General features: G+C 40.1%; 1 protein-coding gene across 3 annotated transcripts; it reads left to right on the top strand.

The window, feature by feature from the left end:
• Positions 1-208: 208 nt before the first annotated feature.
• On the top strand, positions 209-62,552 carry GPAT3 (glycerol-3-phosphate acyltransferase 3). 3 transcript variants are annotated; one of them, XM_058722013.1, is made up of 13 exons: positions 210-377; positions 675-952; positions 8,772-8,838; positions 42,933-43,203; positions 46,983-47,057; positions 47,580-47,669; positions 49,851-49,944; positions 52,313-52,428; positions 53,634-53,689; positions 54,213-54,298; positions 55,816-55,944; positions 56,429-56,508; positions 61,271-62,552. In XM_058722013.1, exons 2-13 carry the CDS (start codon positions 812-814, stop codon positions 61,365-61,367), a joined length of 1,302 nt encoding a protein of 433 aa, XP_058577996.1. In that variant the 5' UTR covers positions 210-377; positions 675-811; the 3' UTR covers positions 61,368-62,552. The 3 variants fall into 3 exon arrangements, with proteins under 3 accessions (XP_058577998.1, XP_058577996.1, XP_058577995.1); XM_058722012.1 differs by having other exon boundaries at positions 210-523; XM_058722015.1 differs by lacking the exon at positions 46,983-47,057 and having other exon boundaries at positions 209-523.
• The last annotated feature ends 59,344 nt before the right edge of the window (positions 62,553-121,896 follow it).

Genomic DNA, 121,896 nt, shown 5'->3' with positions numbered 1-121,896 from the left:
TTCTCAAGAGTCCCGGGTGCGTCAGTAGTTCATTCTGGAGGTGAAGAAATGCGAACATTTTGCAGAAAACTCTGCTCCCTAAAGGACCTTGGCTAGGCGTGCTGGGGGAGGCGGGGCGCGGGGAAGAAGGGAGGCCTCCCGGGAGGCTGCGGCGCTGGCGGTGCAGATTCCCGCCTGGAAGCTCCCCGTTGGGTGGCGGGGGAGGTGGGGCGCGGGCAGGGCGCAGAAATAGGGCGCCGGGCGCGGAAGCGCAGCCTGCCTCCGGCACGGTGCTCGGCCTGGGGCCCTTTCCGCACGGCTGTGGAAGTGACCGGTGTGCAGTGGTGCGGTGCGCCCGCAGGGATCCGCGCTCGGGGAGGGCCTCCGGGAGGGCCTCCGTGAGTCAGCCGTTGAGTCGTCGTAATCGCCACCCAGAGGAAATTAGGCACAAGGGTGGGGCGCGTTCCCGACTGCTCTGTCCTGCCCGCGCCGCCGTGTCACTTCGCTCACCCCCCAGCTCCCGTCCTCTGGCCGGCACGACCAGGTCTGTGCCCGCTGCTGTGGTTTCGGCGCTGGCCTGGGCCTCCAGCGGAGAAAGAGTTAACCGGCCGGGCCGGGAGGAGCCCGAAAGGGAAGGAAGGAAATTGCCGTCGTTCTGAAAGTTTTTTCCTTCCTTTTTTTTTCTTTCCCCGCAGAGGTGAGTGCCAGGAGGCGGCGGCTCTGACTCTCCGGAGCCCGGCTCCGCGCCTCCGCTCCCGGAGCTGCTGCCCCACTGCCTGGGGACAGGGACAGCTGTCTCCCGTGGACTCCTTCGGAGAGGGTGCGCCGAGCCATGGAGGGCGCAGAGCTGGCCGGGAAGATCCTTTCCACCTGGCTGACGCTGGTGATCTGCCTCATCCTCCTGCCTTCGGCCTTCGGGGTGTCTTTGGGCATCTCTGAGATGTACATGAAGATCTTGGTGAAAACTTTAGAGGTGAGTGCCGGGGGGGGGGGGGGGGGGAAGGCGGCGCCCCAGCACCGTTTGAGGGCTTTAGGGAGAGAGAACTTGGGGCAGTGGTGGCCGCTAGTAGAGCTGTTGAGAGCCGAGTTGATGCGAGGGGACCAGTTCCGAAGGTCAGCGGTCCCGAGGGCTGTGCGTTTCAGTTTATCCCCCTCAGTAGCGCCCAGACAGCATCCTGGCTACTCCTTCAGAGTGAAGGGATCCGGGCTGAGACCATGGGACCACTGTGTTGTTCCCCTAGTTGAATGCAGAGCCATCCTCACCCACTGCTACTGTTGTTGTTGTTGTTGTTGTTGTTGTTATTATTACTGATTAGAATAACAGTGCAGCCGTCTTTTCTATCATCGATTCTTTTACATCCATGATGTAGTGCCCTTGTCCCTTCACTCTCCTTAGTTTTTACAGCCCCAGGTTTCAGAGGTCCTTTTCGTGTACTAAGGCATGCTGTCCAGAAAGGCATCCTGTTCTAGTTTATGTTCAAGATAAGAAAGCAATTGCGGGGCGGTAGTGAGAAATCTGATTATGTTTTAATGGAGTCGTGGAAATTTTATCTAACCAAAAGCACTTGAAATGTCATCGTAAGTTTATATTCTTTGATCTCTGTTCTCTCTACACTCCTGTTTCCAAATTCTGCTAAGAAAGCTGGTAAGTTAGATGGACGTGAGCCTGGTAGGGAACAGCAGCTCACCCTTACACAAAGCTTAATTAAATTACACAGGGCTTTTCCATTTGCTCTTTCATCAGACGCTCCCCAAAGCCTTGGAAGGTAGGGAGGGCCAATGTTATCCCCCTTTTACAGGCAAGGAAACTGAGACTTAGAGCTAAGTTCAGCGGTTTGCTTGAGTTAAGTGGAGACAGGAGTCTTAACTGAGGAGAGGACTTGTGGTCTAGTGATTTAGGAGGATGGACTGTAGATACAGGTTTGCTTAGATTTGGTTCCAAAATCCCAGTTCTGCTTCTCAATATGTGACCTCAGGGAAGTCACCTACTTCTTGTGCTTCCTTTTCCTCATCTGTAAAATAGGAATAACAATTTAACACCTATTTGCATAGGGTTGTTTAACTGACCTAACACGTCAAGCATTTTAGAAAGGTGCCTGTGGGGTGTTAGGTGCTATATCAATGTTTGCTGCTATTAAAAGAATATTATTATTATTTAGACTCTAGCATCCTGGTTTCTCTAACTTCTCTGGTACCTTCTAATATGGGTTCTCATTTTTCTGCCCTTCTTTTCCGTCTACCCCCAGAACTTGGCTTTATTTGCTCTTCTCCCTCAGTGAATAGGGTGGCTCCCAGATACACATCTGTAAACTGCTAATCTCCCACCTGGAGATTACCTGCTAATCTCTCACCTACTAAACTCCTGAGACTCTCTTCTACCTGCTAATCTCCTGTTTTGCCCCAGATTTTTGTTGCACTTTCTTTCTCGTGGTTATTTTTCTATCTAGTCTTTGAAGTCATATTTGATTCTTCATCCTCAGCTCTCATGGGTTCAAAGGTCTTTTGTTTTTGCTTGGGAGATATTGCAGTTTTGAACCTTTCGTATTGACTTCACGCTCCGAACTTGGTCACACTGTGCTGTGAACTTCTCAGGCTGCCTCTTACTGCTAGATCTTCTTCAAATACTTTCCCCATAGCAGATGATCCTCTTTGGCTGGTGTTCAGAACTCTTTCTCAGAACTCTGAAATGGTTGAATTGTTCTCCCATACAGCAGTGTCTTTTGGAGTTTATACCCCAAGTGACATTGGAGTGAAGGTAAATTGCACACGCTGGTTTTCAGCGGCTGACTCCTGTTGGTCTTGCTTTAATAATTCAATGTATGACTGAAGAGTTGTCAAGGAGAGAGGCCAGCTAGTTGCTGTCAACCTGGCAAATAACTTCTATACTTGGAAGGGATATATCCAGCTTAGAGTCTGACCATCAATTAGGTGGGGCCTCAAGTTTTAATTTTTGTCCATCTAGAGTTGAAGAGACTTTTCAGAGATACACTGCTTGGTTAGTGGGAGATAGACCACTTAGCTTGGAAACCAGGTAGATGGCAGCATAAGGAACTTCCGTTTTTGCTGAGAGTAAGCTTTTGGGTCAGAGTGATGCTTGGCATATATGCAATTAGAATGGAGATTCATTTTGTGGGCCAGCTCTGACACAGAGCTCGGAGTGCCTGTGGTTGGGAGCCTCTGGGCTCATCAGGAAGGAGCTGTGATCCCATAGTGACGTCTGCTTTAGGCACAGGGGAGGGAAATGGTGACCCAGGGTTTCTCATCCTTCAGCCAGAACAGCCTTAGATGTTTCAAAGACATTTCTGTTAGGCGGCGGGTAGTATAGCGAATTGCTTTTCCTGACCGTAGGGATAATTCCCTTAAAACTTGTGCTGTTTGCTTAGTATTAGGACATCTTTAGGTCTGGACAAATGCTGTCTTTTTGTAGATTCTATGCAAAGCCCACTCATTGCACTTTGTTTTCAACGGATTTGGTTGTATCTTTCTCTGAACCAGTGATTTTCAAGGGGTATATAATCATTTCTAAGGAGTATAGATGGCATTATTACAACTTTATATTGGGAAAATTGTTTTTAGCAATTCAAACTATGAAAAGTAAAACTTTTGGGTGGGGATGTGTAGAGGGTAGTCCATCTGGATTGTAGGGTGGTGTATCAGAAATTCTGGAGGGTGCGTGTGTGAAGTTTTCATGTATATTAAATAGGAGCATGGATTTAATGCTGTTTTCAACCGCAGAGTATGGATTAAGTGCTGTTTTCAACCACAGAAATCGATGGGGGTAAGGGGGGGTGAGGATTGCTATTTGTTGGCCTAAGGCTCATGATTAGAGGGAAATAAAGTCTGGGAAGAGAGTATAAGCATTGGTGGAGAAGAAGGTAGGGCAATGGTATGTAAATTATCTAATCTAACCAGGTAATACAGTCAATGGACAGATAATAAATGTCTACGGGGCTAATTTTTCCCTCAGCTTTTGAGAAATAAGATGGAAGGATAAACAGATTCCTCCAAATTTCTGGCCTTGTGACCTTGGGCAGGTCACTTAACATCTCACCCTTAGTTTCTACCGGGGGGTATAGGAGAATGCCTCCGAGAGTTACTGTACCGTGTGCATGAAATGAGGAGAGGTCAGGGAAAGCACGATACACAGTAGGTGCTCAAATCTCAGTGGAGTTTGAATGGAAACACTCTTTGGTCTTGTTTTTATTTTTTGTTTGTCTTTGCTCCTATGTGGCTTGAGATTTAACCCATCTTCAGATCTTTAATGAGTTAGCATCCATACTCAGAGCAGACTATTCTTGCCTTTTATTTTATTTTATTAAAAATATATTTTTTTAAGTAGGCTTTCTGCCTACTCGACCTGAAGATTGAGAGTTGCATGCTCTATACACTGAGCTAGCCAGTCACCCTACCTTTTGTCTTAATTATTTTTCTTCTCCTTTATACTTTCCTCCATCCACCAATTAGCTTTTCATCTTTTCAAAAGACATGTCAATAAATGTCACGTAGGATGGTTTATAACACCTCTGTTAATATGATATTCAGGTGTTATTCCTGGTGTTAGAAATACAATAAATGTGCTAGAAGGCCATGGCTGTTTATGACAGAAAGTAATAATAAAGAAAAGCTACCAAGGCATTGTGTTTAAATGCACAACTCTCTGACATAGTCTTATATTACTCCCACTGATAGATTGGGGAATGGAGGTTCAGAGAGTTAATTTGTCCAGATAGTGGCATACAGCTGTTCGTAGTAGAATTAGGATTTTAATTTGAATCTAGAGCCTGAGTTCTTGCTCTGCCAAGATGACAGATTTGTCAAGCAAACTGTTTTATTAGGCTACAGACAGTGGCCTGCTGTTAGCTGCATAAACCTAATATTTTGAATTTTTATGTAATTGTATACATTTTCATCCTCTCCTTTTCTCTTTTTAGTTAATCTTTAGTTTCTCTTTTTAGTTAATCTTTAAATGTCTTTTTAGTGTGAAAACTAAAAGTTGTAATTGTCTAGATGACAGTATCATTTTTGCAAGCTTTTGATCTAAGCTTTAAAACTCAGACTTAACCTGTTTTTCTTTTTTTGGTGAATTAGAGACAGCTACCTTTTGCTCCCCAGGAGGAGTTTTAAAACTGAGTAGAGTGAGAACCTGATTTGAAGGCAGTGTCTTTCAACCTTTCTTTGTAGGGAGAAGTGAGATGGGAGTAGCCATGGGGATTAGAAACTACTATCATACTTCAGCATCATCCTGTGGGCAAGAGGCAGATGTGTTTTGAGATAACCACTATAAGAGGTTGAGGTTGGGAACCTCTGAAGAGATATTCCAACCTCTGTCTTCGGGTTTACTTGATCATTTGGCATGGTGGAAGTGGAGTAGCTGTTTTGTGGGAAATGCACTGGGTGGTTTGCGAAAAAGTGATCATTTTGGAAGCTAAATAAATTGTGGGGCGTGAAGTGGGAGGAGGAAGCCAGTGTTTTCTACTTTGAGGCCTACTGGGTGGTGGTCAATGGAAAGATTATCTTCCTTACTCTTTTATCTTGGTATTGTCCCTGGTTTAGGGATGATGAAATTGGGGTCCCAAGAGGTGACAACCTTTCATCTGAGCAGAGTGCAGCCAGGAGCACACAACTGCGATTCGTATGCATATGTGTCTGGCTGCAAAGCGTTAGCGCTTTTCACTTTCGCTGGAGAGTAAGCCCAAAGAAGAAAATAGTTTTCTAGTGCAAATTTCCTTTGACATTAAATGACTTCTTCCACCTGAAAATTTGTGACTGCATTTTGTAGGACAGACCTTTGGCGTGACCATTTCAGGAGAGGTTATGCATTCTGATACTTGTGACAGAACATGGAGCTCTTTGTAGTACATCATGCTGTATGAAGCACGCCCCTGTATTCGTTCGCTCTGGAGGCCATAACAAAGTACCACAGACTGGGGGGCTTAAACAACAGAAATTTATTTTCTCACAGTTCTGGAGGCTTGAAGTTCAAAATGAAACTGTTGTTCGCAGGTTTGGTTTCTTCTGAGGCCTCCCTCTCTCCTTGACTTGCAGATGGCCTGCGTTCTGTGTCCTCATATGACCTTTCCTCTCTGTGTGCAAATCCCTGGTGTCTGTGTGTTCAAATTTCCTCTTCTTATGAGGACACCAATCATATTGGAGTACGGCCCACCCTAAAGGCCTCATTTTTTAACTTTGTCACCTTTTTTAAAAGGTCCTATCTCAAAATACAGCCATATTCTGAGATACCGGGGAGTTAGGGCTTCAACATACAAATTTTGGGGGAGACACAAAATCAGCCCATAACAGCCTCAAAATATCAATATTTTCCATAAAATAAGCATGGAATAATTGTCTTAATCTAAGGAAATTATCATTTATATAAAATATAAAATCATATTGCTACTTATAAATGATAACAGGTGCTAAAGCTTTAAAGTGGAAAAACTATGGAAATAGACCTTTCCTTCTATTGAGAAGACATGGGAGGTATATCTAGAGTTTGAGAACTCCTACGCCAAATCAGCAAGGGAAAAGGCTGCAATCAGATTAAGATTGAGTCTGATTATCATTTGTGACTTGCCACTTGAAGCCCAGAAGATTAAGTCTCTATTTATAGGCTGTTCTCTAAGCACAAATAGCATGTTCCTACTTGGCTCTTTGGGATGTTGTGCAGGGGTCCTGACGTAGTCAGATCATGCCCTACTTCATGACCTTCAGGTATAGGTTTTAGGTCATTTAGTCTCTATCCGTCATTTTCTTATTGATTTGAATTTTTAAAAATTTGTTTAATTCCTTGTGAGCCTAGAAATACCTGTTTTTTGCCACTAGGTTTTTGATAAATTCTTTTTGCTCCTTCAAGGGCACTTAAGTCCTAATTATAACGATCACAATGCCTTTCACCTCTAATTTCACCCTTCCTCCTCCCACTCCCCCGTCACCTTTGACAATGTTAGCTTCTGGAATTGTAATCACCATTGTAATCATTTAAATAATATTTTATTTGTTCCCTTTCTAAAGTAGAAAAATAGTCATAGGGATTTTCCAGGATGCCGTCAACAAAGTTAGTTCATTTGTGGTTTTTGAACTATTGTTAATGGTTGATAATTTTGGAAATGCGTAAAAAAGCGCATAAAGAAGCAAATAACAAGTCACATCTTGGTGTATTTCTTTATACTTCCATGTACATTCAAAACAAAATGAGAATTGGGATGCCTGGATGGCTCAGTTGGTTGTGTCCAGCTTCGGCTCAGGTTATGATCCCACAGCTCGTGGGTTTAAGCCCCACAATGGGATCTGTGCTGACAGCTCAGAGCCTGGATCCTGCTTCAGATTCTGTGTCTTTGGCTCTCTCTGCCCCTCCCCCGCTCATACTCTGTGTGTGTGTGTGTGTGTGTGTGTGTGTGTGTGTGTCTCAAAAATAAACAAACATTAAAAAAAAATTTTTTTAAATGGGAATTGATTTTCCCCGTTCTTAAATTCTCACAGATGTGTGGTTCCTCATATTCATAACATTTTCCCTGTCCATCCCCACAGAAGCAAGTGACAGGTCGGCAGGTGGTTTCCTTTGTAGCAATTTCACTAATTCCTTTCCGGCTCCCCACGTCTTTTTTTTTTTTTTTTAATATTTATTTACTTAGGGAGAGTGTGCAAGCAGGGGAGGGGCAGAAAGAGAAAGAGAGAGAGAATCCCAAGCAGGCTCCCTGCTGTCAGTGTGGAGCCTAATGTGTGGCTCAAATCCACATACTGTGAGATCGTGACTAGAGCTGGAACCCAGAGCCACCCAGGCACCCTATCCAGCTCTCCAAGTCTATTTTAAAAAAGAAAATTTTTTTTAACGTTTATTTATTTTTGAGACAGAGACAGACAGAGCATGAACGGGGGAGGGGCAGAGAGAGAGGGAGGCACAGAATCTGAAACAGGCTCCAGGCTCTGAGCAGTCAGCACAGAGCCCGATGCGGGGCTCGAACTCACGGACCGCGAGATCATGACTTGAGCCGGAGTCGGCCACTCAACCGACTGAGCCATCCAGGCACCCCAAGCTCTCCAAATCTTAAGCCTATTTCTGACATAGGCAATTAGGTCTGTTTGAATGTGTCTTGCCCCTGAATGCCTAATTTGTTATGAAAATATAGTTATTTTTTGGGCCCCATCTTTCAATTAATCCTCATAGCATCCATATGGGATAGGAACTATTATCTTCATTTTACCGATGCGGAAATGGAGGCCCAGAGGGATTAAGTAACTTTAAACTTAGTCTTTTTAATTTTTTTTAACGTTTATTTATTTTTGAGAGAGAGAGAGAGAGAGAGAGAGAACGAGCAGGGGAAGGGCAGAGAGAGAGGGAGACACAGAATCCGAAGCAGCTTCAGGCTCTGAGCTGTCAGCACAGAGCCCGATACGGGGTTCGAACCCGTGAGATCATGACTTGAGCCAAAGTTGGACGCTTAACCGACTGAACCACCCAGGCACCCCTGAACTCAGTGTTGATACCATAACCTGAGCTCTTGCCTGACATGCTTCATGACTCTTTCAAGGAGTAGTTTATTGGGGTACCAGGTGTGTGTGAGGGGTTTAAATAGGGTTTATATAGGGTAAATAGGGCATGATCAGTAACTAATATAAAAGAGTATACTTGAGACTTTGAATATTGCTACTTCTGAGATTTACTGAGGTATCTCTTTAATTCAGATAGTCCTGGGCATAATGTTTAATTTCACTTCTGTATAAGCATGGTTTGAGTATTTTACATTGTGTCTATGGAACAGTTTAAATTAACAACACTACTTATTTTTGAACAGTGGGCCACAATACGCATTGAAAAGGGAGTCTCAAAGGAGTCGGTCCTTAAAAACTCAGCTTCTGTTGGTAAGTCTCCTTTTTCAGTTATGATGGCTAACATATCCACACTGTAAAAATTTACATCTACCGAATTTGAACTTGAAATATGCAGAGAGCAGTGCATTCTATAGGCCTAGGATCAGTCATAATTTTGTTCTTTATGCAAAATAGCAGTTGCCTGAGTTTTGAATGAGTTTTCACTGGAAAGGTGGTAATAATGTGCTAGTTCGTCTATGTGTTCTTACTTCTAAAGGCATACATTTGAAGATGTCTGCCTATAGTTTTCAAGATGCAGTCAGTGTTTTGAAAAAATAATGCTAATTGGACTCCTTTGGAGTTAAACCTATTTTTGAGGTTTTATTAGCACTGTAGTCTAACTTGCGGTTCTCAAAAATGTTCCTCAAAATACCCTTTCCTGCTAACGACTGATTGATAATACATGAAATAAATAATAACGGTCCCATGAAATAAGTTTGGGAATCACCACATGCTATACCTTACTTTTGGAAATTAATATTATACAGTAACAAAGGCTCAGAAATGTCCTACAGTAAAGAAACCTGTTTAATTTTTGTTAGAAGTGAGCTGACAAGTCAGCTGAGCTCACTCGTGTATCCATTACTGCTTTGCTTTTGTTCCAACAAACCTTTTCACTTTTGGGGTAAGAATTTTAAGAATTGGTTAAGACACGGGGGATCATAGGAGAGTAGAATTCTATGGAAAGGATGACTACGAAATTAGGAACTTGATTTAATTAAAAGACTAAGCCTTTGTGTATTTTTCAAAAATAATGTGCAAACAATTTTGTGCCTATCTAATTTAGGATAAAAGATGACCAAAGTGTTAAGCACTTCACTAGAAGGAACTTATCTTCCAGAGGCTTGTCTAGGAGAAACTGTAGAAATGGTATACCACAGTGCATTTTGGAAATAAAGTATTTGAATGAAAACATTGGCTCATTTTGTGTAAATGGATTGTTATGTTCAAATGATTGAAGCAGCTAGTAGACCTTCAAGGTGTATACTTGGACACCAAGTATTATCATCAGTAACATTTTACCAAAATTAGATATTTTCGGTGCTACACAATCCCCTTTTTATTGCCAGGTACCTTCTCTTGGACATAGCAGATCTACTAATATTTTATGTTTCTGGGTACATTTAAAAATGTACGTTATGATTACGTACTCCTTATGATTTAAGGAGACAACAAACTTTATTGCTGGTTTTTCTGTTGTACTTGGTGAGACTTTGGGCTGTCACTGATTTTTTGTTGTTGTTGTTAGTTTATTTATTTTGAGAGAGAGAGAGCAGGGGAGGGGCAGAGAGAGAGGGAGAGACAGAATGCCAAGCAGGCTCCAGGCTGCCAGTGTGGAGCCCAATGTGGGGCTTGAACTTAAGAACTGTGAGATCATGACCCGAGCCGAGGTCAAGAATCAGATGTTAATCGACTGAGCCAGCCAGGCACCCCTGGGCTGTTACTGATCTTGAGTGAAATTCTGTAGAGCCCTAGAGATTGGGGTATTGGTGGTGCATGTGTTGGGCCATGAATTTAAAAGGGCACAAGGTGTTTCAATTTGGTAGGTTAAGAGGATTAAAATCTCTAGGTGAGGGTTTCCTTAGCACTTTTTAGCCTAAATAGAAATGAATATTGTCACTTGTTGAATTTTTTTTTTTTTTTTTTGTCACACATCTGTCTTTTCCATGGTACCACCAGGAAAGAATAGAAGCGAACAAGAGGAGAAAACAGAAATCATAATGGCTTAGAGTATGGCTGAAGACTACCTAATTTTCTTCTTTCATTCAGAGTAGCCGTCTTTCCTTTTAGCCATGAAATTGGGAGTGACTGTTGCAGTTATGAGCATTTGATATCTGTAAGGTTGGTGGGGAATCCAAAGATGATGAAGATAAGGTTCCTGTGGGGAGACAGGTATCTGACTGGTCACTGTGATAAATGCTAAAGTAGGTGTATAAGCAAAGGACAATGTGGGATTTAATTTAGGCTCTGATATATCCTGCTTTCGTCTCTGTTAATCCCACAAGTGTGCATGGTATGCACCTCCATTCCCATTCTGATTTACATCCTGCTTGGGTAGCCCTGTTAGAGGGTGTGTGCCCTATTGACACATCCTGCTGTTTGGAGTCAGCAAGAGGTAATATCTTAATCCTAGATAGACTGGCCAAGGGTGATGAAACACACACACTGAGCACTTGTGTGCCTGGCTGGTGCAATCTTCTGCCTTCGGAGCATCATGTCTCTGTACTGCAGCCAACAGTAGCCCGAGTCAGCGTTGAGTCGGTCAAAGTTGAGGCAAGGGTCACAGGCAGACCAAGGGCCCCAAGAGTGCGGATGTGATGTCTGAATGATATAGTGCTGATGACAGGTTTACGAAACTGAGAGGGAGAGAATTGCTAAACAGGGAAAATAGTTATGTTTATTTTCTGCACCCAAAATTCACTCTGCTGCTCTTTTACTTAATGAAGCACATTTAAAAAAAAATGTTTATTTTTGAGAGAGGGCCAGGGAGAAGGGGGCAGAGAGAGAGGGAAACCGGGAATCTGAAGCAGGCTCTGCACTGTCTGCACAGAGCCTGATGCAGCGCTCGAACTCATGAACCATGAGCTCCTGACCTGAGCCAAAGTCGAGGCTTAACCGACTGAGCTGTCCAGGTGCCCCGAAGCACATTTTTGGAAATACTTTTTAAGTCTCTCTTTCCAGTGAGACCCCTTTTTCAGTGTATTTCTCCTGTGCCTTTTTAGTAAGACAGCTAAAAGCTGAACCTAGAGAAATACTACCTTTGTGGTTAAATAATCCTCTTCTGTCTTTAGCCATATTCTGCTGTATCTTCTGTTAAACATCTGTCTTATTTATTGATGGAGCTTCAGATATGATCATGAGCAAGAGCTCTTTAAGAAGCTCTGTTATTGCACCTTCTTCCAGTTTTAAGGACTTTTCCTCATTGTTAATACAACCATGAAGGTAAATATCCCCCCCCCCCCCCCCCCCTTCAAGTAACTGTGTTATTCTGAGCATCCTGACTCAGTGGAGAATGTAGAAGTCCCCTCTACCCTAGTTTTTGTTTCCTGAGGGCTCATATGCTGGGGAGGCTAAAACAAGAGACAAGAAGGCTATTGGGTCCTTTGCTTCTCTGCATCAGCTGTGCTTTATCTCTCTAGCCTTAGGACAAATGCATCTTCTCGGACCCAGGTACATGGTCTGATGGAGATAGTATCAACTTTTATTTTACTTTGTTGTAAATAGTGCAAAGGACCATCGACTATTAATAAGAGCCACCAACCTTGGGTGCCTGGGTGGCTCAGTCATTAAGCATCTGACTTCAGCTCAGGTCATGATCTCACGGTTTGTGAGTTTGAGTCCCACAGTGGGTGAGCTTGAGCCTGGCTTGGGTTGATCATGAGCCCTGCTTTTCTCTCTCTCTCTCTCTCTCTCTCTCTGCCCTAGGTGCAATTCTCTTTCTCTCTGTCCCCCTCTCACTTGCACATCCCCCCTCTCTGTCAAAACAAACAAACAAAAAAAAACCCACCCCAAATAAAACAATGAAACTGTAGTTTTATGCTATATTTATTAAAAAAAAAAAAAAAGCCCCCAACCTCACCCTTGGGTGCCTAACTGATTTGGAAGACTTCTTGTGCAATAGATTTCAAATAGTAATTAGGATTGCACTTGTAACCATTGTGATTCATTATGCCATTTTCATGACTCAAGATGAATTCCACTGTACATTGCATTATATTACTAGGACATTTTGAACAATTACCCACCATAGGTCAACAGGCAGGATGAAAGGCCCGAATTTGCCCTTGGCCTGGAGTGTCTCAAACAAAACCAATAAATAGAGGCAATGGTTCAGTCATTTTGGCACTGTTTTCCAGAATGTGGCGCTGGCCTGACTTAGCGTTATCTGCATGCCAGATGCATGCCACCTCCTCAGTCCTCCCCTTTGCCCCACTTCAGGAGGCATCACACACAGGGATCTGTGGTCACATGGCCTGTTGTTAGTGAAGCCCCGTGCTGAATTTCTCTCCTGCCCTGTGCGTCTTACCCCCAGAGCCCATCTCTTCCTCCACCCAAACACACACAAAGGACAAAATGCTGTGGAGAAACTTCTCATGTTATACCTATTCAGAGAGAATTCAGGCTGCTTAACATTTCCACTGATTTTACTCTTGGAATTCTTTCTGTGAGACTTGATCAACCATGGTGATGCTGGTACAATATAGGTCACATCAATATTGTGAATTTAATAAATTCACAAGATAAAGATATTGTAAATTCAATAAAGATTTTTATTTACTATATTTATCTTTATTGTAATTTATAATAAAGATATTATAAATTCAATACCTTGAATTTATAGAAAATGTGGGATAATATTCTGTGACAGAAATTTGAGTATCATTTTCTATACTCATTTTTGCTTCGGGCAGGCTGTTTTTGATAGGCTGTTTACATCAACTAATTGTCAACTAGTATTGTCTTGGTATAAACTCCCTGAGTACAAGTCCTCAAGGATATAGAGTATAATGCATTTAAAGGGGTTATCTTGCTGATAAAATATTGGAACTTGTCTAGCTACTTGTAGAGAGAAAAATAATCCATTTATGGGATATGGAAGGATTATAGCATGAGATTTTTCCTTATCACAGCCAAATGCTTTTATTAGTCTGCCTCTATTCATAAATCTTGTGCCTGATGGTGGTGATGAAGATGATGATAATTTTCAAACATACACAAAGGTAGAGAAATAGTATATTGAAGCCAATATAGGCAATATTTGTCAAGATTTTGCCACACCTAATTCATCTATGCCTTCTTACTTTCTGCTAAAATATTCAATGCAGTATAAAATTTCATATCCTTTCATGCATTTTTAAATTAAAAATTTTTTTAAATGTTTATTTTTGAGAAAGAAAGACAGCATGAGCAAGGGAGGGCAGAGAAAGAGGGAGACACAGAATCTGAGCTCTCAGCACAGAGCCTGATGCGGGACTTGTACCCACAAAACACACGATCATGACCTGGGCTGAAGTCCCGTGCTTAACCGACTGAGCCACCCAGGCACCCCTTTTCATGTGTTTTTAAAAAAGGATTAAAGAATAATCAGTGCTATTGTCCCTTTAATTCAAACCTAATTTTTTAATATCATCTAATATACAGTCCATATATAAATTCCCCTAACAGTTGCAAAATGTTTTTATAATTGATTTATTTGAATTGAGATTCAGTCATGGCCCACGAACTTGTTTGTTTATTTATTTATTGATATGGCTTATTGGACAGATGGAGTATAATTTTTGTTCTTGGAACAAAATAGCAGTTCTTAATAGCAGGTGATTCTGAAAAATTTCGCTTGCATACCTTGCATTTTTATCCTCAGAGCTTAATATAGCTCTGTGGAAGACAAGGTTTAATTCTTTTGCTTGTTTATTTGTTTGTAAACCGTCAGATTAGTCCTCTGTATTTCTTTTTTTTTTTTTTTTTTTTTTTTCCAACGTTTTTTATTTATTTTTGGGACAGAGAGAGACAGAGCATGAACGGGGGAGGGTCAGAGAGAGGGAGATACAGAATCGGAAACAGGCTCCAGGCTCCGAGCCATCAGCCCAGAGCCTGACGCGGGGCTTGAACTCACGGACCGCGAGATCGTGACCTGGCTGAAGTCGGACGCTTAACCGACTGCGCCACCCAGGCGCCCCAGTCCTCTGTATTTCTAAGCAATATAATGAAATTTAATCAACCACTTAGGAGAGCAATTTGGCACAGCTGAAGACCCATTACACGGTAGCCCCTTAATTCCACTTTTCCTAAGATATCAAACCCACCCAAACTCTCAGCATGTATGTATTAGGAGACATGCATCAAATGGATACCAATAGTGAAACTAGGGCAACAATCCTGTCACTCATCAGGAGGAGAATTAATATGTGAGCTAGTTCAAATGAACCAACTGGATTTACATGAAGAGAACAAAGTATGTACATCTTAATGTTAAGCGAAAATAAAATGTATGGTGTAACATTTATTTAAAATTATTACTATACGCAGATACCATATAATTATGTAGATATATGTAGATAAGTGTAAAATATATGTGGAAATGAAATGTACTATAGGTTAGTGTTTATCTTCTAGGAGGGAGGAGAAAAGGTGGGCAGATGGGCTTTAACTGTATCTCTAATTGTTTTCTTTAAAGAATATCTGAAGGGACGCCTGGGTGGCTCACTCGGTTGAGCGTCCGACTTCAGCTCAGGTCATGATCATGGGGTTCATGAGTTCAAGCCCCACATCAGGCTCACCACTGTCAGTGCAGAGCTCGCTTTGGATTCTCTGTCCCCCTCTTTCTGTCTCTCCCCTGCGTGCTCTCTTTTAAAAATAAATAAACATTAAGAAAAATTTACCTTCCTTAAACAAAAAAAAGAATACCTGAAGCAAATATGACAATAAGTCTCTTTTTTCTTTGTTGAACTCAAAAATTTTTTGTTAAACTTATATTTTAAGCATAAAAATTTAAAAAACCCAACCAATAAGATATTAAGAATATTAAGAATTGCTCAACTAGAGTCTTTAGTCTGATGGGTGGAAGTAGTTTTATAATAGAAAATAAAAATTTGTCTCAGGGGTGTGATTGATGGTTACCTACCTGCTCCAAAGTACATCTTCATTCAGTCTGTCCAATGCTTGGAGTTGTTGACATTTAAACCAATGGGAATCGAAATATATTACCTTTTGGAGCTGGGATTCTCAGCCTCAGCACTACTGGCATTTTGGGTTGAATAATCCTTTGTCATGGGAGTAAATGCATTGTAAGATGCTTAGCAGTATCCCTGGTCTCTACCCACTAGATGATAGTAGTGTACCCCCTAATGTGACAACCAGTGTGTCTCCAGACACTGACAAATGTCCCCAGGGGGCAAAGTCCTCTCCTGTCTCCTAACCTCTGTCCTCTCCTTTGCAAAGCACTGCTCTTAGAGAATAATGTGTTTTTCTATTGGTACCCAATATCATTAGCATAATTTATCTTAGTTTTCTAACAAATAGGCCCTTGAGTGAGCAGAACTTGATTTCCAGTTTTTGGTGGTGTGGCTGGTGTGGGGAAGGACAGAAAGTGAGGTAAGGCACGTGAACAACAGGGTGAGCAGAGAACACTGGATAGTGGGAGAGGAAGCTTGCTCCTTAAGGAAAGGTAGAAGTGAGACAAGGGACTCTTTCTGCAAACTTTGCCTCATAATCTGATGAAAATATGCTGTTTTGGAGGGAGCTTTATTTTAGAATGGATTGGAGACTTGTGTACAACTATGTACTCTAACCTCCGGAAAGGAGATGACTTAACATTTAATTCTGGCCAACCGTGAGTAAGCAGGAAGGAGTGGTTCTGGCAGGAAAGAAAGTAAAAAGTCAGATCAGACTAATGGCTTTCATTGCATTGTAAAGTGATGGGTGGGAGGAGAGTGATATAAGCCCTAAATCACAGAAAGGAAGGCTCCTAACTTAAGAAAGCAGTTAGGAAGCTCATAAAACATACTCTCTTATTTTGCAGATTGTTTTCTTGTCACGTAGCAGGAACAAAGTAGGTGACGTGCCCTGTGTCCAATCCCTATTTTCTATGAAATGAGTTTTGCTTTTAAACACAAATTTAAAAGCAGGTTTTAAATCTTTCTATCCCCAGCACTGTTTAGCTGTTGGCCATCTTGTTGGTGCTTTGGCTCTCTTAGTCCTAAACTCCTCAGCGGATTGGGAGAGTACCTGCATCTCAGAATTGTGGAGGTTTGAAAAAGTCAGATGAGAATGAGACTCAGGGATTCTTTGAGAGTGAGAAGATAGCTGGATCAGGTGACTGGATAGTCAACTTGAGAAGACATTCTCTGTTTAGAGAAGTTCTCTGTGACATTGGGAGGAGCAGACATCTCATCAGGTACCTATCAAATCTAAAATCCAGCTTGTCACTCTAGAAGTGTTCCCCAAACTAATCTCCCCACCTAACACACCCCCCAGAGAAAACCCTAGTCAAAACTACAAAGCTTCTCCATTTTGTTTCTACTTTATAGACAAAATCCTGTCAATAATAATAAGAATCACCACCATTTATTAAACAATGGCTCCATTGTGCAAAATTATTTACATGAGGGAGGTCTTGGTAATTCTCTCTTAACTGATGAGAAAACAATGGGTGAAGGAGGTCAAGTGACTCCTTCAGATCATTTAAGTAGTCAGGGCAGACTGAAAAGAAAGCCCAATTTGTCTTTCCTATTCAGAATCGCTTGCCACAACTCCCTGCCTAAACTATACCTTCCTTACCTGCTCCTCTGGTCAATCCATGCCTTCTCATTCTCCCTTGGAAGGTTGAGGTAACTCTTCCACAAATGGAAACTCCCTGCTGAAAGTTGGCTTCGTCGCATCTTAGGAAACGCATAACATTTCAATTTCAAATCATCAACAGAATTTTTAAAGAAATGAAATCTATTAAGAACATTTAGAATTATAATAAAAGATACTATACATAAATGCCAAGCCATAATGTTGACATTATAATTGATTTGATGGCTTATTTGACAATGAAGTTTTATAGATGCTTCTCTGTTGTGGGATTTCTTGTTTAATCAAACGAGTTATGTCCAAATCAACAAAGTTAATGGGGTCCATCAGCCAAGAAGAGATGGGTTAACAGTATACTGAATGGGATGTTAAAATGTTAGTTAAACTGAAACTCTGCCTGTTAATTCTAAATGCCTGTTAGTTTCTCTGCAGTGTTGACTGAGAATTGATTACAACAATGTCCATACTTCCCTCCATTTATACTTCAAAACAGTTGTAAACACGTGGTTAATTTCATGACTAGCATTTATATCTGGGGGTTAAAATCTTCCTCTTTTATCATTAGCATTGGTTATTTTGTAAGTTTCTAGGGAACTACTGGGGTATATAATGGTGAAAAAGGGAGTTGATTTTCTCATCTGCTTTTCTCAGGAGAACAAAAATTTGTCTCCAGTACTTGTAGCTTAGTACTTCTAGTCTTGATTACTTGTAGCTTTGTACTTCTAGTCTTGATAACTGAGAGACACTAACAGGAAAGTACTCTAAATTTAATAAGGGCCAACTTTTTCTATTACAGATATATAAGCCATATAGAAAACAGGAAAATAGAAGGTACCTTTACTTCAGTAAAGCTTTTGATTGTATCCTATTCCAAATAACAGGGTTGACAAATCCACTCTATCTGTTACCCCTCCCACGGCCCTGGAAGACATCTCTATCTCTGGTTGATGAAGTCTTTGCCACTGAACCACCGGGTAGCCTCCTTAGCACAACCCTGCAGACACGCCCTCACTTCTCACTGATTCGGAGTTGGTCTGTGTCGGCTGATGAAACAGTTGAAACAAGTTGAAACCTTGTTACCACTCCATCTGGAGAATAAATGGAGTTTCTCACACTGTGTAGCAAAGGATCACTAACTAAAAGGAGGAGAACCTCTTGAGTACTTGGGCTTTGGCATAGATTTGGTTGTATTGTTCAAGGGGTTGTATTGAAAGTGCAGTATCATTGACCGAATGCTCTTAGTTGGGTTTTAAATTACCTAGGAAACCGAATAGAATTTAAAGTAATCTTTTTAAAAATTTTATTTATTTCAATTCAAGTTAGTTAAAATACAGTGTAGTATTGGTTTGAGGAGTAAAACCCAGTGATTCATCACTTCCATAGAACACACAGTGCTCATCCCAACAAGTGCCCTCCTTAGTGCCCATCACTCATTTAGCCCATCCCCCCCATCCACAACCCCTCCAGCAACCCTGTTTGTTCTCTGTATTTCAGGGTCTCTTATGGTTTGCCTCCTTCTCTGTTTTTATCTTATTTTTCCTTCCCTTCCCCTATGTTCATCTGTTGTGTTTCTTAAATTCCATATATGGGTGAAATCCTATATTTGTCTTACTCTGACTTATTTTGCTTAGCATAATACACTTTGGTTCTGTCCACATTGTTGCAAACAGCAAGATTTCATTCTTTTTGATACTCAAGTGATATTCCATTATATATACACCACATCTTCTTTATCCATGCATCCGTTGATGGACATTTGGGCTCTTTCCATACTTTGGCTATTGTTGATAGTGCTGCTATAAACATTGGGGGTGCAGTGCCCCTTAGAATCAGCATTTTCGTATCCTTCGGATAAATACCTAGTAGTGCAATTGCTGGGTTGTAGGGTAGCTCTATTTTTAATTTTTTGAGGAACCTCCACCCTGTTTTCCAGAGTGGCTGCACCAGTTTGCATTCGCACCAACAGTGATCTTGATTGTTTGGATTCGTGAGCCATCAAAGAGAAGATTGACATTCAAGATCCTTTATCCAAGGTGCTTGGATAAAGGAATAGAATGCTCGGAAATGGAATAGAAAAGCCAGCCTTGATAGGAAAAGGCTTGCCACTTCAGAAGGGCCAGAGGCAGAGTTTTAGACCATCAGGCATGGAAAGCCAGGGAAAGTATAGAACCGAAAATAATGCTGCAGTTCATGGCAGAACCAGCATGTTCAACACACAGTGACAAGCTGCTTTGAATCACTCACCCTGGTCTCTGCATGAACACTTTACCCAGTGTTTTCTGGGTACCTGGGTTATATGCTGAACGATGCCCTCAGGCAACCCTTAGCCTACTTAAGGAGATATCACCAATATCCACATGTCCATGTGGCAAATGGGAACCAGGCAGTGCTGATGGTGTTGAATTTCACAAAAATAAATATAATTACCTCGAGTTAAGAAGCATAAACGTAGTATGAAAAGAGATCGTTTAGGATGGGGGATGTCAGAGAGGGTGTTTTGGGGAACATGTTAGTGTTGAACCAGTTATGTAGAGGTGGATTGGGATTAACTGAGGTGACAGGGCTTTCTAAACTGGGGGAATGAGGGAATAGCTTGGACAGCAATGGTAGTGAGCTAAGTTCATAGAAGGGAACAGACACAGAAATAAGGTTGGCAAGAAGGTGACATGAGGTTGTGAAGGGCTCAAATGCTAAGTGCTTTTGAAGTGATATAAAGGCATAGAAAAGCCTGGGTTTACTGTTTATATTGAGGGTGGTAAAGAAGAAATTCTGAAACCTGCAAAAAGGATTAATATAGTGGCAAATCAGACCTGTGAAGGTTGATTATTGAATTTGGAAAAAAAGAAGAGATGAGTCCAATGACAGTTGATTAATTATTAGAAGGTAGAAGCCATCCCTCTTTCCCTCCACATCCATAAAAGATGGAACAAAAGAAGGGCACCTGGCTGGCTCAGTCCATGGAGCATGCAACTCTTGATCTCAGGGTTGTGAGTTCAAACCCCACATTGGTCATGGATCTTACCTAAAATAAATAAATTTAAAGAAATGTTGGAACAAAAAGAATGTTGTAAAGTAAAAGAATTGTTACATGTAAGACAGAGATTCTTAGCAAAAAATGATCATAAAACTAAACCAAGCTAGTAGGTAGATTATAATACAGAGAAGTTTTACAAATAGAATACATAGTTGGGGTACCTGGGTGGCTCGGCTGGTTAAGCGTCTGACTTCGGTTCAGGTCATGATCTCACAGTTCGTGAGTTCTAGCCCCACATCGGGCCCTGTGCTGACAGCTCAGAGCCTGGAGCCTGCTTTGGATACTATGTCTCCCTCTCTCTCTGCTCCTCCCCTGCTCATGCTCTGTCTGTCTCTCCTTCAAAAATAAATAAAAACATTAAAAGAAATAAAAAAACAAATAGAATATGTAGTCCAGAACTTAAGTTTTTCAGTGTGTGTTTGTCTCTATGTATCTGTTTGTGGGTCATTGGCTCCATAGGCAGAGGAATCAAGAAAGCTCTTCATCGGCTCTTTATTCTGCCAATAAGTCATGACAATCAAGCCCTCTTCACCTTTTCTCCTCCCTCTAGGAGGTTTTATCATGGCATTTCCCAGTTTTCTGTTTTCTTGCTGAAGCTTTTGGGAAAGCATAAGTTTTTGAATGAATAAGAAGGTGACAGGCTAGAGTGCCAAAGCATGCTTGGTACACAGAAGGCTGGGGAGATGGGGAGCAGATGGTGGTGGTTCCATTGTTGTTCAGGATTGGCTCTCCGGGCTCAGGGAAAGGAGAAAGCCTGTTAGAATTGTGATTAGACAGAGTCCTTTTCTTGGGTTGGGGTAGGAAGAAGCTGGTGATGTCTGGATGCCTTGGGGATGGGCAAAGTTCTTAGACAGGGACCTTCCCCTTGTATGCCAACCCCAGTGTTTTGAAAGCTCTCTTTCTGTACCTCCTCTCCTAACTTTTCTAGGTCAGGTGCCTCATTTTTCCACTTCTCTTTCTCAGAGTTCTGTTTCCTTCAAAACTTGAGCTGACTAGAGAAGAACTTTAATTCCCTGGAGTCCTATTTTGTTTTTTTGAAGATTCCTCAGGGAGTAGAACCCGTAGAGCCCTTATGTCTCCTGTAACTTCTGGGGACACCTGGTGAACAAAAAAAAGCTGGGATGTGGTCCGCTTTTCTGTTAGGGTCTTAGAGCCTTCACCCTGTCTTGCCTCAGCATTTCTGGAATTGATGGGCCTTGCCTGTGTGCTTTTCTGGTGTTGTGTGCTGGGTAGCCTGCACTGACTCATTTCACCTGGGAAATGGAGTGGACCTGAAAGCCCGAGGATGTAGGAAATGCCATAGACAAACTTTGTGGGTGGGATAATTTGGCCCTTTTACCTTTAAAAGGGAAAATGCACTGTCTGCAGAGGACAGCAACTTGGAGGAACATTGACTTTGGCCTTTACAAAAAGCTAAAATACTCTGGAGACAGTGCATATACATATGAAGTGACATTCTTCTTCAAGTTATAAGAGAAAACAGCATTATGATTTCTGGTATCACTTTGCAACCAGTGGAATTCTGTTGGCTTACACAAAGAGGAAATTGATAATGAATTCTAGAGACTATCTTTAAAAGAACGAAAGAAAGAAAGAAAGAAAGAAAGAAAGAAAGAAAGAAAGAAAGAAAGAAAGAAAGAAAGAAGGAAGGAAGAAAGGAAGGAGGTAAAAAGGAGATTAAGACTGGACAGAGAGTATAAGTTTTGGCTATGAGTAATTAATAACATTCACCTACTTGGTAGACTATGTGCAGTACTTAAAGCCTTTGCAAGGATTAAGTGTATGTCCCCTTTTTCCCAAGTGTGGTAAGTTTTTTAGGTTGTTATGTTAGAGTATCAGGCATATAGATCACTTCCTTTCCTTGCCTCTGTAATGACATTGGTACAAATCTACACAAATAAATGAGCATCTTCATTTTCAATGGCTCAAATGTTCCCAACAGTCAGTTTATTTGCACCCAGTGGCCAATCCACATGACCTCTCCAGAACAGATTTCAAGTGTGTGAAGCCAGCAGGCATTGTGAAATCCCAACATGTGATGGTGTTCAGCCTTTGATGTTCATCTGACATTCTGCACAACAAGCCTGTCACCAGTCACTAGAGAAGCGTGTGTCTCAGGGTATATATTCAAGGAGAGAGAAAGACAGGTATTTTGTAATCAACAAAAAGAACTAATGTCCTTTTGTCCCTAAGGAAAGCCATTGCTTTACCATTCTGTCCTTACCCCCATAGGAAAAGCCACCCATTGTGTCCTTTAGAATAAGCTTGTTTTAGAAACTTAGGAAAGACATTTCATGAGTTTGATGTAACTTCGTCTTTTTTTCTTTTTTATATTAAACATAATTTATTGTCAAATTGGTTTCCATACAACACCCAGTGCTCATCCCAACAGGTGCCCTCCTCAATGCCTATCACCCACTTTTCCCACTCCCCCACCCCCATCAACCCTCAGTTTATTCTCAGTATTTAAGAGTCTCTTATGGTTTGCCTCCTTCCCTCTCTGTAACTTTTTTTCCCCCCCTTCACCTCCCCCATGGACTTCTGTTAAGTTTCTCAGGTTCCACATATGAGTGAAAACATATGGTATCTATCTTTCTCTGCCTGAGTTATTTCACTTAGCATAATACTCTTCAGTTCCATCCACATTGCTACAAATGGCCATATTTCATTCTTTCTCATTGCCAAGTAGTATTCCATTGTATATGTAAATCGCATCTTCTTTATCCATTCGTCAGTTGATAGACATTTAGGCTCTTTCTGTATTTTGGCTATTGTTGAAAGTGCGTTGTAAACATTGGGGTGCAAGTGCCCCTATGCATCAGCACTTCTGTATCTCTTGGATAAATTCCTAGCAGTGCTATTGCTGGGTCATATTTTTAATTTTTTGAGGAACCTCCACACTGTTTTCCAGAGGGGCTGCACCAGTTTGCATTCCCACCAACAGTGCAAGAGGGTTCCCGTTTCTCCACATCCTCTCCAGCATCTATAGTCTCCTGATTTGTTCATTTTAGCCACTGTGACTGGCATGAGGTGGTATCTCAGTGTGGTTTTGATTTGTATTACCCTGATGGGGAGTGACGTTGAGCATCTTTTCATGTGCCTGTTGGCCATCTGGATGTCTTCTTTAGAGAAGTGTCTATTCATGTTTTCTGCCCATTTCTTACTGGATTATTTGGTTTTTGGGTGTGGAGTTTGGTGAGTTCTTTATAGATTTTGGATACTAGCCCTTTGTCTGATATATATTTGCAAATACATTTTCCCATTCCGTTGGTTGCCTTTTAGTTTTGTTGGTTGTTTCCTTTGCTGTGCAGAAGCTTTTTATCTTCATAAGGTCCCAGTAGTTCATTTTTGTTTTTAATTCCCTCACCTTTGGAGATGTGTCAAGTGAGAAATTGCTGCAGCTGAGGTCAGAGAGGTTTGTTCCTGCTTTCTCCTCTAGGGTTTTGATGGTTTCCTGTCTCACATTCAGGTTCTTCATCCATTTTGAGTTTATTTTTGTGAATGGTGTAAGAAAGTGGTCTAGTTTCATTCTTCCGCATGTTGCTGTCCAGTTTTTCCTGCACCATTTGTTAGAGACTATGTTTTTTCCATTGGATATTCTTTCCTGCTTTGTCAAAGATTAGCTGGCCATACTTTTGTGGGTCCAATTCTGGGTTCTCTATTCTATTCCGTTGGTCTATTTGTCTGTTTTTGTGCCAATACCACACTGTTTTGATGATTACAGCTTTGTAGTAGAAGCTAAAGTCTGGGATTGTGATGCCTCCCTCTTTGGTCTTCTTCTTCTTCTTCAATATTACTTTGGCAATTAGGGGGTCTTTGTGGTTCCATACAAATTTTAGGATTGCTTGTTCTAGCTTTGAGAAGAATGCTGGTGCAATTTTGATTGGTATTGCATTGAATGTGTAGATTGCTTTGGGTAGTATTGACATTTTAGCAATATTTATTCTTCCATCCAGGAGCATGGAATGTTTTTTCATTTCTTTGTATCTTCTTCAATTTCCTTCTTGAGCTTTCTATAGTTTTCAGCATACAGATCTTTTATATCTTTGGTTAGGTTTATTCCTAGGTATTTTATGATTCTTGGTGCAATTGTGAATGGGATCAGTTTTTTTATTTGTCTTTCTGTTGCTTCATTATTGGTGTATAAGAATGCAACTGATTTCTGTACATTAATTTTGTATCCTGTGACTTTGCTGAATTCATGTATCAGTTGTGGCAGACTTTTGGCGGAGTCTATCAGGTTTTCCATGTAGAGTATCATGTCATCTGCAAAAAGTGAAAGCTTGACTTCATCTTTGCCAATTTTGATGACTTTGATCTCCTTTTGTTGTCTGATTGCTGATGCTAGAATTTCCAATACTATGTTATACAACAGCGGTGAGAGTGGACATCCCTGTCGTGTTCCTGATCTTGGGGCAAAGCTCTCAGTTTTTTCCCATGGAGGATGATATTAGCTGTGGGCTTTTCATAAATGGCTTTTATGATGGTTAAGTATGTTCCTTCTATCCTGACTTTCTCGAGGGCTTTTATTAAGAAAGGATGCTGAATTTTGTCAAATGCTTTTTCTGCATTGATTGACAGGATCATATGGTTCTTATCTTTTCTTTTATTAATGTGATGTATCACATTGATTGATTTGTGAATATTGAACCAGCCCTGCAGCCTAGGAATGAATCCCACTTGATCATGCTGAATAATTCTTTCTATATGCTGTTGAATTCGATTTGCTAGTATCTAGTTGAGAATTTTTGCATCCATATTCATCAGGGATATTGGCCTGTAGTTTTCTTTGTTTGCTGTGTCTCTGTCTGGTTTGGGAATCAAAGTAATGCTGGCTTCATAGAATGAGTCTGGAAGTTTCCTTCCCTTTCTATTTTTTTGGAACAGCTTGAGAAGGATAGGTATTATCTCTGCTTTAAATGTCTGGTAGAATTCCCCAGGGAAGCCATCTGGTCCTGGACTCTTATTTGTTGGGAGATTTTTGATAACGGATTCAATTTCTTCCCTGGTTATGGGTCTGTTCAAGTTCTCTATTTCTTCTTGTTTGAGTTTTGGAAGTGTGTGGGTGCTTAGGAATTTGTCCATTTCTTCCAGGTTGTCCAGTTTGTTAGCATATAATTTTTCATAGTATTCCCTGATAATTGCTTGTATTTCTGAGGGATTGGCTGTAATAATTCCATTTTCATTCATGATTTTGTCTATTTGGGTCCTCTCCCTTTTCTTTTTGAGAAGCCTGGCTAGCGGTTTATCAATCTTGTTTATTTTTTCAAAAAACCAACTCTTGGTTTCGTTGATCTGCTCTACAGTTTTTTTAGATTCTATATTGTTTATTTCTGCTCTGATCTTTATTATTTCTCTTCTTCTGCTGGGTTTGGGTTGTCTTTGCTGTTCTGCTTCTATTTCCTTTAGGTGTGCTGTTAGATTTTGTATTTGGGATTTTTCTTGTTTCTTGAGATAGGCCTGGATTGCAATGTATTTTCCTCTGAGGACTGCCTTCGCTGCATCCCAAAGCATTTGGATTGTTGTGTTTTCATTTTCATTTGTTTCCGTATATTTCTTAATTTCTCCTCTAATTGCCTGGTTGACCCATTCATTCTTTAGTAGGATGCGCTTTAACCTCCATGCTTTTGGAAGCTTTCCAGACTTTTTCCTGTGGTTGATTTCAAGTTTCATAGCATTGTGATCTGAAAGTGTGCATGGCATGATCTCAATTCTTTTATACTTATGAAGGGTTGTTTTGTGACCCAGTGTGTGATCTATCTTGGAGCATGTTCCATGCGCACTCGTGAAGAAAGTATATTCTGTTGCTTTGGGATGCAGGGTTCTAAATATATCGGTCAAGTCCATGTGATCCAATGTATCATTCAGGGCCCTTGTTTCTTTATTGATTTTGTGTCTAGATGATCTATCCATTGTTGAAAGTGGAGTATTAAAGTCCCCTGCAATTACCACATTCTTATCAATAAGGTTGCTTATGTTTGTGATTGATTGTTTTATATATTTGGGGGCTCCCGTATTTGGCGCATAGACATTTATAATTGTTAGCTCTTCCTGATGGATAGACCCTGTAATTATTATATAATGTCCTTCTTCATCTCTTGTTACAGCCTTTAATTTAAAGTCTAGTTTGTCCTGAGGGTTGATGGGGGGTGGGAGGGAGGGGAGGGTGGGTGATGGGTATTGAGAAGGGCACCTTTTGGGATGAGCACTGGGTGTGTATGGAAACCAATTTGACAGTAAATTTCATATATTAAAAAAAAATACAGTCTAGTTTGTCTAAGTATGGCTACTCCAGCTTTCTTTTGACTTCCAGTAGCATGATAGATAGTTCTCCATCCCCTCACTTTCAATCTGAAGGTGTCCTCAGGTCTAAAATGAGTCTCTTGTAGAGAGCAAATAGTTGGGTCTTGTTTTTTTTTTTTTTTTTTAATCCATTCTGATACCCTATGTCTTTTGGTTGGAGCATTTAGTCCATTTACATTCAGTGTTATTATTGAAAGATACGGGTTTAGAGTCATTGTGATGTCTGTAGGTTTCATGCTTATAGTGATGTCTCTGGTACTTTGTGGTCCTTACAACATTTCACCCACAAAATCTCCCTTAGGACCTCTTGTAGGGCTTAGTTTAGTGGTGATGAATTCCTTCAGTTTTTGTTTGTTTGGGAAAAGCTTAATCCTTCCTTCCATTCTGAATGACAGACTTGCTGGGTAAAGGATTCTCGGCTGCATAATTTTCCTGTTCATGACATTGAAGATTTCCTGCCATTCCTTTCTGGCCTGCCAAGTTTCAGTAGATAGGTCTGCTACTACCCTTATGGGTCTACCTATGTATGTTAAGGCCTGTTTATCCCTGGCTGCTTTCAGAATTCTCTCTTTATCCTTTTATTTTGCCAGTTTCACTATGATATGTCATGCAGAAGATCAATTCAAGTGACATCTGAAGGGAGTTCTCTGTGCCTCTTGGATTTCAATGCCTGTTTCCTTCCCCCTATCTGGGACGTTCTCAGCTATGATTTGTTCAAGTATACCTTCAGCCCCTTTCTCTCTCTCTTTTTCCTGAATTCCTATGATACGGATATTGTTTCGTTTGATTGTATCACTTAGTTCTGTAATTCTCCCCTCATACTCCTGGATTTTTTTACCTCTCTTTTTCTCAGTTTCCTCTTTTTCCATAATTTTATCTTCTACTTCACCTACTCTCCCCTCTGCTTCTTCAATCTGCACTGTGGCCGCTTCCATTTTATTTTGCACCTCATTTATAGCATTTTTAATTCATCATGACTATTTTTTAGTCCCTTGGTCTCTATAGCAATAGATTCTCTGCTGTCCTCTATGCTTTTTTCAAGCCCAGTGATTGATTTTGTGACTATTATTCTAAATTCTTGTTCGGTTATATTGCTTAAATTGGTATTATCAATTTGTTAGCTGTCACCACTTCCTGGAATTTCTTTTGAGAAGAATTCTTCCATTTAGTCATTTTGGCTAGTTTTCTGTCCCTTATGCATTTTAAAAGCTTGTTGTGTGCTCTGCACCTGTGAGCCCTGCTATATTAAAGGAGGGTCATATACTGTCCAGGGCCTGGCCCTTCAGGTGACATTTTTTCAGAGATTGTTACTTGCTCTCTGTTGTTGTGACTTTTGTTATTTTATTACCCTACTCGTAGTACTATTTTGGACTTCCCACCAGGTATGCTTTGATTTGTTCTTTGGAGTACCCCTATCTTTTTTCCAGCTTTCCCATTTTCTTTCTGTTAGATTCAGTCTCTTTTCCTCCCAGGCTCTGGTGTTCAAAGTCTTTTGGCTTATGCACTTCTTTGTTTGAGAGAAGCGGGAAGTGTGGATCCCCCTACTTCTCTGGCATGTTGGCCCCTCCTCCTGAGCTAACTTGGTCTTTTTTTGATCTTTGCTTATAATTGGTTATGACAATGCCTGCATCATGTAATGAATGGAGTTTGTGGTTCATGGGCTTGAAAAAAAAGGGGGGGATGGCATTCTGCTGATGTGAATAATTTTGAATGATTTTAGGACTAGAGTCATCAGGTGGAAGAAATTGTAAGGAAAAGCAGGAGGGTGGGAGAACCCAGGAAGTATTAGGAGCCCAAAGACTGATTTAGTTTGGCTGGAACTAGAATAAGTAAAAATGAGTTGGATATAGGAGTTAAGATTAGATAGATATATGGGTTTAAGTTAAGTCCTAAAAGGCCTCAAATGCCAGGTTAATAAAGTACTTCTTTAGATGAGGGCGTCTCAAAGTTCCATGTGTCTTTAGCTTTGCAGAAGTAGGATTAGACAGGAAAAGGGAAGGAGAAGTGGAGAAAGAAGAGATGATAGATGGCAAGCCATTCTGGAAATAATGGGACCTTGATTTGCAAATATTGATCACTTTTGTATCCCAGGCATAAATCTCCCTTGATTGTGGTGAATGATTTTTTAAATATATTGTTGGATTCGGTTTGCTAATATTTTGTTGAGGATTTTTGCATCTGTGTTCATCAGAGATAGTGGCCTGTAGTTCTCTATTTTTGTGGTGTCTTTGGGTTGTTTTGGTATCAGGGTAATGCTGGCCTCATAGAATGATTTGGTAGTTTTCCTTCCTCTTCTATTTTTTGCAATAATTTGAGAATAATAGGTATTAACTCTTCTTTAAATGTTTGGTAGAATTCACCTTTGAAGCCAATCGGTCCTGGACTTTCGTTTGTTGGGAGATTTTTGATTACTGATTCAATTTCATTCTGGTTATTGGTCTGTTCAAATTTTTTATTTCTTCCTGTTTCAGTTTTGGTACTTTATATGTTTCCAGGAACTTACCCATTTCTTCTAGGTTGTCTGAATTTGTTGACATATCATTCTTCACAATATTCTCTTAGAATCTTTTGTATTTCTGTGGTGTTGGTTATTATTTTTCCTCTTTCATTTGTGATTTTATTTAAGTCTTCTCTGTCTCTCTTTGTCTCTCTCTCTCTCTTTTTTTTTTTTTTAGTAAGTCTGGCTAGACGTTTATCAGTTTTGTTGATCTTTTCAAAGAAACAGCTCCTGGTTTCATTGATCTGTTCTGTTGTTTTTTTAGTTTCTATATCATTTATTTCTGCTCTAATCTTTATTATTTCCTTTCATCTGCTGGCTTTAGGCTTCATTTTTTGTTCTTTTTCTAGCTTCTTGTAGGTGTGAGGTTAGGTTGTTTATTTGAGATTTTTCTTGCTTCTTGATATAGTACTGTATTGCTATATACTTCCCTCTTAGGAATGCCTTTGCTGTACCTCAAAGGTTTTGGACCATTGTGTTTTCATTTTCACTTCTTTCCATGTATTTTCTTTCTTTCTTTAAAAAAATTTTTTTAATGTTTTTTTTTTGAGAATGAGAGAGAGAGAGAGAGAGAGAGCAAGGAGGGGAGGGGCAGAGAAGGAGAGAGGGAGACACAGAATCCAAAGCAGGCTCCAGGATCTGAGCTGTCAGCACAGAGCCCGATGTAGGGCTCGAACCAGTGAATCATGAGATCATGACCTGAGCTGAAGTCGGATGCACAACCAACTGAGCCACCCAGGCACCCCTCCATGTATTTTCTTTATTTCTAATTTCCTGGTTGACCCATTCATTTTTTTAGTAGCATGTTGTGTAACCTCCATGCATTTATGGTCTTTCCAAATTTTTTCTTGTGGTTGACTTCAAGTTTCATAGTGTGGTGGTCAGAAAATATGCATGGCATGATCCCAATCTTTTTGTACTTGTTGAGGCCTGATTTGTGACCTAGTATGTGGTCTATTCTAGAGAACGTTCCATGTGCACTTGAAAAGAATGTGTATTCTTCTGCTTTAGGACGAAAAGTTCCGACTATATCTGTTAAGTCCATCTGGTCCAATGTGTCACTCAATGTTGGAAAGTGTTTGATTTTAGTAAGGTAGGAGGATATAAAAGTAAGAATTCTCATACTGTAGGTAGGTTTTCAGATTTTCTGTCTGTTTTTTTTTTTTTCAGGTATGCAATTATTTTAACTTAAAATAGTGATGATTTAATCACTTCTTATTCAACTTTAGTTTGTCCTTGATTTCTTTTCCAGTTTCTACTTGATTTCTTTCACTTGTCTAAGTGCACTGGCCGCTACTCTGGTCCATTGCTGAAGGGCAGCGATGCTAGCTGCGGGTCTGGTCGGGACAGGCGGTAGTGCTATCTGTGTCTTCCCAGTAAACAGCATACTCGCTTTGGTCTAGCTCTCTATCTCATGTTAAGTACTTGACTCTTAGTATATTAAATGAAGAATGAATGTTGCATTTTTCATACTTTTCTCAGCTTTTTTGGTGATGAATATATATTTTACCCCTTAGACATATTATGGTAAATTTCATTAATAGGTTACTATGTGAGCCACCTTCGCATTTATGCACTAAACATTGTCTGGTCATAATATAATGCTGGAAACTGTCTGCCAAATTGGGGTTAGAATTGTTGCAATTGATCCTTGAGATTAGTGTATTAGCTACCTCCTTACTTCATCCTTCCCTTTCTCTCTTCCTTCTTAGATTTAAAGGCTTGGTAGAATTTTTTGTAAAGCTATGGGTCTGGTGCTTGGGGTGGGGGTGGTGAAACTTTTTTTTTTACTGCCTACACATTATTTTATTTTTACAAACGGTTCTCTTTAGAGCCTTCATCTCTTGGTGTTAGTAATAGCCACGTGTTTTTGGTTTTGTTTGTAGAAAACTATCTGTTTTGCCCAGATTTTTATTAAATTTGTGTAGAACTTTGTGCAAAGTTTTTTCTTACGATTTTTATAATTTTGTTTATATTATTTCTCCTTTGTAAAGTCTTATTTTGTATCATATATGGGCTTCGTCCATATTTATTTTATTTTTCTTAATTGGATTAATTTGTGGGGTATATATATAGGTGTTTAAAGTAAACTTTACCCTTTTTTATGTCAAAAAATAAAATTAAACTAAAAAGTTGAATGTCACTCTTAAATGTGCCAACTGGGGAAGCATTGTCAGGGAGAGCATGAGTAGTTTTGTAACTAATGCTTGTTTTAAAATGAGGCAATTGTGATTGAGTACCTCTTAGGAAACCAAAGGAGATGCTAAGCCAGCATTAATTTTGAGCACTTTTCATATTTATGACAGGTCATGATATTTGTGCTGATTTTGCCCTCCTTTTCTTTTTATGGATCTATTATATGACATATAATAATCTGGTTTTTTATTTTATTTATTTTATTTATTTTTTATTTTTATTTATTTATTTATTTATTTTTAATAATCTGGTTTTTTAAAGCATTTTTACTGTGATAGGGACACATGTGAAACTTATGTAGTGAGCTTTTTTTCATTTTGCTTGTATTCATGTTTTTTGCATGTCTCTTCAACCTCTCCACTTTCCAAATTAGAGAAACTTCAGACCTTAAAACAATAACCAAAAGACAACCTAGGCAACAGCAGTCCTCTAATGAGTATATTGCTGATTTGATCATCAAATGGGTAATATATTATCACTAATTTGTGAAATTAAGCAGAAATATGTTAATGTGTGTCTGTGTACTTATTGGTTCTAATGTTCTAATACTTATTGGTAATAACTTGGTTCTCTCATCTTTTTTTTTTTTTAATTTTTTTTAACGTTTATTTATTTTTGAGACAGAGAGAGACAGAGCATGAACGGGGGAGGGTCAGAGAGAGGGAGACACAGAATCTGAAGCAGGCTCCAGGCTCTCGGCTGTCAGCACAGAGCCCGACACGGGGCTCGAACTCACGGACCGCGAGATCATGACCTGAGCCGAAGTCGGCCACTCAACCGACTGAGCCACCCAGGCGCCCCAGTTCTCTCATCTTTTAAGTATTTCTCCTTCTAAATCAATTTAATTTGCAAGGTGAATGGTTTATCACAGATCTGGTGCTTGTAGCAACAAAATGATAATGTGATTCAGAGGTAAGGGCAAATGTAATTTTGTGGGTGCCTGAAACTTATACAACTTGGAGAGCCTAATCTTTAGGTAAGAGAATATAAAAAATTAGGAATGAGACCTTGGAAGGAGCCGTGCAGGTGAAGAGACTGAAGATGAACCTTACTGCCTTCATGGTCAATCTATCTTTGGCTCAGAGAGTTTGAACTCAAACCTAGAGTCATGGGTGAAGGCACAACAGATTGTTGGAACCAAAAGAGATGGAGGCTGTTTCCTAAAAAGGTTGGCTGAGTGACAAGGTGAATGAGGAGGCAGAAGGTGTTAAAGTATTTCTAAGAGCAACAACAATAAAACACCAGGGGTGATTATTCTTTCTAAACCTTGACTAACCTATAAGATGGGGCAGCTGCTTCTGCCACAGCGAGGACTTGAAGAGCAAAATACCAGAAGGACATCTGTGTGCTGAAGTCATAGAGTCATAAGTCCGACAGAACAGCTTCCTTGGACAACTCAGACCTGGCTGAACCACAGAACTAGGGAAGCATCAAGCAGGGGCTGCTTATCATGAGAAGGCATTAGAGACCTAATCAATGTGTTCCTGGCTATGAAAGATTCCTCCCCTAGTTTTTTTTGGTTGTTGTTGTTGTTGTTTGTTTGTTTTAAGTGATTTGGGTTACAATTATCTGGGAAGGATGAGTAAGTCTAAGTCAGTTAGTGACAAGTACATATCCAGATTAACGATAGGTGGAGGCCATGTATAGTTTTTCCTGCATCAAAGTTCCATTCCTTCCCTCAAAGATAGGATAGATACTTGTAAGAACTGTTACTCAGGGCTTTCTATTTAGCAAGGTGAACTGGGCCTGATGTGGAGTCGATGGGAAAGATCGTACACATTTGGGACTTGTCAAAGGGCAGGTGTTGGAGAGGGTGATGTGGAATTTGAAGCTTGCGGATGTGAGGAAGCATTTCATTTTGGAGTCACAGAGTTGGCTTCAAATCCTGGTTCTCTTCCTTATTGTCTTTGCGGCCCCAGGCAAGTTACTCAACCCTACTGAGTCTTAGTTTCCACATCTGTAAAATGTGGGTAACAGACAATACCTCATAGGGTTATGGGGATTATGGAAGTGCAGGTGTCAAGCGTTTAGCATAGAGTCTGGCATCAGAAAACATTCAATAACTGTCAGTTGTCTTCTAGTTTAGGATGAGAAATTTAAAACTATTCAGGGGAAAAATATGTATGATTGCCTGGAGCCTCTAATTGGGATTATAGCAAGAAATTGTGGAGACTCTTAAATGTAACATTTTCTTATTTTTAAGAAACTGAGGCACAATTAACATATTAAAATGCACAAATATCAAGTGTTCAGCTAGATGAATGTTTGTGTATTTATAGACCTGTCAAAGAACCTGTTACAGTCCCCCTAAAGAACATACCCCAAATCTCAAAAGCTCTCTCAAGCCCCTGACCATATGTAGTGCTCATCCCTTGGTCCCTGTGCAACCACTCTTCCGATTTCAGTCATCAATTAGTTTTAACTATTTCTGGAATTCACATAAATGGAATCATACAGTATGTGCTCTGTTGTACCTATTTTTTCCACAAAGTATAATGTTTATGAGATTTCTCCAGGTTACGTGACTCAGTGAACTTTATTTTAATGTTTATTTATTTTTGAGAGAGAGAGAGACTGAGAGAGACAGAGTGCAAGTGGTGGAGGGGGGGGGGGCGGGCAGAGAGAGAGGGAGACACTGAAACAGAAGCAGGCTCCAGGCTCTGAGCTGTCAGCACAGAACCCGACACCGGTCTCAAACTCAGGAACCGTGCGCAAGATCATGACCTGAGCTGAAGTTGGAGGCTTAACCGACTGAGCCACCCAGGTGCCCTTCCACTCATGTATATTTTTAAAAATGTAGTTGATGTTTTAGTTTAGTTGATTTGGGGTTGGGCCCGACAGCTGTGTTTTTTTTTTAATTTTTTTTTAATGTTTATTAATTTTTGAGAGAGGGAGAGAGACAATGTGAGTGGGGGAAGGGTAGAGAGAGAGGGAGACACAGAATCTGAAGCAGGCTCCAGGCTCTGAGCTATCAACGCAGAGTCCGATGTGGGGCTCAAACTCACAGACTGCGGAATCATGACCTGAGCTGAAGTTGGACATTTAACCGACTGAGCCACCCAGGCACCCCCCAACAGCTGTATTTTTATAGGTTCCCAAGATGTTCTGATGCAGAACCATGCTTAGTCTAGCTCCTTTTCCCTCTCCTCTGTGTTTAGTGCCTGACATTCTCTCTCTAGAGTGGCTGATGACTGACTAAATGAATGAATGCTTTTGGTTTAGATGAGGAAATTGACTTTTCAAACGAGTTTCTTAAACAAATTTTTTTTTTTTTTTAATTTTTTTTTTTTCAACGTTTTTTTTTTAAATTTATTTTTGGGACAGAGAGAGACAGAGCATGAACGGGGGAGGGGCAGAGAGAGAGGGAGACACAGAATGGGAAACAGGCTCCAGGCTCCGAGCCATCAGCCCAGAGCCTGACGCGGGGCTCGAACTCACGGACCGCGAGATCGTGACCTGGCTGAAGTCGGCCGCTTAACCGACTGCGCCACCCAGGCGCCCCCTTAAACAAATTTTTAAAAAATGTAGCATTTATTTTTAAGAGGTATAAAGAGTAGTGTCACTAATCTTATACCCATCACCCAAATTCAACAAGAGTTTGCATCATCTGTCCTTTTTTCAGTTTTTCCTTTGTGGAAGTATTTTTTAATTAATATTTAAATTACAGATGCAGTATGTGAGCAAGGTAGAAAATTAGAGAATACAGAGAAGCTATCAGAAACACCATATTCTCACCTCAATGCGTCCTTTTATGGAAGTAGTTTAAAACTAATCCCAGAGAATATGCCATTTCGCCTTTAAGTACTTCAGTATATACATCTCAAAAAATTGACTTTTTAAAAAACAACCCTGACACCATTGTTAACTAAGTTAGTAACAATACACTGGATTTTGAAAAAGTACTTAGGAAGGACAGCAGGGGTAATCAGGAACACAAAGGATTCACTGTGACATAAGCATAGTCAATTCCCTAATTATGTAAATTATAGAAATTATAACCTGACTATTGGCCCAGGGAATTTTTTGCACATGGTGTATCTAGCGTTTAGCCTTGCCGTGTTACAGCTAAATTTTTGTGATAAAAGGTGACAAAGGGAGGGCTGGAAATCTGTACAGTTAGGTGGCTATTTAGTTGATGCACTGATGGGTATATTCATATGTATGATGACTGATGGAAAAGAACGAGAACAGAGATTGGTGGTCTGAGGATCCGTCCTAGGCCCTTACTTGTGAGAACCATCTAAAGACCTTTCAGTCTTGGGGCACCTGGGTGGTTCAGTCAGTTAAGCAGCTGACTTTGGCTCAGGTCATGATCTCGCGGTCCGTGAGTTCGAGCCCCGCATTGGGCTCTGTGCTGACAGCTCAGAGCCTGGAACCTGTTTCGGATTCTGTGTCTCCTTCTCTCTGACCCTCCCCTGTTCATGCTCTGTCTCTCCCTGTCTCAAAAATAAATAAAACGTTAAAAAATAAATAAATAAATACCTTTCAGTCTTTAACTAAATCTAAGCGATCGTTTAAATGTGGGTCTTCTTTCTCTGGAGCTTGACGTCGCATATTTTTGTTCTTTAAAGCCAGCAGCAGTGGTCCATGCCACCCCCGACTCCAACCACATGCAGTTAATCTTTACAACTAGTTTACTTTGGTCTCTTCTTTAATCACATGGGTGAGTCAGGGAGGATATTGGAGTCTGGTGGGGGTAGGACGTACGCCCGGCTTCCTTGCCAAGGACCACAGCCCCTCAGAGGAGCTCCTCACACCAGTAAAGGGACTTCAGTCCCAGTGGTTGGTGCAGAGACAGGTAAACTCCTCCCTGTCCACTTGCTTAGGGGGATATGAATTTATTTATTTATTTATTTTTTGATCATGGAAGTAGGTATTTATGTAATCCTGTAGTGGATAAATCACTGAAATGGGATTCACAGATACTGCCTCCTTCAATTCTTCCTTTTTTAATTTAATTTTTTTATTATTAAATTTTTTTAATATTTATTTATTTTGGGATAGAGAGAGAGGGCATGCGAGCAGGGGAGGAGCAGAAAGAGAGAATCCAGGTAGGCCCCACGCTGTCAGTACAGTGTGGCTGGAGGATGGAAAAACTGTGATTTATAAATGAACTGTGAGATCATGACCTGAAATGAAATCAAGAATCAGATGCTTAACCAACTGAGCCACTCAGGTGCCCCCAATTCATTCATTCTTTCTTTCTTTCTTTCTTTCTTTCTTTCTTTCTTTCTTTCTTTCTTTCTTTCTTTCTTTCTTTTTCTTTTTATTTTTTTTAATTTTTTTTTTAAGTTTATTTATTCTTGAGAAATAGAGACAGAGCATGAGCAGGGGAGGGGCAGAGAGAGAGGAGGAGACACAGAACCCGAAGCAGGCTCCAGGCTCTGAGCTGTCAGCACAGAGCCCGACATGGGGCTCGAATTCACGAACCGCGAGTTCGTGACCTGAGCCAAAGCCTGGCGCTTAACCCACTGAGCCACCCAGGTGCCCCCCATTTTATTTTTTTTAAACTGTGGTAAGAACACTTAACATGAGATCTATCCCTTTAACATTATTTTTAAGTGTATAATACAATATTGTTAACTATAGGCAATATTGTACAGCAGATCGCAAGTAAAATTTTTTTTAATTGAAACTTAACATACATAGGCAAGAGTGTAAAATTATAAATGTACAAGTTAATTAATTTCCCAAAGTCAATTTATTCATGTATCTCTCATTTAGATCAAGAAAAAGAACATTATCAGTATCCCTGAAAGTTTCCCAGTGTCCCCTCTAAGTCACTACAGGATAAGGAAGTATATTTTTGTTAATTCCAAACCAGATTTAATTTATTTTCTTAAAAAAATTTTTTTGGAGGGCGCCTGGGTGGCTCAGTTGTTTAAGTGTCCAATTTTGGTCTCATAGCTTGTGGGTTCGAGCCCTGCCTCAGGCTCTGTGCTGACAGCTCCAAGCCTGGAGCCTGCTTTGGATTCTGTGTCTCCTTCTCTGCCTCTCCCTTGCTTGTGCTCTGTCTCTCTCTTTCTCAAAAATAAATAATTGTTTTAAATGTTTATTTATTTTTGAGAGAGAGCACGCATGCAAGTGGGGGAAGGGCAGAGAGAGAGAGAGAGAGAGAGAGAGAGAGAATCCCAAACAGGCTTCAGGCTGGGAGCTGTCAGCACAGAGCCCAACAAAGGGCTTGAACTCAGAAACAGTGAGATCATGACCTGAGCTGAAGTCAGACTCTTAACTGACTGAGCCACCCAGGTGCCCCCAAACCAGGTTTAATTTAAAAAATTCTGGTAGAAACAGTGCTAAAAGAGATTTCTACTTCATGGTATTACTAGTATATGATCACCTATGGAGTTAGTTGGGTTTATGATTGGATAGGATTCTAGCTCAAACAGATTAGTTCACTTCAAGTTTCCAGGTGAGAGTGTGTTTTGAACTCTAAGCTTCTGACTTTTGGAATATAGCCCATTTGTAGATTAAAGATCAACTTCTCTGTATAAAGTCCATTGTATACACTTTTGGTCTGTAGTGGGCCCTAATTTTCCCTAACTGCTGACTTAGAAACATGCTTCACAACTAGAGGATTGAAAAACTACTGTGATTTATAAATGGGCAGTCATTCCAAGAGTTCGCTCAGCTAATTTAGAGTTAATTATATTTGAGATGGTTTTAACTTTAGCCTCCATATAACAGGACTTTTGTAGCTGATTATTTATGTACCATGACTTGCTGAGGGCACAGGGCACAGGGCAGCTTGTGCAATTAATCTCTTGCATTAGATAGAGGTAGTTTTTTCATTTTATTTTCATTCAAGCATGAACCTTGTTGGGTTGGCCAAAGCGTTCAGTATTAGGACAAAGTTCAAACGTTTATGGCCTTACTGTTTTGATTTATGAAACAAAAGGAAATACTTCCTAGAATCAGGGTCTCATCAGTTTATGAAGGATCCTGAAGGATCAGGACTAATTTGTTGGTGATAACTAGGTTTCCTTAATGACAATAAAAACTGATGTCAAAATTGTGTCTGTGCTAGTTAAATCCAGTATGTATTTTTAATCTATATTTTGAAGACTTTCAGTCTATTTATAAATGTGTCTTCGTGCCAAAAGAAATATTTCCTCTTTTTCTTTCTAATGTGTACTTTGATGCCTGATACAGAGTAAGTATCCCCTATGTGTTGATTGAATTAAATATTTTTTTTCCTCTCAGAAGATATACCTAGGGTAAATTGAATCAGTGTTTCTGACCATCGTAGTCAATATAATTCAGGAAGGAGGTAATATTACGTATTTAGTAGTGCTGCTTTTGACATCTAATTTTAAAATAATACCCATTTTCATATTTTGTGTGCCTTATTAAAGAGCTTCTAAGCTGGTACCTGCTTTCTTATAATATAGATCTTTATCTTAGGAAAAATCTTCAGTTTCACGTAACTTTTTTTTGGGGGGGGTATAGCACATGTGTAGCCACTACTTAGTTTAATAAATAAAACTTTACAGAAACAATACAGTTCTTTGGTGTATCCCTCCCTGATTCCATTCCCCTGTCAACCCCTGAAACTATTACTCTGATTTTAATGTTTATTATTTTTATGCATCTTTTCATATTCCCCCTATACATGCATATATCTTTAAATGATACATAGTATTTATTGTTTTGCATTATTCAAGCTCTATAAAAATATCACCTTCCACATATCATTCTGAGTTGTTTGTTCCTGCTGATGTTTGCAAATTACCTAAGGGAGTAATTGTTCTAGTTAATTTTTTTAGCTCTTGTGTAGTATGCACTGTATGTATCCATCTCTTTTTTATATGAACTGCCTTTTAGTATTTATTTTTATTGAGGTATAATTAACACAACAGTAAGTTTTAGGTGTACAACATAATGATTTGATATTTTAATACATTGCTATCTATCTATCTTATGTACCTTTAGATTGATTCCGCTATTTTGCTATTGCACACAGTGTGGCAGATGTTCTTATATATGTCTACTTTGCACAATTTTATAAGAATCCCTCAAGCATGAGGGAAAAGCTCTTCTTTAAGGTGGGATGCCAGATAATACATGTGGAAGGAGTGAGAAAATACCATTTTAGAATACACATAGTACCAATTTATTCAGGAAGGACCATTAATAGCTGCTAATATTGGGTGAAGGTTTGAAGAGCAGGATATTTCCATGGTCTCAAACATTTCCATAGTCTCAATATTTCCATAGTCTCTCCTTTATACATACTTATCAATAATAATTCTCCACTTACTAATCAAAAAGACAAAAATAGTAACTTTATAGTAGAGAAACCTAGTAATAACTATCTAAAACCAAGTGGTCAAAGGAACAGGTGATTAATCGTGGGACAGATATCACATGTTCCCAGTGTGACGCATGGAGGATACATTGTTCATATAGTATTTCTGCCTAAAGTGTACAACATGCCTCTAACCATGAGGAGACATCAGATTAACCCAGATTGAGACCGTCTACAAAATAAATGGTTTGTAGTCCTAAAAACGTCAATATCTTGAAAAACAAAGAAAGGCTGAGGAACTTTTTCATATAATTAGGACACTACAGAGATGACATGTACATATCATGTATGATCCTTGGTTGAATCTTGGGCCAGAAAAAATGATATGAAGGATATTACTGGGACCATTGTCAAAATTCGAAAAGGGCTGTACATTTGTGCTAGTATTGTAGTAATGTCCACTTTCCTGATTTTGACAGTTGTACTGTGGTTAAGTAAGTAAAACTTCATGTGTTGAGGAAATCAATGCTGAAATATTAGGGGTAAAGGGCATGATGCCTGCAATTTGTTCTCAAGTGGTCCAAGAAAAAGTATCATTTTACATATATCTAGAGATAGAACACTAAAGCAAATGTGACAAAATGTTAGCAATTTATGAATCTGGGTAAAGTGAACTATTGTTGCAACTTTTCTGTAGATTTGATATTATTGAACAAAAGTCTTCCTGAGGTATACCTGGAAGGAGAATTGCTGGGTCTTGGGCTACGAATTTCTTTAAATTTACTAGGTGGTACCAAATTGTTTTCCAAATTTTCACCAACACTGGATACTATTCAATTTAAAATTTGTATTAATCTTTATGGGTATGAAATAGCATTTCATTGTGGTTTTTGTTTGTGTTTCTCTGCTTATAGTGGAGTTGAACATCTTTTAAAATGTGTAGTCATTAAGGCTTACTCTTTATGAATTGTTTGCCACATATTTTTAAAACTTTCTCTTATTTTTTTTTATGTCTTCTCTTTTTTAAGTGTGTGTACTTATTTTGAGAGACAAAGTGCACGAGTCGGGGAGGGGCAGAGAGGGAGAGAGAGAGAATCCCAAGCAGGCTCTGCGGTGTCAGCTCTTACCCCAATGTGGGGCTCGAACTCTAAACCGTGAGATCGTGATCTGAGCCCAAACCAAAAGTCCGACGCTTAACTGACTGAGCCACTCAGGCACCCCTTGTATGTCTTAACATATTCTGGAAATTAATCCTTAGTCAATTAGATGCATTGTAGTCACCCACATACTTTTGAAAGAGGCTTAACAAGGAGTGCCTGGGTGGCTTAGTCAGTTAAGCATCCGACTTCGGCTCAGGTCATGATCTTACAGTTTAGTTCATGGGTTTGAGCCCCACTTTGGGCTCTGAGCTGACAGCTTGAAGCCTGCAGTCTGCTTCAGATTCTGTGTCTCCCTCTCTCTGTCCCTCCTCCACCTGTGCTCGCTCTCTCTTGAAAATAAATGAATAAACTTAAAAAGAAAGGCTTAACAAAAATATAACATTGAGTTATATTTTATTTGAGCTCCACAAAATTAAGTAGGTCAGGGGGGCAGAGAGAATATTGCACATCAAGTGGATAAGTGCTGGGGGCTGGCTCCTCTTTACAGATCTCTCTCCTCGCTCAGTTAAATGAGGCAACTCAAACTTGAAATTTTATCTCTGGCCCCTCTAAAAAACATTATGTTTAGAAGGGCTGTCCACTTGTCTCCAGTGTGTTTCATTCTGAGATTTGCTGAATAGCTTGTTCTCCCTACTCTTCTAGAGGTATTTTTTTTTAATTAAAAAAAAAAAAGAAACCCACAAAAACCCTATATATTGCTAAATAATGAAATTCTTGCCCCGCTAAATATTGTTCAGTACTTGGATTGAGTAAGCTGCTCTGAGTGGTATTGCAGTGTTCACAGAGCAAGAGGGTAGTTCACCAGTGACGCTGTCTTGGTTCATCCTCTAATAGGAATCAAATCCTTTTCAGAGATGGTGAAGAAAGGTTAAACCACTTAGACTTGATGGCTGGAAAAGATAATCTAATCATCTCAGAACTTGCTTTATTGCTCTAATTTAAGGTGATTAGTTTGCATGTTGGCAAAAACCAAACAAACAAACAAACAAAAAAAAAAACAAAGAAAAACCACCCAAAAAACCCAAAAGGAAAATCGTGTAACTTGAGTCCTGTAAGGAAACTAAAACTTTTCCCACCCCCTATTTTGTAAAGGAGGACACCAACTTAGGTGACTTGTCTGTTTATACAGTCACAGAGCCGTTTTTGTCCTAAACAGAACTTGACCTTGGACTCCAGGTCCTCTTTACTTTCTACTCCAGTGCCTTATGCTTCCATTCCTTCAAAAAACTGATATATCACCTCTTCATCTATGGATGTATGCACTTGTTCTCCAGGGGTTAAGTAATATAGCACTCTTCACTCTCCTCACTGGTTTCCCAGTAAACTGGAAAGTGAGACAATCAAAAGGGATCTTCTTTCAGGGAATTTAACCTCTTAATCTCCATCTCAAAAGAAAAGACTTTTCTACTTTGGGAGGTAAATTCCTTTGCGGCACACCCCAGAGGGGCAATCAGATGGTCTTGTCACTGTGTGTGTAACTACTCTTTATTCAAAGATCTCATCTATGACTCTCACTTAGTAGTTAAACTGGGTGACAGTAGTCATTTTTTCAACTTATGAAATTTATGGTACCTTAAAAATCTTTGAATTATTTTCCTTATGGGAAATACAATTACTGTTTAAGGAGGAAAATCTAGTCGTATTGCCCAGAGATAACTGCTTAATGTGGCCTTCTTGACATTTTTTCTATGCATATATATTTCAGAGTTAGATCGAACTATAGTTTTAGATCTTGCCTTTTTTCACTTAACATTAGAGTATTTATTAACTAGGGTATTTATTAGATGCATTATATCTCATTGTCTGGATCGATTATAATGGAAAATGCTACAGTGAACACTCTTGCCTACATTTCTGATTATCTTAACTATTAATGTTTCCATGAATTCAGTTCATGAACTTTGCTCACTTTTTCACAGGAGACTGATTTTCTTATTAAATAATTTTTGCATATTAAAGACAGCAGCCTTTTGCCAATTGTGGTAAAGACCTTTTGCCACTTTGCTTGCATTTTGGTTTTATGGTTTTTATCAGGGGTAAACAGAAGGTTTTATTTTCACACAGTCTAGTTCTATACTGGAGAGTTTGTTCACTAGCGGTGTGGAGGGAGGAAATGCAACAAGAAAAAGGCTACTGAGGACCAGTAGTGAATTGAAGTCATTCGGTAGAGTCCATTTCATGCAGACTCAGTGATTTCACCTCTTTTCCCACTGTGGTTGCTTGTCTTTTATTTTTGAAATCTGCTTCGTGTTACCCATTAAATCTGTTTATTTGTCTTCTGTACAAAGTTGCCTCATTGGTCAGTTCTTGTGTCCTATGGCATTTTCTCATGTTCTGATGCTTTCTTTTAAGGTATTATCCAAAGAGATGAGTCACCCATGGAAAAAGGGCTCTCTGGTCTGCGAGGAAGGGACTTTGAGCTGTCTGACGTGTTCTATTTCTCCAAGAAGGGCTTGGAAGCCATTGTGGAAGATGAAGTGACCCAGAGGTTCTCCTCAGAGGAGCTAGTGTCGTGGAATCTCCTCACAAGGACCAATGTAAATTTCCATTACATCAGTCTGCGGCTCACCATGGTGTGGGTACTGGGCGTCATAGTACGCTACTGCGTCCTACTACCCCTGAGGTATGTCTCCTGCCCAGTAATTTGATGGTATAATTGGTTCGGCTTTCTTTTTAATCATGTATATCGGGACATGTAAATCATGTCCCATGAGAGTAGTATGGTACTAATCCCACCCCTTCACACCTGCAAAACACCACCAAATGTGACCTCCACAGGAACATGTTAAGTATCTATTCTCCTTTCACATTTTTTCCCAAATGGAAGTGTTTTTCAGAATCTACTATGTATCAGTCTGGATCCATGTTGTTCTTTCGGTCATAAATAATTTGAGGATGGATAGAAAGGGAAGTAGAAAAAAGAAGAGAGAAGATTTATAGTTTTGGATTCACCAGAGTGTCAACCAAACTATAACTGCCTTTCTTTGCTAGTCTTTAGCAGTTCACAGTTGCCCAGGAGAGAAAAAAATTTCTGAGAGTGGTTACCACATGGGAGAGAGCCATTCAGAAGACTGAATTTGTTCCATCCAGTTCCATTATGATTACTCACTTTTCTTTCTTTCTTTCTTTCTTTCTTTCTTTCTTTCTTTCTTTCTTTCTTTCTTTCTTTCTTTTTTCTTTCTTTCTGTCTTTTCTTTTTTCCCCTTCCCTTCCTTACCCTTCCCTACCTTTCCCTTCCCTTTGCGGGGAGCAGAGAGAGAGGGAAAGAGAGAATCCCAAGCAAGCTCCATGCTGTCAGCACAGAGCTTGAACCCATGAACTGTGAGATCATGATCCGAGCCAAACTCAAGAGTTGGGCACTTAGCCAACTGGGCCACCCAGCTGCCCCTCACTTTCCTTATTAAAATTTCCCCCACCTGTGTCCCCTTCTGGTTCTAAGTTTGAATGCTGACTGAGGTAGGAGGTACCTTCAGGTCCAGTTTACTGGAACCACAGTGTGGAACATAAGATTAGCAGAAGTGACACTGCGCAGTGGGAAGGAGCATGAGTAGCCAAGGTGTATTCAGCATGGTGATGGGAGGTTGTAGGCATGTGTACCAGTCACAATATTGCTATTGATCGTCTTGTTTGCTTTCCCTCGACACAGCCTTGGCATCCTCTCAATAGAGTTTTCCAGATAGTTGCTATCAGCCACCTTAAATGGGCACATGAGTTGAAACTTTTTTACCATCCCTCGGGTGGCCTATATTTGCCTCATTTAGGTCTATTACAAGAGTACAAAGAGTACAAAGGTACATTGTGTGTGTGTGTGTGTGTGTGTGTGTGTGTGTATGTGTGTGTGCACGTGCCCATGTTGCCAGTTGGGGCATGGTTTGTCTTTTGGGAATCATTTCAGCTGTGATAACAAAGTGAAATTCAGGATTTCACATCTACTTTTCCTTCAACCTTAAACCGGTGTTCCCAAACTGGGGTTCATGTACTCTGAGCATGCACAAGACTATCCACTGGTATACATGCATGAACTTTTATTTATTAGAGATTTCTAGTCTATTTATAATTAGAAATTCCATTTATTGTTTTTTGTTCTTTTTCTTTTAAGTTTTTTAATACTTATTTATTTTTGAGAGACAGAGTGAGACAGAGCACGAGCAGGGGATGGGCAGAGAGATAGGGAGGGGGACACAGAATCCAAACCAGGCTCCAGGTTCTGAGCTGTCAGCACAGAGCCCGATGTGGGCCTCAAATTCACCGACTGCAAGATCATGACCTGAGCCGAAGTTGGACGTTTAACTGACTGAGCCACCCAGGCGCCCCTATTCTGTTTTTATTCTTAAAAAGGAATGAAACTTCAATAAAGTAGAGTATATAGATTAGCTCTTATATCTCCACTTGTCCCATGAGTCATTCACTGTATCTAAGGCAACGTGGTAAAAAAGTGAGGATTTTGCCACACAGAGTATTTGAGATGCCCTCATTTGTTGGTTAGCTTTTGGCTGCTGTGGCTGCCAGCAAATGGTATTATGATTCTGTTATCTAGTTACATTTAAATAACACTCACAAACTAAAGAAATAACATAAAAGATTCTTGTGAAGAAAGCAGGTGTAGGATAATCCAGTAATGTAAGCACCCAGGAACAGGAAGAAATGGCAGAATTGAGACTCCTACTTAGTACATACTCTTCAGTGTGAAAGAATTGCTCTGAAAATGCTTTATAAGATGAGCTGTTGCTACAAAGTGAACACTCAAAAAGCAGACTGTGCTAAAATTGATTATGTTGATGTTTGCACAACTCTGTGAATAGGCCCCAAACCACTGAACCCTTTAAAGGGGTAAATTGTATGATATGTAACTTGTGTCTCAGTAGAACTCTTATAAAAAACAGGTTGTGACTGAAACCTTGTGTCATCTATGAGAACTCTCATGTTGGCTCTCTTAAATTGGAAAACAGAATTTTTTGGCCTGTTCATCAAGCAAATAAAAGCTTTCAATAGTTTTGAACCCAATTATGAAACATGTTAAAATGTAAGGCCCTTCTGACTTAATGTATAGGAACAAATGATTGCCATTACAGCAGGATAGCAAAACGTTCTTTTAAAACTTTTGCATAATTGGTGAATGAGATTAAGCAGTGATTTAGTTATTGCATCAGTGCTGGCATGAAAATGTGGCATCGAAAGAAAATGGAATCTGAACTTCAAATTGTTCTGTCAAAAGGTCTTAAAATAAGACTTCAACAAGGTTTCACACCTTAAGAAGGTGTTTATAAGGAAGTCCCCCTTATTTTGAAAGATTTTAAATCTCAATTTTTTCTTTTTGGGTTAATCCTACTTACATTTCTAAAGGTGACTATTTTCTTTCTGAAGTGATTAGAATGTATATTAAAAGCACTTTTCAAAACTGAGAAAGTGTCTTCGTGGAGATTAGATGTGAGTTAACACAAACATGCAAAGGGACAAAGGTCTGCATTAAAGAATTTCTACATGGTGATATAATTTGGTGTTCTTAATATGAAAGAGCTTTTCTTGCGATTTGCTATAAATTTTAAATTCCCTTGAGAAAAATTTGAATTGTACCTCCCTCCATCATGAAAAAACACAGAAAAACAAGTTACTTTCATACCTTTGGAAAATATTTTCTTTTACACCCACAGTATGCCCACCAATGTATCCTGAACAGAATTAGATAACTCCTTTCAACCTGACGTGACTCCTTTATACAACATAAAACTTTTTATTGTATAAGATGTTAGTTAATATGAATATATTTTTGAAAATTAAAATAATTCTGAAAAGCAAAAGGGGCAAGCCTTTAAATTTATTCTTGTCACTAACCCACTTAACCCTTTGGTGATTACATAGATTGAATTTGATAGCTTTATAAATAAATTTCCAAGCCTTCTCTATGCATCTATCAACTAGTTATATGCTTGCTGTTGTTTTGAAAATGGTTATCATACTCTACATATTATTTTGAAATTAATTTTGCTTTTCTTTTCTCAAAAGTACCAAGGACCATTCTCCCATGTCAGAATCTATAGATTTACTTGATTCTTTTTTTTTTTTTTTAATTTTTTAATGTTTATTTATTTTTCAGAGAGAGAGACAGAGACAGCATGAGTTGGGGGTGGGGAGGGGCAGAGAGAGAGGGAGACAGAATTTGAAGCAGGCTCCAGGCTCTGAGCTGTCAGCACAGAGCCTGATGCAGGGCTCTAACTCACAAGCCGAAGTCAGATGCTTAACTGATGGAGCCACCTAGGTGCCCCTACCTGATTCTTTTTAATGGCACTGCCATACATGTTTCGCAACTTATTTACAATGTAATTATTTATGAATTTTCAGGTTATTTCCCTCTACTGCTGCTATTCAACTAACTTTCACATTACCTTTTCTTTTCTTTTTCAGGGTTACCTTGGCTTTCATTGGGATCAGTTTGTTGGTATTGGGAACTACACTGGTTGGGCAGCTTCCAGATGGCAGGTGAAATGTTTGCCTCCACCCAGCCATAAATAGGATCGTCCCTTTTCTTGGCCTTATCCTCATAAAAGAATATTTGATTCCTATGTATTGCATCAAATTTATGGCCTCATCACACTTATTAAAATTTTGCTTACTTCGTATTCATAGTCTTCATCTGATTTGCCACCACACTTTCATATAAATCCTAAGAAATTGTTTTTCAAAGGGGAAATGAAGAAAAGAAAATAGAGTGAGGGACTCAAGGAAACCACGAGAGCGTTATCATCCAGTCAGGCTAATCAGGCTGAGACCAGAGAAGCTTCAGCTAATCTTGGTCAGGCATTTATCATGATAGTCTAGTAGGGCAGGAGCTATTTTCCATTAGAATTTTGTCCTAATGCGTCAATGAGACTTTAAGAGTTGAACTGTGCTTGTGTTTCAGAACACAGTATGCTGCTGTGAAGGAGCACATTGAAGTTTTTATTCTATTGTCTCTTAGCAGTGCCCAGAACTGCACCATAAAATGTTTCCTCTTTTTTTCAGCCTCAAAAACTGGCTGAGTGAACTGGTTCACCTGACTTGCTGCCGGATCTGTGTGCGAGCCCTCTCTGGTACCATTCATTACCATAACAAGTGAGTGTGTGCCTGCTTCCTTCTGCCTTTCTGTTCAGGAAGTCCAGCCCATGACTGACAGTAGCAGGTGGAGGAAGCAGATGAAATGAAAGTCCTTCCAGTGTGTTCATTCTTGCTTCTTAGAGTGTCACAGACATAACAGTTTTGCCCGAAAACCTTTTAAAAAGCCATCCATTTGCAGAAGGAACATAATAATAGACATGTGATGACACTTAAAAATTGGGCAGGGGTGCCTGGGTGGCTCAGCCCATTAAGCGTCCGACTTTGGCTCAGGTCATGATCTCATGGTTTGTGAGCTTGAGCCCCACTTAAGGCTCTTTGTCCCTCCTCCCCCACCTCTCAAAAATAATGAAAAAACATAAAAACAAAAAACAAAAATTGGGCATTTATGGTGTGCAGCCAGGCCCGAGCTTCTCATAGGCCATCCTATGAGAGAGACACTGGTGTCCTGTTTTACAGGTGAAGAGCTGGGAGCCCTGGGATTGGTTGTCTAGGGTCACATGCCTGGCACGTGGCAGAGTCAGGTTGTGAACTGGGTCTGTCCATATTAAAAGCCATGAAGTTGACAGGCCTGTAGTGTGGAGGAAGGAGGACTGGCCTTCGAGTCTTGAGGCCTGGTTTCCAGTCTCAGTCCGGCTGCTTCTGAAATTCTGTAACTGAGCCTTGAGACAGAACACCCACACTTTGCTTCCCTCACCCCTAACTGTAGAGGGTAGAGGTAGTGGTAGCTAACTTGTTAGCTGATTGAAGTAATTTTGGTTGTTTTAATTACTTTTCTGTTAACTCAGTTTTATTTTTTTACGTTTAATCTCATTTTTTTAAAAGTTCTCTCTCTCTTTCTCTTTTTTTTTTTTTTTTTTTTTTTTCTGACTGGGTCTTTCTGTCTCATTTGTAGAAGGGAAACATTTTCTCATTTGGCTTTACCATGTGTTACCAACATTGAGAGGCCCCTTAAGTTTCTAAAATTACATGATTTTTTCATTGAGCTGTGAGTTTTGGGGTGAAAAGTAGAAGAAAATGCTTTGATAGAACTGTGATCAAGAAGAGATACTATCTACAGAAAAGGTGCTTTAATTACATAGAGAGTTCGTAACTTATTATATATAGAATTACTTCTAATTTTATTTATTTATTTATTTATTTATTTATTTTAACGTTTATTTATTTTTGAGGCAGAGAGAGCATGAACGGGGGAGGGGCAGAGAGAGAGGGAGACACAGAATCGGAAGCAGGCTCCCGGCTCTGAGCCATCAGCCCAGAGCCCGTCGCGGGGCTCGAACTCACGGACGGTGAGATCGTGACCTGAGCTGAAGTTGGACGCTTAACCGACTGAGCCACCCAGGCGCCCCGAATTACTTCTAATTTTAAAGAAAACATGCTAAAGTTGTTATGCATTTGGTTGCCTTTCTTCTTTGTATAGGGCCAACAAAAACTACTTTGCTTCATTAATATCAAATACTGGTTGAACTTTAAGATAAAGGTCGGCAAACTATGGGGCTGGAGGCCAAATGTGGCCTGCCATCTGTTTTCTGTAAATGAAGTTTTATTGAAACTTATTCATTTATATATTGTCTGTGACTGCCTTTGTGCCCAAATAGCAGAATCCGGTAGTTTTGACAGGGATTGGCTGGCTTGCAAAACCTAAAATATTTATTATGGCCCTCAGTAGGAGAAGTTACCAGCCTCTGCTTTAGGGGGATAAGAGGGAGGAAACTATAGTAAATTTACTTTTTGGGTCATTGTGAAGCTACTAAAAGTGATGCATTTAAAGAGTGGAATAATATGAAAATACTTATAAAATATGTGAAACTTACATATCACAATATTAAAGTTGTGGAATCTTTGTAATTCAATCTAATATTTTTAAATTAAGTAATTTAATTTAAATTACTTTAATTTAAATTAAAGGAAGTAATTCCTTTCATTATAAAAGGAAAATATGATCATTACAAAAAAACAATGTAAATATATATAAAGGGAAAGTCATGGGCCCCTTCTTCTCTATCTACTCTTACCCCACTCCCATCATACTGCCTAGAAATAACCTTTTAAGATGAGCCCATATACTTTGAAACTGTACTTTTAATGTACTTTTTAAAGTAAAATAGGATGAATCTCTACATGCTGCAGAATAGTGGCTCTTTTCCAGGGTATAGTATTTACCACTGTTTGTAATTGCAGACAGTACAGACCCCAGAAGGGAGGCATTTGTGTTGCCAACCATACTTCTCCAATAGATGTTTTGATCTTGACAACAGATGGATGCTATGCTATGGTAAGAGCAGCTCATTGATAGTTCAAGTAATTGCATGATTTGTGGATTGTTCAAACTTTTAATTTATTTTGGCACAAATTAGAAAGTTTTATATTAGAAAGTGACTCGGTTATACTACGATAGCTGTATGAATTATATAACACATTAAATGAGGACTATATGGGGCAAGAAAAAGAAAGAAAAGAGCCATTATATTTAAGGTAATAGAAAATTGGGGACACTTGGCTGGAGTATGAGACTCGGTGGAGTGTGAGACTCTTGATCTCAGGGTTGTAAGTTCCAGCCCCACCTTGAGTGGAAAGATTATTAAAAAGAAAAAAAAAATCTTTAAAAAATAAAAATGAATAAATGGATCAATCTCTTTTTTAAAAAAAAGATGGTAAAAAATTTAGCTTCGTGAAATATAGACATACATGAACTTGATAGGAATTTACAAAGTTGACTTCATCTTGCTTCTAAAATCCCTGCAATGTTCAATAACACTTCAAGACATTAAAGTCTTTCTCCTTAGAGCTGTGCAAATCCCTTACCAGCCAATTAGTTCTGTCTTCCTTCAGGGAGTCATATACAATTAAACAAGCAAACAAAAAAATCAGACTTTTTAATGAAGATCAGACGAGAAAGACAAATATATATATAACACATTGCCTTTCTCTGTCAATAAGTTCAGATATACGACTCTTGTACAAACCGCATTTTTTTATTTATTTAAAAAAAAAGTTTGTTTAATGTTTATTTATTATTGAGAGACAGAGCATGAGCATAGGAGGGGCAGGCAGAGAGAGAGGGAGACAGAATCTGAAGCAGGCTCCAGGCTCCAGCTGTTACCACAGAGAGCCCCATGTAGGGCTCAAACTAAGGAACCAAGACATCATGGCCTGAGCCAAAGTCCAATGCTTAACCAACTGAGCCACGCAGGTGCCCCATGCAACCACATTTAATCTTTAAGTTGTGGAGCTTGTTCTAAATCCAAGGAAGCTTTAACTATTTCTAGGAAAAGACTTATGGGAATTGGTGGTTCTTAACCTTTTTTAGGTTAGGAATCAGTTAATAGTTATGTACTCTCTCTTGAGAAAAACAATGACATACATGTGGAGCATACAAGCACAATTTTGTGCATAATTTCAAGATGTTTATGGCTTCTTAGAAAGCCCATGCAAGGACCCTTATGTTAACAATCCTTCGTAGACCCCAGTACAGTTCTGGGTGTATGACAGTTCCTTGCGTTTATGTGGACAAGCATATTCACATGCATTGTATGTGACCTTCCCTGTAATGCAGTGGGATTAAGGCTGAGATTTTGTTATAGATGAGAAAGCAGAGGCTCAGGCATTTTAACCAACTTACTTAATTATGACTTTGTGTTTCTGGGACCATATTTGTTCTCTGTCCCTGTCAACAAAAAGTTGAATAAAACTCATTTGTGACTGAGGGCCTCAGAATTTTGTTGGCTTTTTTATTGTTGTAACTGCAGTTATAATATTAGCCAAAGTTTAGAAAAGCGTAGAGCCTGCTAACTTTCCATTGGGTTGAGTGATATGTTGTACAACTGAAACTAGGGTGCCATTGTGTGTCAACTATACTCAAATTTAAAAAAAATTAAATTAGGCAAAAACAAAAACAAACCAAAACCAGAACCCCAACCAGTATCTCCTGGAAATCATGCCTTATCAGTCATAGAGATCAACCTTGCTCTTTTCCCAGCTGCATGATACTCTATTGCATATATGTACCATAGTTTATTCATCTGATTTCTTAAAGTTTGAATATTTAGGTAGTTTCCAGTATCTTGGAATTACAAATAATCTTACAATTAAGACCTCATGTATATGTATTTTCATCTTGTTGGAGGTATATCTTCAGAGTAAATTCCCAGAAGTGGGATTACTGAGTTGAAGGGTAAATGTGTATGTAGTTTTGATAGATACTGCCAAGTTTTCTTCTATGGGTGTTATAATCTCCCCCATCTCAGGCAATGTACGAGTGCCATTTTCCATAGTCTTGGCTCCGAGTGCATTGTTAAGCTTTTGAGTCCTTGTCAGTCTGATGATTGAAAAATGGTATTTCAGTGTAGTTTTAATTTGCATTTCCCTTATCTTGACTGAGTTGAAAGACCTTTACTTTTTAAAGCTAGATTATAACTAGTGTAGGAACACAGTTTAAATTCAAAGGTGCTACTAAAGAACACTTTTTGCTTATATCTGGCCATTCATATCTTTTGATTAGACTAAGAACTTCAGTCAGTAGAAGAAGGCCAATCTTTTCTCTTGGTGGGGAATACGAACTTACTGGTACTTTAAAAAAAAAAAAAGCTTTCTTTGCATATCTGTGCTTTTACATTTTTCTTTTTTTCTAATGGTACTTCTAGGTTGGCCAGGTTCACGGTGGATTGATGGGAATTATTCAGAGAGCCATGGTGAAGGCTTGTCCGCATGTCTGGTTTGAACGATCGGAAATGAAAGATCGACACCTGGTCACTAAGCGGTAAGCAGAGACATTGCTCGGTGTTCTTTGGGGTAACATAAAATCTGATAAATCTTGGCCTTCCTGCAAAGACAGCAGAGCAGTACTAAGGATTAAACCTAAAATATATGGGGTTTTCTTTGTGGTTGACTTTTTTTTGCTGAATCACCTGTCTGAGCTACATTCTTAAAAATTTGAATTCTGTAGTCATAGTGGGTTATAGGATGAGATTAGAAATCCCATACATTTTGTATTGCTGTGGTTTAGGTATAGTCCAGTCACTGAATTTTCAGAATTAAAACTTACTGCCACGAAAGTTAAATAATTGGTAACTGTTTGCTGAGTAAATAGATGGCTGATTGTTTGCTGAATGTCTGTTATCATTTAAATCCATCAAGAGACTGGCAGAGCTAATGCTCTTTATGGAACAGAAGAAATCTCTGGGGTTTGGGATTGAGAGGAGCTATCAGAAGCCTTTGTTGGGAAACAACAGCTAAAAAGCCTGAGGCCTTTAAGTGAAGGCCGTCTGGTTATTGCTTCTAGAAACTTGAAGGTAGGGCATGCTTTTTTAAGAGTAAGATGAAAAGTACTTGTTGAAATCTGTTGAAGGTTAGAGAAACCATTCCCCAGTTTGAGATTATTTAGCATGGGACATGGGTAGCTGTAATTTCTCTCTCTCAGTCTTACCAGTTTCTGGTGAGCAGTTGGGAATATAAAGCTGGCTGCAGGGGAGACAGGACCTAAGCCTGGAAGAACTTCCATCGTTCTCAGCTTTCTGGCATCTCTATTACATATCACAGGAAAGCTGAGCCTGACTCATTTAAGGAATTTCTTTATACTCGATGGCCATAAGCCTGACAGATCCAGTGATCAGTATTCTCATTTTTCAGATGAGGAAATATAAGTACATGGAGAAGGGTACAAACTATATGACACGGGGGACTCCAGAGCTCATGTCACATGACTGCCTAGCGTTCTATTTTAAGAGTAGGCAGAAGGCACTGAAAACTGCTCACTTTGAAATGAGAGAAATTTAAAATAGTACAGATAGCATTATGCTTTTTAGAAAGGGACCAACTTGAGTTTTTCCCTTTACTTATGTCTTATTTTTCCCCCTCCTTATTGCTATACAATTATATTTGTGCTAGTGGAGTGTAAACACCAAAGTGGATTCCCACCTCTATTTTTATAAAGGTAGCATTCTGATCCTTTATTTTTCTTCACAGACTAAAAGAACACATTGCTGATAAGAAAAAACTACCCATATTAATCTTTCCTGAAGGTAAGAAGGGTAACTGCCTACCAAGCTATGGTTGATAACAACCAGCACCAAAAGTATGTGAGGCATCGGATTTTTCTAGAAGTTCACTCTTAGTCCAGATCTCTGCTGTCCTATAGGAATGGGATGGCCTTCTCTGAGCCAATAATCCCTTGCTTTCTTTTGACATTTGATGGAAGGCATGGTGCCTCTTTGATCTTAAAAGTTATTTCTGGGTAATGAACTTGTACAGGTAGTGTTCCTAATTTTTTCAAGTATTTTTTAAAGTATTAAAATTATCACCTGTTGTGCAAAAGTTTTATCTCCAGAGTATTTAATAACAAAGTAAAAGTTTGTCTTTAAACTTGCTTAGAACTGTTGAGTTACTTAATTAAGCAGGGATTGATTTGTGAAATAAGAGTAAACTCCAATTTTGCTAGGATTTGAATATTTTATTTTGTGTCAAAATAATTCCTTTTAAAAATTTGTTTAAAAGAGAAAAACTGCCTTTAAAAATAGTCACCATACCCTTTTCTCCCTTCTGCAGGGACTTGCATCAACAATACTTCAGTCATGATGTTTAAAAAGGGAAGCTTTGAAATTGGAGGAACCATACATCCAGTTGCAATTAAGGTAAAACAGATATACCCCCCCGCCCCGAGGCTCCCAAAAGGGGAATGACTTGGTAACTTTATTTTGATATAACTTCAGTGTTAAAATCTGTAAGAATAACAAGTGCTTGTACACTCTTCCCCCTGCCCCAGCTTTATTGGAATATAGTTGACATATAACATTGTGTAAATTTAAGGTGTACAATATACAGTGTTATTAACTATATTCACCATGCTGTGTATTAGGTCCCCAGGACTTGTTTATCTTAATAACTGTAAGTCTGTTGTCTTTGACCAATATCTCCCCAGTTCCTCCACTGTGCCGTCTCTCCTCCTCAGGCCCTGGTAACCACCTTTCTAATCTTTGTTTCTATCAGTCCAGCTTTTTTAGATTCCACATATAAATGAGGCTATACAGTACTTACCTTTCTCTGTCTGACTTATTTTACTCCTCATAATGCTTTCAGGGTCCATCTGTGTTGTCACAAATGTCATCTGTATACACACACACACACACACACACACACACACACACACACCACATCTTTATTCATCTGTTGACATACACTTAGGTTATTTCCATATCTTGGCTATTGTGAAAAATATGCTGCAGTGAACATAGGAGGGCGGATATCCCTTCAAGATCTTGTTTTCATTTTCATTGGATACATACCCAAAAGTGAGGTTGCTGGATCATATGGTAGTTCTAATTTTTGACTTTTTGAGGACGCTCTCATATGCTGTTTTCTATAGTGGCTGTACTGATTTACGTCCCCACCAGCAGTGCACCAACGATCTCTTTTCTCCACATCTGTTTTTCCTTTTTGCAAATCTGTTTTATATCCTGGGATTCTGCATGAGATGTAATTGAAGAAAAGGATTGGTAATTTGCTGCTAACCCAGAATGTTTAGAAACCACACCTTTAGTTAAACTTTCTCAGTTTGTAAATTGAGTCTCAGAGATGTCATGTAATTTGTCTCACAGTTATACCGTTAGTTGGTGGAAATATTGTGTTGCCATTATGTTAGTGATATTTAGCCAACCAACATATTCTAAAGACCTGTTGTGTATAAGGTCTTCCTTAAGGCATTTGTATACTCTTTATTCAGATTCACCAACTGTTTACATTTTGCCCTGTTTGCTCAATCATTCTGTCTCTATTGGTACATATACAGACGGGTTCCAGGGGACTGTGTACCAGGCATTGTATTAAGTACTGAGGACACAGTAATAAGCAAAAGAGGTACTATGCCTACTTTCACTCAATTTCAGTGAAGTGGGAGACAGATACTGAAGACTCATGTGGATAACTCTCTTATTGCAGCACTCTGGGGCTCTGGTCAGAGGAGTTAGCTGGCTTGGTTTACTTTTTTGATCATTTCTATCAAGCAAAGTAGCTTCTCTTTCTCTTGGGGTTCAGTAGAGATGTTTGGCCTGTCACCTCGGAAACACTAACGTGGATAAGCCATCACTTAGCTCATGACTGCAATGTTTTTTCTTTCTTTTACTTCTTTTTTTTTTTTTTTTTTTTTTCCCAGTATAACCCTCAGTTTGGGGATGCATTTTGGAACAGTAGTAAATACAACATGGTGAGCTACCTGCTTCGAATGATGACCAGCTGGGCCATCGTCTGTGACGTGTGGTACATGCCCCCCATGACCAGAGAGGTATCCATAGATAACAACTGGTCTTTGGTGCTTTATCCAGTCAGATCCAGGGGAGAACACTTTTCCCTGAAAACCTGGGTGCCTGCCTTCCTCACAGTAGCAAGAGCTGGGCTTCCTTTCTGCTTTCTCAGCAAACGAGTCATTTAAAACGAAATATATTTTGGCTGTCTTCAAGTCAGGCTCTTTTATATTCAGAAACTCTTTTCCATAATGGTTTTTATACTTGCTGTTGGTTTAGCGAACCTACAAATATTATGGAATGTTACATATTGGTAAGGCTAATAATATATGTACACGATAAAAATTAAACATTACAGCACTGCATTTTCTTGGCAGACCAAATGATATTTGCTATGATTGAGAACAGAACTGAGCTAAAAGGTGACTCTTACATTTTAAAACAAATCTAAATGATTATGAGATATTTTAAGAATTGTTTGAAAACTCTATTCCCAGGATGTACTTGTAATTTTCTTTTCCCCAGGAAGGAGAAGATGCTGTCCAGTTTGCTAACAGGGTTAAGTCTGCTATTGCTGTGCAAGGAGGATTGACTGAGCTTCCCTGGTAAGAAATTTTTTAGATGTACTATCATTTCTTTTTCATTAAAAAAATCACTTTTATTTTGCATTATTTATCTATTTATTTTTAGAAGTGTGTTTATTTTGAGAGAAAGAAATAGTGAGCGAGCGGGGGAGAGGGAGAGAGGAAGAAAGAATGTCGTACACAGGCTCCACGCTCAATGCAGAACCTGACATGAGGCTTAATCTCATGACCCTGGGATCATAACCTGGGCTGAAATCAAGAGTTGGACACTCAACCACCCAGGCACCCCCCAAAAAATCGTCTTTAGTATTGTCATTTATTGTGCTAGCTAGCCAGAGGTTTAGCTGAAAGAGCGGTTTACTTAAATACCAATGGCTTAAGTAAGGTAGAAGTTTATCCTTCTTGCTTAAACACAGGCTGCACAGGCTCGTATAACAGCTCATTCTGTATCCCATCCTCAGTGTGCTTCCACTTTCGGGTCCAGGCTGATGGCTTCAGAGCTACTCCATGTGTCCAGAAAATGGCCAGTAGGGAAGACTTAAAACAAGGACACCCCTCTCATTATTACCATTATAGGTTGGACCAGCCACTTCCATTTGTATCCATTGGCTAGAACTCAAGTAATATGACGGCAACCGCAAAGAAGGCTGGAGAATGCCATCTTTGTTCTGGAAGGCCATGTGTCTAGCTGAAATTTAGCATTCTTTTACTGAAGAAGAACACGAGAATAGATTTGGGGTTGGAGAACGGACCCTGGAAGCAAGGGGCAACTTATAGGCTTGTTCATATTTAATGCTAGCTATAACTAAATTAGAGAAAACTTAAAAACTTGAAAGGAAATAAGTGGAATATTTTAGTTATGGAAACTTTGGATTTAATTTTTTCTTTATTTGTTTGAGGAAGGTTGTAGGGGAGTGTAGTAGTCTGCTTGGGCTGCCATAACAAACTACCATACATGGGGTTGACTTAAAAAACAAATCTATTTCTCACAGTTCTGAAGGCTGAAAATCTGAGATTGGGGTGCCAGTAAGGTCAGTTTCTGGTGAGAGCTCTCTCTCCCTTTTGGCTGGCAAATGGCCGCCTTCTTGCCTTGTGTTCACACAATCTCGTCTTTGTATGAGTATGGGGAGAGAGAAGCGAGCAAGCTCACAGGTGTCTCTTTTTATACAGACATTAATCCTAGCTTGAAGATTAGTGACCACTCTTCTGACCTCATCTAAACCTCATTACCTCCCAAAGGCTCCTTCTCTAAATACCATCATATTGGAGGTTAGGGCTTCAATATATGAATTGGGCGGGGGCGGGAAGGCATAAACATTTAGTCTGTATCAGTGAGGGTTAACTATATACCTACATTATAGTGGGAGATTAAATTCTCACACACACAGACATTATGTTAGCAAGCTTGCATAAAGCAGTTCAAACTTTGGGGCACCTGGGTGGCTCGGTTGGTTAATCGTCCACTCTTGATTTTGTTTCAGGTCATGATCTCATGGTTCATAAGTCTGGGCCCTGTGCTGGGCTCTGTGCTTATAGTGCAGAGCTTCCTTGGAATTCTTTCTCTTTATCCCTGCCCCCTTCCCCTGCTCTGCCTCTCTCCCTCTCTCCTCCCCCCCCCCAAATAAATAAAAAATAAACTTAAAAAAAACCAGTTCATACTTCAAATCCTGTAAGTTTAATAAAGTCCCTCTGTTTATCATTTTTGGTGTTTTGAAAACACTGCATGAAAAGTTCACTTAAGGCAATTATAGTTATGTTCTAGGAGCAGGATTTGACTGAGTCAGGTTGTCAGCCAGTTCAGCCAACTGCAGAGGGACCCGGGACTGCTCAGGAATTAGCCTCTGGAATAAGGGCTTGCTGGGTTCTTATACTCCTTTATGCAAAGGTGGGGAATGTCTCTAGAATATTTTATCCATTCATATACCTTGAGTACAACCAATTTCACCCAAGAAACCTGTTTCTGGCGTCTGTTATGCTAATTAGGAAGCCAATCATTTCTGTAGTGAAAACCCATTTCTAAAATTCATTATGTGAATTAACAAAGGTTGGGAAATTGATGGGAGACAGAGATAGCTGATGCCTTATAGTGACACCTTTGGAGGGTGGTCTTCTAATTAAATGCCTGGCTGATCATCCCCAGAGTATGAGTTCTTGATTTAGGGCAACTTGACTGGCCCTAAGGCCAGGACTAGGGTCAAGATAGGTTAAAACTAACATTTGTATCACACTACCTAAGCTGAAATAGGTGAAACTAAATTACAGACATCATAATATCATGAAATGACAGGATTACACATGTCCTAGTTTATCAATGCCCTAGTGAATCCAAGTTCACTCTGGATCTGGCTTCCTCTTTCCTCATTGTTTTCAGTTCTTTACTCTCCTTCCTCTCACCTGACATCAAAGCCCTCCTCCTGCCCTGAAGCCATATGAAAATCTAGGAGTTTGGGATCAGTAGCCTCAGACACCAAAGAAAGGAAGAAAGTCTTGAAAGACAACAGCCTAAGGAAGTCAGCCACAGGACAGATCCCAATCAGATTGGCTTAAAGAAAATCTGTCAGATTTTGAGAATTTTTCAATTTCCTTTTATTGGGCCATATGCAAGGCTCACTGCCTTTTCAGGTGTACCTGTCATTCACACACTGAGTATGAATTAACATGTCTACATGGCTGTTTTCCTAGATTAAATGAGAATTCGGTTGTATCATCTTAAACAGGTTTTTACATATGGTTGCTGCTATCCTCAGGAGCTCAGGTCTGCTGCCATTGCAGAGGGGAACTGGGTAAAACTTTAAAGTCTCTAGAGGGGGCAGGTCACAGTTGGGGTGCTCAGAGCTGTGTGTGATACCTGGGTGCTTGGGATAGTTGCATCAAAATAATGTCAGGATGCTCAAGGGCAAATGTTTTTAACTGTTTTGTCAGTTTTGGCTTGGACCTTAGGAAAGAAAGAAAGGATTTTCTTCTGCCTCCCCCCCCCCCCCCCCCCTTAGTTCCTACTATTCAGAATTCACATCAGTGCTATGAATAGTTAGAGGCAGCTCTTCTGGATAAAAGAGGCTTTGGGGGACAATTCTGGGGAGCTAATAACAATTTATAACTTTGTTTCATGGAAATTTCCTACATCTGAGCCCCTGGAAGATGGGTGGACTTTAGTCTGTTTTTAAGTTGAGGACTCACTGGCAGGCCGAGTCTTGGTTTTGACTTCAGAGGCCAAAACATTGCAGTGGTTCAGGCGGGCGTCTGTTTGTAGGTCAAGTTCTGTCCTCATGGCAGAGTTTGCAGGCTAACCTGTGATCCATTCATCATCATCAGAAGGCACTTGGTAAACATTTGTGTTTAACTGGGTTAAAATTAAACGGGTACCGTATAAGGTAAGCAAGTTCACCATCTATGCTCTTAGGAGTTAAAATCAAAAACATTAGATTAGGAGAGTGATCGTGGCCCCTTATAGTCCAGTTCTCCTCTCAGAGCTTACAGTTTGTTGTTCCTTTGTGTTGACCAAAGAAGGAAAGGCATGCAGAGTCCTTTATAACCCAGGCAGCTCTGTGTTTTCACCACCGTGGAGAGAGTTCAAAGATTCACAGACTCTGAATTAAGGAATGCTACTTACATAGGCACTAACGACTGGTTAAATGCAATTTATGATTTTGTTGTTCGTTTTTATTCTGAGTCTGTTTTGTAATATGGGAGATCATTAATGCTTGAAATATGTAGTGCTTTGAATGAAAATACAACTTTTCATTGTATTTTCCTATGTCTTTCCCATATTTTCTATGTATTTTCCATATGTCTTCCTATGTAGACATAGGAAAGAAAGGAAGAAAGGCTTTGGTTTGAATAATGATTAACCCACTTATCTTTAAGGAATTTACCCGTACATACACAGTACCCTCACCATTATTTGAGTGTACCTTAAATTTTCCATATGGGTTTTCTAGTAAGACATAGGTTGATTGGATGAAAGAAAACAATACTTTGCTTTCCTTGCAGAAAAAGACAGGCCAACAATCCTAGTTTTAATATAAAGTCCAGGGGCACCTTGGGTGGCTCAGTTGGTTAAGCATCTGACTTCTGCTCAGGTCCTGATCTCTCCGTTTGTGAGTTGGAGCCCTGCGTCTAGCTCTGTGCTGACAGCTCAGAGCCTGGAGTCTGCTTCAGATTCCCTGTCTCTGTCTCTGTCTCTCTCTGCTCCTCCCTGCTTGCAATCTGTCTCTCTAAAAAATAAATAAACGTTTAGAAAATTAAAAAAAAAACATGTAAAGTCCAAATATTGAATATAGCAACCCTAACTTCTTAATTTTTTTTTTTCCAGTGGTCATTCATTTTTGAGAGAGAGACAGAGTGCGAGTGGGGGAGGGCAGAGAGAGAGGGAGATACAGAATTCCAAGCAGGCTCCAAGCTCTGAGCTGTCAGCACAGAGCCCAATGCAGGCCCGAACCCACGGACTGTGAGATCATGACTTGAGCCTAAGTCAGACGCTTAAAAGACTGAGGCACCCAGACGCCCCTAGCAACCCTAACTTCTAAAAGGAAACTGAGTGGAGATATTATTCTATATTTTAATTAAGCATCAGAGATCGTTCCTTCCCCAGAGTAACACACATTTAGTTAGTGGTAGAACAGAGACTGAAATCTTGGTCTTTCTGCTTCCAAATCCCATGTGCTTTGCCCCATTGTTGACCAGCCACTTAAAGTGTCATGGCACCACACAGTGTGTGTTAACAGCAAATGCTTTTAAATCATTGCTGGGAATATCTTTTATTTATTTGCCTTTCTATTCCCAGGGATGGAGGGCTGAAGAGAGCAAAGGTGAAGGACACCTTTAAGGAAGAGCAGCAGAAGAATTACAGCAAGATGATTGTAGGCAATGGATCTCTTTGAATCAGACTGAATCCCTCCCTGGTGATAAAATTTGGCTTACCAGAACTAGCCCCTAGAAATGGAATGTGTTGTTTTTGGTGGGGTGAGAGGGAGAGTGGAGTATTGTTTTGGTTTACTGTTTTTGTTTTTTAATGTTAATCTTTTCTATAGGATGAATTGTCTCTACCTCTTTACGCCAGAGGCAGAACCCATCTGGGGCCCTTTTTGGCTTTTGTTGTCATAGCAATAGCCTCATGAATTATAAGGTAGTTTACTGACTTTAAACAGATTCTGTCTTGTGTAAAATGATGAAGTCATTGTTGATTGAATGAAATATTTGTACAGGAAAAAGTGCTTCTAAAACACTTTTGGAACTCACTGTGTTTGGAACTTGTTGATATGGCAATTCTCAAAAAAAAATCCCCCAGGCTCTTTAGATGATTCGTTTTCTCACTCCTTCTCCCCACCCCGCCCCTCCGCCAATCACTTAAACAGTGGGAGTACACATCAGTTCAAGGTTACTGCCAGGGTTGTGTTCCACTGCAAGGTTGAAAAGAAAAATGAGGATCCTATTTAGGAGAAAGGACAGATTTGTGCCACTTGATCTGAAAGTTGAAAGCAAATGTAAATATTTTTTTACTAGTGTGTTAGAAGAGAAGTATTACTTGGTGAGCTTTACCGAAGAAAGATGAATGCAGGTTACTGTGTGTGTGCACTTGTATGTAGGCAAGTTTTGAATAAACAACTTTTTAGCTGGCCACTGGTGGTAAAGCTTTAAGGTTTCCTTGTGGTTACAGTAGAGATCTATACGTAGTGCCTCTCCCATTTACGGATTTGTTTGATTTTGTACCGAAGCATATTTTCAAACAGGAGGAGGCTTTAACAACAAAAAAATCACTTTGTCTTCAGGGGAGGTATGAATGAGCCAGGCATGTGTGCTGCTCCTCACCCTCTACCCCTTTGAGGTTTATTTCAGGATGTTCCCAGTTTTTTAAACAGAAGAATGAGTGGTAAAATTACCTTTCGGAAACTGAGCCTTAAATTTTAAGGGGAAGATAAGTGTTTCCCAATTTACTCAGTGTAAGCAATGTTTGATAGCAATATAACACCATGTTAAACTCTGGGAGTGTTCCATCTCTTCTGGTAACTGTGTACCGAATGTGAAACTGTCTTACAGTGAATATAAATAAATTATATATTTCTAAATGTGTGTTGCATTATTTTCCCTCACCTCTACCCTCTTCTGGTCTGAAGAAGGTTAAATTTTTTCTTATTATAAACAAGAATTGTTTGTTTTCCATATCAATTACATAGTTAGATTATATTGGACTGGAATATCTGAGAAATGAGACCATGAACAGCTAGTTTTGGTTTGTTTTTTCTTTTCTTTTTGATATGCCCCGATTCGAGAGACCCCCCGAAAACAAACCACCAGAGTCCAGAGTCAAAGCCAAGCAGCAAGGGTCGTTTATTGCAGGTTTGAACCCGGTCCTCGGTTCGAGGTCACTCGTTGCCGATGACGCTAAGAGGCCCCGAGCAAGGATCTTACAGGTTCTTTTATAGACAGGCACAAACAAGTTAGGGATTTTTTTGAGGTTACAGAGCTGTTATTGGTTGACATTTAAATCTGAACGCTCAGCAGAACTTGATTGGTTCCTGCCTTTATTTCAAACCACAACTGGGCACGCCCTGGCTGGTTTCGGGAATGGGGGCTGTGGGGGGGGGGGGGAGGTCTTTTCTTTGCAGTTGTGAGTACACCTGGTAATTTTTCTCTTAGTCTCTCACTTTTCTTTTCTTTTCTTTTTCTTTTTCTTTTTTTTGCCTGATGATTTGGACTCTGACCCTGTGGACTCTGCCTTGAGCAAGTCATAAACTTCACTTGGTTTGTGGGTGAACTCAGGCAACTATCTCTTTTTTTTCCTTTTTAGTTTTTTTTAATGGTTATTTATTTACTTTAAAAAAAATTTTTTTTTAACATTTATTTATTTTTGAGACAGAGAGAGACAGAGCATGAACGGGGGAGGGGCAGAGAGAGAGGGAGACACAGAATCGGAAGCAGGCTCCAGGCTCTGAGCCATCAGCCCAGAGCCCGACGCGGGGCTCGAACTCAAGGACCGCAAGATCGTGACCTGAGCTGAAGTCGGACGCTTAACCGACTGAGCCACCCAGGTGCCCCAATGGTTATTTATTTTTGAGAGAGACAGAGCACAAGTGGGGGAGGGTCAGAGAGGGATGAAGATACAGAATCTAAAGCAGGCTCCAGCCTCTGAGTCTTCAACACAGAGCCCGAGGCAGGGCTCAAACTCTTGAACTGTGAGATCATGACCTGAGCTGAATTTGGATACTTAGCCTACTGAGCCACCCAGGTAACTATCTTTTAATTCACTATACATATGTCTGGTATAGGGCTATGATTTACATTCTTATCAAACTAGATGGATTTGCTCCCAAAGGAACATGTGCAAACAGGTTACCCAAATGGTGAGCTACTCTTCTGTTCTTTGCACCCCCCATCCTTTTTCCCTATGTTCTTACTCTTTGATTCTTTCCTTTGATCTTTTTTTTTAAAGGTTTTATTTTTAAGTAATCTCTACACCCAACGTGGGGCCTGAACCCACAACCCTGAGATCAAGAGTCACAGACTCCACCAACTGAGCCTCCCAGGGGCCCCGATTCTTCCCTTTGATCTTGACTGAAAATCAGCAAGTGACTGATTCGGGGTGACTCTTTGCCTTGAGTTCCTTTTTCCCTTTTACTTTTCATATTCAATATAACTTGAATTAATGAATCCATTGTATTAATTAGCCCAGTTATCAGAAAAGCTGATAGAACAACTAACAGCTGTTTTGTTTGGATGTCAATAAGATGTATCTTTCCAAGTGCACTCTGGAAGCAATAATGCTATCACATGTTCACCAGAAAGTCTAATGCTATCTCAGTGGGAACCTTTGTAGGTCTTGGACTTATGCAGCTAGTTTTCATTGGCATAAGTGAATTGCAACTTATTGTGAATTGCACAATAAGTGAATTGCAGTTGGGGGAATTGCCATGCTTCCGTAAACATCTTTTTAGAAAGCAAATATTGCTCAGATTTAGATTATGCTTCCTAGATAGGAATGTTTATGTTACCCTTCCCTAATTTGTTTTTATGTTACCCTTCCCTAATATTGTTTTTGTTATGTTACCCTTGTTTTTATGTTACCCTTCCCTAATATTGTTTTTTTTTTTTAAATATGAAATTTGTTGTCAAATTGGTTTCCATACAACACCCAGTGCTCATCCCAACAGGTGCCCTCCTCAATGCCCATCACCCACTTTTCCCTCCCTCCCACCCCCCATCAGCCCTCAGATTATTTTCAGTTTTAAGAGTCTCTTATGGTTTGCCTCCCTCCCTCTCTAACTTTTTTTTGCCCTCTTCTTCTCCCCCATGATCTTCTGTTAAGTTTCTCAGGATCCACATAAGAGTGAAAACATATGGTATCTATCTTTCTCTGTATGACTTACTTCACTTAGCCTAATACCCTCCAGTTCCATCCACGTTGCCAGAAATGGTCATATTTCATTCTTTCTCATTGCCAAGTAGTATTCCTTTGTGTATGTAAACCACAATTTCTTTGTCCATTCATCAGTTGATGGACATTTAGGCTCTTTTTCCATAATTTGGCTATTGTTGAAAGTGCTGCTATAAACATTAGGGTGCAAGTGCCCCTATGCACCAGCACTCCTGTGCTCTTGGGTAAATTCCTAGCACTGCTATTGGCTGGGTCATAGGGTAGATCTATTTTTAATTTTTTGAGGAGCCTCCACACTGTCTTCCAGAGTGGCTGCACCAGTTTGCATTCCCACCTACAGTGCAAGAGGGTTCCCATTTCTCCACATCCTCTCCAGCATCTATAGTCTCCTGATTTGTTCATTTTGGCCACTCTGACTGGCATGAGGTGGTATCTCAGTGTGGTTTTGATTTGTATTTCCCTGATGAGGAGCGACGTTGAGCATCTTTTCATGTGCCTGTTGGCCATCTGGATGCCTTCTTTAGAGAAGTGTCTATTTATGTTTCCTGCCCATTTATTCACTGGATTATTTGGTTTTTGGGTGTGGAGTTTGGTGAGTTCTTTATAGATTTTGGATATTAGCCCTTTGTCTAATATGTCATTTGCAAATATCTTTTCCCATTCTGTCAGTTGCCTTTAGTTTTGTTGATTGTTTCCTTTGAAGTGCAGAAGCTATTTATCTTCATGAGGTCCCAATAGTTCATTTTTGCTTTTAATTCCCTTGCCTTTGGGGATGTGTCAAGTAAGAAATTGCTGCAGCTGAGGTCAGAGAGGTTTGTTCCTGCTTTCTCCTCTAGGGTTTTGATGGTTTCCTGTCTCACATTCAGGTTCTTCATGCATTTTGAGTTTTTGTGAGTAGTGTAAGAAAGTGGTCTAGTTTCATTCTTCCGCATGTTGCTGTCCAGTTTTTCCTGCACCATTTGTTAAAGAGAGTATGTTTTTTCCATTGGATATTCTTTCCTGCTTTGTCAAAGATTAGCTGGCCATACTTTTGTGGGTCCAATTCTGGGTTCTCTATTCTATTCCGTTGGTCTATTTGTCTGTTTTTGTGCCAATATCACACTGTTTTGATGATTACAGCTTTGTAGTAGAAGCTAAAGTCTGGGATTGTGATGCCTCCCTCTTTGGTCTTCTTCTTCAATATTACTTTGGCAATTAGGGGGTCTTTGTGGTTCCATACAAATTTTAGGATTGCTTGTTCTAGCTTTGAGAAGAATGCTGGCGCAATTTTGATTGGGATTGCATTGAATGTGTAGATTGCTTGGGTAGTATTGACATTTTAGCAATATTTATTCTTCCATCCAGGAGCATGGAATGTTTTTCCATTTCTTTGTATCTTCTTCAATTTTCTTCTTGAGCTTTCTATAGTTTTCAGCATACAGATCTTTTACATCTTTGGTTAGGTTTATTCCTAGGTATTTTATATTACTTGGTGCAATTGTGAATGCAATCAGTTTCTTTATTTCTCTTTCTGTTGCTTCATTATTGGTGTATAAAAATGCAACTGATTTCTGTACACTAATTTTGTATCCTGCAATTTTGCTGAATTTATGTATCAGTTGTGGCAGACTTTTGGTGGAGTCTATCGGGTTTTCCATGTAGAGTATCATGTCATCTGCAAAAAGTGAAAGCTTGACTTCATCTTTGCCAATTTTGATGACTTTGATCTCCTTTTGTTGTCTGATTGCTGATGCTAGAATTTCCAACACTATGTTAAACAACAGCAGTGAGAGTGGACATCCCTGTCGTGTTCCTGATCTCGGGGCAAAGCTCTCAGTTTTTCCCCATGGAGGATGATATTAGCTGTGGGCTTTTCATAAATGGCTTTTATGATGGTTAAGTATGTTCCTTCTATCCTGACTTTCTCGAGGGCTTTTATTAAGAAAGGATGCTGAATTTTGTCAAATGCTTTTTCTGCATCGATTGACAGGATCATATGGTTCTTATCTTTTCTTTTATTAATGTGATGTATCACATTGATTGATTTGTGAATATTGAACCAGCCCTGCAGCCTAGGAATGAATCCCACTTGATCATGCTGAATAATTCTTTCTATATGCTGTTGAATTCGATTTGCTAGTATCTAGTTGAGAATTTTGCATCCATATTCATCAGGGATATTGGCCTGTAGTTTTCTTTGTTTGCTGTGTCTCTGTCTGGTTTGGGAATCAAAGTAATGCTGGCTTCATAGAATGAGTCTGGAAGTTTTCCTTCCCTTTCTATTTTTTTGGAACAGCTTGAGAAGGATAGGTATTATCTCTGCTTTAAATGTCTGGTAGAATTCCCCAGGGAAGCCATCTGGTCCTGGACTCTTATTTGTTGGGAGATTTTTGATAACGGATTCAATTTCTTCCCTGGTTATGGGTCTGTTCAAGTTCTCTATTTCTTCTTGTTTGAGTTTTGGAAGTGTGTGGGTGCTTAGGAATTTGTCCATTTCTTCCAGGTTGTCCAATTTGTTGGCATATAATTTTTCATAGTATTCCCTGATAATTGTTTGTATCTCTGAGGGATTGGTTGTAATCATTCCATTTTCATTCATGATTTTATCTATTTGGGTCATCTCCCTTTTCTTTTTGAGAAGCCTGGCTAGAGGTTTGTCAATTTTGTTTATTTTTTCAAAAAACCAACTCTTGGTTTCGTTGATCTGCTCTACCGTTTTTTTAGATTCTATATTGTTTGTTTCTGCTCTGATCTTTATTATTTCTCTTCTGCTGGGTTTAGGCTGCCTTTGCTGTTCTGCTTCTATTTCCTTTAGGTGTGCTGTTAGATTTTGTATTTGGGATTTTTCTTGTTTCTTGAGATAGGCCTGGATTGCAATGTATTTTCCTCTGAGGACTGCCTTCGCTGCATCCCAAAGCGTTTGGATTGTTGTGTTTTCATTTTCATTTGTTTCCGTATATTTCTTAATTTCTCCTCTAATTGCCTGGTTGACCCATTCATTCTTTAGTAGGATGCGCTTTAACCTCCATGCTTTTGGAAGCTTTCCAGACTTTTTCCTGTGGTTGATTTCAAGTTTCATAGCATTGTGATCTGAAAGTGTGCATGGCATGATCTCAATTCTTTTATACTTATGAAGGGTTGTTTTGTGACCCAGTATGTAATCTCTCTTGGAGAATGTTCCATGTGCATTCGAGAATAAAGTATATTCTGTTGCATTGGGATGCAGAGTTCTAAATATATCGGTCAAGTCCATGTGATCCAATGTATCATTCAGGGCCCTTGTTTCTTTATTGATTTTGTGTCTAGATGATCTATCCATTGTTGTAAGTGGGGTATTAAAGTCCCCTGCAATTACCACATTCTTGTCAATAAGGTTGCTTATGTTTGTGATTGATTGTTTTATATATTTGGGGGCTCCCGTATTCGGTGCATAGACATTTATAATTGTTGTCTCTTCCTGATGGATAGACCCTGTAATTATTATATAATGCCCTTCTTCATCTCTTGTTACAGCCTTTTATTTAATGTCTAGTTTGTCTGATATAATTGACTTCCGGTAGCATGATAGATAGTTCTCCATCCCCTCACTTTTAATCTGAAGGTGTCCTCAGGTCTAAAATGAGTCTCTTGTAGAGAGCAAATAGATGGTCTTTTTTTTTTTTTTTTATCCATTCTGATACCCTATGTCTTTTGGTTGGAGCATTTAGTCCATTTACATTCAGTGTTATTATTGAAAGATACGGGTTTAGAGTCATTGTGATGTCTGTAGGTTTCATGCTTATAGTGATGTCTCTGGTACTTTGTGGTCCTTGCAACATTTCACCCACAAAATCTCCCTTAGGACCTCTTGTAGGGCTTAGTTTAGTGGTGATGAATTCCTTCAGTTTTTGTTTGTTTGGGAAAACGTTTATCTCTCCTTCTATTCTGAATGACAGATTTGCTGGATAAATGATTCTCAGCTGCATATTTTTCCTGTTCATGACATTGAAGATTTCCTGCCCCTCCTTTCTGGCCTGCCAAGTTTCAGTGATAGGTCTGCTAATACCCTTATGTGTCTACCTTTGTAAGTTAGGGCATGTTTATCCCTAGCTCTTTCAGAATTCTCTCTTTATCCTTGTATTTTGCCAGTTTCACTATGATATTTGTGCAGAAGATTGATTCAGGTTACATCTGAAGGGAGTTCTCTGTACCTCTTGGATTTCAATGCCTTTTTCCTTCCCCAGATCAGGGAAGTTCTCAGCTATGATTTGTTCAAGTACACCTTCAGCCCCTTTCTCTCTCTTTTTCTTCTGGAATTCCTATGATAAGGATATTATTCCATTTGATTGCATCACGTAGTTCTCTAATTCTCCCCTCATACTCCTGGATTTTTTTTATCTCTCTTCTTCTCAGCTTCTTCTTGTACCATAATTTTATCTTCTAATTCACCTATTCTCTCCTCTGCCTCTTCAATCTGTGCTATGGCCGCCTCCATTTTATTTTGCACCTCATTTATAGCATTTTTTTAGTTCCTCATGACTATCTTTTAGTCCCTTAATCTCTGTAGCAATAGATTCTCTGGTGTCCTCTATGCTTTTTTCAAGCCCGGCGATTAATTTTATGACTATTATTCTAAATTCTTGTTCTGTTATATTGCTTAAATCAGTTTTTATCAATGAGTTAGCTGTCACTACTTCCTGGAGTTTCTTTTGAGGAGAATGTTTCCGTTCATCATTTTGGTTAGTCCCTGTGGTAGCTCCAAACTGCAGGGCACTTGCCCTGTGCTGTCAGGAGCAACTTCTGTTGGTGGACGGGGCTGCACTCAGACCTGATGTCTGCCCCCAGTCCACCGCTGGGGCCACAGCCAGACTTGTGTGTACCTTATCTTCCCCTCTCCCAGGGGCAGGACTCACTGTGGAGTGGTGTGGCCCCTGCCTGGGCAGCTTGGACACTGCCAGGCTTGTGGTACTGCTTGGATGGGATCTGGCCAAGGGCATATTAGAAGGGGTGGATCTGCAAGGTGCACAGGGGACGGAGGGGCAGGCTTAGCTCCGTTTACTGTTGGTGGTCCCCTGCAGGAGGGGCCCGTCAGCACCGGGAGGGAGGCAGACCCGTTGGAGGGATGGATCCACAGAAGCACAATGTTGGGCGTTTTCGAGGTACAAGCAAGTTCGGTGACGGGCGCTGGTTCCCTTTGGAATTTAGGCTGCGGGATGGGAGAGGGAAATGGCACTTGCCAGTGCCTTTGTTCCCCCACTGACCTCTGTCCTTCCGAGGCTCAACAACTCTCCCTCCCGTTGTCCTTTAACCCTCTTGCTCTCTGAGCAGAGCTGTTGACTTATAACATTCCAGATGTTAAGTCCCGCTGGCTGGCAGAACACACTCTGTCCGGCCCCTCCACTTTTGCAAGCCAGACTCGGGGGCTCTGCCTTGCAGGACAGGCTGCCCCTCCACCGCCCCGGCTCCCTCCCGCCAGTCCGTGTAGCACGCACCGCCTCTCCGCCCTTCCTACCCTCTTCTGTGGGCCTCTTGTCTATGCTTGGCTCTGGAGAGTCCATTCTGCTAGTCTTTTGGCAGTTTTCTGGGTTCTTTAGGCAGATGTGGGTGGAATTTAAGCGATCAGCAGGATGAGGTGAGCCCAGCGTCCTCCTATGCTGCCATCTTCCCCTATATCCCTAATATTGTTTTGTACCTACTTTAGAAGTACTATGCCCAGAATGTAATCTTCTAAACTTCTGAGTCTTCTCTGGTTATAATGGCATATCAAGGGTAGGTAGAATTTGGTAGAAAAATCCCATTAGAAAAGACTTTTTTTTTTTTTTTTAACGTTTATTTATTTTTGAGACAGAGAGAGACAGAGCGTGAACGGGGGAGGAGCAGAGAGAGAGGGAGACACAGAATCTGAAACAGGCTCCAGGCTCTGAGCGGTCAGCACAGAGCCCGATGCGGGGCTCGAACTCACGGACTGTGAGATCATGGCCTGAGCCGAAGCCGGACGCTTAACCGACTGAGCCACCCAGGCGCCCCTAGAAAAGACTTTTCATCTAACCTCTTGCACAGATTCATTTATTGAGCCTCAAGTTTGCCTTTTTAAATTTCAACTTTGCCCTGGTCATATTACAGACACAGGGTTTTAGGAATGTCAAGATGTTCTGAAATATCCTGGTACATTTTAGGATTAGATGAGCAACGATGGTAGGAAACAGTAAACGTACTGGAAGCATGGGAAATAGACCTGGATCATAGTCTGTAACAAAGAACTGTCTTGAGGAAATTTTCCTCAAGTCTTTCCAAGGCATATTCAGCTTCGCTTTGGTGATTTGCCATCATTCCTTCTGCCTATGTTACACGTTGGGTATTCTGTTGATAATTTAAGGGCTGGTCATTTCTTGTGACTCTAGAGAATGTAGTCTATACATAATGAGGACTGCCTTTTGGCCAGAGTTTTCTCAGTCTTTGTTTCTGAGGTGTGGCTTTCTGCTTGGCCAGAGTAGGCAGGAATGGGAGATGGGGCGAAATTGGCATTTAAGGTTGGTACTTAAAACTAGGGACCCTAGTAGGGATTTTGACAAAAGCTGTGTGTTTGCTTTTGGTTATTTAACACTGGTTTCTAGTGAATTGATGCTAGTAGTATTTGATGTTATTTTTTGGAATAATGGTTAAAATGACGAGATAAAGAATCATAAAGACATTTTCTAATTGTGGCTCTGGCACTCGCTGGCTTTGCAGCATTTGGCAATTCTCTGATTTCTACTTATCTTTTAATGTGTTGTGAAATTATAGAATACAAGTATATATGAAAGTGTGCAGGGCAATGATAAATTGCAAACTTATTTCTCAGTATTACCCTGGTTAGTTGTTACCCAGGCCAATAAGTAAAACATGAATGACTATATCCTAGGAGGCATGAGAAGTCACAATTTATTATTCCTTTTACTACTGATTGACAGTAGTACTATTTTTAGCTTTGTTGTAAATGTCTCCTAGTATACATGCACAAGAGCTTTTCTTTAGTTCGTATGTTTAGTAGGAATTAGGATTGCTCCATAGTAGGATATAAACATGTTTAACTTCAGTGTAGAAACTTCCAAACTGTTTCCAAAAATGTAGCAATTTACATGAACTATCGGCACTGTAGGAGAGCAAAATTTATATTTAGTGTAGGGGTGCCTGGGTGGCTCAGTCGGTTAAGTGTCCGACTTCAACTCAGGTCATGATCTCTCAGTTTGTGAGTTCAAGCCCCGCATCGGGCTCTGTGCTGACAGCTCAGAGCCTGGACTCTGCTTCAGATTCTGTGACTCCCTCTTTTTCTGCCCCTCCCCTGCTCATGCTCTGTCCCTCAAAAAATAAATAAACATTAAAAAATTTTTGTATTTACTATAATAACATAGTTGGATTTATTTTTTATTATTTTATTTTGTACTTTTTCTTCCATTTTTTCTCTTTTCTTGCCTTCTTTTGGACTTACTACTTTCCTTTTTCCATTTTCTCTACTTAATTGTTGGTTAATGGTCTCACTTCTATTTGTTCTGTGGTTGCCTTATAATTTTTAATTTGCATACTTACCAACGTCTAAAATGGATCACTACCCTTACACTCCTGAATAATTCAAGGACCCTAGAATTTGAATTCCAATCATTCACCACCACCCCTCCACCAATTTATGGTATATGATATTATGTATTTTAATTACTTACATAGTCTCACAAATTGTCATAATCATTGTCATCAGCAGCAACATGGTTATTTATACAGGCAATGTTTACCCACACTTTTCCCCACTTTCTTTGTTATTTCTTGCCTCTTATCTCAGTTTTAACATCTGGGATCACAGTTTGATAATGGCTAACTCCTTGTTTTTGTTTTTCTGTAAGTATACACTTTATACCCATTTTTTAAAAAATAATTTATTGTCAAGTTAGCTAACATACAATATAGTCTTGGCTTCAGGAGTAGATTCCCATGGTTCATCACTTACATACAACACCCAGTGCTCATCCCAACAAGTGCCCTCCTCAATGCCCATCACCCATTTTCCCCTCTCCCCTGCCCCCCACCCAACCCTCAGTTTGTTCTCTGTATTTAAGAGTCTCTTATGGTTTGCCTCCTTCTCTATTTGTAACTGATTTTTTTTTCTCTTCCCCTATGGTCTTCTGTTAAGTTTCTCAAATTCCACATATGAGTGAAAACATATGATATCTGTCTTTCTCTGACTGACTTATTTCACTAGCATAATACCCTCCAGTTCTACCTATGTTTCAAATGGCAAAATTTCACTTTTTTTCATTGCCAAGTAGTATTCCACTGTGTGTGTGTGTGTGTGTGTGTGTGTGTGTGTGTATGTACATGTGTGCGTGTGTGTATACTACATCTTCTTTATCCATTAATTGATTAATTAGTTGATAGACATTTGGGCTCTTTCCAGAATTTGGTTATTGTTGATAGTGCTGCTATAAACATTGGGGTACCTGTGCCCCTATGAATCAACACTCCTGTATCCTTTGGATAAATTCCTAGTAGTGCTATTGCTGGTCACAGGGTAATTCTATTTCTAATTTTTTGAGGAACCTCCACAGTGTTTTCCAGAGCGGCTGCACCAGTTTGCATTCCCACCAACAGTGCAACATGGTTCCCCTCTCTTCACATCCTTGCCAACATCTGTCATTTCCTGAGTTGTTCATTTTAGCCACTCTGACTGGTGTGAGGTGATATCTCAGTGTGGTTTTGATTTGTATTTCCCTGATGAGCGATGTTGAGCATCTTTTCATGTGTTGGTTAGCCATCTGGATGCTTCTTTGGAAAAGTGTCTGTTCATGTCTTCTGCCCATTTCTTCACTGGCTTATTTGTTTTTTTGTATCATTTGCAAATATCTTCTCCCATCCTGTAGGTTGTCTTTTAGTTTTGTTGGTTGTTTCCTTTGCTGTGCAGAAGCTTTTTATCTGAATGAGGGCCCAATAGTTTATTTTTGCTTTTATTTTCCTTGCCTTCAGAGATATGTCTGTACTCATTCTTGAAGTTATTGCTGGATGTAGAAGTTTATATTCAGAGTAACACTTATTTTTCTCTGAGTACATTAAAGATTATTCTGTAGTTGGTGTTGAGAAGTCACCTATCAGCCTAATTATGACTTTTTTGGAGGATATTTCTTCTGGTGTATTTAAGATCATTTCTCAGTTTTTGTTATTTTAGAAGATCACTCTGCTGTATCTAGGTGTGAATTTCTTGTTAATTGTGACTTCTTGGGTTCTCATCTGTGGATTTGTATTTTTTATCAATTCTCAAAAGTTCTCAGAGATCCTTTAGATATCCTTTGTCTCAGTTTCCCACTCCTGTCTTTTTAGAAGTCTGATTAATTAAAACAAATATTAGGTTTTCTCATTGTATCCTACATGTCTCTTAATCTATTTTTTATGTTTGCCATTTCTTTGCCTCTCTAGACTTTTTTCTTGACAATCTTCAGTTATACAATTTCACTAATGCTCTCTTCAGTTCCATCTAGTCTACTGTTACGTTTTTTCATTGATTTCTTTTTAATTTTGATTTTTAAGTTTCTCATTTCCATGAGTTAAATCTGTTTTTTTTTTTTCAAAGGTACTTACTCTTGAATAAGTTTTGAAGCATCTTATGCTTATTGATTTTGTATTTTTTCCAATGATTCCAAAATCTTATGAGTCACCTTTCCCCCCACCCCGTTGCTTCTCATTAATGGAGGCTTATTTCTTTGTGTGTTTAGAGATATTTCACCATGATTGGTCATTTTCTATGGATTTTTTATCTTCCTTTAAACCTTTAAAGCAGGAATCAGCAAACTATAGCCCATAGACTAAATCCTGCCTTCTGCCTGTTATTGTAAATAAAATCTTATTCTAAAGCAGCCACACCTATTTATTTATACGTTGCCTGCGTTTGCTTCTGCTTTATAACAGCAGAGTTAAGTAGTTGCACCAGTAACTGAATGGCCCTCAAAGCCTAAAGTATTTGCTGTCTTGTCATGCACCCCAAATAGTTTGCCTGCTCCTGCTGTAGAGCATTATCAATCTGGGACCACTTTAAACTAAATTATTGGCTTGATGTTTATTGAACCATGTAAACAGTGAGGATTTAGCCTATAAATCCAAATGAGAACCATCTTGTGGTTTTAAATTCTCTGCATAACGTTTTTGAAACTCATCCATGTTGTTGTGTTTAAAAGCAGTTCATTCCCTTTAATTGCCAAGTTGTTGTAAATCCTTTGGGGAAAATTATTTTTCCTTTTCACTTAGCACTAAGGTTTGATAAAGACAGTATCCCTGGCTGGCATCTTGGTGTGAGGGATGGGAAATTTCTACTTTCTTTTTCCTTAAAAGTTGTAGCCCTTTGAGATCCCACCTTTGAAGGGTCTCTGGTTGGAGACTAGAGATTCCCAATTCCAACCTTGAGTCGGTCTTCAATTTTATCTCTTGTTCCTTAGGCCCTCGATGCTCTGGAAACCACTGCTCCAGTTTGCTTGGCTTAGCCAATGCCCTCAAAGTGAAAGCCAACAGCTGGCCTCTCTGCTCTGCTTCTCTCTCTGTGGGTTAACCTATCTTCCCTCAGTCTTTGGCCTGAGTAGTCATAACCTTCTTGCTAGTTTAAGAAAGCATTCAAAATAATTTTCTTTTATCATGTAAAAAGACGGTGGGTATATGTTGGTAGAAATAAAAGCTCTAGAAAGCAACAACTCTAAAAAGAAATGTTTCTCTGAGCCATTATTTTAATATAAACAGCAAAAAAGTCTCCTTCAGAATCATAACTGCTAAGTTATAAATTAAATACTCTGATGAAAGTACACAGGAAGATACAGACCAATACAGGAAAAGCTGTTAGATTTTTAGTGTGTGTAGAGAATAAATACCCTAACAGCACAAAAGCAGCTATAGGTTCAGTGATATTTTCTGTCTGCGTTGTGGTAAGTGGCAAGTTCTCTTGATGCTCACGTTACACCGTAGGCTGCGGTCCCATCAAGGCCTTTTATGGCACTTCACAGGGGTCAAAAATCCCTCCGAGGCATGCCGCATTGCTGTTGTAGGAAGCATGTAGTAGTTCTGGCTGTTTCTTGGGTTCTTGGCTCTATATCTGGAAAAGATGCCCAGCATAGCTTTGAAAACAGAGTATGTATTCTATCTTGGTGAACTAAAATATTTTAGATCCCTTTGAGTCCCAAGCTCAAAGATTAGGGAGCAGGATGTCTGGAAGAGTGGGACCAAAGAGTCAGTCTCCTCTCAAGGTGAAATAGGATACATATTTTGAAAATAAGTGACTTTAATTTTTTTTCGAAAAGCTTTGAAAACTGTGTCCTTGACTTAGTTAAGATACATCCTTGCCAGTAATAAAAATCAATTGGGAATCACAGGTTAGAGTTGGGAAAGCTTTCAAATTACTGTTTCTCTGGCTTTATAAAGTAAAACACATATATTTTGCACCTGCTGTGTCCATCACAGTTCTAGGTCTAGAGACACAGCAATGACAAAGAAAGACAAATCTCTGAGTTTATGGAAATCTACTGACAAAGATGGAAAGTTAAAAAATCAAGAAGCTTATTGGGACAAAACCATCAGAATGAATTCATAGTGGCCTTTAATTTTTTTCAAATAACCCAGGGATAGTAAATGCCTAAACATTCCTTAGAGAGAATTTATGGAAAAGTATACTCTTACAGTTTTACAGTGTCAATGGAATCGAGCTCTGTGATTGGGAGAAGGTAGCGAACCTAAGGTCTGTGGAATGCACATCCGACAATGCTTATTCACTGAGTCTACTGAGGATTTGACCTTGGGTAAGGCCTATTTATTATAGCAACCATCTTTTGGTGCCGGTAGCCCTGATGTCTATTTGTTATTAAATCAGGTATAAGTGAAAGAGTACCAAATTACCTAACTGGAAGGAATTTTCAGTGCTGGTTGTTTGTAAGGCAGGTTCTGAAAATGTTCCTGAAGAGCCAGAATTTTGCTCAGGATGAGGCAGGGGAATGGCTTTGAAACCCTGTTCTGTCCAGTGGGTTCTACAGTAATTTGGTTAACAAATGGAGTGACAAATGAGATACTACAGTTTCACCCAAGAAGTCACTTGGTTTAATACCTCTTTTTGGAAAATGCTTCTTTTTCTTTTTTTAAGTTAATTTATTTTGAGGAGACAGAGACAGTGTGAGCAGGGGAAGGGACGAGAGAGAGGGGGGAAGAGAGAGAGAATCCCAAGCAGGCTCTGCACTGACAGTGTCAGTGCAGAGCCTGATGTGGGCCTTGAACTCACTCATAAAACCGTGAGATCATGACCTGAGTTGAAAACAAGAGTCGGATGCCTAACCGACTGAGCCACCAGGTGAGAAGGAAAGCTGGTAAAAAAGCAGATAAAAAGGTGCAGCCAGATGGTCGAGGCCAGACACTGCCCTTGCATGCTTTGGCTTCTTCAAATCTTGCCTGCCTTTTGTATCAGCCTGTAGCCAGGAGCCTGAAGCTTGACTGTACTAGCTCTGCCCATCCCGGAAGCACATGTGTATAAAAGACCAGTAAAACCGGAGCCGGATGCTCAGCTTTTGGAGGTGACTCTGCTGGGCCAACACTGGTGCAAAATAAATATATTTTTCTGATTCCCCGAGTGCTCGTCACTTGTCTCTTCCTGGGCAACGAGTATTTGCTATAACACAGGTGCCCTGGAAAATGTTTGTATTAGTAATATTGTTTAGATATTTGACATATGTTTGATGAAAAGCATATGATGACAGGTTCTGTTAGTCCTGAGGTTCTATGCTGCCCAGGATAGGAATCTGCATTAAAGAAGCTAAGAATTTAGAAGTGGAGACAACACCACTAACTACACAGGAAGTAGCAAGGCCTTGTGTTTCTTTCTTTCTTTCTTTTTTTCTTTCTTTCTTTCTTTCTTTCTTTTTTTCTTTCTTTCTTTCTTTTTCTTTCTCTTTCTTTCTTTCTTTCTTTCTTTCTTTCTTTCTTTCTTTCCTTCTTTCCTTCGTCCCTGGAGGAAAATGCTGTAGGAGTCTGGAGAAGTGATTAATGCTGGGGCTGGAGCTGTGTGTGTGTGAGGGAGGACATTTGAGCAAGCTGTGGTGGATGAATAAGTGCTCTCTGGTGAAATTAAGGAAAATGGTAGTGAATGGATTTCTTGTTCTGTATACACTACCCCTCCTCCCAATAAAACAAAAACAAAAACAAAAACCCGAATAGGAGAGGGCTGTTTATAATCACACAACTCTTTGCCTCCGAAATGCTCCCCGTTCGTATTTTTGGAGCCATTTACTCTTTTGCTACCTTTCCTGCCTGAGCCCAAGCCACCGTCATCCCTCACCTTGGCTACAGTAAGAATCTTCCAACTGATCTCCCTGCCTCTGCTCTTGGCTTCAAAATTGTCTATTTGGTAAACAGCCTCCGGTTGTGACTGAAGCATGTCACTCCCACATGCAAACCTCTCTGGTGGCTTCCCTCACACTGAGAATCACATCCCAAATCCTTATCCTGACCTCCAAGGGCTTGCTACCGTATAGTCACTGGTCACTCCCTCAGCCTGGTTTCTAGCATTCCCTCCCTTGTTCGACTTCTCCCCACACTATGGCCTTTTTGTTCTTTTTCTGAAGCCAAAAGATAGTCTTTCTTCAGGGTCTTGACACTTGTTGCTTCAGGTTAGGACCTTCTTCTGGATATTTGCAAAGCTCCTTTCCAGTTTGATTTGTCTGCTCAAACGTCCCCTCTTTGCTGGCCACCCTCCCTCACATAGCAGCCCCTGTCACTCCCTATCCCCTTACCCTGCTTTTCTTTCTTCTTCTTTTTTTTCCCCGTTAGCACTCATTTCCAGACATGATGCGTTTGTTTTATGCATTCTCCACTACACTGTAAGCTTAATATTTGCTAAATGAATGGGTAAATTTGTGATCATTTCTCAATCTTTCCTTGACTTTCACGACCTTGGAAATTTTAAAAATTACAGGCTAGTTATTGTTAGTGTATCCTCTCATTTGGGTGGGTTTTTCATGATGTTTTTCTTTTTTTTTTTTTTTAATTTTTTTTTTTTTTGACGTTTATTTAGTTTTGAGACAGAGAGAGACAGAGCATGAAGGGGGGAGGGGCAGAGAGAGAGGGAGACACAGAATCCGAAGCAGGCTCCAGGCTCTGAGCCATCAGCCCAGAAGCCCGATGCGGGGCTCGAACTCACGGACCGCGAGATCGTGACCTGAGCTGAAGTCGGACGCTTAACCGACTGCGCTACCCAGGCGCCCCTCATGATATTTTTCATGACTAGATCCAGGTCATGCACAGGTTGTACAGTGACATGCTGTAGTGTTGGCGTGCCATCCTATCAGGCTGCCCCCACCCCCTATCACCCTGCATCGGGCTGGGCTTGGACCACCCTGACCTTCCTACTACCAGGGTGATGCCCATCTGACTCTGCTCCACCTTTAGGCCTGAATTACTCAGGAAAGGGTGAAGGAAAAGAGAAAGGGGAAGTGAAAGAGCTGCTCCTGATTTTTTGTTTGTTTGCTTTCATTTATGGTTGCAGAGTGGATCTTTTTTCAAACTGTGCCCTTTTTTTTTTTTTTTAATTTTTTTTTTTAACGTTTATTTTTGAGACAGAGAGAGACAAAGCATGAACGGGGGAGGGGCAGAGAGAGGGAGACACAGAATCCGAAACAGGCTCCAGGCTCTGAGCTGTCAGCACAGAGCCCGACGCGGGGCTTGAACTCACGGACCGCGAGATCATGACCTGAGCCGAAGTCGGCCGCTCAACCAACTGAGCCACCCAGGTGCCCCTCAAACTGTGCCCTTTTTTAAAAAGTTTATTTACTTTGAGGGAGACAGCACAAGTGGGGGAGGGGCAGAGAGGGAGAGGGGCGCCTGGGTGGCTCAGTCGGTTAAGCGGCCGACTTCGGCTCAGGTCATGATCTCGCGGTCCGTGAGTTTGAGCCCGCGTCGGGCTCTGTGCTGACAGCTCAGAGCCTGGAGCCTGTTTCGGATTCTGTGTCTCCCTCTCTCTGCCCCTCCCCCGTTCATGCTCTGTCTCTCTCTGTCTCAAAAATAAATAAACGTTAAAAAAAAAATTAAAAAAGAAAGAGACAGGGAGAGAGAGAGGATCCTAAGCAGGTCCTGCATTGCCAGTGCAGAGCCTGATGTGGGGGTCCAACTCACGAATTTTGAGATTGATGAAGTTTTGGGGCAATAGAGGGTCAGAGCCAATGGCCAAGAAAGAATTCTTGAAGATGCCTTTGGTGCAAAAAGGTGATTTTAGGAAAGCATGGGAACAGGACCCCGTGGGTAGAAAGAGCTGCACTGGGGTTGTGCAGAGTGACTGCTTTTGTACTGTGGGTTTGGGGGAGGTAAAGTCAAGAGGAAGTTTATTAAAGGGATTTCTATATGTTAAAGAGGTTTTACAGACTGCTAGAGGCATAGCTATTGTCAAGTTAAGGTTGTTTTTCTCCTTAGCAAAGCATCATCATTAAAATAGTAGGGAGTTCCTGGAGATTAGGCTATTGATAAGATTGCTTTTTTCTTGTAATATGCTAAGATATTTGTAAACTGTTGGAGAATCTATCAGTTTAACCATTTGTTTCCTGTCCTTTCCTTTGTCCTTGGGTAGCCAGGAGTGCCTGAGGAATATCACACATATCCCACCTGTGGGGTGGTCGTGGGGGTGGAAGAGTTGTGCTAGTTTGTGCTTGGCCCTCAGCTTGCCTTATGGTCCTCTATCAAGATCATGACCTGAGCAGAAGTCGGGCACTTAACCAACTGAGCCACCCAGGAGCCCCCACCTGTGCTTTCAATCTTACATGTTTCTTTAAATTACAATTGGACAAGTCCTTGAAACATATTTAAGACATAGACTTTTTAAATAACTAGGTCACTCTCCTGGATAGATTTTAATTTGGCTTTACAAAACAAAGAATATTAAAATGTTTTAAGCCTACACGTTCAAGTTTCATTTTGAAAACTGAGATCTGATATTACTCGGAAACAAGTCTGATATTACTTTGATGCAGTGGGTAAATGTTATCCTTTCTCTTTCCCATATTCTTTCCTTTTATTGCCATGTTATAATGTTGAGAAAACAATTTCTCTGCCACGAAGGTTGGCACGTGGCCCCCAGGCTGGCGAGTTAGAGGATTTCTTCTGGTTTAAGTGTGGACATATGACCTAAGAGTGTCAAGCAGAGTCTTTTCTTTTTAATTATTATTTAATTTATTTCGTTTTAAATTTTTTTAGCGAGAGAGACAGGGGCTGTGTGCATGCTGTGCGAGTGTGCAAGGGAGGGGCAGAAAGAGAGGGAGACAGAGAATCTTAAGTAGGCTCCATGCCCAGCACAGAGCCCGATGTGGGTCTTGACCTACAACCCTGAGATCATGACCTGAGCTGAAATCAAGAGTCAGGTGCTTTATCAACCACCCAGGCGCCCCTTAGCAGAGTCTTTTTGAATGAGCAACACAGAGGAATAGTTTCTTTTCTTCTGAGATTGCACATGGAAAGAACTACATAGATCTAGAGCTCCTGGGGGTCATCTTTGGTGTCACATGGAAGGTGCCTCCTGAGAATGAAGCCAACAGAAAGGAAGGCAGGGAAGAAAAAAGAGAGACCTATCCTGATGATATAGTTTGATATGTTTCATTTCACAATGCCTGAAGCCAGAAACCCTTTGACTTTCCAGATAAAATAGTCGATAGAATCTTTCCCCCTGTTCAAGCTAGAGTAGGTTTGCATTTAGATTCAATTAAGTTTATAGCTATGGTGTGTTGCAAATGAAACAGCCCTAAAACAAATGGTTTTACAAATATAGACGTATAATATATATATGTATACATACACATGCATATACACACATACACACACAGACACATTTCTTTTTTTAGCTAAGGGATTATTTTTTCTCCCCCCTCCAAATGAAATGTTCCTTAGAACTCCCAAACACAGTCCATTAAATGAAATATAGAATCAGGGATGGGTTTCTAGAAGCCAGAGCCTCATTCACTTGGTCACCCTTCGCCTCCATCGATGCTTTCCAGGGAAATCTATGAAACCTTAGGGCTCTGCAAGACAAAAATCAAAACACAGCTTTAAGGAAGCAAACAGGCAATTTTAAGGGATTTTCCTCCCTCAATTGTTGGACCTAATTTTAATGATTTAAATACAAAATATGTACAACACAATTTGTTGAATGTTTATAGAATTTAAATGTCTTGGGGCACCTGGGTGGCTCAGTTGGTTGGGCGTCTGACTCGTGGTTTCGGCTCAGGTCATGATCTCACAGTTCGTGAGTTTGAGCTCCATGCTAGGCTCTGCGCTGACAGTGTGAGCCTGCTTGGGATTCTTTCTCTCTCTCTCTCTCTCCCTCTGGCCGCTTTCAAAAAATGGATAAACTTAAAAAAAAAAAAGAACCTAAATGTCTTCCTCAGAGTAGTTTTTTGGACAGCCTCCACTACTAAGCTCAATCAAACATAAATGTAATTAAAACTGAGTCTAGCTGAGAGAGGTAATTGTGCCCAGGAGCTTCTGGAATCTTCCTGCCTGGTGCAGAACTGCTGTCTGAGGCCGAGAAGCCAGTGTGGGGTGTTTCCATAGACAGTGCAGCTTGCAGATTTATAATTGATTCTTTCAGCAGCTGTAGAACACAGAATCTCTGGTCAGTGCCAGGGCAAATAGCCAGGCAGTATGAGGTAAGGCCGACTCAATGCAAACTCGTAGGAACTGGAGGAATACTTTCCAGAAGTCTCTGTCTACCATTTTGGGGTGAAATGGGGGAAAAAAAAATTTAAGGTCTTGAATATTTCTCGTTGTTAATCTATACCCGATTCTACTCTCTGTATGTAGTCTGAGCGAAGTCCCCATAGTCAACCCTAAACACATATTTATGTAAAAAGTTGGAGAGTGGTAAATTTCATCATAGAACACACCATTCTGACAGCTGAACATAAAAGGGATAATTTAACAGACTCTTAAAGGATATATTAATACTGAGAATTAAGGGTTCTATAGTCCCACGTTTTGGGGGAGCCTGAGAAGGCAGGTCTGTAAACACACTTCTACTGTAGAAGAGAATGTTGCTTTACAGAAAAATACAGAAAAAACAATGCTCAGAATCTCAGCATGTGTAAACCAGGGCACCATTCGGAAAAACAATGTAAGAAGTAACCCGTTTTGTCTTTGTGGCTGGGAATCTTAGTCTGTATTAAAGAAAAGCATTTTGGTTGTTTCTCTGACCTTGTTTTCTCCCAATCTTCTCTTTTCTTCTATTTACAGTGTGACTCCTTTAGCACTTGTCTGGCCTTGTTCACGTCCTATGCTCAGTTCATTGTTGGCTTGCTAGTATTAATAGGTTGTTGAGGTAGTTTTAGATCAAAATCATGTATCTTGGCAGCACAGATCCTTCAGCTAACAAAGGCACAGGAATCACTGAAGTGATGACCAAATCAGAATTATTTTTAAAAAATGTTCAGTTCTTCTAAGCATTTCCAAGTGGATATGTGAATTCTTATGAGATTTGCTTTGGAGAAAGAAGCATTTAATTTCCTAGGGCTGATCTCTCTTCCTTCTAAAGTGGTCTCATCAAATAATTGCTTACATCATTAGAAGAAAATTCATAGACATAAGCCAAAGTCTGAGGCCAGAAGTTCAACTTCATCTTCTATTAAGAAAGTAAATAATGTCATATTAGCATTTTTTTTCTTTATAATGGAAATTGCTATGTGGTCACGGTTTTAAATTTCTTCTTTTCCCCTACTCTTTCTAATAAATTCCAATTCAGAAGATTTTGTTCAGAAGAATTGTCATGTCATATTTACGGATAAAATTCAGAAAGTAGATCTTCTGGCAACAGTTCAGATTACTTGGAGAACAATCACTTGTTCCATAGCCCAACTTTCTGAACAAAAACTTTAGGGGCTTTTATTCATTCATTTATTCCATGGTCACTGAAGTAGAATCTTCCCGACAGCCTCTGACTGGGTGGAAACAAATGTTACTTTTCCATGTTGGGTGCCTCACCAGGCTGGGTGTGTAGCTCAGGATGTCTGTTGCCATGGCCCTTGGGCAAGAGCTAGGGTTGTCTGCAGATCTTCGGTTAGGTGTCTCCAGCATCTTGAGGTGGGAGGGGCCATGACAGGGAGTCAGGCTTTTGAGCCCTGGCTTCTGAGATTGCTACTGGTGTCCTTCTTGGAGGGGCTGCATGTGGCCTCTGCTGTGTGGGCAGATTTGTAGCTGGCCAGTAATGGTGGTTGGCATTTTAAGAATCCTGATTTCAAATAAGGGTGAGGGAGACTATGGTGCTCTGCAAAACCCCCAGTGTTGGGATTTTTACACATAACTGGATTCTTCCTTTAAAATGTCTCTCTTATTTAATTCTTCTTTGTCATCACCATTCAGTCAACATTCAGACTTTTTCAATTGCTTGCTAGATTACAAAAATTTTAGAACCCAAATTCTCTAAGTCTGAAGCCACCCTTAGAATGCATTTTCCCCAAATCCCCTTTCTTATGTCATAGTTCCTTATTAGATACCACATGAAGTCCAGCTCCTGAGCCTGGAGTTCTAGGCTCTCCATAATCTGTTTCAAAGCTGCTGAAATTCTTATTTGTCCCCTTTCCTCTAAATATGTGTGTGTACTTGATGTTTCCAAAACACCATGTGGCAGAGACCATTTACTGTCTCCACATTCATTCTCTTCCTCCTTCTTTGTTGTGGAACCCCACTTTTGTTTACAATTTCAGCATATCCAGTGGAAAACTGTATCCTTCAGGCTCTGTTGCAACCATGTTTAGCTATAGGACTAGTTTCTTGTCAGAAGACCATGAATACAAGTACTTCTGGGTGGTATCGATAAAAAATATTTTTTCCTTCTAGCTCGTTGGTTTGGGATGTGATGGCTGAAGTTCCAGTAGCCATTTTGGACCTTGAGGACAAGGACCACATTCTAGGCAGGACAGACCAGAGATCTGGTTCCCAGTGACTTTGTGGTTCTGTCTTATCAGCTCTACTTTCTATGTTATTTGAGACATCATTTGGTTTTCTTATTACATGAAACTAAACCTAATCCCAACTGACACATATACTTCATGGAGGAGGTTACACTGAGGTGGTCCTTGAGAGAAGAGTAGGATTTAGACAGGCAAGAAAAATCACAAGCAAGGGGATAAAATAACAATAAATGCACATTAATTCACATTGCATTTACAGCTTATAAAGTGCATTCACATCCATTATTTCGTTTGCTCATTAGAACAACTGGATATATTATATGAAAATATTCCCCTCATTTTACAGATTAGGACTATGGAGTTGAAAGTTGAACAAATGATTAAATGGAAAGAACATTGTGTTCATAATCAGAAAATCTGGGTTTGAGTTTCTTACTGTGACGAACAGACTTTATGATCCTTCTGACGAACAGACCATGATCCTTCTCCTGGTATTCACGTTTTTGTGTATTCCCCTCCTCTTGGGTGTACGTGTACCTGTGACTTGCTTTTAACCAGTAGGATATAACAACGATGACAAGATATTACTTCCATGATTTCTTTCCATTATATATCACTCTGTCTTTCTAGCTTACTCACTCTAGAGTCTTTCTCTCTTCATTGCTGACCTTGAAGTAGGAAGTTGCCATGAATCTTACAGGTTCAAGGAACCAAATGCTGCCAAGAACCATGTGAGAGAGAAAGTGGATCCTTCCCTAGTCTGGCCTCCAGATAAGACCTCAGCCCAGGCTGACACCTTGGCTGCAGCCTGGTGAGACTCTGTAGTAACTTGTAAGGCCAGACAACCCATGTCCAGACTCCTGACCCATAGTAGCTGTGAGAAAACAAATGTGTATTGCTTTAAGCCACTGAGTTTATGGTATTGTGTTACGCAGAAATAGATAGCTAATATACTTATCTACTAGTTATACAACCTTGAAGTAATTACATAACCACTCTGTCATGGCAGAGATAATTAACTGCTCACCATGAAGTTATACTTTCTCTTTCACAGAATAGCACTGTCACTGAGAAGTGGCTGTTCAGCCAAGGACAACATTTCTCAGTCCCCCTTGCAACTAGGTAGAGCTAATAACTGGTTCTCACCAATGCAATGCGAATGGAAGTCATCAGGTCACTGCCAGGCGGAGGTTGCTAGGAAGTGGGCATGCTTTCTCCACTCTTCCTTTGACTGTCTGCCAGCTGGAGGCAGGGACTCTGAGGTCCTAGGGTCTGGTGGCACCACAGTCAGAATGAGCCCGGGCTCTTCAGTCACCTTAGGAAGGAGAGCTACTCAGTGACCGGGAGCACTTGCGTCGCACTGACTGTTACATGAATGCGAATTAGACCTTACTGTGTTAAGCCACTGACTTTTCCCAATTTATTAATTGTAGAATTACCTTTCCCCTAATACAGCTTCAATATCTTATCTGTAAGATGGGAGTAAAGTTGTGGCTGAATGAAACAATCTATTTGAGACACTTACTAAGTTGTAAAATATTATGTTAGCATGAAATGTTAATGGTATCTTCGCAAACCCCCCCAAAATGTAAATAGGGAAGGAATGAGCTCTTCGTTTTAGAGTGGATAAAATGAAAATGGCCACAGGACTTGTTTGAGATCACCCTGTGAATTAGTGACAGGGGGCTGGGATGGGGTAGGACTAGAACTTTCGATTTCCTGTCTAACCCTCATCCATAACATCATGTCAAGTGTTCAGAGGCGTGGAGGGTATGCAAAGCAGGAGAGATTGCAGGAAGACACATTTCTTGAAACATGAGCAGATGAACGCAGTGATTTCAAGGCTGTCCCTGTGGGGGTGAACCCAACGCATGTCTCGGCAGGGGCTGCATATTTGGTGGCCAGTATATTGAAAAGAAACATAGCTACACACGTTACATATGTTTTAGTTAAATTAAAATATTGATGTGTATGTATTTTGAGGTGATCGTTGAAATACCTTCCTTGTGTGTAATGGAATTTTCTCCTTTTGGCAATGGTGAAGACAGCTCATTTAGCTACATATGTTGTCAGTGAAATTTCCCACATGCTTACATGAAACATTTGTTTTCTCCAGATGGCCTGTGTAAAGCCCAGTTGTTCTTCCAAATAGATTTATAGTTATGACAAATGTGTTATCTCTCTAGAGTAGGTGAGAGTTCTTTCTTGGAAGAGGAAATGATCTCCTACCATCCAAAAGGGAAAAGTGAGCCCTGAATTCTTCTAAGGCTGAAACGTGGTGGGGAATCTGAGTTTAAGGAAATCAGTAGGTCATATGTGTTGCTTTTTATCATCTCCCTTGCATCCAGCCATAGAATCTCTGTGGGTTTTCTCCCTGTAAAAGAACCCCAAACACAAAAGTTCCTCTAAAGAGAGTCTACATATCTCTAACTTGTTGCTTTTCAGCTTTTTCCCCCCAGTAAATGCCTTAGTTTCTTTGTTTAAAAATTCAAACGTTTATTATTTAGTATTTAATATATAAAAAAGAATGTCCGTACCACATGTATATATGTTAAGAAGCACACTAATAAATGTAACACCCACAGAACCACTGATCGACTTCAGAGCCAGAACATGATTAGGGCATTGATTAAGGCATGACTAAGGAAGTGATTTGTGGTTCCTTTCTTTTCCCATCCTTCCCCTTCATCTCTGAACTACTGTTGTGCCTTACTTCTTAAAGTTTTCACAAACTGACTATAATCACTTATAAAAATGGTCAGACACCTTTGTGGGAGAATATGCAATGTGACTTCAGCTGGTGTTTGCAACAGTTCTTAAGCTTTCCTGAGGGCTTTCAAGTGTTTGATGTTTGAAATTCACAGTCATCCTGTGAGCTAAGCAGGATGGGCATTTTATACCTTTTCAGATAGAAAACAGAGGCCAGCACAGAACTCAATACCTGATAAGCAGGCAGCAGAGTGGAGATTGGAACCAAAGTCTTCAGACCCTAAGTCCTTGAACTTTGCACTAAACGACATTGCCTGTGAGTGAGTAGCTGTTATTGAGTAGATTTCAAAGGAGAAATCCTTGTTTCTAACTTGACGGAAATGTGGCTACAGCAGTGGACTAACAGTAGCTTGTATTGTCATCGGACTCAGCAGCTCAGGGCCACGTGTGGTATCTTGTTTACTTACCTTTGTGTTCTCAGGCCTCGGCATGGTGTCTGACACACAGTAGGTCTAGGTTAGGAGCCTGGGCTCTGGCATCGAACATCATGGGACTGAAAACTAAATGCCCTTCGTTCAGTAGCGTTATGACCTTGGGCGAGTAAATTAACCTTCGTAAGCCCCACTTACTCCTTTAAAAATGAGCCCAGTCACACCAATGCTCAGGGGGTGCTGGGAGGAGTAACTGAAACAGTGACAGTGACAGCAGGGTGCTTGGAGCAGCTAAAAGTAAAAAGTGTCTTTGGGTGAGTCGTGCAATTTCACCTGTTTGTCCCTTCCCGAGGCTTCAGTGCCTCATCTTTGAAGTGAGAGGGTTAGACAAAAATGAATTCTCCAGGTTTTCCTGACTCTGACTTTCAATAATGCTAGATTTAGTTCTCAAGATTTCTGTTGGCCTAGTTTAGCTCATTATTTGACTCTAAAACACCACATCCAAATGCGTTTATTGTTCATTTCCAAGTCTGCACATAACACGTAGACTAGTGTGACAAGATAAAATTGCAAATGCTTTTCTTCCTGCAAATTTCTTGTTGCCCCATAAGGCTTCTGCCTATTGGAAGCATTTGTTGCTTCGGCTCTGAAAAATGTAAAAAGTGAGTTACTGGATTGATTAAAAACACACTGCAACATTCACTATAATATTGAAAACCTTCCTTTTGGAAGAATCAGATTTTTGAGAGAGCAGAGGAGTCCTTCAGCACTGACTTTATTTTCTTTCTTTTTTCCTTCCTTCCTTCTTTCCTTCCTTCCTCCCTTCCTTCCTTCCTTCCTTCCTTCCTTCCTTCCTTCCTTCCTTCCCTCCTTTCACATTGACTTTATTTTCTAATTATAGTCTAGAGAAGGATGCACAAAGGCATGGGAGCAGTTCCCCATCCAATAGGCATTAAAACCTAAGTGACTGGTGGGAAGCCAAAATTCAGGGGGGAATATGACTGAGACTCTGAGGCTGGTGAATGCCTCAGAGGGGCCTCCTACACTGAACCATGTGGTAGAGGTGGACGATCAAAAAGGCGAGACACTTTCTTTTTTTTTTTTAATTTTTTTTTTTAACGTGTTATTTACTTTTGAGACAGAGAGAGACAGAGCATGCACAGGGGAGGGGCAGAGAGAGAGCAAGACACAGATTCTGAAGCAGGCTCCAGGCTCCGAGCTGTCAGCACAGAGCCTGATGCGGGGCTCGAACTCATGAATTGCGAGATCGTGACCCGAGCCGAAGTCAGACCCTCAACCGACTGAGCCACCCAGGCGCCCCAAGGCGAGACACTTTTAATAAATTTGGAGAATGCCAGAACAGAGACAACCTGGCCCTCATTTCCCAGGTGAAGCTTGGAGGCAGCAGGTCTTGAAAAGAAATCCTTCTGTCCCAACCCTCCTGCTAACATGGGCACAGCCAAATAAGAGCAGAAAAGGTGGCATGGAATGTGTGGAGAGAATCCCTTCCCATTCACCCACATGCACGCATGAGGTTGCATAGAACAGAAACCCATAGGGGCACGGGATTGACCGGGAGTCAACTAGGAACTTGCAGAGGCTTTGGTGTGAAGATGAGGAGGGCCCAGGGTGACTTGTAGGGACATGGTGGCCAAAGAGAAGGAGACAGGCACAAGACACTACTGCGTGCAGTGGGTACTGAGGCCCTTGAAGCAAAGAAAGGTAGAATGAATTGTGTAAGCAGCAAAACCAGCATGAGACCAGACAGATCACAAGGGCTGGCAGACTGTATTTCTGCGGATTGTAGGACAACAGATGCTACAGCTTAGTCTGGGAGACAGACGAGGAATGCCATTTGTTATGTGCGGGGCTAACTTATGTCCAAGGTGCTATGGTTATGGGAATATGGCAGAATGTAGCTCCAAAGAGAGGGTGATGTGAACTGGGCTGTGAAGAATGTTAGGTGCACATGATGTGGGAGAGAGGATGTCAGGCATGCGGAGGAGAGAGAATCACATGTGCAGAGTCCTAGAGAAGTAAAGAGCATGAAATGTATGGGACAGAGTGAGAAGACCAGTTGTCCTGAAGGTCAGCTAGATGTGGGAGAAAGTCAGGACAATAGGCAGGCAAGGGCATTGAATGCCACATTGTAAAGGATTTTGTAGGATATGTTAATTTCCCCTAACTCTAGATCACTCTGTAAAGATCCTCAGAGTTTATTTTATGAAAGACAAATCTGATCGTGTCGCTGGCTTAAAATCTTATATTGGCTCTCCTTAGAACAGAGATGCTTAACTTTTATTGTGCCATGTAATCATATGCTAGTCTAGTAAAGCTCAGAAAAATACTTTTCAAAGCATAAAATAAGTAGGATCACAAAGGAAACCAATTATATTAAAATATAGTTATTAAACTGGCTTAACATTTATAATATATGTACACCTTCAGTAGGTCTGTAAGTAGGTCTAATAACTACTGTAATTTGAAAGTAGTGATGAATTTATGCCGTATTTCATGGGATCTGCAACAACTGTAAAATGTGCAAATATTTGTGATATTGACTGGTTAAGTCACAGATACTGTTAATACCCCATGGTTTGATGTTTATATTTCTAACTAAATTCAGTTAGAAGTTGAAAATAAAGATGCCAAGTGTGTGACAGACACGCTTCTGGATTGGTGGGAGGTAACCCACTGAAAGTCCCAAGAATGGGGCTTGGTCACTTTGCCCTTCCCTGCTCAGGCAGTGACCTCCAGGCATGCGTCTGCCCACTGCAGGAGTCAGCTTTCCCTTAGATGAGTTTCTGAGATCAAGACCTAAGAGGCTTAGGAAGGCTGTCTGACTCTGACGATAGGCATTGTTCTCCAGCCCAGCCTTTATGAATACAGTTGGTAATTTGCTTCTCTGTCTCTGACTCATTTATGCCACTTCTGGCTTGGTTCAGGAGTCAGGCAGAGAAGAAGTGTGCTGTTTATTGGACCTCCTTAAAGGTTCCAGCAATAGCAAGGAGACTTCGTGAGGGGTCTCCCAACACCTGAGCAAAGTTTAACATACTAAACTCTTTTCAGTCTGTAACTTCCTCTTGGGTTCTGGGTTATCAGGCTCTTTGTTCTATTATCCACCTTTCCCGCCTCCCCACCCCCCAACCCATTAGTCATCAGGCTGCTGGATTTAAGGGAGCAAGGGTGGAAAGAGGGTAGAAGGTCCCTGAAGGGGGTGGGCAGTTCAGAAGTAATACTTTATTAGCAATACACACACTATCTTATCCTTCTATGCATATAACAACTTACTAAACACCTTTACATATAAATATTAACTGAGTTAGGCTGTTACAAATGAAAAAGAAGAGACTCAGATTTCTAGATTTAAGCTCTTTCCACTATTAAGCAGGAAAAGACAGTGCCTAGAAATGGGTGTGAGTGTGTGTGTGTGTGTGTGTGTGTGTGTGTGTGTATTGGGGTGGGAGGGAGAAAGGCAGATTGCATACAGACAACTAATTGAACCTGTTTTATAGTAACACTCTGTATTCAGGAAATTGGCTTAGAATTGTGATGCTCTCACTCATTTATTTATTCAATAAATATTTATTGAGTGTCAGTCATTGGCATAGGTGTTAAGTACATAGTGGTACAAAACAGTTCTTCCCTCAAGGGGATAGCAACTGTAGAGAAAGGGAGAAAAATATTAAGCAAATAATGAAATGGAGATGTATAATTAAAAATTGTGCCAAATGCTAAAAAGAAAAATTACAGGCTGTGGTCAGCATATAACATGTGATGGTGTTTTACTATGAAAGGAGGGGCAACAGAGAAGGACTCTTCCCCATAAAGAGGGTTCACAAACACTTATTCTGGTGGTAGAACCTTTATATTTTATCTAAGAGGCTGTGCCCTTCCATTTTAATAAACTCACATTCAAGCATAATCCAAAGATACAATCTGTAAGATGTAGTATATTTTTGTGTTGACCTTATGTGTAGTAAGTTATGATTGAAAACTGAAAGCAAGTTTTAAGAAGACTTTTTGGGCCAGTTGGTAGACACTAAATCTGGTTTATAGACAGGGACATAAGCTGGTGATTCTGAGTTGTCAACAGGGAAAACGGTTTAAAAATAATATAGGGCTGTGTCTGGCCATAAAAAGGACAGATAATCAGGTTCATTTCGTGGGTGTGTAAATAGGGGTTTAGTGATTTCACCTGTCGTACAGCATGCTCATATGACTAAATTTTCTGAACACATCACAGGCAGATCGGTTATCCTGAAGGAAATGACCAACACCTACCTCTTTAAGTTTGTTCACTATTTTGGTGATTTGACAATCTGCTAAAGACAATTAAGTGCAAGATGCTCTGTGAAGCTCACTTAACTACCAGGATGCGTATGGAATCCTCTAGAAGGGAACAATATTGCAACCTAATAGGATCTATGTGGGGCATAAATAAGACGTTTGAATTTGGCAATCATGGAGAGCGTCTGGTTGAGAAGTTTTTGAAAGAATGCTTTAGGTGCCATCTTGTGGTCAGCATTATAAAGATATTGAATTCAGCTCCTCAACTTGCCAGAAAGGTTGTGTTTAAAAAGTTTATGAGGGCTTTTGGGCAATTTGGACTTAGAAATGTCTCCCCATAGAACCAATGTCATAAAGGATGTTTACATTACCTGGCTATGGCAAAGCCTTGGTATATTAATCAGCTTTCTTTCAACTTCAGGGAATAGAAACTTATTTTAAACTAGCTTAGGCAAGAAAAGGGTTTATCTCACAGAACTGAAGGAGTTACTGTAGCAGCCAAGGTCTTGGAGGCTAGATCCAGGACCCGGTGTTGCCAGGACCTTCCCTCTCTGTTTCTCATTTCTGTTTGGTGTTTAGTTCCTCTTGCTTCAGAGAAGATTGTTGCCAGATGTCCAGATTTCATATAGTTTCTGCATTATGACTAAGGAACAAATAGAAGGATCTCAAGGAGGATGCTGGCCTGATTTGGGTCACGTAACAAGCATCGCATCAGTCATGCGGTAAGGGGAATGAGGAAGCCGGCCCGAGTCTGGTGATTATCCCCTGTAGTTTCGGGGGGCGAAGGAGAAGGGACCTTAGTGACATGAACATGTTACCTTAGTGACAAGATATAGGAGGATGCTTCCTGGGAATTTGCGTAAACTGAAGGAGTAACACAACCCAGTGCTACATTCCATAGCCTTTCCCCACGCATACAACTGTGCAAGGGCCAAGATACTTTGTTTCCTGAGAATAAATACAACCACAAAAACTCCCCTCCTCCTCAAGAGGGAAGATACATTGAGTTGAATTCAACACCAAGTTTAGGATTTCTGGATAATGTGTATTCCTTTTAGGTCCAGCTTCTCTTGGTCCAACTATCTTATTTCCATTAAGAAAAACAAAACAAGGGGCGCCTGGCTGGCTCAGTTGGTTAAGTCTCCGACTCTTGATTTCCACTGGGTTCGTGAGTTTGAGTCCCACATCAGTCTCTGTGCTGACAGCTGGGAGCCTGGAGCCTGCTTCGGATTTTGTTTCTACCTCTCTCTCTGCCCCTCTCCCACTCATTCTCTCTCTCTCTTTCTCTCTCTCATAAGTAAACATTTAAAAAAATTATAGGGGCGCCTGGGTGGCTCAGTTGGTTGAGTATCCTCCTCAATTTTGGCTCAGGTCATGATCTCGCAGTTTGTGAGTTTGAGCCCCACATAGAGCTCCTCACTGACAGCTGGGAGGCTGCTTGGGATTATCTCTCTCTGTCTCTTTCTGCCCCTCCCCTGCTTGCTCTCTCTCTCTCTCTCTCTCAAAATAAACAAAAAACTTTTAAAAAATAGAAAAACAAAACAAAACAAAGAACTTGACCACAAAGTCAGTTCTCTCAAATTGATCTATTTTGGGTCCACTTAATATACCTTTAAAGATTTCATAGGAGGGGCACCTGGGTGGCTCAGTCAGTTAAGTGTTGAACTCTTGGTTTTGGCTCAGGTCATGATCTCACAACTTGTGAGTCGAGCCCTGCCTTGGGCTCTGTGCTTACAGTGTGGAACCTGCTTGGGATTCTCTGTTTCCCTCTCTCTCTGCCCCTCCCCTACTCTCTCTCTGTGCCTCAAAAATAAATAAATAAACTTAAAATATTTCCAAAGGAGAAAAATCCTGTGAGAAACTTATTTTTTAGTAAGTCAAGCACTTTAGAAACCTCCATTTATTTATTCATTCATTCAAATAAATGCTTATTTGATTCCTAATATTTGTCAGGTATCATTCCGGGTGCTAGGAATATGTTTCTGACTCCTCTGAACTTAAAGGCATGGAAAATAATTATACCAAATAGCAAAAGGCTGCAATCGCAGTATGCAATGTGTATGTATGTTCTGTGTGCAGCATTTTTCAGAATTGTATATATTTTACAGGTGGTGCCTGTGGACCATCAAAACCACTGAAATGAAAGAATCTCATTGAGACAGGATAGGGATAACCAGAACCTCAAAGAGTCAGAGGTATTACAAAGATTATTTCAGATTGGAAGGCATGTGGCAATGGTTTGTCTAAAAAGATAGAAACATTTCCTTCCTCTTTCTAGTTTTGGGAATCTTTTGTTCCAAGCAGAGTTTGGTTTGTGCCCTTGAGTGATAATTAATCATGAAATGATTTTGGAATCAATTTACATTCTTCATTAATTAGTTTCAGACCTCCTTGTCCTCTCGGTGTTTCTAATTTAAAGCAAATTGACTTATTTTAAGACACACATTTAGCTTAACGATTACAGGGGAACAATAGGGTAGGGCTCGAGGGCATGGGTTTTGGCCGTCGGACTGACCAAGGTTTGAATCCTGGCTCCATTCCTGTCAGTTGTGTGACTCAGCAAATTTTCTCACCTGTCTGTGTCTCAGGTTCCTGATCTGGGTACAGTGCCACTCCCTGCCCCTTCTGTAGTTTTCACTTTCCACAGTTTCAGTTACCATCAATGGTTCATTACCACCATCCATGGGGGCGTGGCGGGGAGAAGCAGAGATTGTGACCAATCATCAGAAAGCCAATAGTAGCCTAACTCTGCGTTAGGAAGTTACCTACTCCTCCTCACTTCATCTCATCTCCCAGGCATTTTATCATCTCACGTCAGCCCAAGAAGGGTGAGTGCAAGACATTTTGAGAGAGAGAACGCATTCACATAACTCTTACTATAGTGTACTGTTATAATTGTTCTATATTATTATTATTGTTATTAATCTCTTACGGTGCCTAATTTAGAAATTAAACTTTATCATAGGTACTTATACTTAGGAAAAAAAACATAGTATATTTAAGGTTCAGTGCTACCTGTGTTTTCAGCCGTCCCCTGGGGACCTTGGAATGTATTCCTTACGGGTAAGGGAGCACTACTATAGTGGGGATAAGACCGGTATTAACCTCAGTAGGTTAGTGAGGGTTAAATAAATATCTAATGGTATTGGCACCTTAAGGGTACAAAATGTCAAAAGAAAAATCAGAAAAAAGCAAAGCTTTTCTTAAATGCCTTTTATAGGGGGCCACTACACGGCTAAAATTCATTTATTAATGTCATAGAGACCATTCATTTAATGATTGTTCATATAATTGATTACTTAATTGGGGCCAATATCACTTGGAAAGAGTATTGAGAGTATGGAAATGAAAAGATTTTGTTGCTATTTATTGAGTGGTGTTGGGGAATCATTGGACTAGCAAAATTATGTTAGGGTGTTGCTGACAGGATGGAGTGTTGGTGGTGGTGTTGGGGACACTTCTTTCCATTGAGGATGTTTTATTTTGTGTGAAGGGAGATCTGCTAGTGTAGGACTTTTGGCTTTTTTGGGGGGTGGGGTGGGGGGAAGGAGTAACCAAGACTGTGTGGCCCACACTCTCCTCTTTTTCTCTTGGGAGTGAGTCTGCCTGCAGGAAGCTTGCATTCTTTTCTCCCTTTCTTTCTGATGTTTATTTATTTTTGAGAAAGAGAGAGACAGAGTGCAAGTGGGGAAGGGGCAGAGAGAGAGGGAGACACAGAATCCAAGCAGGCTCCAGGCTCTGAGCTGTCAGCACAGAGCCTGACGTGGGGCGGGACGAACCTTGAGATCATGGCCTGGCCTGAGGTGAAGTCGCATGCTTAACTGACTGAGCCACCCGGGCACCCTGCATTCTACTCTGACCCTCTTTGCCATAAATATACCAGGGACAGGTGCTGTCTTTCTGGGGCTTGCCCATTCCAGTGGTGCTTATCCAGAAGATAAGTTTAATTCTTAGGTTGACTATAGTGGAACTCACTTGTCTAAAGATATGGACCACATTTTCTAATAGTAACAATGTGATATCCAAGTCTTGTCTGCGTTACTCTTTGGTCTTATTTATTAATTATCTGATAACATTTGTGGGGAAGATGGCTATTATTTATTGAATCTAGTGAAATCCTAACAGTCCTGTCAAAGTACTGATTGCACATGTTGTACTAAGGACTTCATAGGTGCCCAACTGGAATATACTTCAGGATTGTCTACTGAGGGGCAAGAAAGTGCTTGATGTAGGAAACCATCAGTGTGACTAGAACTATCTGTTGAAGTTACCAGTGACTTTCAGTGTGTGTTGAGAGGATTTGGTTGGAGTACCAACATTACCGGCTATAAAGTTGTCCTTGAATTCCCATTGACTATGTTAGATGCCCTTGTTCTATGATCCCACAGCCTCTGGTTTCCTCCATTATAAAAATTCTGACATTGTACAGGTCGTCTATTTTTCTTTCTAGGCTATGTGGGCAGGGATAAGATCTGTGTTCTTCATTGTGGTATCCTCAAGTCTGGGTAATCAGTGAATACTTGTCGGATGGATTTTTTGTTTATGAGAAAATAAAATATTCACAGTGAGAAAACCAACTATGATTATTATTAAAGCTTGTTTTGGTGTTTTGTAAGGAATAAATTTACTACACATGGGATAGTACTGCTAAACTTAACACAAAGACATGAAATACTTGGTTTGAATCCATCTGATGCTGGTGTCAGACATGAAGGAAATTTTTGTCTTTTACAACTTTATGGTAAAAAAAAAAAGTTAGAGATGAGGTATTTTCCTTAAAACAAACAAACAAACCAACCAACCAACCCCCAAAACCCCAAATACTGTGATCAAGGAGTAGTTCCTATGAAGGTAATATAGGGTAATAAACTCATTATTTCTGAATTCTTTATAATTGGTTCTGTTTGTGAAGTTGCTTGTCAAAGTTTCCCAAAGGGAGAAAATTCAGCATTTTAGATAGATTTCAGAGCTAAAAAAATGAGGTTGTAATGTGACAATCGTGCCAGTAGGTGGTGCTGTTTCATGTAGCAATTGAGACTTTTTGGATTTGGACAGTGATAGAGTTTACAATATTAATCTCAAAATGAATTAGGTTATTTTATGAACAACGGATAGGATTTTTTAGCAACACACAAGCAATAAGGGGAAAAAACCTGCCCCCCCACCCCACCATTCATAAGCAAAAAAATCAGAGAGAAATACAATCTTTGCAAGTCCTACAACTGCAGCCAGTTGAATGGGGGAGAAGAAATACACAAAAACGATGGCTAATTCCAAACTGATTATATGCCCTGGTGTGGCCTGGATAATTCCATTTTGAAAGACTGTTCTGGATGGGCATATACGCTAGAAAAAATTCTAGTATAGTGGCTGGTTTTTGTTCCAGGGTCAAGGGTTGCTTGAATATATGGCTTTAAGATGAACTGGGAAGTACTGAACTTGGCTTAGTGAATAACCACGTATGAAATACATTTGTGCTTGCAAATTACTACATTTAAAAACAACTCACAAAGTAATTCTTAATACTTTGATACGTATAGCTTGACAAACTGCTGAGCTGTCTTAATATTTCAGTCGAATTTAATAAACACTTATTGGGGGTCTACTATGTACCAGGCAGTCTGCCAAGCACTGGGAATCCACAAATTAATAAAACAGAGCCTGTCCTTCTGTGTTAGCCTTTAGCCCAGCTGTCTTCAGGCCTTATGGAGACCCTGCTTCTGCTCCATCATAGTAAAGGTCTTGGTCCAAGGGCTGTGGTGCAGGGAGGAAAGTCAATACTCCCTAAATACATGGTCCTTTCTTCCCTTTAGGATTCCCTAAATCCAAGGCCCTGTTTCCCTCATACAGAGACCTTTTGTACTATTCTGGAAGCTACAGAGGAATAACTTCTGGCCTTCTGATTATACTTCTTGTGCTAACACCCTTCAAACAGAGGGGAACACTATGGTTATTTTAGATGTTTATTAAAATCCAGCGATAAACTAAAAGAAATCACTCGTCATACCTGCATTTTACAATCATACTCTTTTCCAGGATGCTTGCAGAAAGTTCAAAGACGCGGTAAAATGGTCAATGTTGTATTCTAGGGGAAGGTTCTATCTAAAGTGACACGTCTCATGCCAAGACACGAACATGATTGCCCCCAGATTTACCTTCTCATCATCCAGAAAGATTGAGATTTGCCCCAGGCAGGTGCAAAAATTTGCCCCATGGTGAAATTTGCCCCATGCAGGGGCGGAAATTACTACGTTTAAAAACAACTCGTAAAGTGATTCTTAATAATCTGGTATGTATAACTTGACAAACTGCTAGGATGCTCAGTTCCCTTCTGTAAGAGTCAAAGTTTTAGAAGAAATGAGTAGCAAATATTTTGAAGTGGGATCATAGAAAAAGGACGTCTTTGAAAACACACAGTTCTGGTTCAGACCCCAACTTAAACATGTTATTAGCTCTGTGATTTGGGGCAGTTTATTGAACTACTCTAAGTCTTGGTTTTCTCACTTGAAAGCAGGAATTACAGTTCCTAGCTGATAAGGTTTTGCAGTACTCGAAGTAGGATAACATGGGGAAGAACCGATAGTAATTCCTGGCATACTAGGCATTCTAGTTAGAACTGTTAGAACTGTCCCTTCCCTCTTTGGAGAGGATATTGGTAGTCAGTCACATGGCCACCAAACCACATATAAGGATGTTTAGTATCAAAATTATGTCATCTACATTGACCCGTCATCTCCTCCTGGCTTGCTACTAATGCTTCTTATTTTGATAGCAAAGTCAATAGGCAATTTCACGGTAAAGTCAATGAGCAGATCATCTCCAGGGCTAATTCTGAAAGCTTTCATAGGCAAATCCAGAGTAGAAAGAGGCCATTTATATTTCTCACATGTTTTCTTATAACTGGTGCACTGGAAACCGGGCATCCTGAAAGAAACTGATTAAATGACAGATTATGTCGGCGCATCCCAGAGCCTTCTCATTTGCTGTGTGATTCTCAGCCTGCCGGCTTACGTGAAGTGAGGAACACTTCCTCTTCCCGTGCCATGGACAATATGGGAGCACGGCTGCTTTTGTTGCTGATGAAAATATTATGGCCTCGGTTCCCTGTAATCAATTTACTGCTTTATGGACCCAAAGTCCTCCAGAGAATTTAATAAATTCACATAATGTTTCTAAGTGCTGCATTGTGCATTTGGAGCACTGATTTAGCTGACAAATGTGAAAAATTCGTGTAGCTAGACAACTCCCTAGTGATTAGACATGTGTAGAAGCTAAAGAGAGCACGTTGCTCCAGAGAAGGTCAACATTAACATATAGCAGAGAGTCTTCTCTCATGATTGGCTTTGTGACCCCTTTGCTCTGATAGATAATACCATCTGACCAAACATTTGGGGGGTTTTACCTATTTCCGGTGGAGCTGCACTTATGGTTCTCTACCAACTCGCAGCTTCTAACCGGGGGGCAGAGCAATGAACAACGAAAATAAAGGCAATGGTGGAGCGTCTGTCTAGGGTGGCACCCACTGGATTTAGATAATGAAATGGCCACTGACTTCTAGACATTTGACCCTGAGGCTGTCAGAGGTTTCCAAGGGAGCTTTTTTATGGGCTAGTATCACAGGGTCACTTGTTTAAAACTGGCTGCACTTAAGTTGTAGTGAATCTTTCTACACATTTCTTCTTCCATTCTAACTTTCTTCTAACCGTAAACAAATTTTACCAAAAATAATAAATATTAAACCATTTTATTATTCAAAATAATCTATCTTTACTAATGTTCATATAAGCATTCTGCATAGTTATAATGAGTCAATCTATTACTTTGTCTTAAAAATACCATTTTATATTCCATTTTTCCTCCTTAATGTTATTTCATAAAAACAGTAATGTTATTTTATATCTATCAAGATGGGCCACAGAGCTGTGGTTTCAAATAGGTATTTAGTATTGAATTTCTTAAACTTAGCTTTAAAGTGAACAACTGTGCTGCTCAGTGATCACCATTGTTCAGAATTACTGCAGATTTTATTGTCGATTTTAGCTTAATTTTGATTTTCAGTTGGAGGTAAGATTTAGGATTCAGCTTGAGTTCTCAAATTAGGGGAAATCAACAATAGGTATAAGGGCCTGAAGATTTTGTAATAGCTAGTGTGGCAAACAAGCAAACACACGCGGCCTAACTGTTCCCTGTAGTCCGGCAGGCTGAGGGTACTGACTGACTGTTGGCTCTCTCTTGATGGACTCATAAGGTTCCGGGCTGCCTGCATGGCTTTGGCATCTCGGTAGTACAGACACCCAGATGGCTCACTGATTAACAGGGAAGATCACCTCATGTGTCTGGCTGCTGTAAGCAATGTCATTTGACAGGTAAGCTTTCTATGGCTTGCAAAGCAGCTGAAGAATCGAGAACCACGATGTGGTCAAGTATTGACAATTAGGGATAGGCTTGGAATGAATAACCCTAATCAGTGAAATTGGGGTTCATAATTGTGGTTCCAGGTGGATATGGTACTTACTTGAGAAACGAATATTGCTAATTAGCTATCTGGGGTCATGGTTTTTAGCAATGGGCAGGAACCTGGATATATCATAGCTATTTCCTTTGATGGGTACTTTTATGCTTCCCAATGAGCTTGCTTTCACGGTCTTCATTTTTCCGATGCAGAGAAGGTACAGAGAAGACAAATAACTTATTTAGGCTCCAAAAGCTAGTTAGCATCTGAGGTAGGATATAAACCCAGTTTCTGTTTCCACCCATACTTTCCCACTAGACTGACAGTTCCCAACCTTTTTTTTTTAGTATGAGGACACTATTTTCGTGTTAAAAAGTTTGAAACCCTTGTATGATGGTAGTTACATGTATTTTTCTTCAATTTTTTATTTGTGGTAAAAAACACAAAATTTGCCATCTTAACCATTAAAAAATTTTTTTAAATGTTTATTTTTGAGGAAGGGGGCAGAGACAGAGGGAGATACAGAATATGAAGCAGGGTCCAGGCTCTGAGCTGTCAGCATAGAGCCTCATGCACAGCTCGAACTGGTGAACCATGAGATCATGACCTGAGCCACCCAGGCGCCCCAGCCGTCTTAACCATTTTAATTGCACAGTCCAATGGTATAAAATACATTCATAATGTTGTGTGACTATCACCACCATTCATCTCCAGAACTATTTTCATTTGTAAAACAGAAACTCTATACCCATTCAGCAATAATTCCCATTCCCAGGGCCCCTAGCCTATGAGAATCACCATTCTGCTTCTCATCTTTATGAGTTTGACTACTCTACCTCGTATCAGTGAAATCATACAGTATTTGTCCTTTTGTGATGAGTGTATTTCACTTAGCACAATGCCTTCAGGGTTCATGCATATTATAGCACATCTCAGAATTTCCTTTAAAGACTTAATAATATCTCATTGTGTGTATATACCACATTTTGCTTATCTACGCATTTGTCATTGGACACTTGGGTTTCTTCTAGTAGCTATGGTTTTAGTATCTATTGCTTGGGAAAATCCAAAATAGAGTCATAGACCCTTTGCAGTGACTCTGTAGCCCCTTAGGGGTGCACAGATTGGAAAATGATTGCAGAAGAGATTTTAATTTTAAAAGACCTTTTAGTGAACTCTGATCTGGATGGCAGTGCAATGCAATGATATTATAAACAAGATGTGTAACTGTGAAGCTTTCTATTACCCAGGAATTAATAGTAGATGATGAGAAATGGAAACGTCGGGGGTTTAGTGAAGGTCCCTTTCAAGAGCAGAGACTTGCTAACGAACATGTTTTCTAGGGGCTCAACTTTCTGCGTGGGGAATGGTACCGTGTGCCAAATCTAACCGTATTATACCCCCACCACCCATCCGGAAATAGTAGAAATGAAGTGCCTGCCCCAGGCAGACAAGATTCTACATTATTACTCAAATGATAAACCAATGATACCAACCTGTTTGTGAGACTGTGATCTCTTTTTGCCACTATTCTGTTGTTATCATTCCTGATAAGTATATCTCTGTGCTTGTCAGGTTGAATTTACTGTCCGTTGGAATACATAAAATGCATATGTCCATATGTATACTTTTTTTTTCATTTTCTAAAATGAACATCATAAAAAGGACAGAAATGTGACCTCGAAAGACAGGATACAGACTCAAAATATTGTACAGCAGCTTCATCTTTTTATTAGATTTTCTGTGTTTTTTTTCCCCCTCTAGTTGCTGGATAAAATCCATACAAATGAAATACTGGCTCACTCAGTAAATAATAATGAAAAGGTAAATTCATTTTACAGAGAAGCCAGTACATGTAAGACATCATCTTGAATGACTGTGATTTTCTTGAACTGATCACCAGGCTATTATAGTCTCTCAAAAATAATATCTGGCTTTTAGGCTCTTCAATTGTGCCTGCGACCTCTTCTTAACCCTTTGGCTCTTAAGAAAAATTGATTTTTTTTTAAACATGTGCACAGTATGCTGCTAAAATCACACAGGTGCAGTTTAGTTCACATTGCACTGGTGTTCTAAGAGATGACGGTACACGTTGAGGGTCTGGCTTCCTTCTGCTATCATTTTACCCCTCTAATTGCATCCTCAGCAGTTATGATATAACTATGAAGTTCTTTAAAAGAAGTAGAAAAGAACTATCTTTAGGGATAAAATCCTGTATTCTTTTGAAGTTTATCTGGTAGCTAATTACGTCTCTACACCTATGTTGGATTCTATTTTATGTGTCTCAGAAAAGTCCAAATGTGTACATGTGATGATTTTGGTTTTGCCTTGGAGTATTCCCCCAGACTAGTGGGAGGCCCTTTAGGAAGATGTACATATGCGAGAGAGGGTGGTAGGTGACCAGCCATCCAGGTATTCCCAGGACATGTGACATTCAGTGCCAAACCCCATGAAATCTCTGGTAAACCAGGATGAATCGGTCACTCTAGAGGATGGATATTCTCTGGACTTTGTTTATGGATAAGAGAAAGATAAAATTCAGCTCAACAGCTTTTTTTGAGCACTTCCTACGTAAAGAGCCTACAAGGATGGAAGATTAACAAAACAAATCTGCTCTCAATGAGCTTTCTACCTGGAGTAGGCTGGTGAGTGAAGTCTCCAGATAGCTGCAGAAAAGACAGCATAAGCCAAGTGCTAAAGGAACAGGTACAGAGGCCATGAGAATACAAGGACGGATGTCATTTCAGAGTGGAGATGATCTGCTCCCAGACATTCCCTTTTTAATGAAAATAAAATACCCATAGCTGTGAAATGCCATGCAAATAACTCCGTGTTTAGGGAGTATCTAAGAAGATAAAAATATACAAGTAAACCTTTGAGTCAGAAGGAGTTTGCCCTCAATTCAAAATGAGATTTGGGCTTGGGGTGCCTGGGTGGCTCAGTCAGTTAAGCACCCAACCCTTGATTTCGGCTCTGGTCATGATCTTGCAGTCTGTGGGTTGGAGCCCCGCATCAGGCTCTGTGCTGACAGCTTGGAGCCTGGAACCTGCTTTGGATTCTGTGTCTCCCTGTCTCTCTGCCCCTCCCCCACTCATGCTTTGTCTCTCCCTGTCTCTCAAAAATAATAAACAAACGTTAAAAAAATGTTAAAAAATGAGATTTGGGCTTTATTGAAAATTTCAAAGATGGAGGGCACCTGGGTGGCTCAGTTGGTTAAGCATCTGATTTCAGCTCGGGTCATGATCTCGTGGTCTGTGAGTTGAAGTCCAGCATGGAGCTGTGCTGACAGCTCAGAGCCTGGAGCCTGCTTCAATTCTGTGTCTCCCTCTCTCCCTGCCCTCCCACCCCCTCTCAAAAATAAATAAATATTTAAAAAAATAAAAAAAAAGAAAATTTCAAAGGTGGAAAATAAGTGGGAACCTCCGATGTATTTGCCTCCAATATTAAGAGGGAGTAGCCGGTTGATGAAACAGGCCTGGAAGCTCTGAAAGGTGCATCTGGGTTGAAGCGGCTTTGAATTCGAGGGAAGGGATCTGTGAGCGTGGCATCCTCCTACGGAGAAGCCAGGCTGGTCCCCGGAGGGTCTGCAGACAGGAGGCCTCAGGAATTAAGAGTGTTGTGCTCTGATGGACTCTCAGGATGGGCGGACCCTGGCACAGGGTGGGCCCTGGCACAGATTCTTCTAGAAGAAGAAGAGAGTGGGCTGAGTGTAGGATGCCTCTCCTAGTTTTTGTCAAGAAAGTATGAAAAGTGGTCAATAGGTGATGAATCAAAGTTAAGGGCAAAATGAAAAAGACAAACAAAACGAAAAAGAACCTTCCCAAGAAAAGAAGAAAAAAAAAAGATGTTAAGGGCAGAGTCAGATAGCCTTTATCAGAATCCCTTTTTCCATTGCTTTTTAGCTACACAACCTGGGGCAATCCACGTAATCCCTGCAAACTTCCGTTTCCTTATCTGTAAACAGGGGCACAATTTCTTCACTGTAGTTTGATTCTTAAGGTTAAATGAGCTAATGTAAGCAATTTTAGCATAATTCCTGGTACCTAGTTGGTACCCAATAAATAGTAGCTATGAATATTATCATTATTAATAATAGGAGAGCCATTTCATTCATTTTTGCTATGATGTAGTAAACTTGGTAATTCTTTCTCTGCTCAGTTTATGCGATCATTTTTTCCTCCTGAATTGAAATCATCCTTTTGTTGATATCGTACTGTAGTTATGAGAACCATTTTCTAGCTGCTTTACAGATTTAAAGTGTAAAATATCCATTTGATAAATTCTTGAGGATTAAAATCTGATTTATGTTAAAAAATGGCTGAGCCAGGATTTCTTCAGAACTAGTAAGTTTCTTCCTGGGATTCCTCTGGGATATGGTTTATTCTTTCCTCCAAGTGCTATCTGCTCTCCTTGGCTGAGAACCAGGGGTGCTCACTCCACTTTGAAAGAGACACCATGGACAGCTGTCAGCACAGCATAAAAGTGTGACCAGCAGTGGGAACAGCGGAAATGTAAACCAATCTTTTACGCACAAACCCGCCCAATTTGTTTTTCTCTTCTCTTCTCTTCTCTTCTCTTCTCTTCTCTTCTCTTCTCTGCTCTGACACGTCTACTGACGTTCTGCACTAGGGTAAGTAATCCTGGAGTTGAGGATTAACCCGCTTCCAGTCCTGTGGTACAGGTGAGAGCAGGAAGCAGACACAACTAAGGCCAGGTTTAAGCTCAAGGAGAAGAGAGACATGCTCGAAGTACTTGCCCTGGGCAGCGAAGCAAATTTATGGCATGTCCTCCTTACTGGGCAGCTGGAAACTACACAGATCAGCTAATAAATGTGCGGAATTCATCCTCCCAGGGGTAAATTTTGCTGCTAAGGCAATTCTTTTGGTTTCAAAGGAACTAGAAATTGTTCATTCTTTTTAAAATTGCAGCTACAAAGTGGGCTGAATTACAATTCTCTGCTTAGAAGGTGAATATTTGGGGCACCTGGGTGGCTCAGTTGGTTTAGCGTCTGATTTTGGCTCAGGTCATGATCTCATGGTTCATGGGTTTGAGCCCCATGTCGGGCTCTGTGCTAACAGCTCAGAGCCTGGAGCCTGCTTCGTGGATTCTGCGTCTCCTTTTCTTTCTGTCCCTCCCCTGCTCGTACTCTGTCTCTCTCTCTCTCTCTCTCAAAAATAAATAAGACGTTAAAAAAAAAAGAAAAAAAAATAAGGTGAATATTTATGCTCACCTCCTACCAGAAAACAACATTAAGTAGTTAATGATAAATCCTGTGGACTGAACAAGTCACATGAGCATCAGCTGTGTTGGTAGCTTGAGTTCAGCAGGCCTGACAGAAGGCTATCTGTATAGGTCTATCTGTATAAAGAGGACTCATCCCGAGTGAGGTAGGAACCAGGCTTCATGAGCCCAATCCCTAAATGAGCCCAGAGTAAGTTTTGGGAGGAACATTATTTGAACATGTCTACCTCAGTCCTATGGATGAGTAATGGTGGGGGGAAAAAAGCTATTAAGGAGGAAGCTCAGTGTAGAGTCCAATGCAGGGCTCAACCCCATAACTCTGGGATCATGACATCAGCCACAATCAAGAGTCAGATGCTTAACTGACTGAGCCACCCAGGTGCCCTGGTACTAAAGTTCTTATACCAGTCTTATTCCAGACTGCTCTGGAAGCCCTTCAACAACAGAGCATCCATAAAAGGGCCAGAAACCCCGAGGCATATACAGCTCACGGGGAAGTACAGAAGCCTCAGAGGTGCCCTCCGTGTTGAGCTGAGATTGATACCTGCAAAGAGCAGTTTTGACATGTAGCAAACTTGGAATTTACACTCATAGAATGGATGCTGCAGGTTGGATTCCTGGGAAGTGGATATCTCCGATTAGTACTATGCAAGGAGTTGATTAGAGCAGGCTCTTGGGATTGACACCTGCTGGAGAGGGGTTGGGCCATGATGTGACTGACCCCATGGAAAGCTTTGCATCTGCAATAGCCCTTTGGAGCTGTCCCTTTGGGGCTGTTGATATCGTACTGTAGTTATGAGAACCATTTTCTAGCTGCTTTACAGATTTAAAGTGTAAAATATCCAGCATGGATTTTCATGTCTCCACATTGACCCTGGGAAGAGGGTAAGACTTTGGTTATGGCAGTTGCATTCAGCCAGCTGAGGGCAATTCCCAAGGGCTGAGAGCTGACAGTTGTTGGAGGGGGTAGCACGGCCAGCAGTTGGAGGAATAAATCTTTCAGTCCTGCAGCTGGGATCCGGGTGGTATAATACAGTCTATTAGAAAGGACTTATCTTTTGAGAGACCAATGGAATGCACTGAAACACTTCTGATTTGGGAAGATAGAAATTGGTGTGGGGGTGATCTCAGGGTCATGAGATTGAGCCTCATGTAGGGCTCTGTGCTGACAGCACGGGGACTGCTTGGGATTTTCTCTCTCCCTCATCTTCCCTCCCTTCCTCTCTCCCTCTCAATAATAAATAAACATAAAAAAAAAAAAAAGAAATAGGTGTGGACTATCAAAACAAACTATAGTAACTCTTGAATTTGGACATCAGGAACTCTCTTGTGTCTGTAAACTAAGCTTTATGTCAAGTCAGACTGAAGTGAGTGAGTTACAATCTGTTCCTGTGGCCTTCTCACTTTGAGAAGAGCATGCCTGAAGATTTTCTCATACTCTAGTAAATGGTAACTACTCTGTGTACTGGTAATGTTGTGTGGTGTTGCAGGAGGAATAGCAGGAATGGTAACAACAGCCTGTTGTGTTACTACCAGCCATTACTATCTACGTACTCCATTTACCATCTTATATTTAATTTTTATGATGAGCCTTGTGATGTAGGCAATTTTATTATAATCACTTTAGGGATGAGGAAACAGGCTCGGAGAGTTTAAAAAACTTGCCCAAGTTGACATAGCAAATAGATGGCAATGCTGGATTGCAAAGTCAGGCACGAAAAACAAAATGAAAAAGTCAGAACCAAAGCAGGGTGGTCTTTAAAAGAGATGGTCCCTGATGTCTTGAGAGCTGTTCACATGAAGTTTCCTAAGCAACCACAGTGAGCATGACCAGCCATCTTGTGTTTCAACAAGCAGTTGGGCTATAGAACTGTGTCCAACCTACTCAAAACCTGATCTCCTGTGTTAGCCTATGGAAGGCATGGCCCCCTGGGAAGGACAGCCTCTTTGAGGTGCTCAAAAGAGATTTGTTCGATGATGGATTGAATGAATGTACTGGAAGGATTAGTGTTTTTAGAGTTAAACAGGGGTAAAACCCTGGGCAATTTACTTTCTCTGTGCCTCAGTTTTTTCATGTATCATAAGGAACTGTCTCAGGGGTGATGGGAGGTTTGGAAATAATCATTGATGTAGCATACAGTCTTGCACAACATATGCTCTCAACAAGTAGGAGCAATTGTTATGATTATGTTTTTGTTATTGTTATTATGGTTATTATTATTATTATTATTTTGCTCCATGTTGGAAGGTGGCGTTTGATTTAAAAATTGCAAAGAACTGGGACGCCTGGGTGGCTCAGTCAGTGAAGCATCCGACTCTTGATCTCAACTCAAGTCATGATTTCATGGTTTGTGAGTTTGAGCCCCATGTCAGGCTCTATGCTGACAGCGCAAAGCCTTCTTGGAATTCTGTCTCTCCCTCTCTGTACCCCTCCGCTGCTCATGCTCTATCTCTCTCTCTCAAAATAACTAAATAAACACTTAAGAAATCTTCAAAAATATTGCAAAGAAGTAATTGCCTCATTTTCTCAGCTTTGGAAGGTTTGGCTACATTATCTCTGTGTTTTGTCTTAAAATTAAGTATGGAATCCTAAAAAAGGTACAACATAGGGAGTATAGTCAATGGTATTGCAGTAGTATTCTATGGTGACAAATGTTGGCTACACTTACAGTGAGCATAACATAACATATAGACTTGTTGAATCCCTATGTTGTACATCTGAAATGAATGTAACATTGTGTGTCAACCATACTTCAAACAAAACAAAACAAAACAAAACCAACCTAAGTATGGAATCATAGATTTTGATGTTTCTCAGGTGCAGAGTTTTTAAACAAAATAATTTGTACTGAAGTAAAAATGGAGTCTCTTGATTCCCACCTGTCCTACCCCGCCCCCTTCCAATGTTTTCAGGGCACGTCTTGTATTTATTACCCTTGCATTAACAGATCCACTTCAAGGAGCTTACCATGACCAGGAAATGGATGCTGACTCAAATTGGAGGAGAGAGGACCAGGAGACATAAAAGGGATTTTATGTTCTTTTTCAGGAGTCATTAAAGTAGTATAAAAAGAAAAAAGACCTTAAAATATCACCAAAGTAATATTTAGATAAGACTCAGAGAATGTTTTCTATAGACAGGTGGAAAAAACGCAGGCTATCCAGTTTTGCCTAAGATAATACCTGGGAACAGTTATGGTTAGGAGATCTGTCAGTCAGGACTTGGGTGGATATAGGAGAAACCACTTCAGCTATTTGAAGCAGAAAGAGATGTAACATGGGGGATAAGTGTGCTTACAACATTGTTGGAAGGACTGGAGGAGCAGGTGCTGGCTGGCTTTCCAGGGACTGTTACCAAAATAACAACCCAAACTGGCCTGGCCAAGGAACTATGACTTCAGCACCATCAGGAAGCTGGGGAATCAGGAAGCCTCTCTTGATTCCAGGGTCACATGACCTTAGCTGTGAGTCTGGGTCTGGAAGCCACTGCCTACACTGTTGGTTCAGAAATGTACCCCCTGGGCCAAAATTTAGGGGTCAGGAGGCTGACTCAATCATTGTTGCCTCCAGAGCCAAGGTCTTCTGCTCAATCTGCAGCAGCAAAATGATTATCTCCCTCGTTCCTTAGCTCAGATTTGAACCTGGGTCTTGCCCCAAATGCATGTTCACACGAGTCAGGGAAATGGAGTTATCTTTCCAGCTTCTGCAGTGCAGGAAGGCACTCACCTTATCTTGATCCCATGACTAATTTTGGTGAACTCTAACATAGAAACTGAATTATTTAGAATCTAGCACTTTGCTAATACCAGATATGCATAGAGAGAAAAGGCAATTTAAATATCATTGGTAAAAGCAGTCCCTGTCCTTGAATTCTATTTAAAAGTCCCACACCCATTGAAATCTCATTAAAATATATTAAGAACTCAAATTCTCACAAGCAGACAAGCATGTTTAGTAACGATGAATTTAAAGAAGCTGTTTATTTTGTAATATACTTGGAAAACCATTGCTTCTCCATGGTCATGGTCAGATAAGTGCCTAGATTGTTTCTCTTCAGACCCTTTGGTCATTCCTGGATGCTTGGATCATAATCAACTCTCTCTCTCTCTCTTTTTTTTTTTTTTAACATTTATTCATTTTTGAGAGGAAGAGAGAGACAGAGCACAAGTGGGGGAGGGGCAGAGAGAGAGAGGGAGGCACAGAATCTGAAGCAGGCTCCAGGCTCTGAGCTGTCAGCACAGAGCCTGATGGACGCTCCAACTCAGGAACCGTGAGATCATGACCTGAGCCGAAGTTGGATGCTTAACCCGCTGAACCACCCAGGCGCCCCATAATCAACTCTCTTTTTAACAAGAGCACCTCAGAGCAATAGTGATTAAAGTCTAATTGACGAACACAATGTAATTTGTTATCTCCATGTGATCTCTGTGAAGTCAGGGAACATGTCTTCCAACCTTCTTTTCATTCCCCCTCCCACTGCCATTAATGCTGTTTCCCTAGTACTATGGACATAGTAAATGTACAAGAATTATTTTTTTTTACCACTGGATAATGGAATGCACGAATGAATAATTGCTAAATAGATCATATCTTTTTTTTAAATTTTATTTATTTCCTTTGAGAGAGACGTAGCGCATCTGCATGCACACATGTGCATGAGTGGGGGCGGGGCAGAAAGAGAGAGAAAATACCAAGCAGATTCCATGCTTTCAGTGGGGAGCCTGACATGGGCTGCAACTCACAAACCTGAGATCATGACCTGAGCAGAAATCAAGAGTTGGATGCTTAACCAAATGAGCCAACCAGGTGCCCCCACATCTTGATTTTTAATGGTGGTGAAACACTGGGAAACAACAGGGATTTTGTGATTTAGAAGAAGTATTTTTTATTTACTGTTGGATGCCCCCATCTTTTTTTTTTTTTTTACAAGAATGCTTATGAAAATAGCCCATATCTATCACAGACAATTTCTTTTCCCTCAAGCTTTTATTTAGAACACACCTCATGTTAAAATGAAATTCACAAGTGATTTCTAAATTGGAATTTTTCAAATCACTGGAAGATGTGGCTGTGTGCACAAGAGAAGGCACACATTCTCCCAGTAATATCATTACTCTAGCCTTCTTTTTCAGTACTTAACATGCTTTCTTAGATTTCATAATTCAATCCAGAATACCTGTTTCCTCAGCATTTATTACCCCTCCTGAACCTTGATTGATGCTGTCCTTTTTGACCTTTGCAAAGAGTAGTGAGCAAAGTAAAACTTTCTTCTGTAGATAAACTGCAAATTATTTTCCCCAGTGAGCTTGCAATGAATGACTCAGAGTAGTGTTCCGCAACACACATTTCTAAGCTGCATTATCATTATAAAGTCAAATACTTATCTTCTGTATGAGACTTCTGATAGGAGCAAAGACATGAGTTCCAAGCAATCTATTCTCATCCGGTGTTCGTTTGTGTACCTGAAAGAATGTGATCAATTACTAAGTAAAAAGATCAGAGATTATTCCACCATTTAACCATTCTGAAATTCTTTTCGAGTACTTGCTGTATGCCAGGCACTCTTTCAGTTGCTGGAAATACAGCAGAGAACAGAACAGACTAAATCCCTGCCTTCACAGAACTTACATTCTAGTCAGGAGACATATTAAACAAATGTACACATGGATCATAAATATGATGTCAGGTGGTTGTCATTGGAATGAAGAAAAATAAAGCAAGTTAAGGTGAATGTAATGAGGGATGACACTTAAGCAGATAAAGATGTGAAGGGAAAGAGTGTTCTAAACAGTGGGCAACAAGTGCAAAGGCCCTGGGGCCAAATAAGCAGGAAGGAGAGTGGTCAGATGATGGAAGGTCTTGTAGGCCATGATAAGGAAGGAGCCTGCTTTTATTTTGGGTATAAAGGGAAGCCAACAGAACATTAAGAGCAAAAGATCGACATGATGCAATTTATATTTTAAAAAGAACATGCTGCTGCTGTATGGAGAATGGACTGTAGAGAGGTAAGGCAGGCCGGTAATCGGGGCTACTGCAGTTATTTGGGTGGTTTAGACTAATTAATGTATTGACAATGGGGTGTTGGGAAGTGGTCACAGAATAGTATTGAATACACTTTGGACTTCTAGTATGGATAGTAGTGACCTAGGTTTCATTCTTACTGTGCTGAGGACATTACAGGAGGAACTGGGCCCTGGTGCAAGTAGAGAATTTAGTTTACGAGGAGAAAGAAGAGTGGTAAGGGCAAATTTTGGATTGGTCGGTTGGAAGCAGTGTGGAATACCTTTCTTGAAGATATTTTAGAAAAGGGAAGTATTGAGGACGTAAAGGAAGAAGATACTTCAAGTTGAAGTGACCATGTGACATGTTTTGTTAAGGCACTTTCTCCTCAACTGGGCTCCTTCCTTTCATCTCTGTTTCATCTAATTACTTAAACATGAGATTAGATTTTTTTTATTTTATTTTTTTAAAGTTTATTTTGAGAGAGAGAGAGAGAGGAGCAGAGGCGGGGGGTGGGGGTGGGGAGAGAGAATCCCAAGCAGGCTCTGTGCTGACAGAGCAGAGCCCGAAGTGGGCTCAAACCCATGAAACACAGATCATGACCAGAGCTGAAACCAGGAGATGGGCACTTAGCTGACTGAACCACCCAGGCGCCCTGAGATTAGGTTTCTTAAAGTGCACGATCAGAACTTTGTCAAGGGAAAGAGGAAGGATAAGTTCACATACATGTCTAAGAAAGTTGGAAAGATAGGAAAAAAATCTAATTGACTTATAGAAGAATTACATAAGCCTGTGAAATAGAAAAAAAGATTTTCGAGAAAGCTGAACCTTTAAGGACAAATACCTGTACAAAGGTTCATAAAAGTAAGGTCAGAATTACTAAAGCAGGAAATGAGATGCAACTTCTAAAGTTGAAATAGAACATTTTTTTTTTTCTTTTTACCCTATCAGGAGCAAGAAGAGTAAAGCAGAGTGTTGTCCTTTAATTAGATAGGGAAGAAAGAGACTCAGGGATGACATCAAAAGGCCACAGGGCATTTGATATCTTTTTAAAAAAGCCTTTCTGCATGATCAAGTGAATGCGGCTCTGGAAATAGGTAATGCATACTTTAGGAGAATGAAAAGGTTTGAAAAAGAAGACTTGGGGGGAAGATAATTTAAGATCTGTATCTCAATGTGCAGGCACCAGTGATTTGCATCCAAGGGTCCTAAAACAATTGGCTGAAGTGTTGTGGACTATAAATGAACATGAGTCAGTGATTTGTAATGCTGTTATTTAAAGGGGGAACATGACTGAGAAATGTATTAATAGGAGTATGACATGGAAAGGGCAAGCATACACTTGGCATTGATCAACCATTATTTAGAATATAATTACCAATTTTGGTTGCTGTACATTAAAAGAGTTGAGTAGGTTCAAGGAAAGAAGCACAAGATGACAAATGGAATAAAAAATGTGAGAAAGACCAATGGTGGGAGTAAATGGTTAAATTCTCCACTTCTATGTCTCTTGGTTAAAAATACCAGCTTCCAGGGGAGCCTGGGTGGCTCAGTGGGTTAAGCATCTGACTTCTGCTCAGATTATGATTTCATGGTTCATGAGTTCAAGCCCCACATCAGGCTCTGTGCTGACAGCTCGGAGCCTGGAGCCTGGAGCCTGCTTCAGATTTTGTGTCTCCCTCTCTCTCTGCTCCTCACCCGCTCACGCCTTCTGTCTCTCCATCTCTCCCTCTCAAAGATAAATAAACATTAAAAACAAAAAAAGAAGAATGGCTTCCAGATTACACTGACTTGAAAACACAGGCTTTGCATCTTAAGTGATCTGTATCTCTCTCAGTAGCTGCATCTCTGGTTAAAGGAAGTGGGTTGTTTGTTCAGAAAAGAGGCAGCTAGAGTAGAAGAAGGATTATTTTGAAGAACCATTTGTTCTTCAAATTTGCCAGAGGAGAGCATGAGGGGGTTGGTATATATTGGTATTAAGAGAATTGGACCAAAATAGAACTAAAATAACAGTGATTAAACACCAGAAGGGAGGGCTTGTTTTCTGAACAAATCATCATAGTAATGCAGAGTATATATTGTTTTCCTGTGTTGTCATAGAACCTTCTGTGCCTTGGTTCAGTGAAGGAGCAATGCTCTGACAACAGTAAATGAAAAACAGTGCCCATTTCAGTGGGAATTCTGATAATGAGAAATTATTACTAAATTACTAAATTGGCAAGATTCGTTTCTTATTCCTCCTAATTACTCTTTGTCTCCTTTTTCCATGGGCGCATCCCAGAATGTCTCTTCCTCAGATGCCCAGACATTTATGTTGCTTCTCTCTGGCAGTTCAGTGCCCCCTAGCCCACTTGGACATTTTCCCTTGGACTGCTTTCTCTGTGACGGCTCTTCTTATCTTGGGACTCCCCCCACCCCCACATATCTGTCTAAACTTACCTTTACTTTGTCAGATTACCTAGGATCTTTTACTTGGCTTTCCAAATTGACAGTTTATTAATTTTTAAAAAATATTTATTTATTTTTGAGAGACAGGGGCGGGGGGGGGCGGGGGAGAGGGAGACACAGAATCCAAAGTAGGCTCCAGCTCTGTCAGCACAGAGCCTGATGTGGGGCTCGAATCCACGAATGGTGAGATCATGACCTGAGTACTCAACTGACTGAGCCACCCAGGCGCCCCATCAGTTTATTAATTCTGATAAACTCTTTCTAAAGGAGTTAATGGTGGTTCTTCATTGTCTCTTACCGAGTAGCACCATGCTACGGGTATGAGGGAGAACATTTCAGGTGGAGTATGAATGTGGCATCATTACATAACATTGAATCATGTAGACTGAAAATTATTATTCCCTTTTCAACTTCTTTTCAAATCTGATTCAGTCAAGAAGAAAGCTTCATTTTGGTACTAGTGTATTTTTAATCCTTTAACAGCTGTGGATCTTCCTTTTTAACAAAGTAAGTGTAGGATCAAAGCCTTGGGAGCTAGAGGTATTTCCTAGACTTTTCTTATAGAAGTATAATATACACACTAAAAAGGGGCATTAATAAAAATGTACACCTTGATTAACTATACTAGCTAGAATTAATTTTTAAAAATATTCTAATTGCATTTATTTATGCAGTTCCCTTTTATGTATGCCAATGATACGGGTTTTCAAATGCAGTGAAAAAAATATTTTCTTTTAAAAAAGAAATTTATTTAAAATAAGAAGAAAATAAATTTATCAATTAAAAAGTGAATTGATCTGAAGAGAAAACATATTACTCTATCTCATAGATTCTAAAGATGCACATTTTCTCCCAGTATTTTAATGACTCTAAACTCATGGTGCATCAACAATTAGTATCATCTTATGAAGCCCATGGCCTAGTGGTATAAACTGTCAGTATAACCTTTGGCTGTGGTCAAATCAAGAAAGATCAAGGTCAGGGCAATTTGGATTTAATGAAATATGGTAAATAAGCTGTAATACTACAGGTAGTACTCTGATATGCAAAAAGTGAAGATATGGTGTGCAAATGCCTGAGGTTTGGGAAACAGTGGTTTTGAGACCTAGTCTTTCCATATGATGCCCTTGTGTTTTAATAGGAGCTCTCTACTGATGCAAAAACAGCCCCAAAGAGTGATAGCAGTAGTAGAAATTTCAGCCCTATGGCTGGGTGGTGGTGGATGTCAGGGATCCTGGGGAATTTATCAGTCCTGAGGCTCACCTGGCCCTTTGTGACATAATGTTACCCTTGCCCAGAAATCTCTAGGTACTACATAATCAGGCTGCAGACTTATGAATGATAAAGAAACCAGCTTTCAGATGCAGAATGTTATTATACTAGAAAGAGATAACCCTGAACATCAGCTATCTGCCCTTAGACTTATCTCCAGTACCCCGATGATCCAACATGATGCTTTCTGCGTAGAAGCTTTTAAATACGTATTTGTTAAAGGAACAAAGGAAGGAAGCTTAGCCTTGGCCCTCCCACATGCAAACTCTAGGTATGGCCAACTAGTCTTGTTGTCTGAGCAGCTAGGGGCCAGCAGCAGCCCACAGTTGGCTCCCCCAGCCTTCTCTGAGTCTCCTGAGGCAATGACTGAGCACACCATTTGCATACTCTAACGAGATGGGCTATAATTGGCCTTCATTGATTTTGTTTTCATTGAGCTAAAATAGAGTCAGAGCTTCTTAGGCTAGAAGAACTGATTGATTTGTGGTAGAATTCGGGACTATTCAGTTGAAGAAATAATTAATTATGTTCTTATTTAGTAATCATCAGGGTTCAGCCTGTTTTTTAGCAGGAGAATGTGCTCAGTGGAATTGGACTTTGGTCCTTTAGCTGGCAAACGGATACTACACATAATAATAATAATTACTATTGTTATTCTTGAAGAAACCTCTGTGCAGATTGGAGACAAGAGTGTATATACACGTATGTAGAGAACAAGAGACGTGCATCATATCTTACTGTTCCTCATTTTCTTCCTTACACGAGCATACTATCTGTCTCTCTCTCCATCTATCCATGCATTTATCTATTCTTTTTATCTGTTTCTGCGTCCTTGAATCCATCCACCCATCTTTCGATGCTTTGTAGGTTCTCCATGAGTCAATTCAGTCCAAGTTAAGGATGCTTCCACTTTGTCTTCCGCCTCTCAGACTTGGGAGTTGGTCCAGATTGGCCCCAACCCTAAAGTAACAGATAATAATTTCAGCCTGATTTGATAACCCTGAAGTTTGGGACACTTAAACAAGTAGAGGTGTTTGATGGGCCATTCTGGATGGGTAGAGTAGCTTAGAAGTTTGAATTGATTATGATTGTAATCTTTCTAAATGGTTGAGTCTCTCCCCTTCAAAAATTTCTTTTGAAATTATTGTGTGCAATTTTTGGGTATTTGTCCTTTTGGGTATTAGTCTCTAAATTGAGACCTTAAGTCCTTTGAAGAACAAGGTATAGATAAAAATAAATAACCACAATCTTTTTTCATTCAATAGCCATGTATTGAGAAGCTCGATATGTAAGATATTATGGTAAGTATTTTAAGAGATACAAGGATAAATAAAATGCTCTAGCTGTGCTAAGTCATCTTACTAATATAGAAATATTTGTCAGAAATTCTTTTGTAAGTTCCAGTTCTTTGGAACTACGTAGATAATATAATATATGGTCCACAGCCTAGATTACAAAAAAATCTATAAAGTGGTAGGGTGAACCATATGAAATTGCCAATGTTTCACCATTTTTACCCTACAAAAACAGCAACTTCATATGCTTTAACCTAATATACATGTGAATCAATGTACCTCACTAAAGTATAAAACCAAGAGTGACTGATGGCTATGAGTTATAATGATTATGTGAGGAAAACATGTGAGGAAAATCCCTTCATGAATGTTCCCGTGAATATTTTTGGAAGAATAGTTAAAATAGGGGTTTGCCTTGCTTCTTTCCTTGGGCAAGAATCCTAACAAGGTTGGAGAAACTATGGGAATACAAAAGAGAATAAGGAAGAAGCAAGGAAATTGGTTCTCCTGCAGGTGGAACTGGTGATGAAGCCTAGTGATTGGGTTGTCATTACTACAATCTCTTATACTAACCATATTGTGCCTGCTATGATTCACATGGCAAAATGGATGCCCATTCTCATTCTCTGAAGTCCTACAAAGCTAGTAACAAGACCTCTGCTAATGCAGCTATGTAAAAGTCAAATCCAGTAACACCAACTCACAGTAATGCAAATATGGATATAATGTGATTGGTCGCTATCTTCCATCCAGCCTTGTTTGAGAATGAGAGTGGGCTAAAGTCCTCAGTCTGTCTTGGGGCCTTGGGGATGAAGGGAAGGTATGCCAGGTAGAGAAATCCAGGCAAGCCTATCTTGAGCTAGTGGGAGTGTCCCTGCATCTTTAGTATTCTTCCCAACTCAATCTCTCTGGATGGAGCTGACAAAGATGGGTACAAACTAACTGGGAAATTTCTGGAATTGCTGTAATTGTCTTAGAATTATCATTGATATTAAAGATGAAGAAAAAAATTGCCATTGTTGACATCAAGCCTGAGCTAGGACAGAATAAATTTTAGTTGTGCAGCTGGAACTTCAGAACTTCCCAGCTGCCTAGCTGTGTGGGCTTGCTCCAGTCATTACATTAATCTCATAATAACACCAGCCTGCCTTTTCTGTGATTGAAAATTTTGGACCCGCTTTTCACATTTTGGGGCATTTTGCTGAACCTCCCTGATATGCTTATCTGCAGAAAGAGTGGGAATGGCAACAGAAAGCAGTAGCATGGCCTCCACCCCTTCCACCCTTCAGATACTGCACAAGTTCATTGGATGGGTCAAACTAAAATCACATCTAGAACTCTAGTTGTTGGTCAGCTGTGCTTTTTGTAGCTTTTAAGGCTTTGAAGTACAGGAAGATGTATCAGGAGGAGGGTGGAATGGATGTTGAGTGCCTATCCATTATATCTACCACAGAGCAATTTCAATTTTATAAAGAGTTTTAATCCCAGCAACAAAGAGAAATAAAGGGAGGGTACCAACCTCTTATCCATGACTCTGACCCGTATCAGTCCTTTCATTGTTCATTTTCAGTAAGAAAAGTCAGCAAATATAGGAGCTGATGAGTTTCAGATACATGAGAAAACTAAAGATTTGCTTATATCTCGGAGAAAAATCCAGATTCAGTGGATCTCCTAGGTACTTTGTCCGTCTGAGCAAGACAAGACGGTGACTCTGGGAAGTGGTGTGGGAAAGGGATAAGGACCGGGCATGCAGCCTATAACTCCAGGGCTGGAAAGAGATGGGGAGAAGTCTTGGTTTAGGTTTTTCCTTTCTCTCTCCTTCCTCTGGCCACATCAGTCTATAGTTGGCTCTGCCATGACATGAGGAGTAGGATTCAGGCTAAGTTGAGTCTGAGCTTGATTTCCTATTTGCTATGTAGCACTGGAAAATTTTGCAAATATCTCATGTGGATAAGAATTATAAATTGAATAACTACTTGGTGAGGATGACACTTCAGCCATGCTGTTTTGGCTCTGCTGGTTTTCTCTTTGCTTCCCCCCTGCACCCCCCCCCCCCCCATAACTTGTTTGTTCATTGCACACCTTTGTATCACTTGGCAGACAAAAAATTTAGTCTTCTTTGGTTTTTGATTGTGGCAACGGATTATATGAGGAGAATTAAAAAAATAAAAAAGGCTCCTTTATTTTCCCATAGCAATTTCTTGGTAACTATGCCTTCTTATGCTCTAGCTTCTTTGGATTATGCTGAAGAACCCAGAATATAATTATAAGCCATTGGTCACTACTGAATCTTTTTTTTTTTTTAACTTGGAATTATACTGATTTGGAATCTTAACTGATTCTTAGGTCAAATTTATTCTACATACCCTTCAGAGGAACTATGGCCTGTTTACAAAATTGATAAATTTATCAAAATTAGGAGAATGCAGAGGGTGGACAGATATAAGCTTTGTTCTGTTATGAAAGGTCACATCTTCTGTGAAGCTTCTCCCACCCTCCTCTATCAGATAGTCTGACCTCCCTCTTCTGCATCCTCCTCTCAACTGAGCCCAGTACATTCTTCTCTTGGGCATCAGTCTCACACATTATTGATCTTATTGTCCTATAAGTCTGTCTCCGTCTACTATCCTCTAGCTCAGAGTTTTTATCTTATTCATCTTTGCTAGATATAGAATGTCTAACAAAATTCCTTGCATATAGCAGGTGGTTCGGAATGGTGTTTGAATGATTGAATACGTGATAGCCCTATTAGGAAGGTATTAAACATAATGCATTTATTACTTTTGTAAAAATGCTTGTCATTAAATTCCAGAAAAACAGACAAATGCAAAATGAAAGCAATAAATAATATGAATTCAATCACCCAGAAATAATTACTGTTAAAATTCATGATGTCTACATTTCTAGATGTCAGGAGAAAAGAATGATTGACTTATGTAATAACAATGTCTAGACTAGGTAGGAGTCATTAAAATTGTGGGCTTGCTACAGACTCAAAAATACTTAGGATATTTAGGCATAGTATTATATAAAACTCTCATAATTTCTGTAATATGACCTTTTAATTAAAAAATCAGTGAATGAACCAAAAATTAGGATAATATATTTTTCTTGGATACTGGAATTTTTCATATGTTTATAGTAATTCTTCACTGACAGCCATGTATTTAAGCTCATTTAAAGGGTAAGTTTCCTAATAGTGAAGAATTTAGAAATTAAATAATTCTCCATTTAGGAAGGAATGCCAATAGAGGGTTATAATGTATAGTAATTTTGTCTCATTCATTCATTCATTCATCCATTCAATTCAACCCATACTAGACCCGTAGGTGATGCACTTGCAAATACATTTTAGGCTGTTTACAATTTTCCCCTCTCATTCTAAGATCTATAGGAAGGCTACACAATTTTACTTTGGGGTATTTTATTGAGAAGAGAAATTACAAGTTAATAATGCTAACCACTTCTTAACCCTGAGGTGACAAGATATCCCAGATTGACAGGAACAAAAGTCGGTAACATCACTTTACCACTGGAAGCCGACTCCCACACATCATGTTTGTGAATATGCACAAGACCACATAGAAATTTATGCCCTATAGTTTTGGCCAAGTCTGGCCTAGAATGTAAGGTCCTTACATTCTAATTTGGTAATTTTTTCTGCCATACTGAACTATTTTTTGGAATCTTGGAACTCCATCCACCCCCCAAGATGAGATGTAGCATAGTGTGAGGAAGAGTCTGGTCAAGGAATCAGGAGATCTGGCTCTACAAGAGCAGATTCAAGTAACATATCTTAATCTCACACACCAGGCAAGGAATTCAGCACATCTACATTTACTACTTTTTAAAATCCTTACAGTAACCCTGCAAGCTAGGTATTGTCTTACCCATTTTACTGAAGGAGATAGTGGTCAGTGTGTAGTTTCTGAGTTTGAATCCTAGTTCTGTCATTTATTAACTTTGTGACTGTGAGGAAGTTTCCAATTTCTCTTTTTTAGGTTCCTTAGTTAGATAATAGTGTGACCCATCTTACAGGGTTTAGGGGAAAACTAGACAAATTAAGTGTGAAATGCCTAGCATGATGTCTGACACATGGTAAGCGCTCAATAAATATGAGCTATTTTTATCCATGATCAGCACTTGTAAATATGAGCTATTTTTATCCATGATCAATTGATCCATGGTCAGCTATTTTCTAGTGGTACTTGCTAGCTCTGTGATCTTGGGCAAATTATTAGCATTTCTGGATCCTTAGCATCATATTTAAAAAGCCTTATAACATTGGGAATGTGAGCTGGTGCAGCTACTCTGGAAAACAGTATGGAGGTTCCTCCAAAAACTAAAAATAGAACTACCCTATGACCCAGCAATTGCACTACTAGGCATTTCTCCAAGGGATACTGGTGTGCTGTTTTGAAGGGACACATGCACCCCCATGTGTATAGCAGCACTATCAGCAATAGCCAAAGTATGGAAAGAGCCCAAATGTCCATCGATGGATGAATGGATAAAGACGAAGTGGTATATATATACAATGGAGTATTACTTGGCAATCAAAAAGAATTAAATCTTGCCATTTGCAACTACGTGGATGGAACTGGAGGGTATTATGCTAAGTGAAATTAGTCAGTCAGAGAAAGGCAAAAATCATATGACTTCACTCATATGATGACTTTAAAAGACAAAACAGATGACCATAAGGGAAGGGAAACAAAAATAACATAAAAACAGGGAGGGGGACAAAAACTTAAGAGACTCATAAATATGGAGAACAGATGGTTACTGGAGGGGTGGTGGGAGGGGGGGATGGGCTAAATGGGTAAGGGGCGTTAAGGAATCTACTCCTGAAATCATTGTTGCACTATATACTAGCTAATTTGGATGTGAATTAAAAAAATTATAATAAAATTAAAATAAAAGCAATAAATAAATAAATAAATAAATAAATAAAAGCACCTCATAACATTGTTGGAAAAACCAGAAGAGATTAATCAGTGTAAAATTTGACAGTGATTCA

This window comes from Neofelis nebulosa, chromosome 3, assembly GCF_028018385.1.
Source record: "Neofelis nebulosa isolate mNeoNeb1 chromosome 3, mNeoNeb1.pri, whole genome shotgun sequence".
Classification (NCBI taxonomy): Eukaryota; Metazoa; Chordata; class Mammalia; order Carnivora; family Felidae; genus Neofelis; species Neofelis nebulosa.
The sequence above is the reverse complement of the archived record's forward strand: the minus strand, read 5'-3'. Positions and strand labels throughout refer to the sequence as shown.

What these genes read in the sequence shown, in the direction of transcription:
- GPAT3 (XM_058722013.1), top strand. Translation starts at nt 812, where the DNA reads ATGGAGGGCGCAGAGCTGGCCGGGAAGATCCTTTCCACCTGGCTGACG. An exon ending in GGGCAGCTTCCAGATGGCAG is followed by an intron (nt 47,058 to 47,579) that starts GTGAAATGTTTG and finishes TCTTTTTTTCAG; the next exon opens with CCTCAAAAACTGGCTGAGTG. An exon ending in CGACACCTGGTCACTAAGCG is followed by an intron (nt 52,429 to 53,633) that starts GTAAGCAGAGAC and finishes TTTTCTTCACAG; the next exon opens with ACTAAAAGAACACATTGCTG.